This window comes from Crocodylus porosus, unplaced genomic scaffold (genome assembly GCF_001723895.1).
Source record: "Crocodylus porosus isolate Cpor-Errol unplaced genomic scaffold, CroPor_comp1, whole genome shotgun sequence".
Taxonomy (NCBI): Eukaryota; Metazoa; Chordata; order Crocodylia; family Crocodylidae; genus Crocodylus; species Crocodylus porosus.
This window is the reverse complement of record NW_017728943.1, coordinates 88,395,898-88,497,288: the sequence shown is the minus strand read 5'-3', so window position 1 is coordinate 88,497,288 and position 101,391 is coordinate 88,395,898. Positions and strand designations below refer to the sequence as shown.

Here is a 101,391-nt window from a genome sequence, read left to right as displayed (position 1 = left end):
AAAAAAAAAAAAAAAAAAAGGATATTTGTGATGATACATCAAGATTGTTTGTAAAAATGCTGATGGAGTGAGTGATCAAATGGCTGGTGCTTGCCAGAGTTTCTATCACAAAAGCTACTGTTGCAGATTCTGAAGCTTCACTTCTCATAAGAGCACTGCCTGTGAGCTCATGCCAGTTTGCACTCAATGGATAAGGTCAAGGCCATGTCTTCAGAATGACTGCTCTGATCATGGGTGCACTTGAAGTTTGAAAAGCAGGGTGCAGATGATGAGGTGCATCATCACATATAAAACACCACATATTTTTCTCCAGTTAAAAAAGAAACTAGAAAAGCCTTATTATTATTCTAGGAGCCTTGGGCTATATTATTCTGTTTAAGATCCAAGCAAAAACAAATATAGCTTTATTGGAATGCACATTATTATTAAACAACCCACAACAAACCAGGCAAAAAATAATAAAAGATATTGTTTCAGTAGTCTTGTAGCCATTAGAATTAAATTTATATCTTTTATTCAGATTCATAAAACAAAATTTATCTTTTGCGAGTGCATCCAAACTTCACTCAGTTATTCTCATACCTGAGTTTATGTTCACCGGAGTTAATGTTTCCACACTTTAAATTAATGTTTTAGCTGTAGCTAAAAACAGTCTGCAGGGCCCTGAAATAGGAGAAGCTAGCAGACAGCAACATTGCAGAGGAAAGGATCGCTTGATTAGTGAAACTTAAGACCATTAAAAATGACAGAGGGTCATTAACACATGTGGAGTGAAGAGAGTTTAGCAGGAATCAAGTAGATTATAATGAGCCATGAAATCAATTGACTCCTTCAGTGCTTCCTTTATAAAAATGCTATTGTCGCTACTGTGCCAGTTAGTTTTAAATTCTGGGCGAGTAGGAATCCAAGGGGGGCAGGAGGATTGACTGCATTGCTGCACATATTTTAAGAAAAAACTTCCACCCAAGATAGCATTTTTCTATTGTTCAGTGCCTCAGTTGAATTTGGTTGCTGTACACATGACTGACACAAGGGCCAGGACAGGTTAGAGTGAATGAAGACCAGAAACCTTGAGCATATCAGTGGGAAAAGTTTGACTTCTGTCTCCTGAATCTGGGGTAAGGAAGTTACTGAGTCAATGGACAAATCACTAGTTTCTCCTTACCAAGCTCTCTGCACCAGAAATCACCTGCTAGTAGGAAGTTAAGCTATCAACATCACTGCTTGGTTTTGGCACCAGATAGACCCTCAAGGGCAGGCAGATCCCACCTGACAGTGCTGATGAATCACTAACCCCCTTAACACTCTCATTTTCACTTTCCCATTTCTGGGCTTTTGTTTGATCAGCTAGAAGGGTCATGTCTTTTTCCTTTTTAGGGTGCAAAATGTCTTATATCCAGGAGTGTATGGGCACAAAGATCCAGCTCTTTAAAGGGACTGACACCTGGCGGCACTTTGCATTGCCACACCCAACCTGTAGGAGGCCAGCTCAGGATAGGGTCTCACAAACTTGTATTAGGCACTAAAATTGCCTGTATAGGACATGGGGCTGAGATTCAGAAGAGCCAACACACAGAGCAAAGGGACACCTTAACCAGCTGCAAGGAAATGCTGCAGGGAGACATGCATCTGAAATCCTGCCAAATTCATGGCTCAAAACTCTCCTCTCTACTTAAGCGTCTAAGGGTTTGCTTATACATAGCAACCTACTGAATTTGGGGTGGCTGCCCCCTGATTTTGTGATCTGAGTGCAGTACCAAGTGCCACCCATCAGCCTTGGAGAGGGGAACAGGGACTTCCAGGGCTCCTTGGCCAGTCAGAGGCATGAGGGGGCCTGCTGCACTCTGTTGGGAAAATCTCTCCCCCTTCCATCCCTCCTCCCATGCTTCAGGACAGCTTTCCACCCTGTTCTGTTTTTGCAGGAGGAGAGAGAACTAGTGAGGCAGGCAGATTCCAAGAAGGGCTCTGCTTCTATCTTTCAGGTGCTGCTCCTCTCCTTGTCTCTCCTCTTGTGCTTGGCTCTGATTATGGGCAGTGGGGACAAATGTGCCTTTCTGCAGCTGACTCAGCCATCAGCATATGCCAATTTTATAAGTGAAGCTGAAAAAGGAGGTGTTGGTTGTAGTTGTGTTGGTCTAAAGATGTAGGCAGACAAGGTTCTTTACGTAAATGTGATCTTTTTATCGGACCACCTAAATAGTTGGAAAATTGTTCTTTGCAAGGAGAACACAAAACAACAGCACTCTACCTATGCCTGAAAGTTTGCAAACAACAATTTTTCCAACTATTTAGTTGGTCTAATAAAAGATATCACGTTTATCCAAAGAACCTTGCCTGAAAAAGGAAGCTCCAATTGCCCTCAATACCACAATCCTGGGCATCAGGAGTTACATCTGCAAAGCGACTCAATTTTTAGGACCTCTGTTCTCTGGCAGAATCCATAACCCTGAGACAGGGCTCCAGGGTTTAATCTCCGCAGGATGGGAAGAGGAAGGTGCCTAAGAGTGAAATCCATAGGAAAGTATATTGTGTGGGAAGGCTAAGCCAGCAGTAAGTGGAAACAACTAAGGATGGAGTGAAGGGGGACAGGATTGAGAAATTTAGGGGAACATAACTAAAAGCACCTACCTCTTGCTGTGAGTACTTTGGACATTAGACTCTTATCTGGGAGGTAGGAAACCTGTTTTCAAATCTCTTCCATGCCTGATTTGAAGCAGGTATCTAAACGTATCTCGCACATGGTGAGAAAGTGCCCCAATTACTTGGCTTTGAGAGACTGTGGGATGAGTTTGTTCCTCCAGTCTCTCGTGTTTAAGATGTTCCATTTGGAGAGCTAATGAGTGACCCAATTAGATTGCTCGTGTGCATCAGATCTGGGCAGGCAGAAGAGCTGGGAAGCTTTAGGGAAAAAAAATCCTTACATGTTACAACTTGTACCCTTCAAAGAGTGCAGATGTTTAGGTCAGGGAAGCTGCTCCAGATCCAGAAAATGATCAGAAATGTTACAAAGTGTTCTTGTAAGAAACAAGTCAGCTAATAAAATTAGGGACAAACCCAAACCAGAATCCCTAGATGCCTGATGTCTAAAATAATAAATATCCCCAGTGTACAAGGTAAAGTGATGACAAACAAGCAGCTGCAATGTGTTTGGTTAAAAGGGAAACTTAGTAAGTGGAACCTCTCCTTTATTATTTAAATACTGGACTTTTGCCTCATTAGTTGCTATGTATTTGGTGATCAGTTACATCCAAGATAGTTCATCAAAGCAGGTCTTGACACAACAATGAAAGTCCTGCTTCCAGTTTAATATAGATTAACCATCTCACCATTGTAGGTACTAATGATACTACAGTGCTGCTACCATGGGTGGAACCAGAATTTTGAAATGGGGAGTGCAGATGGTGAGATGCATCATCACATATAGCACAACACATTTTTCTCCAGTTAATAATAACTGCAAAGCTTTAGTAATAAGCTAGGGGCCTAGGGCTGTATCATTTAGTTTAAGATTGGAGCACAAACAAATATAACTTTATTGGAATGAGTTAAAAAAACAATCTGCAGTATAGTGAAATAGGAGCTTTATTACCAGGAGCAACTAACAGTAAAATTGCAAAAGAAAGAGTAGCTTGATTGGTGGAACATCAAAACCTTTAAAAAGAAGAGAGGGTCATTAATACCCATGGAAAGAAGAGTGTAGAAGGGATCAGTTAAATTACAATGAGCCATGACATCAACTGACTTCCTCAGCACTGCCTGACTTGAAATGCTTCTGCCACTGTCAGGCAGTTGGTTTTAAAGTCTGGATGGAGCAAGAATCAAACGGGGGTGCAACCCCACCCCCTGATTCACCCTCGCTGCTACAGCAACAGTGAATGATCAAGAGAGAAAGCACAGCAAGACGTGCCTATGAGGTTCTTGCATCGTATTTCTCTGCATTTAAACCCTGGCTAAGGAGAGAGTTCAAGAACTCTTCTTAGTTCTCCACCAGCTTCTCTGTACCAGTTTACTGAAATAGAGAATAGAGCAGAAGTCTCATTATATCTAACTGTGGGCTCAAATCAAAGGAAGGCTCAAAGTCTACTTGGTGAATATACAAAAGTGGTCTCTTAATAGAGCCACACTTGCTGGTAGTTGCAGGAGTCTGTAAAGGGGAAGAACAGATTCAGTGTGAACCGATCAGATATTGGAGTCTCTGTAGGTGGCGAATACATACAGCACTGGGGAGCACACAGTGGCCATATACAGATGTTCAGTTTCTAAAGGGAGAATCCCCATTCTCCTGATAGAAACTGCAAGTATACAAACATTCACACTTTCTGCTGGACCAAAAATGGCAGTTCTGGGACAAAGATAAACTGACACCAACCGGGAAGAAGTTGGTTCCAGGGAGCAGCAGGAGTGAAGGTGGGGGAAAGGCTCTCATGACTGGAGTCACCCTGTTTTGGTAAAGAAGCAGGGTGGGGAGCTGCTCCTGCCCTTTCATGGACTGAGACAGGAGGCGAGAAGCAGCTGTCAGCTGCTCTCTACCAGCTCCTCACCCTCCAGGGACTCCAGTGTGAGAAGTAGGCCACTACTTTGTTGTGCTGCTCTACCCCACTTAGCTCCTGGGCACTTCTACAAGCAGTTCTGCAAGCCCTCTGCCTCCTTCGGAGTTCCTGGAGTGAGATGCAGGCTGGAGGCCTTGTTGGTCTGGGAGAGGAGGGAAGCAGCAGTCATCACTATTTGCCTCCCGGTCTCAGGAAAAGGCAGAGGGCTTTGCAGAGAAATAGTTCTGCGGGCTTTCCCTTGCTGCCTATACAGCTCAGCTGGGTGGTGGAGGCAGTGATTTAAAAAGCTGTCAGGCCCAGAAAGTGGGCTCATGGAGAATACCCCTAAGCCTGGTTCCCGGCCCTGTTGGCTTTTAAATGTGGCATGAGGGGCAAGGGGAAGCAGGCAGAGCCAGGGAGCCAAGTGGAGGGAGCAACAGCAATGCCACCCGCTGTCTGAAACTGGAAGCAGAGTGGAGGAGAAGCAGATCCCTGCCTACTCCCTGGACTAGGGTCCTTGGTGTGAGGAACAGGCAGGGGGCTTTACCTTGCTTCTCCCCTCCCAGATCAGTCTAGGAAGGAAAGGGAGGAGTAAGTAAAGCTTACAGCCCCTTCCCCAAACTGAGCACTGTCTGGCTTGAGGGCTTTGCCCCAGTGGTCCCTTTGCTCTGCTCCCAGAGATCAGGAGTGGAGTGGAGGAGGCTGCTTTCCACCCATTCCCTAGATCCCAATCTGCTGCTCCACTGCCCCGAGGGATTGGAAGGAATGGAGCAGGCCCACATCTTCCCCAGATCAGGATCACCTCAGTCTGGGAAAATTCGGAAGAGCAGGGGAGAGAGGATAGCTGCAGGCTCAACATCTGTATTGCTTCCACTCCTGGAAAGATTCTTAATGGTTAACATTTCCACCAGTAGAAATGAACATCTGTTTGTGGCCAAAGTTTGATTGTAGAGACAGTAGAAAGTCACAGACACAGTGCCTGCAGAGAGGTTTTTTAAGTGTACGAATAAGAAAGAAATCAGGAGGGGGCTCCTACTTTGTACACAGAGAACACGGCTTACTTGACAACGTCATTTGTACTCTGCACCTTCCCCAGTGAACTCTGTTATTAGCACACAAAGCCCAGTCTCCTCACCTGCTTAGTAATTTTGTGCATCACTTTTACTATTATTTCCTTTTGCAGATCATAACCTCTGGAATCTGAAGATGCTAGATTTTTCACCTTCAATTCAAACTTGAGATCCTATTAAGGAATAATTGTTTGTTTAAGCACATGCATATCCAAGAGCTGTATTATCTAAACTTCATAAGAATAGCAAAGCCACCATCTGTGGCAATGTAAAGAACTAATATTTTAAACTAGAGAGTTATTGTTAGTTATAATGGGCAGCATTTGTCAAGTACATCTATATAAGTCAGAAGTTGACAAAATTCTAATAATGAGGGGATGTCTAGAAGTTCAATCCCTCTACCCAAAGGAACTGCTGAATTTCAAATGTTAAAAAATCAGTTCACACCATGGCCTACTCACCTGGGGTTACTGCTACTCTCTTGTGGGTTACAGGCAGCTGCTTTGTGACCTCCGTTTATTATGTTGCATGCAAGAATGCCAGACTAAGATGATCACAGTGATTCCTTCCAGCTTTGCTATCTATGAGTACAATCCCATTATACCCAGTAGAGGGAGATCTCATACTGCTTAACTAAAACAGTGCTATTTAGTCTGTGATCATTTTCCCCTCAGTGAATCAGCAAGTGAGTTCCTTTCCTGACTCTCTCTCTGCCCAACCCAATATATCACCGAGATCCTGGGTACAGCTAACGGTCTCTGAGGAGAAAGCATAATATGCAGTTTTGCCCACTCATCCAACAACAAGAAAGTCAGCCCTACAGAAAGTTCCAAGGTCTTCTACTTGTTGGAGGAATGGGGAGAAACACAGTAAGCTACTCCAAGGCTAAATTTCAAACTTGCTTGGTTTTGACACTTATATGACAGTAAGCCAGTGAGATTTCAGCTTAATAAATATCAGGGACAAACTGGAAAGCTGCCTACTGGCTGGTGACCTCAGTAATATCTACAGGTCAGGGAGTGGCTGTGGAAAAGAAAGGCTTACTATTAGGAAGCCTCAGAGATAGTGCAGAGACTGATGCAAGGGCACAGTGCCCTCCCTCCATGCGTATTGCAAGGAGTTAAGGCAGTTCCTTTACTCACACAAGTGCTAATTACTTTGCTGGGGAGGCATGGACCAGCAGAAGGCAGTGTGGTAGATTTTCTGCTACTGTATTTCTCCTGGGCATGAGGGCAGTGTTTTGGCAGCAGGACACATTTTTTCTGGCTTTTTCTAGGATGGTTGGGAGGAGCAGGTCATGGCAGTAGGGTGTCTGGGGCTCTGTGTGAAGAAGGGCATTGACAGAGCTGGGGAGGGCCTTTTGGAAGTCACCAGGAACCCAACTCAGCCTTAGACTAAGCTATCGGGGCAGATAATGATGAGGACTGGTAACTCAGCATTGCAGAAACCCCCCAATCAGAAGAATAAGCGTGCCATCTGGCCCAATCACACTTCCCTTGGGAAACCATTTCACCAGTGAAACAATTTTAATTTCAATGTGAATAAATTTCTATCCAACCTCAACGTTCTTCTGCTCTATTTCTTCTCAGTACTCTAAACTTTACCTATTTAAATAAAACTAGACAGTTTTTCTTCCTTCTTGGTTTTTCCCGTCTCCTCCCCTCCCAAATAGCCAACTAATCTCTTTCTTCATCATTGCTTAGCAAAGTTGTACAGCACAATGCCAATTGCTTGAATAACTTGCTTTGTTTTCTTTAATAGCTAATACTTCAAAAGGCTTTACTGAGTTCCATCATACCATTATAAAATAATAGAGAGAAAATCCATGTGCCTCACCTCCCTCCCTACCCATTGGGCTGGTAGGAAAATGGGAGGAAGATGAAGGAAAGGAGCACTGGCAGAGAAGGTGATGAAAACACACACACTTTTTGCAGTGTGATAAAGGTTAATGTGCTAGTTTATTACAGTGGACGGGGAAGAAAGACATACACTTACCTTGTTCAGCTCCTCACTCATCTGATTGGCTTCTGCAACCAAAGGCATTAGCTTGATATAATCATGGAATACTGCAAGAACGCTGGGGTCTGGTTTGCCATCCTTACTACTAACAGCACCTTTGAGAAAGGTAACATGAAAAGTAAAAGAAGAAACTGCAACTCATTTACTTAAGGATGGTAAAATTCTAACTAGAGCTATTCAACATGAACTGGCACAGCCTGGCAATACCACCTTGGTAACATATATTCCTACATCATGTTTATGCTATATGTTGTAAGCTGTATGAAGAGGCAGCCACTGTTCAGGGAGTAGCACTGTACCCTAACTGTAAGTCTACAATCCAGTCCGAACCCTGTGGCCAGGGAATTTTTCATGGACTGCATACAAAAAAAGAGAGAAAAAGCATCTGAAATATCTGCTGTGCTCACAGCAGCTCATTTCAGATTCCCAGAAGAACATTTATCTGCTTTAACTCCAATTTTCAGATCAAGAAGTATGAGGTAACTGGGGCTGAAAGAAGATGACTTTTGTCCTGCCTTATGTACACACTATAGATACAGCACTGGACATTACCATGGTATTCAGCAGCCATTTGGTTCCCATGCTTTTGCTAGACTGAGCTAAGTGAAGGAGTCTGGACCTGCATCTGGCTTTTAAATACAAGATGTCCGATGCATCTGGATCTGAAGCAATGGTTTAGCTTTAGCCCATCATGAAAATAAGTACCATTTAACTATACACTAAATTGCACATTCCATTTCAGACTCCCTCATAATTTATAGGTGTTAATGTTTCAAATAGTTTTAGCTTGGGAGCATTTTTTTAAAAAAGAGGTTGGTAAGACAGTAACTGATATCCTGTATTTATATAGTGCCCAATGTTCACATATCTGAGTTGCAGCAGTCTGTTGATCCCACACAGGCCTCACCAGCCATCTTTGGACACACACATAAGACAATCATGGAAGACAATCATCCTCAACTAAGAGGGAATGCTGAAGAAGAAAAAGATAGTGCCCAAATAAACTTGTGTAAACTATACAAAATTACTCCACTTTTCTTTGGATGGAGCCACCAGAACATACAACTGTTGTATGTTCAGTAACATACAGCAATCCAGCAGTTAAAGAACTGAAACTGGAGGAGGCGATTTATGTCTGAAGTCCTGCATTTAGAACAATTCTGAAAAAGTTTCTTGGACACCTGAATTACTCTGCACAAATACCCCAAAACAAACTTTTTGACTATGGGACTGAACCAGTTAAAGTGGTTGGTGAAATAAAATCTAGATTATGAAAAATCTGACGGCAAAAACTTTTGTGATTTCATCCTCCACACATACAATGAAACAAAGGTAATTAACCAAGAAAGCTGGAGGGAAGAGAGGAGAGCAAATTTATGATGAGTACTGGGGTGTGCTATGAAGAAGAAGAAACAGCTCGATTTCAGAAAAAAATTAAGAACATGGGAAATTTTCTACCAGTGTTACCTGACTCAAAATTAGAGACAATTTACCAAAACTAGCATAGATGAATGCTGGAGAAGTTGTGAAGCAAAGGAAGAAATATTAGATCACATATGGCGATTCTGCCCACATGCAGCCTTCTTGCAAGCAAGCAAAACTGGAATAAAACATTATAGATTGCTCACTTGTCAGTCTTGACCACTCAGCAAGCAATTATGTGTAGCCTTCTATCTGGAGTGTTTATATATTATTAAAAGTAATCTGATCTCATTTCTTAGTAACAGCTGGTGAACTTTGTTCACTGGAAGGCTGTTATTTTTAAACACATACCTCACACATTTTAGAAGGAACAAGTACAGTCCTAGTGAGAAAGAAATTGGCCAGTATTTGAAATAGCATGTGAAATAATTATCTGGAAGTGTGGCTGCTAATCAATCAACTTATTCAAAGAGATGGTGTAAAAACTCAGCACATTCTTTGTTCATTAATAACAGTACAGTATGTACTAACTTCTATGCAGGCTTTAGGCTTTATAAAGTGGTTCTTGGATTTTTGTTTATAAATACAGAATGTATAATGTAGAACAGTATAACGTATACTGTAATATATAATATATAATTTTCCAGTTAATTAGCTAGATAGGTAAAATGCAATTTTTTAGGTCACAGGCTGCACTGCCTGCAAAGCGCTGTCCAGCTTCAGGTCCATATTAAGTACTGAATTCTAGATCGAAAAAAGGTAAATTAAAAAGTAGTCTGCAGAGGACCTGGAGTGAAATGGAACACTGCTCATTTCACAGGAGTCTCGTAGCTCAGTACACATGCAGTAAGACTTACCAAGCTTATCTATGCTAAAACCATCTGCAGCTGCCAGCTCCGACTGAAAGAAATCATAATCATATCTCAGCAAGTCTTTGTTGGTGCGTTCTGCAGGAGGTCCAATGTAGAGATAAGCAGTGTTTGACCCCAAAATAATACGGTCCTGAAGAATCAAGTACATAGTGGTCATTAAATTCAGTTTTCATATTTTTTACTTCAAGTACTATGTTTTTGCAAAGGGCTTGCAAACTGAAAGGGAGAGAGCTCTGCTGTCCCATCAGTGAAGGAAAAGAACTGAAGAAATTTGCTGTTTGAAAAATGGGCAAGTACAGTATCTCAGTATTTTGAAGGGGAGAGAGAAAGAGAGATCCTAGGAAACTTCAGATTGGCAACAAACTAGCATCTTATCTGGAGTTACATGGTAATAGAAAGCAGGAAAAACTGGCCACTAACTCAGCCTTACATCATTTCTAGAATAAGAAACATTTTCTGCTATGCATACATATCATTTTGAACTGACCAGCGTGCAAATGCAACAAGATAACAGCAGCTACCCTGTACTTCTGTAAGACACGCGTCTAAAACCATTAGAGAACACTGGTGTAATATATGGCTTGTACCAAAAATAACTTGTAAGGTTAAGGAACTAATTTGGCTTACTAATGAGGAGAAACTCTGCTTTTAAAAGAGAGTTCCTTTTAAAATAGGTATCCATTTAAAATATATTTTTCCTAGAATATCGAAAGTCAAGATCTTATAGCCCTTATTCCCAGAGGTAATCCTTATTCAGCATGGTATTGCCAATGCTACGTTCTAGTTCAGGGGTTCTCAATCCCTGGGCCGTGGTGCCAGGCCACGGCAGGTTGGCTGCTGGTCTGCAGCACAGTCAGCTGTCGGACCAGAAATGGCCACGGGCCGGCAAACTGCAGCCCCCCAGAGCCAGATGGAGAGGCCGCGGTTCCTTTTGCAGGGCCCACGGCAGCATGGGGTTTGGCCCACCCCACCTCCCAGGGGCTGGAAACATCCTTCCTGTCTTTCGGCCAGAAATTCTGGTGGCAGTCAACTGTGATTGCCGGGCTGTGGTTTGCCGGGCCACAGTTTATTTGGCCGTGGCATAAAAGCTTTGGGAACCCCTATTCTAGTCCATATGATTTAGGATTGCAGGCATGAGTCCTTACTTTCCTTGAAACACCTTCTTTTTAAATGGATATCTGCCTCTTCAAGGAAACAGTGTTGGTCGTGTTTACTAGATTAATCTTTCTCATCACTGTAGTTTATATAAAAATTTCTCCCCACCTATGGAACCATTTTCAGGAGAGGTGAAAGCAAAATCATTCTGAGCTGAAATCCAGATCCTCAGTTTTTGTTTCATTCTCCCAGAACACTCACCAAGTGCTGCAGTTTAGTTTTCACAGTGACAGGCACCCCGTTAACAATGACCATGCTCTTATCCCAGGGTGTTATGGTGACTTTGCCATCAGTGTTTGTAAATGTAGCTTGCTTGTCCATAATGCTGAGAGAGAAAACACGTTTTGCAATTAACAGGCCTCTTGCAAACTGTGAAATAATATTTTTAGCAATCTCAAAGTCCAGAAAAATATTAAATACAATTCTGAATATAATGATATTACTTATTTATCTTTCTGTCACACCTCTCATAGGCTAGGTCAACCACTACAACCTGAGAGATGATGGTCTTTTGCCCTATGACTTCTATCATGGTGGAGGGCAGGGCTTCCTTGGTGCAGAGCAAAAGATCCTGTAGGCAGGGCATTCTCTGCTGAGGGCTCCTTAATGTTGGAATTTATTTCCCTCAGCCTAGTCCAAAATAGGCTAAACTTGCTTCTCTTCAAGGCAACGTGCAAAACTCATCTCTTTGGAGGAGTTGTGTGGTGACAAGACTTATGAGGGGTTTCTTTAGAATGAGGGCTGTGGAGATACTGATTTAGATTCTCATGTGATCTACTGCTGTAGGCAAAGAGGGTTGTGTGGGTCTTCTATCCTGTGTGTTGCATATGGTTAATGGTAAGAGCATCTGGAGCCTGGGATAAACATCTTCATGCCTATTAAAACCTAAACAAACAGAAAGATAATCTTTTACCCCATACGTGTCACCAGCTAAGGCCTTGTCTAACATTTCCCACAGTTTCTAAGATCAGTTCAAGTCTCATTCCACAGGTCTAATGTGTATGTCATCTTTTGTCTATGGTTTTGTGAGTTGCATTGTCCCAAAAACCTGCCATGTGATTGTCATGGATGGAGGTGCAATCACTGAGGGAGCTGGCTAATCTGCTGATGGGCCTGAACACTTACAGCTTCTCACACTAAAATAAGCCCCAGGAGATAGACAGATCGTTGCCTTTAAAATGATTAAAACATGCTTACTTTTAAGACAATTTAACAAATGAATTTGGAATTCAGTGCTGCAACTTAACATTCCTCTTGTTGTTTTGTTGTCATCAGCACTAGGTGAGTTTCTTTCTAACCCAGTTGCCCCCACAACATTTCCCCTCCAAGTCATCATAAGTATTGTTCTCCTTAGGCCAGCTAAATTCTCATACCCCATGTATATGCAATGTAACATACATTCCTGTGGTTTCAATGACACAGGAACTCAGCAGTCCTGTCCTTTACTTATGCATACTTACCCCAGACCTTTAAGGACTATTGCATTTGAGGCTGACTGACCAACATCACTTGCACCTGAAAGAAGTAAAAATTTCTACCATCAATGTCACATGGTGAGAAACAACAGTTACACTCAGCACTCAAACCATTGGACTAACCATTCCACCTCTTCTACATCAATTTGTAGAGTTTTGCTTGACAGAGACCTTTTAAGTTAGCATTATGTTTGGAATATGAAAATACAGGCACTTATCCCTCTTCTCTTCATCAAGTTGTTGGACCTGATTAATGTAAAGGGCAATTCTGCATCCATAAATAATAACCAGGGCATTTTATAGCATTTGGAAATTATATCTGATCTATTCTTGTCACACAGGATGACAAGCAGGAATTTTATGGGCTTCATGCCTTATCCACAACAATGTTTCATGAACTGCTCAATTTTTATTGAGCCAGTCTTATAAAACTGCAGCTCTGCTCAGCCAGAAAAAAGAAAATATTGCCAGAAAAAAAACATCAGGAAGAAGAAATAGCAGCAACTGGAATGAAATGGCTGGATTGTTAAGTGACCAGCAGAAGGGAGACAAATGCTGGAAGTTTGGACCAAACACCAATAAAATAATGTGTAAAGCAAAGGGAGACTATTTCCAACTATTAGTTTTATGGGCTTTGACGTCCAACATATCTTACCTGCTTATTTTAACAGGTTAAGTTTCTATGGTATTTCACAATCTGATGTGCACTAAGTTGATTAAATAAAAAAGGGATATTTCTGAGCGTGGAAAAAATCAGGTTAGAAACTAAAAAACCTAAATGATTTCATAACAAGTGTGACTGAGCAACCCAATACTTAAGAGCCTGTATAAAACACAACAGCACTTTTGTTATGTTGACTATTAAGGTATAGAAAGTTGTGTTCATTTGGGCATTGTAAGTTTGTGCCATGCTTAACACCAGAAAACGAAACAAGTTAAACAGAATACCATCCTGAATGAAGTGCTTGAGTACCCCAGAAAGCTGTGGGTCTTCATTGATATTCAAGAGATAAGGGAATGTCTCCATCATCCTTCTCTCCTGATGAAGAATTCAGATACACATTATTTAGTGCAACAGGCTGAGTCATCCTAAATAACAGCAGCTAGCAAGTATGAACGATTGTTTTATTTTTTCAAGGGAGATCATGCACACAGACTGTTTTTCAGGACAACCTGAAATGAATCTAAATATTAAACTCTCACAACAACAGGCACTGTTTTGGCACACTAAAACATTCCCTAATCCTGAAACACAATCAGGTTGGTTTATTGAAATGCCCTGATTTGTAAAGGTGAATCTATAAGAATGGATAAAAATAAAGAAAAGTAGTTCGCTTGATTAATTCTTCTATTACAGTTTACACTGTTATATTGTTAATGTTGCGTTGCCTTTTTATGAGTTTAAAAAGAAGCACACAATCCTTCATAAACATTGTGCAGTCCAAATCACTGGACGTTTTTTAAAAGCAGGTTAGACAAACCCTTGAATGAGATAATACAGACATGGATAACCCTGAGTTGAGCAGAAGTTGGACTGAAGTACCTCTGCTCTTGTTTTCTATGATTACTTTAATGAATCATGTTAGCTTGTGCTCTCTTATTGGTGTGGTATTTCACGTAATGCAATACTGAAACAGAATGAAGGAATTCTTTTGAAATTCCCCTCTGGCCTACTGTCTGCTAAGTGATCTGCACACAATATTTATCATCTGTATGATAGTACAAAGGCCAAGTACATTTGTCCAGTAATAAAAGTGTCCAAAGACCCTAGCCAGGATCAGAATCCTATAGATTATTTATACTTTGGGAGAGATGAAAAGATAAGATGCAAGAATTTATATACTTCTGGATACTTTGTATCTGGCCAGATCATGGATCTTCTTAGCCTCTCACCTGAGTTCATAGTAAGACTGTTTTTAAATATGTAAATTAAGATTTATTCCATTTGGGGAAAAAGTTTTAAAATATTTATGTTAAAAAGTTTTTGCTCCTAGTCACACTGTAAGAACTAAAATTATGTTATTTAAAAGGCTAATAATATCAACAAATGTTTGTTTGCTGATATTACCTATTTAATGTTTTAATTTCAAGAGGAAAACTTCTGGCTTTGTCCCTTAAGTTTTGGAGGCGCCCTGTAAGTTCTACACTTTGCCTGGTTTCCTTTATTTGTGAAGGTTTTGTTTTCAAAAGTTATTATACCTTCTTACAATCACCTGAAAATAATATCAAGAAAACTATTTATGTCTGTCAGCAGTAAACGCAGACAAAAGATCTCATATTAGATATCAAGCACTGAATCATGAAATATAGTCAACTTAAATCAAGTGAAATGTTGTTAAATTCAAGACACAATAGCAGCCCTGAAGTACTAGTTAGTAGAAGTATTTAGAAAAATATACTGTGAACATACTGCATTTTAAAACAATACCTCTGAACAGACTGTGTCAAAGGAAGTCAAGTGAAATGGACTGCAGTAAGCTAGTAGCTCTTTCAAAGCTTACCTGAGTAATTGCAGCATACTGCTGTTCCCATTCTTTCCGAGCTTCTTCTAACTGGGATTCCCAGGTTACCCGAATAGTTTGAATGTGCCGTTCATTTTCAACCAGCAAATATTGCAGCTCTTCTGGAGGTAGAGAGAGAGAGAAACACTTCAATCAGCTACAGACATACAAAACACTGATAAACTTAATTTACTCATTTTTAAACTTGCCATAGTGCCCATATAACCAAAAAATCATTACAAAGTGATCAACTCGTAAGTTACTATTGTCCATATATACAACAATATTGGAGTTCTAGTAGCTCTCTTGGTAACTTGGGTTTAGTAAGTGAGCTTGCCTGCAGCTAGCCTTTTCCTAAAACAACACAAACAAAATCCACATTGACAAATGGATGGTCTTTAGATGGGCTTTCTATTCTTTCTGGACCTTGCACATGTCCAACAACTTCTTTGTAACTCATTGTCACAATCTTCATAAGCAGCAAAGTGGGAGAATTATCACAAATCTTTAGGGACCTACCAAATTCAAGGCAGAATGGGGCCTGGCACCCATTTCACAGGTGAAGTGCGGTACCCTCCTCCCCCATGCCTCTGACTGGCTGAGGACCCCTGGTGGCCCTGCCCCTTACCACTGATTGGCTGCAAGTGCTGCCTGTCATACAGTCCTGCCCCTCAATGCCACTCAGATGGCCATGTTGCCTGTTGTATGGCTTTGCCCCTCTGGGGAGCTAGCATTTTATTTTCAGTAAATTATTTTTTTCCCCTGCAGATTTTGCGCATTTTGGTACGTCTCTACAAATTTTGCAATATGGGATGAAGTTTTGCTTTTTTTAAGCCCTGGCTCAGGAAGCTAAGTGATAAAAAAAAGAAAAAAGAAAGCTGAGTTCCTCATCTAAACTGGTTTTCAGCATTTTGTGGTTCTAAAAGAATACTCACAGGCCAAAGGAAGCAGAAAGGCAAATAGCAAGAATAAATTTTGTTAATTTGATTTTTTTTTTTAAATCTCATGACACACAGCTTGACTTGGGAATCTGTGAAGGTTTGAGATTGGCAGTACTGGGCTTAGTGTTTTGTAAAGTGCTATTAGTGTATCTGATGAGAGATGCAATAGACAAGCAAAATCTGATTAGCAGGGATCTGGGTTTTCTGTTTCCTACGGAAAATGGAGAAAAACACGGATTTCCCCCTTTACCCAAGAAAAGCATGGATTTCTCATTTTAACCAAGAAACCCGTGGATTTTGTACTTTGCAAGGAGTTCTCTGCAGGCTGGCAGAGTTCCAGCCTGCGAGGGAATGGGACAGAGTGGGAGGAGGGCGCTCAGGCAGACAGCACCATATGCATGTATATGTACATGGCTGCCAGGCAGCTAGAGAGCAGCTCCTCCAGGTAAATCTGGAGGGGGGGAATAAAGGCCCCCATAGGGAGGGAGCAAGTGAACTGGGCAGGCCTAGGTCTGCTGCCCAGCCGGGGTGCATGGGGTTTGGGGCCCAGGGCCACAATGCAGGGCCACAATGCAGGGCCACAGGGCCCCAGCAGGGAGTGGGATGGGGCTGTGGGTGACTCATCCAGAGGCAGGAGCTGGGGCTGGCTCCCCACTGCTGTACACACTCCCAAGGGTGTGGGGGGGGCATGTGCCCCCCAGATCTATACACAGGGAAGGGGGCAGGAGTGGGCTGCCCACTGCAGGCTCAGGCTTCCCACCCTGCTGCTCCTGCCTGGGGCCTCTGCTGCCTGGGGGGTAAGACTCGGCACTGCAAGGCAGAGCAGGCCCACGCAGGGAAGCTCCTTGCCTCTCTGAGCTCCGTGCTGCCCTGATGACATGCCCCCTGCCCGTGTGACAGCAGTGGGGGTGGCGGTATGGAGTTGGGGCCCTGCTGCTGCCATGCAGGCAGGGGATGCCTCACCAGGGCAACACGGAGCTCGCAGCAGCAAAGAGATCCCACCTGTGCCCTGCAGTACCAGGTTGCACCCACTGGGCTGCGGAGGCCATGGGGCAGGGCAGCAGGGTGGGGAGTCCAAGCCCACAGAAGGCAGCCCACACCCGGCTCCATACTGCATAAAGATCTGGGGGCATAGGTCCCCTTGCCCTGGCCCCCTGGGAGTACATGCAGCAGCAGGGAGCCAGCCCTGCCCACACCAGAGAGGCAGCAGGGAGAGGAGCCAGGTTCTGCTCCACTGCAGCAGCCGCTGCATCCTGTGGGTGGCAGGCAGGGCTTGAGCACTGCTGCAGGGGACAGGGGCCTGTGGACCCCGGTACTTGGCCCTGTAGCCCTGACAGCTAAGGCCCCCTCTGGCAGCACTGAGGGGGCAGGGGATTCAGTGGGTGGGGGGTGAGCGGCACCACCAGGGCCAGGGGGCTGTGAGGGAGGGTATGAGGGGCATCAGCAGGGCCAGGGGGCGGTGGGGGGAATGAGGGGCACCAGCAGGGCTGGGGGTGTTGTGGCTTGAGAGTGAGGGGCCTGGACCTGTGCTTTGTGAGCTAAGGTGGCAGGGGAAGCTATGATTTTCCATGATAAAAAACCCAAAGTCAAATAACACAATTTATAGGTATTCAGAATGTATTTTATTACAGTGATTGAGGCAATGGTAGGCTTCCAAATTGCTTTAAAATTGTAAATATATCATGAAAACACAGTGGCCTTTCATTTTAATCATGGATTTGGGGGTTTTAATTAGAGAATTTGTGATTTTTGTTTTAGCAGAGAATGTGTGATTTTTAAATCAGAGAAAACCAGAATTCATAGATTTAATAGAGTCCAACCCCCTGTCCTGGGCAGGAAAGAGTGCTGGGGTCAGATGACCCCAGCCAGATGTTTGTCCAAAATCTCTGCTGATTAGTTATTATTACCTGCAAATCTATAAAACCATGTGCAGATAAGATAGCATCAAGTTCTCTTGGAGAAGTTCTCCATTTTTTTCTCTGTTAACCGTTTCATAAGAAAGACTCTCTTATTAGACCTACCCCCACTGCCAAAGCCTCCTTTATCCCCCATGAATTTCTGACCCATTAGAAAGGGCTTATGTTCTGAGACTCTCCACTTCATCTGATATGCATTGTTTCTTTAGCTACTTTTGCTCCATTATACATACTTTTTTCAGCTGCTACTGCTTTTCCTGAGTTTGTAAGCCCAGCCAGTCTAGACAACAGCTTGTTATTTTCTGCTTTCAGTTCTCTTATAAGCTTCTCAGTTGGACTTGCATTTATCACTGCCTTGTTCTTAATCTTTTTTGTTCTGTCAAATATACAAATAAAAAAAGGTCAGTACATGATTACACTGTGTTACAATTTATCCTAGTCCAAAGCCCAGGGGAGCAACAAAAAATAGGTGTCTGGTACAAAAAATGCTTGTTCCTATTAAGAAATATTCAACAGAGCTTTGGAAATTTACAAATAAAAAAAATATAACAGCACTTTGGTCCTGTGCTGCTGGCACACCATTGCTTCTCCTGCTTTGAAAGCAGCAGTCCCAGCTGAGCCCTGCCTCCTTTGCCCTGCAAGTCCAAGCATGAATCCCTCCTAGCCCAGCAGACTCTCAGCCTCTGGCAGAGGTATAACCAGCTCAGAAAGTCAAGAACAGGAGTAAGAACACATTGATCCTAAAGTCAAAAGGTTGTATTTGCAGGAAATATGCTGTCATCCCCTGGAGAAAGTGCACCTACAACCCTGAAGCTGACTCCTTTTAGCCCAAAGATGAGCAGGAGGTATCTGCCACAGTACAGAGTGAATATATTGAGACACCATGGCATGCAACATATTAGATGGTAAAGAAAGACATGAATGAAGTGGTCTTGCAAGCTCTTGAAAGAGCCATCTGGGGTTAGAGAGGATGGAAAAGCTGAAATTCCCCAGGGCTTTATTTTGAAATGAGCTTTAGCCATGGACAGGCATCATAGTCAACTGCTTTAAAAGGGCAAGTTGCTGCTCTGCTCTAAAGGTCACAACAGCTATATAATGTAACTGTTATAATGAAGCCAAACTATTGAAATTGTAACCTCGCTCTATCCTGTAACTAATGCCTGCCCAAACCCTTTGTCTGTTATTATTGCTGCTATCTTATTTTGCCTGTGTGTTTGGCTTCATCTTGCAGAAATGCAGACAACTGCCTTACTGGACATGAGAGGTCATTCACCAGGTTAGTCTGAAGTCAGCCAGAAGACAGGGTAGGGCAGCACCTTACAGGCTAACTGGTTGAGAGAGATATAAACTTTCATAGGTGACAGCCTACTTTGTAGGACACATGCTGTCACCTAGGAAATCTCATGCCTCTCTGAACCAGTTAGTCACTAAGGTTCTACCTTGCAGTGCCTTCTTACTGGGCATGGAAAACTACAAAGCTGTACCTCTCAGCATAACGTAATGTTGATAAAGTCTCTTCGTAACACATGTCTGCTGGACTTATGGCCGCAATCTGTAAACATATAAAAAGGTGTTAATATAGTTTAGATTTTGTATTTGAATTGTTTTATTAATTTTGCAACCATAAAGGATATTACAGATCAAAGAACATTTAATCCAGAAAATAATCCACTGCTGTGCCCCTCCAATACAAAGAGTCCTTAGGACATGCCTGCACCACTGTGGCCCTTGCTAGGGAGTGTGGCAGTGAAGCATGGCACATAGCTGCCTCTCCTGAGGTGCAGGGGATATGTCAATGTGCTCAGTCATGGCAGAAGGCTTACAGCCTGCACTCAGTGCTCCTCTATGGACGGCTACATTGTGTTTTTATGGCAAACAATGCAAAGATTGTGTGGTCCAGGGCTGGAGCTGACATGTCCTGAGAATCTAGGACAGCAATCACACTTTTCAATGAAATAGGAAAAAGGTTTTTGTTTGTCATTTTTTACTAGAGCTGAGAAGAGATGCAGTACAGAGTACCATGTGTTTTGTCTAAAATGAAAAATATGAGATCAGTTCCTAGAAACTCTTAGTTATACTGCTAGTATTATACAAGTAAATAGTCCCCGTGCTGTGACGGCAGGACTTGTATGCACAGGGTTGTAGCATCAAGCCTTAGGCCTGTTCCAATGAGGACTGAAAAATTGAAGTTGGAAGGAAATCAGTTCAGTGGTAGTAAAATGTATCAACATTTCAAGTCCACAATTTTATCCAGACACAGACCTTTCTCCTCCTTCCATTTAATAGCACTCCTCCCCTTTTTTTAATTCTTCAGAAATTATACAAGGTAGAAACAGATGACAAATTTAAAAAAACAGACTTAAAATCAGTGAGAGTTCTGCCTGCACAACCTAGCTGGGAGCACAGACAACAATTAATTCAGAAGAAAATGACAGACATCATTTTTCAGATACCTCTTTTCCAAAGGCCAGATACTCAACACGCAGCATACACTTTTATGCACAACCTTCCCCCAACTTGTATACCTGCAAATTCCAATGTGCTAGCAAACCCTGATGCGTACAAAACCAGTAGGCAAGTGTAGGAGCATTATTAAATTCCATTCTAAGAGCCTGACTTTCAAAAGTCTCAACAATATGAAGGCAAGGGCTGTCTCCAATCAAAAAGGGCTTGATGTATTTGAAGAATGAATAATAAGCTTGAGTATTTGATTTGACAATTTTATAAAAGTGAAATAAGGTACTCCACGAAGAGCTGTTGAACTGTACATTTCCTCCACTACCCCAAGAGGAAAATCACTACTCTTGTAGATATTGTGCCAACCACATTTATCTTCTAAAAAAGAATACAGTGTTTCTTGCCTTTGAAGAATCTATTTAGCTGAACATTAGCCAGAACAAGGGGACACATGAAAAATGCTTTCAATTCTTAAGCATCTCTGGGCCTTCAAATATGAACAGGCTACAACTACTTTTTTTATTTGAAAATACTGATGCTATATGGAAAGTGATTTATGCTTTTAAATACAGTACCACTTTTTGCTAGTGTTTAGTGCCTTGCACTTCTGCTTTAATAATTACATTTTCCCATTTTACTGTTAGCGAACAGGCCACTAAGTTTACCATGATAGTCTTGCTGTTTCCTCCCAAAGCAGACTGTAGAAGTTTTGTTAGAACGGAGTCTCTGTATGGGATATGTAACACCTTCTTTCCCACAGCCATCTCAGCCAGAGCACTAAGGGGAAAAACAATAAAGAAGTGTAAGCTTGATTCTGTCAAGTGTAAAAATATGACTTTCAAAAACTGTACTTGGGCAGATGCTCCAATATACTAACTCTGGGACTCACAATTATCTGCTGAATAAAATTGAGATCTAAGATTTTCAGAAGTGATCAGTGATTTTGTATGGCTTAGTTTGAGACCCTTTAAGCATTTTCTGAAAAATCAAATCATTTTAATAGCTACACTAAGATATCTCGAGTTCACTGCTACAAAACAGGTACTCAAAATTACTAGCTGCTTTTGCAAATTCTGGCTAATAGTAATAATAACAGCAATAATAACAATACCCCAAACAAACTAGGCTCCAGATCATGAGTTAGCCCTAGTTCTATCACAGACTCTGGGAACATAGGAAAGTCAACTTATATTCTATGTTTCTGTTTACTTTTATACCTGTCAGATGCATTGGGAGGCTTGATTTATTAAAGTTTATGGAGTGCTTTGAGATCCCTACAAAGAATACACCATTGTTAATGTAAAAAGTTGTTATATTAAACTCAGTAGGGTGCATCTACATGTGCAATTAATGTGACTGAATATACTCTGGCTCAATCTGAGCCCAAGTAAACTAATCCTGACATCGTCTACACATGCATTTAAGTGAAATAATTTACTGTGCTGCCAGATACCACTCATATTTGATGGGACTATCTGGCAGCCCAGTGAATTCGTCTACTGCACCCTAATTGCTGCACACATGTAGATAGTGATGCTTTACAGTGCACTGAATTAAAATTAGTCTGCTGAGCAGTAAAGTATGTCATGTAGACACATCCAGTAGGTAGAAGATCTGAACTGAGGCGAAACTGACATTCCTGCCTCTTAAATAGACAAACTATAAGTGTGTCATCATGCAAATGCCTTGTTTATACCTGATGACGTTGCCTAACATGGCGAGGCTTAGGTTTACATGTGTCCCTTCCCTCAGTCTATCTCCTTCGGATCCTGAAGATTTTTGTCTTTCACTTCCTGCCAAGTCCACCAGATTTATAACAGATTGTTTGGTAATCTCTTCATCTAGGAAAATCTGCAAGGGATTTCAATAGGCAAAGGAAAATGCATTACAGCAATTACCCCAGAATCACAACAAAGTATAGCAAAACAAAACTTCCATTAAATAGTCTGAGGAAACCCACTATGAAGTGTGGCATTAAGAAAAACAGGATTTCTGTACATACAGAAACTAAGTCTCTTGCTGAAAGAGAAAGACCCTTTGCCCTCCAATTATGCATGAGATACTTCAGAGGGCAAAGGGGTTAGGAGGATAAATAAAGTTGGCATATAAGGATCTATCCTTCTCCATATTAAATGACCAGCTTTAGCAAGGGAGAAACCATTGTGTCTGGGGAAGGCCAAAAAACCCTACATTCTCATTTTTTCCTCTAGAAATGTAACTAGAAATGTAGCAAGACTACTCTGAGGAAAGCTTCTCCAGGGCAGTAATGGTTTTCCACCCCAAAAGAATCCAATATTTCTGTCCTAAGGTCTACCATATGAAACCTGAATTCCGTCCGCAGTTTCAGATGCACGCACAGTGTTCTTCATTTCTTGTCCTAAACTGTGATATTGAAGAGCTGTCATAGCTCCTCCTAAAGATGTCTACAGTACCCTGATTTTGACCTAAAGGTTGAGGGATGGAGGAAAAAAAGACATAACTTTATGTCCCTCACTGTGCCCTTCTCTATACAGCAACCTGTTCTGCCTCTCGGCCTGTACTCATTAGCCACCCCACACAGCTCCACCATGTTGCTTTGCCTTCCTCCCAGCAGTTCTTCCCTTTTCTTGGCCCCAGTACAAGGTGAGGTGAGGCAGATGCCTCCTCTTTTACTCCCCCCATAGTCCTACAAGTCTCCTGGTTGTGAATGCAGCCTCCACAAGGGAACTTAGAATTTCTCTCTAGCTCCTCCTCCTAGTGATGTCTGCTACTCAGTGCTGCAGAGTTTTATCTTCCTTCACTCCAGGCAGAATGCCTGACAGAGGAGTGAGATTTTTCAACTGGCTGTTGCTAAACACAGAAGCATTTTTTAGCCAGGGCTGGTCCAACCCTTCCCTCTCTTCATGGTAAACTCTTGTCTAAAAGCCCTGGAGAACATTCTTTTACCTCTTCATATATCTGTCAATGTGGCACCCGCCTTAGGTAGCAGGTAAATTAATTCCAATACAAATTGTAGTTTATACACGGACCTTGTGATGAAAGGTGAGTGCGTGTGTGGTAATAATAACGTTCAAGGTAATACAGAAGTAGTAGTTTGTAACTGTACTTCCATAGCATTGTTTTTCACATGCAATCAACTGCCTAGGATAGCAGCATGACTTTAGGGGCGCATCTACATGTGCCAATTTAAGGAGCTTTAGCCCAATTTAAGGTGCATTAAGGGTGTATGTCTACATGAGTGCACCCTTAATGTGCCTTAAAAACTATGATTTTAGGCTATTCATGCCTAAACTTGATACCTGCTAAAGCATGTATCAAATTTAAAAGTGCTTAAACACACGGGTAGACGCACTAAGACACATGTATGCTGTGTATGTCAACTGATTTGGAACTAACTTTAGTCCCAAGTTGGTCCTCACACCACCTGTAGATGTGCGCCTAAATCACCTTAATGCACATAAGGCTAATGAATAATTAGTTTAGGTGTGCGTAAAAGCATGTGCAGACATGCCTTTGTTATTCAAAGCCCTGCAACTCCTACAGTTCCATCTACACAGATAGGTCCGTGTAAGAAGCAACCCAGTTCACCTGTAGAGCTGTGAGAAGAAAAGTCTCACCTTTACACTTTTACAACATGCTTTGTATCTTGTAATGGAAAAGAGTGTCTTTATTATTACTATTATTATTTAGATGCATATCCTACCCTATTTAACCCAAAAGGCACATTACAATAACAGGAAAACAAGGCACCAAGGTAAGCTACAATAACAGATTTCCCAGTTGACACCCTAAAACTTTAAAATCTTACCCCACCCCAACCTCTACTTATGCTTTTCATTTCAGAGAGAAGGAAATCTGGTAGCCTACACAAAAAGTGTGTGTGCCTGCTTTTGAAGCAAACAGGCAGCACCTGTGCATATATAGGAGAGGAACCTCACCCAGTCTTATTCAAATGCTGAGGGGAAATTCTGGGGTGGGAGGGGGCTGTGGTGCAGTTGCACACCCACTTTGATTTCTGATTCACCCAAAGTTTAAAATCAACTGCCCGGCTGTTGCAGCAGCATATCTATCCATGTAGGGAATCAATTGACTTCATGGCACATTATAATCTATCTAATTTCTTCTAAACTCTTCATTTCACAGATGTTAACAATCTTACTTTTTTAATGGTCTTAATATTCCACAAATCAAGCTATTGTCTCTTTTAAAATTCTGCTGTCTGGTAGCTGCTCCTGGTAATGTAGCTCCTATTTCACAGCCTTGCAGAGTGTTTTTTAATGTATCTCAGGGGTCTTCAATGTTTTTGGACTGAATGCCAAAAAGCCCTGCAACCTGGACTTCAAAGATGTTGGCATGCCAAGGGCAGATGGTAGGGGACCAAGGAGAGGCTCAATCCTTGTCATGGCAGTGCAGCCCTGGTCCCTTCCCTGCTGTGGTCCCCAAGGTATGTGTGCAGCTGCTGCCAGCAATGAACTGGACTAGAGCTCTGGACATCTTATTTTGCATTTTTTAATACATAGTGTGAGATATAGCAAATGAATGCATGTTCCAAAAAAGTTATATTTGTTTCTTCATTTATCTTGAAGAACTGAACTGAATAATAAAGCCCTAGCCCTCTAGTATATTGGTAAAGCTGCTGGTTTATTTTTACCTGGAGAAAAGTGTGTTGTGTGTTATATGCAATGATGCACCATACCATCTGCACCCCCTCTTCAAAATCCTAGATTTGCCCATGCACACACTGACCACTGCAGTTTTAGATCACAATGAACTCTACCTTATACAAGTTCTGCCAGCAGGCACCTCTGGAACTTGCAGTCAGGCCAAGTCAGCCAAGTCTTAGAGTAGGATCTGAACCAATGCTACCCTAACAAATCTTAACCTGGTTTCTATTCTCCAGTACAACAGAACTGTCCTTTCCACCTAGTCTGTTACCTGGAACAGAAAACCACAGGAAGTCCTGTATGTATGCTGTTCTAAGCAGGAGCACACACAGCTTACTAGTTCAATGAAAAATGGGTAGATTTCTCAAAGTTTAGCTTCCACATCCCACAAGGTAAAAGCATGTGTAGAGATAGTTACCATAGAGCAGCTGACACACAGAAAAGCCCCATGATTTTGAACCCCCTGGTAAATTGCTCAGATGAACATTTTTAAATTGGCGAACTAAATATGCTGACTAACAGAAATACTCCCATCTCTCTCATATTGTACCTGTTTAAACTGGATGGTGATGACCATGTGAGATCGACTGCTGGTAACATTCATGCTGGTTGAAGCTGTGGTTCTTATTTTAGTTCCTTGCTCCATTAACCTCTCAATTTGTGCATAGCTGTCACAAGGCACCTGTTTCAAACCATCCACATAAAACCCTTGTTGGTGGTCTTCTCTCACTTTAAGTCCACCACGTTTCTTAGTTTTAGACAGTAAATCAATTACCTATGAAGAGATATTTGCCACCAAAATTTGTTATTGGAAACGCTTGCTAAAGACTTGCTATATACAAAAATTAATCAAGGAAAAACATGATGCACATCTAAAATGGGGTAGTTTGGATTACTTCATGTGTGTATGTTCTTCTAGAAGAGTGGCTTTTTTCAGGTTAGCTTAATCCAATTTGAAAACCAGCACCATCACTAGACCTAATTTATTTGCAAAGTTCAGCACAAGACAGACAACATAAAGCCGCAATGCATGGACAAGATATGGATACAGAGTTATGTCAAATTTCCTAAGTAAATAAAAGGTAAGTGTTTGATTTCACTCTCTCTTACACTCTTAATCTTATACATCATTGATATACATTACTGAGAGACACTAGCTGTTTTCATGTGGAACAAGAAATTGGAAAGACTTGTTTGGCATTGTTAATAGTCTAACCAGCTGTTGTCTAAAATATGATTTAGATCTTTTCTCCTTTTCTTAGACATCTTAATTTCTTCTCAACTCTATTCTTGCCATACAAGTGAATAGGATAATACCCTACTCATACTCTATCCTTCAGTAATGCTTTCCATAATTTATCTCAGACACGGTCGATTACTGACACAGTCTGTTATGCAGTGTTTAAAAATGTTTTCAACTGAAAAATACAGTTTGTTCTCACTGAACTCCAGGGAGTTCCCCCCAACCAGTGTTCAGCCTCTGCTCCACCACATCCTTAAGAAGCCAAACATCTGCATCTCTCCACAACTAACTATATAGCAAAGTTGAAAAATACTGTAAAATACCACAAGGGCATGCCATTGCACAACATGAAAAATTAAAACCTCTTTATCCTGTTAGACATGCCACTGTCAAGAAGTGAAATTTACAGGTCCAAAGGAACAAGTTTCCCAGTCTCAAGTGGTGGCATACCTGGATGACTTAAAGGTTAAAGAAAATAAATTAGCAAACAAACATAAATGTAAAACATGATTTAATGTCACTGAAATATGGCAACATCATTACCTGCTCATTATAAATTTCCAGCATGCTGAAAGTAACCTGCAAAGACAAGAAGTAGCTAAGACATAAAATGTTCTTGTGAATAAATTGTTTGGCATACAATCATGTGTGTGTAAAAAGAACACAAGCTGTTTGGACAAAAAGGCCATTTATCCCAAAGCAAACCAAATACTAGCATCTCTTATGTTGTTGAATATGTCAAACGTAGTGGATTTGCAAGACTCCTGGATGCGCACTTCTCTCTCACAACCCTATTCTCTTTCTCAATGTTTCCTAGGCTTCCTTCTCCATCTGTTCCTCTTAATTTCATTGTAATTTGCCTTAAGATGACTTCATGTCACTTCACCCATTGTAAAGTAAGAACGTTGGGTGTCAGTGTTCCAGCAATATTAACATGGTAGTGTTATGCATCCTGTATGCATAGGGATAAGTAGACATTTCATTTAATAGCAAAATATTCAAGCTACACATTCATTCAGAAACTGGAAATGGAAAGATGTGTATGGATAGCTTGACTGAGTAAACACTGCTGTTGAAACTTCAACTTTTGCATACCCTACGGTTTGTGCTTCCAGCTCCAGCCTTCACGTTCCATTAATGCACCTTTTTGCCTCCCATTTAGTTTTCCTTTTTTTCAGTAAGGAGGAAAAGGTTTGCCTTTTCTTAACATTAACATGGTCCAAAAGAGGCAGTGAGTTTCCACCATTGTTGCTACTCATGGGCCTGACAGTGCTCATCCCAGATAGGTGTCTAACAGGATGCAGAATTGCAGGAAGAATTTTCCTTTTTTATTCTTGTGACGGATGCAGCTACAGTTGCTACCTCAGCACTCAAGAGCCACTACCTTGTGGGAGGGGTCGAGCCAGCCATGCACTGACAGGAAGGGGAGAAGTAGATGAAGTAACAGCAAGACACCTTCTGCAACCATTTGGAACAAAGGTTTTGAAGTTAAGTGCTACAGAGGCACTATCAGGGGGCCATTATCATATTCACTATTATGTACATTACTGTAGATCCAATAACAAAAATTAATGCTCCTGGCCACACTGCAATTTACAAAGCTCTTCTGCTTGTGTGATTGTAGAAATGATCTTAAATACCAGGGAAGAAGGTAAAAATAGAAATCCCTTTGAAGTGCAAGCATTTCATAATTGCACAACCAAACTGCAAGATTTAGAAGCATTATTCCTACTGTCTACAAGAGATTGCATAAACCATACAACAGTTTACAGGACCAAAGAAATAGATCTCCTTTATTTCACTAGTGAAATAATTTCCCTTGCATCACATTGTAAGGGGGCATAGCTAAGATTAGAAGACCAACTATGGAATAGCTAAAAATGTAGGTAGCTATTCAATGATAGAGCCGTTTATACGGAGAAGACAGTGGATGCATTTTTCAAAAAGTGCCCAAGTAATTTTGGTATTTCACAAACACTTAGTGAAAATAAAAGTTTAATTGTTTGTGTCAGATTAAGTTGGGCATCTTTCAGATATGGAAGAATGCAAATTCTAGTTATTATACTTGTACATGTACCTGTTTTAGATTACCACCTCTTCAGTATTGCTTTCTTGATATTTTGCATGATCATCTCTGAAGCTATTTTTCTCCAGATCCCATAGTATTTAAAAAGGAAAAGCAGCTTTTCCATTTTAAACATGAAAGCATATTTGGAAGGGTCTTGATGATATATGCATACATCTCACCTGGTATTGCTTGTTTTGTTCCTGATTATGAATTGCTTTGAAGAGTTCTTCGCACACAATTGGAATTATGCCTCTGTTTGCACCACATCCAATCATAGAATAGCTTTTCCCTGAACCAGTCTGACCATATGCTAAGAGAGTAGCATTATAACCTTGCCAGGCACTGTCCAGAACTCCTTGACCAAGGTCACGAAAGATCTCTCTCTAAAAAGAAAGATTTTTACTATTAGGGAACATTGTGTGTTGCTATCCTTTTCAATAGCCCCCTGCATTCATGTTACCTGGCCTGCATATCTGCTGTTGGATCCTGTTGAAACAAGCCTGCCATCTTCATCCTTCAGAAATCCACTGTGAGACCAGTAAGCCAAGTCAAAAGTAAAAGTTTTCACGTGTCCTGGATTCTTAGGATCACATATGCTTGTGCTGTTAGCATTCATAGAAATCACACACTGGCTTCCTGCATCCTGCTCCCTCTGTGGCAAAATTGTAATCACAATATCAACCCGGTGGCAATTAGTCAGATTCCAAATGCACATTTTGACCCAAACCCTGCAAGTCTTTAGTACAGGAAATCCCCTCTGAAGTCAACAGCAATTTTGTAATGGATTTTGTATGAATAGGTAAAATTGCGACATAACCACATCACAGTGATTCCAATATATCCAATATGTTATATCACAAACACACAGAAGTAAAATTGCTCTGAGACCAAATACAGTAACTATAATTTAACTGCAGTGAAGGACTTAATGCCAAAGTAATAGATTTCAGGTGTAATTGAACCAAAACCTGCTTCTGTCCCATTCCTCTCCATTCAAACACAGTGCTAGCCATTAGGTTTGATGTTGGAAATTGCTTTCTTAAGCATGAGCAAAAGGCAGACTGAAACATGGTATATTATATATAAGATCTCTCAAAAATGTCAAATTAAAGAGGCCACTAATCTTGATTTACTGCAGTGTGAACAGGTTTGGGATTGCAACTGGAACTTTTTTCACTCAATGGATATAAAGTTTATATCAAGTATTAGAAATGGTAAAAATATCACATTTCAAGGAATAAGCTCCAGCATTTTGCATCAAACTAGCTAAGATCGATGGGCTACCCAAGTAGTTTGGTTAAAAAAATGATCTTATCTCGACTTAGATCTGTAACAAATGGGAAACACCTGCACAGGCATAGCATTTCACAGTCAGTTAAATAAGGATTAAAATTGTTGCAAAGGCCCTCACAGCTCTCATGACTGGACAGAGCCCTGGCTGAGTCCAAGTTTCTGTTCAAGAATTCCAGCAGATTTACTTCAGCACAACTAAAGGACTTGCCTACCAGAGGACACTTGGGAGAATTAAGGTTGATCTGCTTTAAGTGCTTTAAACCTTTATGTTGCTGCCTTCATTCAGAAACAAAACTGGCCTGTAATATTTTAAGCTTAAACTTGCCTGGAGCTTTAGGAAGTGAATTTTAGACTCATCTTTTCCCATTTGTTGGACATTTCCTACCCCTCCTAAATTACATCTTGAAAGAAATAACTTTCTATTATGATCTGAAGTTGACTGACCCTCGACTAGCTTCATTGTCTCTATCAACAGGGATCTGGGTTTTCTGTTCATGACGGGAAAATGCAGTAAAACCTGGATGTTCTCATTTTAAGGCAACCCCCCCCCCGATTTTCTCTTTTTAAGGAGAAAAAAAAAAACAGATTTTCTTCTTTAAAAAGAGAAAAATACAGGTTCAGGTCGGTTTCCCTTGCAGGCTGGCAGAGTTTCAGCCTGCACGGGGCTGGGAGAGTGGGAGGAAGCTGAGGCAGGGAGCACCATGTGCACGCACATGTGCACATGGCTGCCAGCCAGCCTGAAGAGCTGTTCCTGCAGGTAAATTGGGAAGGGGGTGGGGATTGAGGCCCCTATAATGAAGGAGGGAGGGAGTTGGGCAGGGCCGGGGCTGCTGCCCAGCCCAGGCAGTGGATGGGGTTTGGGGTCGGGGTGCCACAGGGACAGGGGAGGGAGTGAAGCAGAACCGCGGTGGCTTTTCCAGGGCAGTGGGAGGGGAGGGGAGGGCCCCTCCCCCCTCAACAGGCTCTGTGGCACAGCAGGCTAGACCCAGCGTGGCAGGGCAGAGTAAGACAGGCGTATGCTGCTGGTGGGAGTCCTGCACCGCCATTGCGAGACACCCCACTGCCCTCTGTAAGAGAAAACGGCAATACAATCATAAAAAGCAGATGACCCTTGAAAAAGCAGATGATCTTTTTTCTTTCCCCTAAAAATTAAAGATCGCCTTTTGCTGACAGTAAGCGATGTGTACTTCTCACTGACAGTAACGTGTAACGGCGAAATCAGTCTCAACTAGCCCAAGCTTGCTCCGTACCGTGTTCCGTAATTTTGTAACGGCAAGGGAAAAAACCCGAATGTGCGCGCAACAATGTAACAATGCAATGCTTAATGTATAAATACCAAGCTGTAAACTCAGTTTGGGGGGAACTGTCTGTCTGTGTGACACTGGGTGGCCCCCACTGCAGAGAAATAAATCATCCTGCCGACACTCCCTCATTCTCTGCCTAATTGATCACGGCTAGGAACGAGCCCAGCAAAAGGGACAAGATCAGTGCTCCTCGGTGTATGAGCACACCCTTCGATGTATGGGTGCTACACAGTAGCTGGTCAAATTTCCCCAACACCTCCTGGCAGCAGTAGGGGTGGGGGCATTGAGTTGTGCCCTTCACTGCTGCCAGGCAGGCAGGGGGCACCTCACCATGGCCACCTCACCATAGCCACTGGCCCGCAAAGCCTGGGGAGAGAAGGGTAGCAGGGTGGGGAGCCACAGCCTGCAGCAGGCAGCCCACATCTATGCCTCCCTGCCCCCACAGGCTCTGCTCTGCTTGTGCTGCTCATGGGGGAGGGGGAGCTGGGCTCCATGCTCCACTCAGGCTGCAGCAGCTGCCACCTCCTATGGGTGGCAGCTGGGGCTCTGGTGCTGCTGCAGGGGGCTGTAGCCCCATAGCCCTGACAGCCAGGCTCCCCTCTGGTAGAGCCGGGGGGTGGGGGCCTTTGGTTGGGAGTGAGGGGCACCAGCAGGGCCCAGCAGGCTGTGGGTGGGGAGTGAGAGGCACCAGCAGGGCTGGGGGGCCATGGCTTGGGAGTGAGGGGCACCAGCACAGTAGGGCTGCTCAGAGCCACAAAGCAGTGATGGGGGACAGCAATAGCTGGACCTGCATCAAGGTGAGCGAAGGGGGCAGTGAGAGCTCTGATTTTCCATGATAAATCAAACATCAAAATTTATAGGTATTTAGAATTTATTTTAACACATTTTAAATCACAGATTTTGGGGGTTTTAATCACAGAATTTGCGATTTTTAAACAGAGAAAGCCAGGATCCTTGAGTATAACTCTTGGTTTCAAAGCCTTTTGACCTCTTCCTACGCTAGCATTATAGGCACCACTATGATCATCCCCAATATGCTTGTAATAACACCTCACACTGCACTTAATTCTTTCACAAGAGCAGCCATACTGACAAAGGTCAAAGATTTATGGAGCCCAGCATCCTGCCTCTAAAGCAAAAACAGCATCCAGCACACATGCAGATCCACGTAAAAAACAAGATCCAGTCTTTTTTATTAATTTTCAGTGCTAAAAACAACCCAGCCAACTGACTGCTCGGTTAACCATTAAAAGCAGTCAAATATTCCACGAAACCTTCTTTCCCTTGTCCTCCATTAGGCCTTGTGGGGCTGCATGAGTTACTCAGTGGCTGAGGGAAGAACCAAAGTGACCATCCTAGAAAAGCTTCTACTGTTGTGTCTGCAGGCACCTCCAACTGCAAACAGCAAAATACTTGGAGTGGGCCAGCTGCCTACTCAGTATAACTGCCTTTTAAAAATTGACTTTTATCTTTGGTAGGTATGTGCATTTTATTTCTGGATTTTTATTGTTATTATTTTGTAACTGTTCAGGCTGACTCTGCAGTTTTGTGACGAGACAAGAAATTTGTTCAGTCTTGAATACCATTCGCATTTACAAAAATCAAGGCTGTGTAGGTGATAGCTTTTATCGAACCCACTGTGTAGTTGGGATACACTTAGACAAACTTTTCAGTGCAATGCCTTCTTCAGGTCACGTGGTTTTACCCAGATCACCTGAAGGCAGCAACATTGCATTCAAAATCTTGTCTAAGTCTATCACAACAATATAACAGGTCTAGTAAGAGGTGTCACCCATAAAAATCCTTGCCTCTTGCATATTTCCTGGATCATCATACTTGCATCACTCTAATATTACCATTCACACTTGCTTCTCATGTTGACAGTTATAAAAAAAATTATCATAATTTTTAGATTGATTTTCATTGCAACTTTTTTGGTAGTAGCATAAGTCTCTTTCTTCACTGTTTTAATAAATTAACGCTTAAAATATTTGACCAGTCAATTGACCAAGTATTTTAACTAGTCAAATACTACTAAAAATCCTACTCAGTGCTGCTGTCATGCCTCAACTCTATTACAAGGATCTTCTGTACTTTGGGTACAGCTCATCTCAATTTAATCAACTTAAGATATCACCAAATAAGTTACTTTCACCTTACTAGTTCTGCATGTTGCGTATCTATGTTTCATACCACCTAGCTCATCTCATTTTGAATTATTTTTTGTTTTGAAGATTTAAGACCCAACACAACTTTCCCAGTGCCTGTTTTTTGCTATAATTTCATTCTCCATTCTCTTCTGAGACTCATAGAATAATAGAAAGTTAAGGTTGGCAGGGACCTCAGGAGGTCATCTAGTCCAACCCCCTGCTCAAAGCAGGACCAGCTCCAACTAGATCATCCCAGCCAAAGGTTTGTCTAGCTGGGTCTTAAAAACTGCCGAGGACGGAGTCCACCACCTCTCTGGGTAACCTGCTTCCATGTTTTACTACCCCCATAGTGAGAAAATTCTTCGTAACATCTAACCTAAATTTCCCTTGCTGCAACTTGAGACTGTTGCTTCTTGTTCTGTCATCTGCCACCACTGAGAGCAGTCTAGCTCCATCCTCTTTGGAACCCCTTCAGGTAGTTGAAGGCTGCTATTAGATCCCCTCAAAATCAGCACTCATTCAGCCAGCAACACCGCCTGCTTCTCAGAGCACACATCCCAAACACACAGTCCAGCAGACAAACACTCAGCAAGCCACAGGCATAGGCAACTCTGGATCACTTACCTTTCCTGGCCAGGATCCGATACCTGGTGCCTGGATTCTCTACCTCCCCCCCCCTCCTCTTGCCCCCAGCAAACTGCATGCAAACTGCTAATCCTGTCTGCAGCCCATTTGCAGGTTCCCTGGTCACTGGCCTCCATGATGATTGTTCTTCTATGTTGTATATACTTTCCCTGATCTCTCTTCTGTTCTGTCAGATCCCTCCTTGATATGTGTTTCTATTCCACTTGTACAGTCTCAACCAATGTGCTTGAAAGTTTAAATCATTTAAGGTAAAAAAAAAATACATTTTTCTTGCCATAGAGATAAATTCTTCTGAATTCAAAATTACTTTATGTTTAAAGCTTTTGTGAAATGAGTAAAGGCATGGCCATGACTAAATTTATCTGTTAATTTTACTACAAATCACCACTGCACGGAAAAACCTTATATGCTGCCAAGCCAGTATACTTTACTGGAGCTGCTTTTTCAAAAATCTAAATCATGTAATACTCATCCAAATAATTTATTGTTGTATATGAACACATCTTTGTTGGCTTTGCTTAGAGTGAAATTAGCTTCGCAGTGAAAAAAGGCGATGTAAATAACTGAAATGTATTAAAATCTTGTGAAGCAACCTTCACCACAATTTTATTAATTCAGTTCTATTTTAAGAGGTATTTAAACACTTAAAACAACATTTTAAGGACATACAACTCCGGGTTTTCTTAAGTCGGTTTTCTTTTGCCATTTTAAAATTTGCTTTTTTAAGTTATTCACTGTGTGACTACATTTTATTTTGGTAACAGCCCTATAATCTTCTCATGTTAGAGCTTCAGAGTTTACCCTTAAAAGAAGCCTACTAACACATAAATCTAAGTATAGTAAAATTCAGAATGACTACTAACCTGACTGAAAGGTCTCACCCGAACTGCCACTTTCACACTGTCAATGCTTGGCATGTTTTTTTTACTACTTCCAGAAACTCTTCCAAGGATATTCCAAAGGAGACAATTATTTAAAGTGCACACAACTGCTTCTCTAGACTACCCTGTTTTGAGAAATCAAACACACTGCCAATGACATTTTCTTTTTCAAACCTTAATTATTAATATGTTTACTCATTATGTATAAGGTATGAGTTACCTGATAAATTATTTCTTCATGTAACTGCAGTAGCTTTCACTAATTAAAAAGTTTAATTTCAAGTCCCACTCTATTGTAAAGTCTTCAAAGTTGCATCTAGATACAAATTAACATACATAAAATGTCATAAAAAATGTCCAAAAGAATTAAGGCTGATGCCTTAGGAGACCAAAATAACACTTCCAATATCTGCCTTAACAAGGAATACCTTCTTTTCTTATAATTCGTATTATTTTAGACTGTATGAGGAAATATTTCACAACTTACTTTTCAATGAAGTAGATGTGACAAAAAAATCTAGTTCGTAGCTATGATCTTTGGACACTTTATGCATTTTTCTGTGCTTGAATTAAAGGAAATCCAATTCACCTAAAGGTTTTCCTGTGCTGCAGTGCATGGGTTTTCTAATGTTACAGGATCATACATGCTTGCAGACAACTGTTCATTACTTAAGTTGTGGTAGAATTTCTCTTAATGTTAATATTTCTTATGGAAATATTTTTTCCAATTTGGGGACAAAATTCAATGTGAACAAAGCCCCTTTAAATCTGATGAACTATATATAATACATTACTATAAGCATTCAAGTACATATAGTTAGGCATGAAAAAAGTGAAACAGCTGAGGTGTGATCTAGTTTTATAAACTCAAGAGCAGCTTTTCCAAAATTTAAGACAAATACAAAAAATATTGCACAGCTTCAATACAATTGTTTACATTCCGACTTCAATACAGTACATCTTAGTCATGTATATATGGAATTAGCAGTTGTGTTGTAGTCCCAACTATTGGTGCCAATGGGTCAAACATTTTTCTAGAAATTTTAAAACAGTTGTCAGATTTTTATTTTTTATTCATTATATTAAGTAAAAACAAACCATTAAAAAACAAGTTTTGGCCTCAGATTTGAGGGGTACCAACTGCAGCAAGCCAACATTAAGATGCCCTCAAGCAATTCAGGCCACTCAACGCTTATTCCCTCAAAAAGCTAATAGACAATATGTATATTGTGAAGTATACAGTTTTATTTAACATTCCTAAAATAAGCTGTATTTACATATTATATAAATGTATGAAGTCTTAATATAAAATAGAAAAAACTGCATTGACTGAAGAAATCACACTCCATATGGAGTTACTTATTGAAGACCATTTGTTTATGAAATTTTACAATAATTTATATAAATTATTCTCTTCCAAATTAGATGATTTTTTCTTATTTAATAATCCACACAATTCTGATGACTTTACAAACAGTGGTGTACATTACAAACTTAAAAAAACAGTTATAGCATCTTCCGGCGCACAACTGGCTTTGGAAAATTAGACAGTCTCTTTTTGTTCTTTCGAAGAGTCTTTTCTGTTGCGTCTGCAGATTCTTTCTGTTTGCCTCTTGTCCCATCCACTGAACTTCCAAAAGGAGAAATGAACTTAATCTCTACTGGTGGAGGTGACCAAGAGCTTTCTTTCCCTGTGGCTCTACAAAAAAAGCAGGTTCCAAAAAGATTACATTTTAAAGTACCCTTTTTATACAGGAGAAAAATTTATAAACCAACCAACCCACCCACTTATAAGCATGATTCATGCTTCTTGGCACAGAAGAACAAAAGCCAAATAGCTAAATTAAAATAAATAGGATTATTTTCCCTTATAACCAGACACTGTCTCAACTACTTGTGGGCCTCTCCACATAAAGATCTTGCATTAAAATAATACATGTTAGTGTCCTGACATATGGTCATATTTTCCATTAACAGTAAAACATTAACAGTTACAGTTGTAACTTCCTGTTGTTCCTGTAGTACCAGGAGATGACCTCTCAAAATATTTTTTTGAAAATAAGAAGGCAAACTCATAGCTCCTGGTAGAGCATGGGACTAAGCTATCTTTAAATGTATGACTTTACAGTTTAGAAGGAAAACTATCTTACTTAACTAATGGTTGTTTTCTTGCTCAAGTCCATTGTCGTCATTGGGTTTATAAAAATGAATATAAAAATGTGACCAGCCAATGAAAAATTTGTGACTTAGAGCCCTAGCAGATGTTACATTTAAGATGTGATCACCTCTTAAGCAGTAACCTGGCCACACGTTCGTGCACTAAACGGAGTGACAAAACGGAATAAGCTATGGAGTTATTACACAAAGTCATATACAATAACTTAGTGGATGGTTTCCCTCGCACCTTAAACTGAATGCGCGTCCAGCACCAATCAGATCTGATTCTTAATCCCACAACTGCACCTCCTACCATGCTTATGTGCCATGGCTGGATGCGTGATTGTTGGGATCACAGATCAGATCCCACTGCACCTTTAATCGCACGTCCGTCAGTAGCCTTATAAACAGAGACTTAAAAGTGGAAACGTATGAATTCATGTAATGGCATGAACCAGAATTATTTCCTGAATTTGTAACACTGAAGTCCTGCTGGTGGCAGTATAAAACTGATATTCTCTGTATACCAACTTCAAGAAAAACATGAATCATAATTCAGCTTTTCCAAAAGAAAGATTCTTTTTCTTCTTCATGACACTAAATCTAGTTAAAATTAGACTGGGCAAGACTAAATACCCATTTTTTCTCTCTGACAAAAAAGCCTAACAAGTTTTAAATACGGGCCTGGAAGCATTTAGTTGGCCAAAGACTAAATTTCTGCTTTTATTATTAAATACAGATAACGTAACTTTGACAACACAGTACTATTCAACGGAAAGGCATTATCAGCCTTGAAGGCAACTAGTTTAAAGAAAAACAGTAAGTTAGGCCGCAAACAGATGTCACCAAATGAAGCAGACTGGCTCTGCCTGGATGTGTCCCGATATAACTGATCTGCTTCACAGGTCAAAACAAGCATTGTACCATAGGATCAGGCCCATGCCACTCCTAGGGATTCAGAAGCCTAATTCTGTAGGACCACACTTGAACGGCTCTGGCAATGGGGGATCCCTGGGTTTCTGGTAGGGAAATTCCCAGAATGTGTAGGATTGGGCCCTGGAAAGCTCAGAGTGCCTGCCCAGGGCAGCCGGAGCATAGGCAGGACTGTAAGAAAAGCAGCAAATGCCTTTTTGATGCAGTTTTTCAACACAAGCACAGAGAACATGTCCCAGAGCAAAAACTTCTCTCTGTTCACTCCATCCAAGGAAGTGGGGAGGACTGAACTACAGACTCCTCAAGGTTCTCTCTACACATGAGATTTTAGCCACTGTCATGGATAAGTTCAAATACTCTTAAATGTTAATAAATACTCTTAAACATTAAGAAACACTTCATACTTGCTTGCTTGCTTCGTTTTTGCTTTTGCAATTCTACCTCTCTTCACCTTCTGCTTTCCCACAGACTCTGTGGATTTGGTATCTTCCTCCTCTTTAGTGGGAAGATCCTACAGTGCAGCAAAAGAAAGTATACAAGTGATTTATACTGTTTAAATCCCTCCTGCTCCTAAAGAATACTGACCAGTTGTTGGTTTTCTGCTTTCAAATCTGTTTCACACCGAAAGATGAACAACAGTAAAAATAAAGCTAGCATTCCTTAAAGCATGACTGGTTGTTTTCTCCTGTATAACGAAGAAATACAGTACCAATGACTGAAAGCTCTAGTTTTAAAGTAAGGAGTTTATCAAATTATTTTGACACAACCCAGAACAATAGATAAAGCCAAGACATAATTTATTCTTAGCTTAAGAATACACAGTTTAGTTTATTTGATGATTTTTAAATACAATGCTAGTTTAACTTTAGGAAGGAAGGAAAATAACCCATTTTACTTATTTTTTTTAAATTAACCATTATATGTTTTTACTGAATAGGGTACTGTAGCTATGACTAAGTAATATGATTTGAGAGAGAAAAACTCAAGAAAAGGAGTCATTTACAAACACTACTTACTAGCTCTTTCACAATCCTAGAAATAGCAGGTACGTGTTTTCTTCTGGACCTCAAGTGAGGGGGTGAGAAGACAAACTGAGAAGACAATTCTGGATCTAAATCCTTGAGCTGTACAGGATCCTCTGTTTTTTCAGCTAGAATGACAAAAATACAATTAATGCACACGCAAAAATGGGGAAGTCAGAAATACAGAACAGCAATGAGATTACTAGCCAGTACAAAACTGCCTTTAAACAGAAAAGCAAGAGTCAAGGTTCACACTTGGTCAGCATATTGGAACTTTAGATTCTAAGATGCACTTATCAGCAGAGTCTTGTTGCAACTTGTGAACCAAAACAAACCAATGCAGCAATTTTTGCTCCAGTACATGGATAATCTGAATCATTAGCTCTGGTGGATGTGAACTGTCACTATGAAATGTTTAGTGTTTTTATTGGTAATGAAGCTGACAAGCAATTACTTCACTGGTAATCAAAAGGGCATGCAGTAGATGCAGGACAATCACAATGAGGAGTAACAAGATCTACTGCAAGGTACACTTCATGCTGCAGTCACAAGTAGGGTGAACTCATGCTATAGACAGAGTTTAGGAACAGCGCCATGTTACTTCACCCAGTGAAAATAAAAAAGCATTTGGCACCAAGATCAGTACATAAGGAGAGTAAAAACTAAAGTCAGTGCAAAAGCTCAGACTAAATTTTGTTCTACTGTGCTTAGGGCATTTCAAATTCTCACTCTTAAGGGAGTGGTTCTAATTTTTTTTTTTAACTTGAGGCACCCCTAGAAGAGTATCAGCTTAGTTTGCATTTGTATTTTGACTCCTGAAAAAACAATGGAGCAATTCTTCTGTTACAAAGTTCTTAGAAAGACCATGACAGGTCAGAATGTTTTAAGTATTAGGGATTTCTCTTCGAAATCTTTGGATTTATCTTGTGAATTATGCTGTACACCTATCAATGCTAACACTGAAGTGCTACCCCACAGCACCCGTGGAAGGACCTCAAGGCACCCTAGTTGAGAATCACTGCTGTAAAGGGGTTTATAACAACTTAGCTATATAACATCTAGACACAAATCAAAAAATGAGTTCCTTATTTAACTCCAAATCTTAATTTTTATATGATTAAGCTCCTTACAGGACACAGAAGCTATGTTCACAATACGTTCTGGGTTGCTGATAGGCGAAAACTGCAAGCTGCAACCATTCTTACTTTGTATCTGAAAATATTTGATGTACCTTGTGATTTCTTTGTCAGCTTTGTGAGAGGAGGAGAGAAAAAGAAGGATTTGTTTTCCTCTATGGAGAGGTTCTGATGTATGCTGATTTTACTGGATCTGGTCCTTGTGACACGACTATCACTGTCAGCTAGAGTCCTCACTGTTTCATCAAATCTTGATTTAGTTGTGTCTGCAGTTGGCAAAGGACTGCCCTCAGTTCCTTGATGCAAGACTACTTCTTCTGCAATTTCCTGCAACACTGATGGCAGTTGGCTCTTTTTGCTTGGACGTCCACGCTTTCTTGGAGTCTTGTTGGTAGCCAATACTGGCTGAACAGGTGTTCTCTCAACAGTGGGTTCTCCAGTATCTCTTTTTTCTGCTTTAATAGTTGTAACTCTTGTTGATCTTCTTGGAGTGTCAAGCATTTTCTTGCTCTTCCTTGAATGCATGTCCTCCTGAGAAAGTAGAGATTCTGAGCTTGTCGGGAAATTTAGGGCCCCTCGCTTAAAGTTTCTTCGAGGAGTGACAGGAAGTTTAAGTTCTAATTGATGAAGAGATGAAATAGATGAGTCAAGCTCAGATTTTTCTAAAATCTGTGATGTACTCATTTTTCTTCTCCTTCCTCTTCTAGCTGGCACGGACAACTGCTGCTCACTGGGGTCCTGATCACTAATGATATTTTCAGTAAGTTGTAAACTAACTCTCTTTAATTTTCTTGTGCTTCTACTGGGACTCACTACCATTTTTAACTTGTGATCAGTGATAAGTTGTCTTCTTCCTCGATACCCTACTGAACTTTTTGAACCTCTGCCAGTCCTTCTAGAAGTAGCAGACAACTTTATCGCATCTTCAGCAAATGATGTTTCCTCATCAACCTGTTCATTAAGTTCTTGTGTGGCTTCCTTTGTTCTCCTTAATCCTCTCCTTGGAGTAGCAGCTATTTGTAGCTCCTCTGAATGACCAGAATGAACATTTGCTGATTTTTCTGAAATAGTCTCCTTAGTTTTCCTGCAGCCTCTCCTAGGCATAACAGGGACTGAAGCTATTTGTTCGCCTTGAACTTTTCTCTTCAGCTGAAGCTGAGAACTTTCAGAAGTTTCTGAAGTTCGCCTAGCACTTCTCCTGAGGACAGACAGTCCTAACAGATCTGGCTTACCCATCTTTGACAACTGTTCATCAGTTGAAGGGATATGTAGACTTTTGCTCATTCGTCCCCTTTTGCGTGTTTTAGGGGTCACAAAATACTCTACTTGTGGAACCGTGGAAGTATCTTCACTTGTTTCCTGAACAGTCATTAGTGAAGTCTTTGACTTCTGGAAACCAGTTACCCTCTTACCTATTAATGGTATACTTTCATGAATTGACTGTTCTACAACTTCAGAAGTGAATTCTTTACTTCTTGTGTCTTTGATTATATCTAATAAATTTTCAGCAATAGCAACTTTAATAGGCTCAGGGACATATGGGAGTGCTTCAGCCAGATTTTGAGACTCTTGGTCACTAGTTACAGTGGACACTGAATTTGTAACACACTCTTGGCTGTCAGTACTTCCTAGGCTACTGATACATTTGTCTTCTATTTTTCTGCTAACCGGTTCAGAAATAGTATGTAATCCTGCAGGTTCTTCTGTTTCAGCTTCCCCTTCTTCTCCTTCTAATACTAAAGTAAAATTGTCCTGAGATAAAAGCTCTGCATCCCCTTCAGCTGCATCATTTTCATCAATGTCTTTACTATCCAGCAAATCACAAGGGAACTGATCTTCAACAAAACCATAATTATACTGAAGTTTAAGACTGTCAGACGGATGTAGCTCATTGCCTGGAGATGGTTCGGCTGCTTCTTCTGCAGCTTGTGCATGAAATGTGCCATCTTCAACAATCTGAAATAAAAATAAAGAAAATTAAATATTAATACTCAATTAATTTCTGCAAATACTAACTTTCAGCAGATCCTGGTCAATAAACCTCCTTTTTAATCTATTCAACATAAGAGAAATAGGAGATTCACTAGTGTGGATAAAGTTTGCATATTTAAGGAACTAAAAATGAATTATTTCTAAATTAAAACAAGTAGTACAGCAGTTATAGACATGCCTATGTAAAATTACAATGGACTTCCTACCAGCAAAGAGTCAGTTGTGTTGCTTACCAAGCATACAGAAATCCTGGAACTGCCTCCAGTCTATTCTGAGACCAAATAACTGAAGATAAGCTTAAACCAAAAAGCATGCCAAAGATTTTTTGAGGGGAATGGGATGGGTTTGGTTCCAAACTTACTAGCTGGTTGTACATCTAAAATTGGACTCAAATTATATTATGTTCAGATTGAAGGTAAAGTTGGGATCTCACCCAATTTTTTGGCTTGGTTCCTTCACTAGACAATCTTCAATAATGGAAGGATGCACACTACCTGATGACACCATCAACATTTTAACCCATGGTAAATGGAGGGGAAATGAACAGAAGAGCAGAAGGCAAAAAAGGAAGAGATAATAGGAAATCTTTGGGTTCTCAGAACAACTCCATAAAACCTAAAAACATGAAGAGGTTAGTAATGAAATGACTATAAATACCAATTATCCCATGATGATTAAATATTATGGGTTTGATCAGACAGAAAAATGGGGCAGAGTTTATGCTAGCCCCAATCATGAGCTTTACAGTAATTTTTATAGCCAAAGATTGTGCTGGGCAACTCCTTGGGCCAGTTCACTGTCTCCAAAGTCTTTGCAGTTCCCCATGCAGGACAATTTCTGCCTTTCCTTTTTTTAGATTTGAATTCTTGCATCTTAACAATTACAGCAACATCCAGAGGGGGCCTCACTTGGAAGGAAGCTGTTCTCTAAAAAGAATTAATAGGAAGACTTGTTAACTTTCTCCCAAATATGGACAGTACTGGTCAGCTGCGTGGCAGCTCCTCACATGACAACACAGATTAACATTCACTTGACAAAGACTGCTACGGAACTTCATGGCAGAAGCATACCATTCATTAACAATAATTAAGGAGACTTGACTGAACTCAAGGAATATTGCCAATGTACAGCCTTCCACCTATTTTTAAGACTCCTCTTCTGTTTGAAACAGACTTCCTGTCCCAACTCAACTCAAGGCTTTAAAAAAGATACTGAGAAGACCATGAGATATGCTAACAGGAGGTGGTGGTGATGACAGAAGTGAGGCAATGCATTGTCCTCTCCTCATTCTCCTTTGCAAGCAGCCATGGGACCAATCTCTGCTTCCCTCAGCACATCTGCTCGATTTCTTTCCCAACAAAGTATTCTCCTCAAACAATTACCAGCAGCAAGACTCCAATGACTTCCTCTAACCTGCCCTCCCATCCCCACAGCTGGCAAAAACAGAAACAGTGCTTTATTATTTTGAGTGCAATGGCAACTGTCATCCTGCATTTTTAGCACATGCCTAAGCCTGGATGCTGATTTTTTGGGTGTGGAAATCCTGACTATCACTACATCCAAGTTCCTTTGTGAGCTATGCCCTCAAATGCATAGCTTATTTCTAAAATGGATTTGGGTTCCCAAGTAATTTAGACACCACAAAATGCTTTCCAACAAACTTAAAAAAATGAAGCTGTACTGCCCTCTTTTTAATGCTCAAAGCAACAATCAGACATTTGATTGCTGACTACTCAGCTAAGCACCTATGTTAAGAAAAAAAGATGCCAGGGAAAAAATCCCCCAAGAACATATAGCCATTACTGTGATTAGGTTTCCAATGTACTCAACACTATGGAAACAAACAGGACTACACGTTCTCTTCCCCCAGTAAAGGGCATATGTTAAGCAACTAAAAAGATTTAGAGCTTACACCGAAACATTTTGATACCAGCTATGTAAAGGTCTTAGATTTAAATGTTGCAATAACTGTTTTAAAAGGGAAAATAAATTCTTACATGAACTTGAGTCTCAGGAACCCTGTTAGAAGATGTTCTTTCTTCTTGCAAGAGAACATTTTCTGCTACTGCAGCCTCCTCTGGGTTCTGGTTTCCATGCATGTCTGTACCTGTTTCCTTTCCAAGCTGATTTTCTGAGTGAGTTCTAATGACTTCCTCACTGTCAAGCATACAGACTGCAGCTGAAAAAAAATTCCCTGTTAATTTTTCCTTTTTAAATAAAAACGTGCATTTTATGAGTCTGTCATTAAGTTTGCTGTACGAATACTGGGGATTTATAAAATAAACTAGCAAAGCATTGGCAAACTAACACCTTTATCCTGGTAGACACACAGAAAAAGGAAGCAACTATTGTATGGGAATATGAAATATCCCAATAATGCTTATATTTGCTCAGGTTTACACATAGTAAAACCAAAACTGAACAGTGAGAATTCAGCACAATCCAGAAGTCTTTTAACCCTCTATCATAGTTTCTGATGTTTCTCAGGACTTTACAAAAAAGCTTTTATGTCACCTGACTATTTTTTCTAGCCTGACACCAAACACCCTGCAGTCAACCTGAAGGGTGTTTTAGGGTTACAGGTCCCATAGCACACTTGATGTAGTTTACAGCAAAACTGGAGAATATGAAGCAGCATGCAATGCATGTAAAAGCAAACTCCATTCAAAAGAAACTTTATAAGAGTGCCAATTTACTTTGATATCCAATTCAATAAAAATACTGACTGTGTTTTCTGAACAGACTTTCCTTGATATCTATACTCTGCCTACAAATTGAGGCAAGTTTGCATTACAGTACTAGCTTAACCTGAATCTGTCAAAAGTGTTTAGCGATAGGACAAGTGGCATATTTAACCTTGACAGTTCAAATACTTGTTCCCATTTTCTACTGCTTCAGCTCAGTTAACATACCAATACATACATTCATAGTTTCATAGTTAATAGGTTCGGAAGGGACATGAGCAGATCATCAAGTCCAACCCCCTGCCATGGCAGGAAAGAGTAGTGGGGTCAAACGATCCCAGCAAGGTGTTCATCTAACCTACTCCTAAAGACCCCCAGGGTAGGAGCCAGCACCACTTCCGCTGGAAGTTGGTTCCAGATCCTAACCACCCTGACTGTGAAGTAGCGCCTCCTGATATCCAGCCAGAATCTGCTCTCTGTTAGCTTATGGCCATTGTTCCTTGTTATTCCCAGTACTGCTCTGGGGAACAGGGACTCTACCATTGCCTGCTGGTCTCTTGTGGCCAGTTTATAGACAGCCACCAGATCCCCTCGCAGCCTCCTCTTGTGGAGGCTGAACAGGTTCAGATCCCATAGCCTATCCTCATAAGACCTGCCCTGCTGCCTCCTGATCATGTGAGTGGCCCTTCTCTGGACTCTCTCAGTGTTGTCCACATCCCTCCTGAAGTGAAGTGCCCAGAACTGGATGGAGTACTCTAACTGAGGCCTGACCAAGGTTGCATAGAGGGGGAGGATCACCTCCTTGGACCTGCTTGTGATGCATCTGTAGATGCATGACAAGGTGCGGTTGGCCTTCCTGACTGCATCCTCACATTGGCGGCCCATGTTCATCTTTGAGTCAACAGTGACTCAAAGATCCTTTTCTGCCTCTGTGCTGGTGAAAGGGGAGCTCCCCAGCCTGTAGGTATGCTGCTGGTTCTTCCTCCCCAGGTGCACTACCCTGCACTTGTCCATATTGAAACCCATCCTGTTCTCATCTGCCCACCTCTGTAACCTGTCCATATCTGATTGCAGCTCATCCCTCCCCTCTAGCGTGCCCACCTCCCCTCACATCTTAGTGTCATCCGCGAATTTGAACAAGGTGCTTTTCACCCCCTTGTCCAAGTCACGGATGAAGATGTTGAACAGTACAGGCCTGAGGACCGAGCCCTGCGGAACCCCACTGCCCACGTCCTTCCAAGTCGAAAAAGACCTGTCCACCACTCTCTGCATACGGCCCTCCAGCCAACTGATGACCCATCTGACCATGTAGGAATCAACACCACAGTCGCCTAATTTTTTAATAAGAATGGGGTGAGAGACAGTGTCGAAGGCTTTTCTAAAGTCCAGAAAGACTATGTCCACTGCAATGTCTGCATCCAAGGATTTAGTGACCTGATCATAAAAGGCCACCAGGTTGGTCTGACAGGACCTGCCTATGATGAACCCATGTTGGTTGCCCCTAAGCATACACTCCCCTGCCGGTCCCTCGCAGATGTGCTCCTGGATAATTTTCTCAAAGAGCTTTCCCAGGACCGACCGAAGTAAGACTAACAGGCCTATAGTTTCCTGGGTCCTCCCTTCTCCCTTTTTTGAAAATGGGGATCACATTGGCTCTCTTCCAGTCCTCTGGCACCTTGCCAGAGCACCATGAGTGCTTGTAAAGCTGTGCCAGGGGACCTGCAATGGTAAGTACATTACAGGTAAGAACATTACCTGTTCTTGGTGGTTCCAAGGACTGTGAACTTCTTGTAATAAGGAGTTCTCTTTCTTCTGAAGACTGAATTTGGGGCTCCTGACTGATTGTTTCACCTTGTGAACTGAAAAGAAACAAGTTCCATAGAAAGCTTTAGACTGGCCCTTGTATAGACATCTTCTCATTTTAAAATTCAGACACTGCAAACAAACTCAGAAGAAAAACCCAAACCTGCTACCACAAACTATTAGCATTGGATTCCTGGCTCATCTTAACTACACCCATGCATTTAGTAACAATATGATTCAAGCCAGTTAGTGTTATTCCTATAAAGTTATGTCTGCAGAATTATTCTTGTAACAAAAAGTTTATAACAAACGACATGAAAGTAAGATCTATACCAATAATGTTACCATAGGCAATTCAGTTTTTCTATGGACTCTGCAGGCTCTTTAATGTACATTAGCCACAAACAACAATTTTTCAGTTATCGGAAACGTGGGTGATACTACACAAAGTATACAAATTCTCAAACACAAGAGGGATTTTCAAGTTTATGGCGTCCATTTAACAAAACACACTGGAAGCGTTATTCAAATAGTCTTATGAGAGAGTGGATGGTTTTGTAACCACAGTACTTTGAAATCAGTGACTAAAAAGAAAGTTTGACTGCTGAACCTGCAGGATGTTTATACTACAATAAATGGGTCCATAGTCAGGAAGATGCAAGGAACCCATTAAACATTATTCTCTATTTTATTTTTAGAATATAAACAAAGTTGACGTATAAGCCAGCCCATTGATATGCATCTCTGGATACCTGAGTTACTTATTTTTATATACTTACCTTTCACTCGCTGTCAAACAAGCAGAGGCCTCAGCAGCTTGATACACTGATGCACCATTTTCAGGAAGGGTGAGACATTCAGTTTTCAAATTTCCCCCAAATTCTAGGAACAGAATTAATAACTGAACAAGGAGCTACTTGCTTTATCCACATTTAAACTGTTTATTTAAGTGATATACAGACTTCATTATGCATTTTATTAATGTTTCAGATGCAAGAGATCTAATGGAATATCTAAGCCTATAAGTGCACAGTCTGAAATATTACTACTACTACAAAGGAAGAAGCTTTATGCGTACACAGTGTTTTCATTATAGTATAATTTGATTTCATATTTTCATTACTACTGTATTCATATTCTTTCAAAGAAAAAAACTGAAAGAACTGCAATATTTTTGGGAGAACTGAAATATTTTTTTCTCTCTCGCTATTAAAATTCAATGCATTATTGGACTGGCAGCTGAAGAAAATCAAGCAGCAGCATCTGCTCTTAAAATCAGATGTTATTGTCTCTCAGTCTGCTTCTTCCACTTTTCTTGGACTCTGGGCATTTCTAGCTCTTTCTATAAGTCTTTTCGCCCTTTATTATTTCAATTTCCTCATTTTACCACAGGTTGTTCAATATACCCCCTCCTATCTCGTATCCCTGAATGATGATTAACTGAGTTGAAAGAGGCTGGACCTGGGCGTCCAGCAACTGTTAATATTAGCCTTTCCCCTGCACTACAGAAATGACTACAGTAACATGAAAAACATCCTCTTCGTCAAAAGATACAAGGGAAATCATATAAGGATACTTCCAGCATTGAAAAGCGTGTGGAAAAGCATCAGTTTGTCTGACTGCAAGAAGCATGATCGGAGAGTCCAGACAACTAAACTACTTTATTAGATAGCTGGACCTGTAACATGTTTGGATTGTGGTAATGGACACCATACTTAGGAACTTCTGCTGGTCACAAAGACAAAGATCTGAGACACCTCAATGGGAACAACCGGTCTTCCCCATGACTGCAGAATTCTTGTAGTTTAGTTGCATTCAAACCATCTACAGAGGCCATTAATACTTCAGTGCATAATCGTTGATGTGAAAATTGCCATTTCAAAATTAGAGGTGACATAAATGGATGTCGAATACCATAAATGGAATGTCCTGGTACCAGAAATACCACATCTTGCAACAGTAAAATGGAGAGGAGGGAAATGCTAGATAAAACCCATATTCTCTTTACAAATACTACTACTTTACTTTCAAACAGGTCAAAGACTTTCCTATTGAGAACTCGGTCTCTGCCAAATATGAAGCAGTTACTTAACTCTAAATACAAAATAAATTAACCTAATGAAAATCCTGTCACACTCTAGACCACCTAGACCTGAAATATCAGTCTCTTGGCTGCGACTAAACGTAAGCCCAAAGGGCAATTTATTCACAGAATATAAGATGCCCAAGAACAAGAGTTTATAATGTAGTCTTTTCCAAGTATCCCTGCTATTACATCTGGTAGCACTATGTAACTAATGTACAATAAAAGTAACATTTAAAGGTATCCAAACCTTCAATTTGTTAGATAACAAGCTATTACACAATGAGACATACCAGTTTGTTTCTCCAACTCTGAAGAAGCTGCTTGTTCAGTCTGTGAAGGTTTGTTTTCTACCACTTCACTAACTTCTTCCATTTTCTTCTGTACATCAGCAGCATCTTCAGTGGAGGAATCTGCTGATTTCAAGGCTATAAAGATGACTTCTTCTTCAAAATCACCTGGTGATTTTGCATCTTGATATTCCAAAGTAGTTTGGTCTGACCTGGCAGAAAAATCACTAGTTTCTTTGCTGACTTCCATTTTCTCCAGGTCATCTCCTGTTATGTCTTCTGATGATTCATCCAATTCAACATGATCTTCCTCATGACTGCTCAAAGTAAAAGGAACAACTTCATCTCTGTTCTTAGACACAGTGCCCTCCATTTGAACTCCAAGACTATGTTGAGATGAAGCTATAAATTGTGTATCATCTCCTGTCACCTTTATTAAAAATAAGGCAAACAAGCAATTAATGATATTCAAGATTTTGCCAAAAATAAAAAACATGTTAAACATTTGGCATTTTAAAAGTGTATCAATGTAACAGTAAGCAAGGTACTGACAATATCTATTTCGAAGCCCATAATATTAACATCAGCTTTGCTTCTAAAACTTTCATTTTAAAACTGATTTAACTATCAACTAAAAACTATTTCCAATATTTAGTTGAAGACTTTCAACTTGGTAGGCAAAACTAGACTTGGTCAGATTATTTCCTTTTTATAACTTCACTTATTAGTTGAATCCATTGATGTGTTCAAGTTTGGGAAAATAGAAAATTTAAAATCCAAAAAAGCATTTTCCAAGAATTCTAATTTATTGAGACTGTCCCTATTTAAAACAATATTTAAGATTTGGTCTAATCCAAATGATGATGTCCCTTTAAATTTATATTTATATTAATATGCCAATGTGCGCTATTCATTTAGTCCTAGGCTGAAGTGTAGATAGATCAACAACAATTTATTACACCCTGAGGCCCTTAGGATGTGGTCTTTCCTGTAAATAGCCTCAATGGTCTCCCAACTCCCACATAGATTCTGATAAAGTTTTACATACAAATACACCTAAATTATTAAAGCAGTATTCGCTATGATTTCTCTGACTATTTGTGAATGAAACTTTTTAAATCAAACTATGAATCACATATGTTGTGCTCAGTAAAATCATCAGCACTGTCATTATACAAGTCTTCAATTTCCCAAGACTAGATTTTGTACTGATCTGGAGGGGGGAAATGGGGGGTTAGGGTTAGGGTAGGGAGTGTCAGGCATTCCAAGCAACTTCCCTGCTTGGGCAAGGTGTTTGACACCTCATGAACATCACTGAGAAGTCAACAGTATTACAAATCTGGGAGTAACGAAACTTCATTTGTTTCATACCTGCTGGCTCGCTTTCCTACAAGACTCATTTACTGACATCTACCTCTGTAAAAAAAAAACAAAAACCTAGCAGTGATGGGATCCTTGTGGCAGAAAGCCAAGCCTTTTAAAATGCAGCTTTTGCAAAAAGACTGCTATTCCAAAATATCCACTCATTTTTCAATCCATTCAGAAAGAAGAGTACAAGAGGACACAGGAACATTGAACTATCAAGAGCTCAAGAATAAAGCTAATAAAGTTGTCTATAGGAAGGGGGCAAGATTTTGAAATGCACAGCTCATTAGCCTGCTACAATAAGGAAGCCAAAAAAAAACAAAACAGCTGAGTCCCAGAATCTGGTTAGGACTTTAAATGGGACCTAATTTGCTGTTCAGATATCACAAAGAAGGACCAGATAACACTGAAACAGATCCACAGAACTGGGAGATGCTCCATCTCAGAGGCATGAATAGAAGACAATACTGAAAGCGCATACGGCTTGGAGGAGCAACTGGAGCCCCATACAGAATTTCCCAAACAAAAAGAAGCTGGAATCTGGAAAAACTGCACCTGGAAACAGACTTCAACTGAAAGAAATGAAAATAGGAGCAACAGGGCTAAGTACAAACAGTTAAAAAGCCCGAAGCTGAATTGATTAAAATTTCAAAAGTTAGTCCAAATTTTATAGATCGAACTGATGAACAAGTAAACTGACATTCACTTGTGATTCTGGAAATGCAGCCATATACCTGCAGTGGCTCAAGCCAGAAGCTGGGGAGAGCTACAGCACACCTCCCTGCTCAGCTGGAACAGACAGCTCGGGCCAAGGCTAGTCCACTCACTCTGTGGGGGAGGGGCAGTTGCAGGGGAGCTGCAAAGCATCCTGGAATGCTGGGGGACTATGCATTAATTTGAATATGAAGGGGATCTGGGACAGAAGTTCAATAAATCAATTTAACCTAAATCAGTTAAGTCTGACCCTGCACCCATCCAGGTTTATCTTAAACCAGTTCTGGCCATTTTGAAAGCAGTTTATGTGCACTGTACTTCTGATGTGTTACAGATTTGAACCGGTTTCTGATCACTTGCACAGATGTGTGTAAATTCTGCCCCTAGCCCAGAATTCTCTTATCAGTAGACAGCATAGTGAGTGCATCATGAAATGGCCTTCTGAGGATCCAGGCTTCTGGTGAGTGACAAGATACAGAATACCAACTATTTGAGGAGAACAGTGTTAAACAGTCTCTCCAGTATGAGAAAGGGAATACTGAGTCTATCTCCCTACAGAACATAATGATTAAGTCAACTAGTTCCTGTGGAGTGAAACACCAATGTTATCTATACCTGTGCAGGGCTTGTGAAAGAGAAGTGTCATGTCAGGCATGTCTGTTAGCTGCAGGGTGATATACAGAGACTGAGAATAGTAGAAAAGTTAAGGGAGATGCTTAATGGTATCCCCCCCCGCCAAAACAAGACCCCCCCCATACTTTCAGGGATGAACATTTTGCAATGATCAGCTTTATTTCCTATTTGTCCATAAGTTCTTTAAGAATCCACATGGATTTCTATTTCTAAAATGCTCTGTGGAAGGAGGATGCAGCATCTCTTAAATTTAGCATGAGTTCGGTGAGATTAGATTGTGCAGGATGCACGGTTTTTTTTTTTTGTTTTTTTTTTTGTTTTTTTTTTACAGAAAGACTCCTAGTTCTTGATCAGGAAAACATGGCAGACCAAGGAGAGGAAAAAAAAAAAGTCACCCTACGCTCCACCCCATCCCAGGTGTGACCATATTAAATGGGCTAGGTCATATTGAATATGATATCATACTAAATAGGCAAAAGGTTATGGTGCTCATTCCAGTGCAGCAGAACAAGGTCAGATCTCTTGGGAAGTGCCCTTGATATCAAACAGTTCAAAGTGCAACTTTGTTGTTAAGCTGTCTAACTCTTAGCACTGTCACTGATTGTATCGTGAATATTATAAGGCCATATTTTGAAGGACAAAATCTGTTCCTTGGGACACAAGCAAACTTTTTTTCACACAAATGAAGGACATGAGTTTTGACAGGAAATGTTTTTGGGTCCAGGATGCAGTTTCTAATCTCAAAACTGCAGTTACAAGCCTCAACCACAGTCAATCAGAGCATTCACTTATGCTTTGGTAAACTGAGATTTAAACACTTATTCTGACTGATTCAAAACAGGAGCTTGAACCTAGGTCTCTCTTGCATATAATAAATGCCCTATCAACTGGGGTACTGGACGTTCTGCTGGGGTATGGTGTATGCTCTCAACCCCTCCCCTCATTCTCTTTCCAAGGTTTTTATGAGGAAGATGTTAGTTTTGCCCTGATATGAACAAAAAACATGCGTGTCCCCCCAGTTCTACTCAACCTGGAGAGGATCTAACACAAGTTGAAGTTGTAGCAAAAAAGCAATCTATTGGTATCACCTGTTAAACTGATACTGAAGGACAGGACTGTTAAATTCTGGGTGAATTATGTAAAGCTGAATTCCACCATCAGGTATGCTCCATCTGATAATACCCTTGACAAGATGGCAGCCATAAAAAATGGCCAATACCTTACCACAACTGACATAATTAAGGATGCCTCTGGATTCTATTAGCAGCACTTTTTAATTCATACTGCTACTGCAAGTACTTTACATGTATTACGTAGTTTATAAATGTTTTATTGAAAGCTTTAAAAATCAAGGTCAAGTAGCAGTCTAGCAAGCATCAGTCTTAGTAATAGCATCTCCTTTAACCAAGGTGTAGCTCAGCTTACCCCAGCTGTCCATTTTGTAGTTATGTTCTCTTCCACGAAAGAAATTCTGGTTTCCTTTGCCCGTAAAGGAGGAGTTATTGATCTTCCTGGTGATACAGAAGGAGTTGCTACAGGTGTGGTACGAAGACTGGATCTCAAAATAGATTGAGGAGTAAACCCAGGGAAACCAGAGGAAGCAGCAGATGTGGCCAAAGCTTTGGCTCTCTATAAAAATGAAAACATCTTGCTTTAACAGTAAAGCGTTTTCTGATCACTGAACAGAAAACTATACACAAAATGTCTACTCCAAACAAACTAAGGCTGGAACAGAAAGAATGAATTCTTAAATGCATTTTTTAAAATTTAATAGATAAAGCAAATTTAAATTATTTTTTAAATTTAATAGATAGCAAATTAAGATACCTTAATGGTACATCATGCCCATCACACCTTTCATCTCTCAGGATAATTCTGGTTGTAGTTTTAAATCAGTTAATAAAAATATTGCTGCATATTTGTGTACGAGGGGAACTTTTGTTCTCATGCACAAAAGATCAGGGACATTTTTTGTTGCATGAGGGGGGAAGAGCGTCAGAAAAATGAACAAACACAGACTTCCACAAGTGTACTGATATAACATTATGAATACAAAGAAAAAAATGTCAAGAACTGATCAAGTCGTTATTCTAATACCAAAACAAGATCATGTTCCTTGAGTTTATTAATAGTGTGTTCGCTTGCATTTGATGATGCCTATTAAAACGAATACTTATAATTCAAGTATACCACTATGTTGCAAAATACTTGCAACAACTAAGGGAAGACAGATGCACTGCATTCCTCATCATACCTGCATGACCTCTAAACAAAGAGAAAGGGCATAGGGGTTCTAAACCCCGCAGGTGAAGATTACTAATACAGACACTGTAGCAAGTCCTCCAAGGACTCCCCCAAAGAGGTGCATGGGGCAAGGTCCTTAGGACCACAGCCACAGAATAGTGCTGCATCCCAAATGGCAGTCCAGATCTGTCAGCTGATTTTTCACTATTTTTGATAACCGTGACATGCCCCTTACACAATGCTATGTAGGAGGCCTTTCCATCTTTCAGGGATTGGATGAAACCAAAAATCTTAAGGAATGTTATTTCACTATCAGAAAAGCGACATCCTCATCTGGAATACTATACTGAGTTCTGCTCACCTTTTCTTAAAAAGGATTCAGTAGAAGACTATTCCATGTGAAGAGTTAAAAGATCAGTTAAAAGAAATATAGTTATATATTCTTCCTTTTACTATACCATATATACATACATGGCGTGCATGTGTGATGAATGGAAAAATATTGTTTATGTATTTATCATGTACACACACACACACACACACACACACACACACACACATACAGAATGCAATAATAGTTCAATGAGGAAGCTTACTGCAACAAGGTATCATTGAAGGTAAGTAGTCAGGCAAGTTCACAAAAGGATTAGAGTCTTATAGCCAAAAAGCTCCAAGAAAAGGACTGAGATTTACACACACAAAAGCATCTAACATTAGTCAACAGCCGAAAACAAGAAAGATGCGCTCTGCACCGAGTCAAAAGCCAAATTAACTACATGAAACATCAGAAACTTCTCTACTGATAGACAATTCCATCAGGCCACCTGTCCCCAGTAGGGCACAGTTTTCTGTCATGTCCAGGACCATGGGGCCTCCTCCTTCCCCATAGCCCCAGCTCTTACCTCCAAGATGTTGCTCTGAGCAGCACCCCAGCTAGGTGGTGTTCTCCCCAGCTGCTGGTGCAAGCTGCCACCTCTTTGCAGTTCAGGGCTCAGCTCTTATAGAGCACAGCTGGGTCCTGCTCGCAATCAGGTAACTCTGCCTAATTGGCATTGCAGGCAGTTGCAGGCTACCTAGATGCCACTCAGGCCCCTGCTAGTAACAGAGTACCCTGTGCTCTTTTGTTACAGTTGTAAATAACATACTGATTTACAAGACTCCTTTCCTCTTTAGGTATGGTTTCTAATGGCATTATGTATACAAATACAATGCTTTTAGAGAGCCAGCATTTTGATGCCTATACATTTGATATCATGTATTGTGATGTTTCTCACAAAGTTTAAAATACTTAAAAGGGTAGCAATTTTACATACCTTAACCACAATAGGAGTCTCCAGCAAATTTAACTCCGATGGTCTTGAAACTTTCTTGTGAGACACGGAACTCTGCGAGGTTGACTGCAGTGGGTTGGAAATGATGCAAGAAGCAGCAACTCTACAGGGTGTCTGCCAATTCCTCTCAAGTGCTGGAGAATACAGAGGAACTGGACAAACCACCAAATCCAGCAATCTGTCAAGGTTTTAGATTTAAAATGTGAAAATCAAATTTGCTTTAAAATAGTCTAATCTGATACCTTACAAGAAAGATTACCTGCTTTTCTTGTTTTGGACAATAGCTTAATAAAGCCTGATTGATAAATCCATGAATTAATAAGTATGTGGCCTTGAAGATGGCTTTTAATTCTAAAAACTTTTAGTTATTAGAGGTACCTCCACAGACAGCATGAAACTACATAAATCAGGCGAACCTAGATTTTGCTTCAATTGCCATACTGTTCCTTCATCAGCTGGAAAAAGTACACTTACAAACTTGGCAGCTGAGTCTCTGGGATGTGAGCGCTCCTTTCTGAGCAAAAGCTTTGCAAGTTAAATTCCCTCTCCACAGAGAAGTAGGTAGTATTATTCACCATGCTCTTCCTGATTAGAAAATAGTTTAAGCTGAGGCAATAGGTAAAGTTCTATCAAAATTTCAGCAGTTATGGCCAGCTTAAAAACTTCAGCAGCAATATTATACCCTAGGCAGAGGTAGCAAAACCTTTTTATATATAAATAAAAAAAATAAAAAATAATTAAAAAAAATGAATGATTAAGGGTGGAGGCAAAAGTAACACCTAAGGAATTTAAAAGTGCAGCTGCACTTTGAACCATTTCAAAACTGGAGCATTTCAGCTGTAGATAGATGTGCAGCCTCTTATCATGACCCCCAGACAGAGCATTTCAAAATTGCTGCAATAGCATGCTTTCCAGTCAGAGGACTTCAGCAATCAAAAGGGCCTTGGAGGACAGAGTAGGGAAAGGACAACCATATTGGCAGAGTAGAGGTAGGGCAAACAAAAGAGCACTCACAGACAGTGGCTTGTTCTCCTTGCTCTCTGATATGGGGGAGGCAAAGGGTAGAGGGGGGAAATGCAGAATAAGCAAAGACCTATGGGATGCCAGAGGACCCATAGATCCCTTGTCATGTTCCAAAGGGTGGGTGAGCAGACATTTTAGAGGACAGCAGAACTGTGTTTCAAAAAAAATTAATCAATTAAAAAAGCTGTCTGAAACAAGCAGGATGAAATCAGTAAGAAGTGCAAACTACAACATTTAAGAAGGAACAAAATCAAATGCATTAATTAGGCTGCAATACTTAAAAAAAGGATCTGCAGCTTACAGTGGATCACACTCAGAACAAGTTAGTATATACTGTTATAGAAAATGCCAACATACTGAAACTAATCAAGAGGAATGTTAAAATATAGCCCAGAACTGATTTTTCTACTCTATTCAAAGCTGATGAGGCCTCACCTGCAGTATTGTGTTCAGTTTCAGGCACCACCTTTCATGAGCGTAAGGGATGCTATCTGGGTCAGACCTATGGTCCATTAGCCCAGTATCCTGTCTCCAAGAGTGGCCAATAATAGCGGGAGAGTATACCAATGGGGCCTGTCTTGACCGACCCATCCCCTGTCATGCCATTTTTGGTTTAAGGAATGAATGTCAGAGGATACATCCCCAATCGTTCTTTTGAATATTTAATGCATCTGTTGCAAAGATGTGGGCAAACTAAAGAGAATCAAAAGGAAAGCAACAAAAATGATTAGGAAATATAACATACACGTAAAGACTGGAAGAGATGAGAAGCCAGATGGGATTTGATAACAGTCTTCAACTACAAAAGGTTTTCAATAAGGAGAATGGGAACCAACTGTTCTCTGGTTCCACAGGGGACACTGAGAATCAGTTACACAGGTTTAAGTTACAAGGCTGATTTAGGTTAGATATCAAGAACTTTCTAACCAACTATGAGGCTGGTTAAGCAATGGAATAATCCTAGAGAGACTGTGCAACTTTCATCATTAGAAGTTTAGGTGTGGGGTAGACAAACACATGCTTGGGATGATGTAGATTCAGAGAAAGACCTTGCTTTCACAGCAGGATACTGCATTAAACTAGATGACTCCTCGTGCTATTCTAACATTCTATAAATCAACCGTCCAACATGTTATTAAGTTTTGTTAATATGACTTAACTGTGTTATACTGCCTAAACTGCAATTTAATCCCCAAAAAGTAGAGTCTTTTCCCAAAAAAAGTTACAATGTAAACAGACATAACACAGACAGAAATAAATTTCCCCTATTTTACAGATAGGGAACTATGGCATGGGGAGATTAAGTGAATTTGCCCCAGATCTCCTGACATACAGCCTAATGCCTTTGCCACAAAACAGACTTTAGTCTAGGCTCACTTCTTCCTATAATCCATTTCCAAGGCTTCCATGCATGCATTACCACCCTCCTTCAAATGTATTCTCCCTCATGTCCACCACACCTTTATTTTGGTCTCGCCCTTAATCAGGTCCTTCCCTTCTACTAACCCCAAGTTTTCCAACTTCATGGGTCTTGCTCCATGATGTGGAAACTAGAAAAATATTTCAATGTTTTCAACTCCTCTCGTAGGGTATTCACTACTGCCATACTGGGGCAATACAAGCATGCTGAGAGTTGCTCCAATTTCACTGATTAAGCAAAAATTTTCGAGTCTGAGGATTAAAATATTTTCGCATGCTTGTAGCTTTAACAGCAATTTCATAAGGTAACTTAGGAAGTTCTTACCTATCACACTGAAAAAATATTTTTTCTAGCAATTATAAAACCATTGTCCTAGAAATAAATTTTAAGAATGCAAAATAGAATAATTATCAAAACAACTTAAAAAACTGTGAATGCTATTAACTTTACAATACAGTACTTCAGTAAAACTTCAGTTACTTAAATATTTAGAATGGCAAGTGCTCAAGAATGTGAATCTTAATCGTATACCTGCTTAACATTTTAATCTGAAATTCTACTTTACCTGGAACTTTTACATGAAGACTTTGTAATTGGGGTTCCAATGAATGGTTCAGGTAATTCTGTACCAGGGAGCGGCTCAGGTGGTGGTTCTTCAGTTCTAGGACTACAGATGAAAGAGGAATTTAACTATCATCATCCACTGACAGGCCAAAAATATTTGGATTAAAGTTTATTATAGGTAGAGCTGATAGCACCAACTATGGTTAAGGTTGTCAGGCACTTTCCCCGTTGCTTAAAATTTTGCCGAACTTTAATCTTTGGGGCTGAAATGAAGCTGGTGTTCTGTGGGGAAAAAGTAGTATTTGAGCATGTATGCAAAGACTGTGTACAATGGGGCTCAAAAAAGTTCATGGGAAGCTTAATTCTGGTATTTTGTAGCTTTTAAGAGCTTGACTTTGAAATCTTAACATTCCTTAAATAGGTTTTTTCTCATATTAAAAGGCATGAGGCAGATAAGTGAAGGAAAACTATGATTCTGAGAAAATAGCATAACTTTGACAAAGCTAAAAGTAACATCAAGATGTGATGCTTAATGGACTCCAAATCAGACAAAGATACTTATATGCCAAAGCATGCCCTTGTAAATTGCTTTGAAAACAGCTCAGATATTTCTGATATCAAATCTGCTTGTTACTGAACTTATCTAATGCTTACAGGGGTTTTTTTGCATGCTTGTAGCTTTAACAGCAATTTCATAAGGTAACTTAGGAAGTTCTTACCTATCACACTGTGAATAATTACTCTTCAGTTCATTTCCTGCCCACACCTCTCCAATTTTGGACAATACATTATTGATGAAAGTTGCTCTTGTAAGCACATTTGCTGCAGTGGCTTGTTTTGCCACTGTTGATAATGGCTTGGGCCTTGAAACTAAAAATGAGGGGGGAAAAAAGAAGCCTCATATCAGATCTCCGAATACAAACCTATAAAAATTAATCAGAGTTTTGAAGCAAAATTCACCTTCCCGCAAAATCGATGAAGGCAAATGGTAAGGTTTGGCCCTCTCGACAGCTAGCTTCCTCTGCACTCTGGGAAGGATCTTTCCATACTGATCCAATATAGAATTTCTGGCAACAGATCTCTCTTTCAAACGAGGATCATGGTCATTCTAATGAACAAACAAAAAACAAACAAACAAAAACAAAACAAAAAACAACAAAGCACAAAAGGCAAAAAAAAAAATCAGCCACATGCAAATACAAACATAATTAATTTAAATATACAGAAGACTCTTAAGGAGTTATGATAAAGTAAATAATTTTAGCTCTACATATTAATATACACAATCACACAGACCAAAGAAAAAATTCTACCATTTGATGCATATTGTTTATAGCAGTGGTTTCTCAACCTTTTTGTTCCAGGACCCATTTGTAAACATCAATGGCCAGTCCCAAGCCAGTGCCCCTCACTTCTGACCCACTGCCCCTCAGACTCCAGCCTCCCAGTGTGTGTGGGGTTGGGGGTACATGTGTGAGGCATGGGGGGCCCCTGCAAGGACCCCTTGTAGGCTGCAACTCTGCCAGCCTGCAAGGGAAAAGCCACAGTTTCCCATGGTTTTTCTCCTTTAAAGGAGGAATCTTTTTTAAAGTTTATTCATGACCCTTTTCATATATTCTTGGGACCCACTTTTGGGTCACAACCAATGGGTTGAGAAACACTGGTTTATAGGCCAATACTGATGGCAAATAGTGAAGGGGTTAAACTATCGGCAATCATTAGTTAACAACAATTCTTCCACTCAGCACCTTCCTGCTCAGAATTTCAATATTAAATGATAAAAATTCTCTCTTATTAAAATTCAGCTTTGCATCTCTCTAAAATAGGCCAAGTTAAAAAACAGTAGTTTTACTTAAAAGGTTAATGCTACTGGCCAGAACAATACTGACAACTGTTCAGCTGAGTGTACAACTAAATTATTTTGGAAGAATTTACTTGTTATGAGTTACAAGAGTCTTACACATATATAGATATAGGTGGATCTAAATAAGAGCTTGACCTGCGAAACCACTGTATGAATTTGCAATTCCTTGAAGAACGCTTCTTCCATAAATCACTGAATGGATTATAAATCACTATAACACAGTAGTGCTCAACCTGTGACCCATGGAGCCATAACACCTGGCCTGCAGGGCTCCCTACTGGTCAAGAAAGTTGGCAGCAGGGGAGCAGTGGCAGTTAATATGACTACCCTCCCACACTGCCAAATTCCCAAGGCTCAAGCCCCAAGCCGTGACTGGAGCTGGGCTGTGCCCGTCCCCACCAACTGGATCAGGGCCTGAGCCATGACCCCCCTCTACATAGCATAGTACCCAGACCATGCCCAGCTAACTAATAAAATAGCATGCAAGAGACAAAAGTAGGCAACACAGCAAACCTTTTATGTCACAGGAAGATACTCTCATACCATACCCAATTCTGTGACCTAGTTTCTTCTCATTTTTATTTTTATGACTATATTATATACATCATGTGTGGTTGTGTGTGTGTGGTATGTATACATGTACATTATCCATGAAATTCATCCGGTAATGTCTACAACAAGAATTCTAGTTAAATCTAGTACTGCACAAATATAATCAAAAAGACACTCTTCCTTTTAGCAATAAAATTTAACATTGAATTCCAAATGCAGAATGACAGAGCTTAAATGTAAGTTTGATCTAAAACTACTTTTTGGATTTGTAACCGGAAAACTTTCCAGCTGTTAAAATGTAGTTGTAATTTACATTGAACAGCTACTTCCTGGCGTCAAAGAAATGGCATCAGCTCATATTAAACATACTAGATATTAGAAACGAAGGGAGTAAGAAAGTTTTATAGCAGGCTATCACATGATTTTCAGTCAAATGACACGTGGTACATTTGGCCCACTCAACAGAATTTTCAAGCTTACCATGAGATTAACCTTTAACGATTGATTCAACTGTAATGCTGGGATGTAGTTGGCACGCTGGAGATGGTGAACTAACAGGAACTCATGATTCTGAACACCAGCACAGGTTTGCAAAAACTTCTCTAAACACTCCTAAGAGAAAAAAAGATTATTTAACTGTTTCTTCCAAACTACTTTAATTAGAGAATTTTTCTTCCTGTTCACACTTACTTGTTCAGTACTGGTGAATGGTAGTTTGAGTAAATCTTCCATTAGCCCCATCTCCTGACAGATTTCAAACATGTGTTTTAACAGGTCTTCTATGTTTAGCCTGGTGGAATGCTGTCGCAATAGACTCCAAGCCTCAACCATGCACCTGCAATTAATACATACGATGTACAGATTAATTATGATCAAATATTTTGCAGGAAGCCTTGTATATCAACAGAGTTAAAACTAAGCATTCAGAAACTCTTGTTGCTATTACAATCCAACAAAATAATTAAAGATATCTTTTACAGCTTTACCTATTAAACAATAACACAGTGAGATGAAGCTGCACTTCACTGCTATTTGACATGGCTGGCTTCATCATCTGTATATATCTCAGGGCTCGTCTATGCTCTCCTTGACACATCAGAGCTTGAATAATTTTCATATGTTGCCATGACATTGTTTTGATTGTAGCTGGATGAAACAGAAGGGTCAACGCATTCTGCAGAGGTTAGAAATAAAATGTATTATGAGCTATAAACAAATGGACATTCCTTGCACGATAAAAAGTTTAAAGCTTCCCAAGTGAAAGTCAACAGATTTCAGGTGCATTTACAAGATCAGTAGTAGTATATGTTCATACCTAACATTTAAACACATGATTAAGTTAAAAATATAACAAATTGAACTGAAGATCATAATTTGAAGTCACAGGTTTAGAAAAACCAGGATTTCCTCATTTTATGTCATGTTAATAAACTCATTTTGATGAGGCCACATTTCAGTGATTGGTACTTCATTTGTTTACAAGTCACTGTAGAACTTCCACTTAGCTTAACCACAGCATGGAAAACCAACAAATTTAGATCTGCATTTGGTTTGAGAGCCTTTACAGTGCCATACCTCAAATCTTAATACTGAACCCACAGCTTTAAAATAAAGCATTTTGAAAACTACATAATCATGTAACATGTTAGAAATATGCTCATGTTTTACTGAGCAGAAACAGAATGTTTTGCCGAATTGGGTCCTAGTAGGCACTTGGAAAACTCAAACATTAGGAATAAATAAGGTTGATTATATTAATGAAAGTTTAATTTAATTAAAAATTAATTATAATTAAGATTTCTGAATGCATTTGATTGTTGCTAGCCGACAATTTAATTTATGCGTTAGCAATATGTAAAAAGTGAAGCTTCTAGCTTATATCTTACTTGACTAGTGAGATTGTAACTTTGCAAATATATGCATCTTTTATGAACATACATACCTCATAGTCATTGTGATCCAAAAGCCAAAAGCCTTGAATAAGCTTCACCAGACCCCAAGGGATAGCAAAAGCAGTTGGGAACGAGTCAATTGAGGTCTCCATTTTGTTTGGAAAGAACTGCATGATATCTAGCAGCAAATAAATTGTCTGAGTAAATATTTGATTAAGGTAAATCATTTTTTAAGAGTAACATTTTCTTTGAATTTAGGGATAAAGGACAGAAGTAACTTAACAGTCTTGCAATTTTGCAGCCCATTGTAACTGAAGAAAGACAAGTTAAGCCCAAAGCTGCTTCGTGAATCAATGTAAAAGAAAAGAATCCAAACAAAACCAAAACTCTTCTTTTTAGTTTTTATGTACTGAAGCTGTAATAATTTTATAATTTAGTTGTTTACAAATAATTTTACAAAGTTTAAAATTTATAATTTTAAAACATCTGGATAACCCTGAAAAGGGAGCCTTAAGGTAACAAAGCAGACACTTGCATTATAGCTTTTGTTTTTTAATCCTACAGCAACTAGGTTCCTTGACTTCACTATATTTCATAGATTCCCCCACAAACCTGTGTTGTGGAGAAAATAAAAAAAACTAGGTACAAATGAGAAAGATCCTACTGTGAAATAAACAAACCTTACTGAACTTGGAAAAAACAGGTATTACTTACTGGTTTTGGTTGCTCCTACCTTCTCTTTCTGACCTATTTCCTTTTTCAGTTACATATTTCAGTAAGACAGCTTTGACAGGGACCAATGCCTAAAATCTGGAAGTGTCCTTCATGCTTAGGCTAAGCAGTAAACTGAGCAGAAGGGAAACAACTATTGCATATATCTTGGTATCCTGAAAATCAAGCATTTCTCCTACAATTCTCCCTTCTCTCTCACTGGCATTCAATCTGCCTGTCTACTAGAACAGTAGCAAGCATTGTTTGTTGTGCTGGAGAATTCGTGATTTCAGCAAGAATGTGCATTTCTGCAAGTAGTGTTAGGTAGCCATTACTTTTTAGATAAAAAATTCTCAAACATTTTTGTGCATCACATCAAATTGTTACACAAATGTGTAGCAAAATGAATCATAAAACCTTTTTATTTGAAGATAGATTTCAATCAGAGTAAAATGTTCTCTATTTAGCCTTTTAAAACCAGAAATTTTTTAGCCACAAAAATATAAAAACCCATACATTTTTTCTCCTACCTATGCTACTCCATTTATCATTGAATCTCATAATGCATACAAGACAAAGGTTTAAAAAACATTTTCAACAATATTATTGCTTGATTATATCTTTAATATGTACAACACTACCAAAAGGATACAATTGCATGTTTGTAAGTTTCTTCAATATTTTCTAACAAATAGAGATCAAGCAGTGCCTGTCATGAAAAAAAGGAAAATATTGTTCACATGTTAAGTCACTCACTATATTTTGCTTTTTTTTTTTTTCTTTAAACCCTACTTACATGTAAGCTGGCAGGGGGATATTTTCCAGTTCCTCCTTCATCTCTTCGCCACAACTTCTCAACTGGACTGCCTAACTGGGAAAGTAGTCCATCAATCATCAAGCAATCGGAGTCCCATTTCCCTCTGCAACATGAATTTGTTGAAATAAAAAACACAATGTTAGAATTCTAATACTGGTTGTGAAAACTCAGATAGCAATAAAAAGAAAAACTAAAATGGAAATGACTATTTTAAAATCATGAGAACTAAATTTGGAATATGCATACTTCTGAATGAGTTGAAAGGGAGAAACCTCAACTGGTTCAATCTGAGACGCTAAGCTAGCCAAGGAAAAGTTTAAAAAATGTTAAGTAATCCAAATAATCTTGTATTTTAGTAGTGATCCTAAATTCTTAATACACTTGAAACAAAATTAATTGTGGCTGTCTGGCAATTAGACTTTATTACTATTAACTCTTTTGAGGCTGTCTGGTTTTTAGGCTCTCTTACTACCAACTCTTTTACTACAGAAACTATAAAGTAAAAAAAGTTCCCATAAATTGAAGTATCAAAATTAAATAACTCTACTTTTATTTTATAAAAGAAAAACTTAACAGTAAGAAAGACTGAAACTTTTCTCCATAAGTCTGTTACAACAAATATTTAAGTGTTTCAATAGAAATTCTAGATGACAATAACTTTTCAGTTTTATTTTTTTCCCCACGTAAGAAACCCCAATTTAATGAAGCTGCACATGCATGTTAATCTGAGCAGTCACTCAGTTTTTTGGATTTAATGAGCTCCCTTCATAAAAAGAATGAACAAATACAGAGAGGACCAGAAACCACACAAAATAATCTTTACATATGAAAACAGCCCAAGTGCAACAGAATTTGTGCCTGCATAAAAATCAGAAACTTATAACAAAAAAAGTTGTCGATTTAAAAAGAAATCAATTTCTAATTTTACAAGCTTAGTAACATTCAAGAGTTCTTGGAGGAACCGCACCTTGATAAACGTTCAAGTTTCTGCCGATGACCAGAGTAGTAACTTTGTATTAGTTGATAATTGTAGAATGGCCTAGACAACTGCATATCATCATCTACATGCAACAAGAGGAAAAGTAGTTAAAAAACCTAATAAAATATTAAGTTATTTATTAAATAACAGAAAAATCTCATTTTTACATAAATGACAGTAAAGATGACTACTTTGGAATAAAGTAGTTTGCCAATCAGATGGCAGTAAGAACAAGGTTCATTTCATTCCTCAGTTTCATAAGTGACACGTTTGATGAGAAAAACACCTGCTATTTTATTCTTCAAGCAGGAAAAAATCCAAAGCATAATTACTTTTAACAGCATAAACTTTCAAATACTGGCTGTTTTGGAACATGTTGCTAGAAACCCAAATACATGAATATCTAAAACCACTAAGACTTATGAAGGAAGCTTACAAACCCCAAACACTTAAATTTGGCATATATAAAAGTACTCCTGGATTAAAAGTGGAAGCTTATTTTGTGGCTCATTAAAAAAAATAGAAATAGCTAGTTTATCTTGATCAAACTGTACTAACATTTGTAGCCTATATTGATGAATATTTTATCAAATTATGGTTAAGAATTTTTCTTTAAGAAAACAGCGCACAGGGCAGTAACCACTTCTTCTATTACAAATGTGTGTTATGGCTTAAAACTTACCTAGCCCCTCTGGAAGTAGATTGGACCTGCAAAACCAGATGACCACTTGTACATACTGAGATATAAGGCTGGTTACAACTTGCTTGTTTGTCAAATCTGTAAGACCTATAAAGTATGCACACAATTACTGTTGCCATTCTACTTTATAATTACCAAATTTTTTTTACTAAAAACCCACTGATAAGATATCACACTACAAGTTACTAGGGGTGCACCAATGAAGATTTTTTGGACCTATACCAAAGGCCAATTTTTAATGAGCCATAGCAGCTGATACCAATCTGACTGCTGATATGCAACCCGGCAGCTTGGAGAGCAGTGTCCGGCTGGTAAGTCTGATGTAGAGGAAGCGGGGAGGGAAGGGGTATGGAGGGGTGCATAAAGGCCCCTATAGTAAGGAAGGGAGTGGGGCTGAGGCAGGGACTGCCCAGCTAGGGCAGGGTGGGGCATGGGATGGAGTCGGCAGCTTGTCTGGGGGGAGGGGGCGGCAGATCCTCCTGCTATGTGCACCCCAAGGAAGCCATGGTAGGCATGTGCCCCCCGAATCTGTGCAGGGTGAGGGCGGACTGCTGTGGACTGGGGCTGGCGCCAGGCTCTTCCCAGCAGGGGGGCTGGGCCGGGGGCTACAGGGTGGACTGTGGCCACCCCAGAATTCACCATAGTTCACCCCATTGTCCCCCCCCCATCCCCTCCCAGTGACTATAAACTAATGTAAAGAACAAACATGCCAAGGTTGAACAGCATTCCACGATGAGGAAGGAAAACGAGATACGAAACCCTCCCTTTTACTTCTCTAATTATATAAATCCCAACTTTCAAGTCCACAAGAAATGTGATTCAGTCCAGTTTCAAAAGTTTCAGTGAAACAAGGAAATGTAAACAAAACCAATCAGAGATCATTTATCAGAATATTAGAACCAGCCATCTATAAATATTGGGTATAGGCTAGAGGGAAATTTGGAGAACTCAGCAAATTCAAGATCTGCTGCCAATCTGCATGCCACCCACCTCTCAAATCTTCCCTGCCCAGTAGTTAGAGACCCTTGCACCTGGCATTCCCATACAGCGATGCACTGCGAGCTGTTAAGCTACCAGTGTAGGTGGCACCTAGTATCACAAGTTGAAACGGCATAATTCAGATCTGAGCCATGATCCCCAAAACACATGCTCCACATGCAAAAAAAAAAAAAAAAAAAAAAACGAATCCTACCTAGCCATCAAAGTAACGTCTGGTGGCAGGGGCATCAAGTGCCATTCAGAGGCATATTTCAGAACAAAAAAAGCATAGATTACATTCGATAACACTGTTACAAACCTTTTTCAGTCAGCTCTTGTGCTTCTGTTAGAAAGCAGTTCAAGACTGCACTAAGATTGCTCAGAAGCAACTGACAGTGTTGAAGAGATTGTATGGTTTGTGGATCAATGAAATTACATGAGCCATCGAATAGTGGAACACCTGTTAAAGGACAAATATGATGCGATTAGTCCATACATAGCTTCAAAGCAGCAAAAGAGTTCCTAACTAAACATACAGCTTCAGATGAGCTGATAATATATAACTATATTAACATATACATTCAAATTGGAAAGATAACTGCTGTAAATTAATTGCACATTAATACTTACATATACGGTGAAATTCTTCTTTTGTGCAAATTACTTTATTCCACGTCCACTCCAGAACAAAGCGCAGGTTAGCAGCAGAACTTGGTTGCTCTTATGAAAAGAAAGAAAGAAACAAACAAGACTCATGAATACAAATTCTATTAGGATAAAAATAAAAAGGTTGACAAAAATCAGCACACTACCTTCAGCTGTCCAGTGTTTGATGGAGCCAGTAAGAAGTCCTAAAGAACTTGTCTGGACAGCAGCTGATAGTATAGCTTCCAACTGTTCCTCCTAAAAATGTAACAAAGTAGGATAAAACTGTTATATCTTACCATTCAAGCTATGATAAATTTGATTGTAATTTATACAATGTCTCCACGTAGCAAAAGTCAACGACCACACCCAGACTAATTTCACAGTGATTTTGCTAATTTGGTTAGAAACTTTTTACTGCTAGACCACATAGCTCATTTGTTTCACTAAGGTACATCTACTTTTGCTTTCACCTTTCCAATCACTGGTTAACTCTTGGCAGTTACAGCTACATATATATTTACTCAAATCCAAGATACCATTCGTTCCCTCCGCCCAAACACATGTAATATGGGGAGGGGCCACTTGTCTTGGAATTGAGTACAATCAGGGGAGCAGGCAGCTACTCTAGTGCTGACTCCTACCCCAACTTGGGGGTCAGAATTGCAGTCACCATCTGCCAAGCCCCCACCTTGCTGCATCTTCTCCTGCCTCCCGCCCGCCTTCTCTCCCCCACTCCTGCCACTTACCTTGGAGCTCCAGCACCAGGTATGGCGCATGTGATGGCTCCAGCTCCATCTTGGCCATGCAGCAGCCAAGGTGGATTCTGTTGCCACCACAACTGCTGCTGCATGACTGGGCTGGCCTGGAGCCACCACATATTCTATGCTCCAGGCTGGAACCAGAGCAGGAGCCAGAGAATTAAGCAGCAGCTGGAGGTGAGAGTGGGGAGGAAAGCTTGTTGGGGGCAGGCAGGCAGCAGACAGCCAGCACTGGAATGGCAGATGGGGAAGCAGGTGTCAGGGCAATTCCCCATAAGCTACAAAAAATCCCTCCATTAAATTTACATCTACTAGTATGACATTTAGTTTGCATCAAATTTATGTTAGTCAACCAAAATAATTTGTGGGTTGATACCAACAGTATGAAGATCATTTTCATTTTCTCATATTTCTAGAACAAATTTCAAACAAAATTCAGTTATTTTTTCTGACTACTTAAATATACACTCACCTGACTCAAACTAGAGGGCTGTACATCAACTAGTCTTGGAGACAGCAAACCAGCTACAAGACATCTATTGTAGCTATCAGGAATGGCTTCATTTAAAGAAGGACCAGATCTCTTTAAAAAATGCAAGGTCTGAAATCATAAAAAACTGCTATTTAAGAAAGCAGTACTGTAATTACTTTGTCATAATCTAATATTTATGAATCATCTGGGTATTCATATTAGAAAAAATGATACAGAAGCCTCAGTAATCTCTACCCAAAAGGCTAAAAGTTGCATCAATGGAATATTTTTTAAAAACACATTTTATAGATTTCAATAAGTGTGTTGTGTTTTAGAATGGAATGCTTCAGCAGAAGTTGATGCCTGAACAATTACGATTTGCTAAAGTCTCAGATTAGTCCAATATGATACAAAGCATTAGGAAAAGCTTGTTTGAACATCTGCCTACCTTCGCTGCTAAAAACACAAATGCTGTGTATACTGAAAGTCTTCAGTGCATAACTTGTGCGCCAAAAATTTAGTCTACTGCAATATATTTGTGAGGTCTTGAAGACTGACTCTCAATTTAGTAGCTCTCAAAGTTCTGGCTTTTTTTGTAAATTTCATATTTACTTGGTTGATTCACTTCGCCTAAACCAGAGGGATGCAATTATTTCAGGCGGAGAGCCGCTTACCCAGTTTTGGCAGGCTTTTGAGGGCCGCATGGATAGCCCCACCCCTTGACAGGTGCCCCAGTCCCTGGTCACCATCTTGGGACCAAAGTCCCAGGGCCAGCACCGGTGGGGCCTAAAGCAGGGCGTAGGCTGGCAGGGGTCTGTGGAGCCAGGCTGAGCTGCACAAGCAGGGAGAGGGGGAGAATGGCCCAGCTCCACAGAGCCCCTGCTGCCTGAGACCCTGTGCTCCTGTGCCACCTTTCTCTGGATGCCGCTGGCCCTGGGACACCAGTGCAGGCCCCGTGCTCCTGCTGGCTCCCGCGCCCACTCACACCCAGTGCCCCTCAGCCCCACGGTACAGGCAAGGGGCAGCACACAGCCCCAACCCCCTGCTTGCCAACAGGAAAGAAGCTGGTGCTGAGTGCAGGGAAAAGCAGCCCCTCACCCGCCCCATGGCTGGCACTCCCTGCTGCAGGTGCTTGCAGCCCACGCAGGGTTATCTGGAGCAGGCACAGGCAGCCCTAGGCAGGCTGCAAGCAGCTACAGCACAGGGTGCTGGCCATGGGGCGAGCGAGGGGCCGCTTTTCCGCCCTGTGCTCAGCATCACCTTGTAACCCAGCCCGGCTACCAGCCTGGGCTCCACACTGGCTCTGGGCTCACCTGTCAGCAGCAGCAGCTGCAGCCCCAGCTCCAGCCCCCCTGCCTGCCATGCCAGGCAGTGTTGGCTGCTGCTGGCTTCCATAGCTTGTGCGCTGGGCAGCCCACAGGCGGCAGTGGCAAATGCTGGCTGGTGCAGCAAGCGGGGGTGTCACAGCTGCTGTTGCCATGCACAGCCCCAACAGGCGAGCCTAGAGCCAGCACAGGGCCCAGGCTGGCAGCAGAGGCAGATTACAAGGCGGTGCTGAGTGCAGGGGAGGAAAAGCAGCCCCTTGCCCGCCCCATGGCCAGAGCCCCGCACTGCAGCCACTCACAGCCTGTGCCCTCTCCAGACAGCCTGATGTGGGCTGCAAGCAGCTGCAGCAGGGAGCACCAGCCATGGGGCAGGGAAGGGAATGCTTTCCTCTGCGCCAGGAAGGACCCCGGGGAAAAGCTAAGGGCTTGGAAAAGCGGCCCCTCATCCACCTGCCCTGTGGCTGGCGCTCCCTGCTGCAGCTACTCACAACCTGCAGGGCTGTCCTGAGCAGGTACAGGCAGCCCCATGTGGGCTGCAAGCGGCTGCAGTGTGGGGCACTGGCCACATGGTGGGTGAGGGGCTGCTTTTCCCCGGGACACTTTTCCCTGGGCTCCTCCTCCACCCGTCACTTTTGACAGGAACTAAGGGCAGATAAATATTAATTTTCTAAATTTGTTAGGGGCTCCACAGGCCGAATAGAATGGCCTTGGGCTGGATCTGGCCCACAGGCCGTATTTTGCCCACCCCGACCTAAACAGTTACTCAGATTGTCTTTTCCTCCCCAACCTATGTTAAAGAACAGAAAAGAAAATCTGTGCTTAAAAGAAACTGAGTGCAAGCCTTTGTAATGAGAATAATGGTACCTTCTCCACAAACTAAAATTAAAAACCAAGGTACACAATGGCTTTGTCTTTGCCTGTTGAGATATCTGACTCATGCACGTTAAATATCTATCCCTGTTCCAACAGTAATCACGTTTCACACTACTGACTTAAATGGAAACAAGTCATTATCCTTTAACATACGAGAAAATAAATTGTCAGTTTAGATATTTTTAAGCACAAAATGCTTCCCTGCTGATAAATTTAACTCAGTACTTTATGAACGCTGCAAAAATTACATTTTTAGATTATTAATAAAGAAATATATGAAATTTACCTCTTTCTGAAACCCAGTGCAAGTCAGATGAACAACTCCAGAGTTCAATAAACAAGTAGCATCTAAGAAAACAAAACATATTTGGACTAAAATTTTCATTTGTAAGGGTCTATTACAGCAGCACAAAGCAAACACTTTCATTAAAGGTAGTGATAATGTTGGAATGCACTGAATTTAAGCAGGTACCATGCTTCATTGATTCTCTTACAAGTTTTATTTCAAAATATTCACTCGTGTGTAAGAAATGTATCTAACGCATTACTTACGTAAAACGGTTCATATAGTAAACAAAGTAAAGCCATTTCAATTCTATAACCATCATCTATTCAGAGCCTGTGTTACAAGCACATTAAAAAACAAAATTCTAACACAACTATACTTTTCAACATTAAGCATAGATTTTGAAAGTAAAATAGAAGTTGTAATAATTGTTCCAAGTTACACGTGGAAATTAAGATGAACAACAAGGAACGGCTAAACAAGGAATACAAGAGGGTCAGGAGAGAGAGAGTCTAAGACAACTCATTTTATAAAATGGTTTAACCTCAACTCTGAAACTTCCCCTATTAAAAGCTACCTGTGGTGAAATGCATACCAAAATTGTAGGTACTTGGATTAAAAAACTGCTCAGGTGGTGGGTAAGAAGGAGGAGCTCCACGACTTAAGCTTCGTTCATGTACCAGAAGATCCAAGATGTGGTGTGGAGAAGTCATACTCACAACAGCGTCCAGGGACCATAATGCAAAATAGGGGCAATTATAAAGAAATTCCCCTGGTCTATGAGAAAGTAAATGCATATAGTTAAGCTGTAAATTAATGATATACCAACATTTTGAAAGCTATTAAAAAAAACAAACCAACAATGATGGTCTTACCTTAAAGAATCTGGCATCTGAGCATGATACCAGCGATTTATGTCAAATATGCCCAAATAAGTAGATGGTTTGCCCTGACCATATGTGTTCACTTGCCAACTGAAGACTGACACACTGGTATCAGGAGATATCACTGTAATAAAAGATAACATGATCTAAGAATGAGTCAGAAAATACTGGTGCACAATGTATTTCAGCAAAATGTGTCACGCTGCTCATTTAGCATTCCATTTTTGAGTGGAAAAAACAAAATAAAATAATTTGGCAGAACATCAGATTGTCATAAAGATATGAAATGGTATATCTTCCAGTAATCCAGTTTGATCTTGTTCAAATTGAATCAGGTTTCAATAAAATCTTACCCTAAATTCTTCTATAATTGATTTACTAAGACCTTTAACAATCTGTTAATTGTTATATTAATAAGTCTACGAACTTAACGTTCAACATCTTTTCACATTACTGTGCTTTTCATTACTCTTTCTTGAGCACTGTGCAATGCTCATTTACATGTTCTTAGAAAAGCTACTCTCCAGCTGCCTTTAAAAATAAGAAATACAAGAGGGTCAAAAGAGAGGGAGTTTAAAAGCACTCATTTTATAAATAATTACTAGCCAAGCTGGCGGTTCTGCCTATACTCAGAACTTGCCTAAAACCCCATTTACAGTCACTTTTCTTGAAACAACTCATCAGGCACTGTAAACCACTCTGATTCCAAGCAGAAAAGGCAGGGGGAGACTGCCTGCTGCACAAGTAGTCTCTGTTCATGCAGTAAATATGGAATCAAAAAAAGATGTCCAATTAAAAAATGCAGAAAGGTAATCAACTAGGAAGGATGATCGTTCCAGGGAGCAAAGCAGAAAAATGTATAATCATTAGTAGTAGCATAACTAGGCTCAGGTGACTGGGGCAGAAACAACCCAGCGGCTGCCCAATTATGCCAGTGGTATGGCAGCAGCCATGAGTGATGCTACCCTCATGTGTTGCAGCTGTCCCAGGCACCTGGCTTTGTTACAACTCTGATCAATAGAGAATAAATTTCTCCTGACCCTGAATAGAACCCAGAATTCATTTCCTCAGCAAATACCTGTGAATCCCCACAAGAAAGCACAACATCATAGGAAAACAGGGTTGGAAGGGACTTCATGAAGTCATCTAGTCCGGCACACTGCTCCAGGCAGGATCATTCCTAACTAAACCATCCCAGCCACATGTATGTCTAACCTGCTCTTGAAATGTCCAGAGATGTAGATTCTACAACTTTCCTAGGTAACCTGTTTCAGTGCTTGACTGCCTGCAAAATCAGAGAATTCCTCACCTCCCCCCAAAATTTCCTCTGCTACAGCTTGAGGCCAATGCTTCTAGTCCTGTCCCCTACCACTACAGCGAAAAGCCCATCTCCATCCCCTAATTGCTCTTCAGGTATTTAAAGACTTATCAAATCCCCTCTGTCTCCTTTTCTCCATCCAGCATTAAAGCACCAGCATGGGTCTCTTGCCCCTCTCTGTAACATGCACCATATTTTCTTGCATAGAACATTCCTTGGAATACTTTTTTGTTTGACAGTCAAAATGAAGGAAAAGACATTTTTCAAGAGATATGGCTGCAAAGAACAAAGACAGAGCCTCATCCTTCAGTTTACTCACCCTCCCTTTCCTGCTTAAGCAAAGCTGAAACCCTAGCTGCTACTGCTAGTTTCCATGGGTGGATATACAACTCTAAAATGAACTAAAGAGTCTTCAGGGCTGTGAAATAGGAGGAAATAGACCAGAAGCAGATAGCAGACAACAAAATTGCCCTAAGAAAAGTTAACTTGATTAGTAGAACATCAAGACCATTAAAAAGGAAATATCATTAACACCTGTGGAATGCAGAAGAATAAGCCATTAAATCAACTAACTCTCTCAGTTACCTGACTAGGTATGCCACAGCTGTTGCTCTGCGGAGCAGTATTACAGTAAAGTATTACAGTATTACACGCATGGGGAATAGGGGGTGCCACATAACAAAATATGCTGGTTACCTAAGAGGCCCAAACAGGCATCCTTGCCTACTGGGTCCACCTCCTCTCCCACCACATTGCCACCCCTCCTGCGGGCCCCACCCAGGCTGCTATGCCCCAGGCCATGAGGGCTCAGCAGCACAGGCTGCTTTGCCCTAGGCCATGGGGGCTCAGCAAAACCAGAAGTGCCACAGTGGGCACTTCTGGTTTTGCTTTTACCTTACAGGCCAGCATGCTGGTTAATAGAGCATGCTGGCTTGTAAGGTGCCAGATAATGCAGCTTTTACTGTATTTAAACACTTCAAATCAAAACAGGGTACTTCTATCCCAGGGAGAAAAATCAGCTTCCCCTCTCAATTTTGGGGAAGGGTGTTGCATGCAAGAAAATATGGTAATAACCTACTGTTACTCCTACTCAAGCAGCTCCAAATGACAAATCTATGCTGATAATTTTAAATGTTTTCAAATCCTATTAACTACCTATTTTGAGGTCAATAACTAGCACATAATATTCCCCCACCCCATATTTGTTAAGACACGTTAGCACACACAAAAAGGTATACTGAAAGGACATGAAGGCAGCATAGTCAGGTGCTCACATATCAAGAATTATTAGAATTAAAGTTGCTTGTGCAACCTTCATTCAGTCTCTTTATGCATATGCTTTATAAACAGCTTTTTATATGACCAGACACTACTGTTTCCACATGATCCTTGCTCAGTGACCCTAAAATTTTCTTTAAGTCTGCCACATGTAGGCTTTCTAGGAAATGTTATGCAGAAAGACTATTTAAGACTTAAAGCGCAATATAAGGATCCAGAATGTGATGTATGCAACTGAAAAAAAAAAGAAGCAATAAAGCTCAGTCTAACTTGGCACTCTAAAAAACAAACACAGAACTAAATATATGCTACACCCTAAAGGAGGAAGAAATTAGGTAGACAAAGGAATTACAGGGTAGCTTTTGCTGCCCATCAACAAAATTAACTTTTTAGAAATATCATCTTCTCTTGCTACTTTTACATATTGAAGCAAACTATTTCATACTCCTATTCAAGCCCTCCATGAAACCAAAGCCTAGTATTTTTTTAGAAAAACTAATGTAGAACATGGATTGTGTTCTATTTTTAGATTTGCCTTTAACTTAAAAGATGAGTGAATATTAGCATCTAAACCTTAGTTCAGAAATATGTAACTTCTCAAACATGGACATAACAGTGCAACAGGAAAACTCTGCAAGTGACCCTTTTTTAGTGCAACGCAAACATCTACTCTCTGGTCTTTGAAGAAAGTACCCAAGTTAGACTACATAGCCAAGTCAACTTCTAGGATGAGGGTACAGTATTATCCCAGAATGATGCTCATCACCTCTCACACGCTGAAACAAGTATTTTTAGAATCCAAAAATGCCACAGTTTATTTTGGGAAAATTCTTGGCTAGAATACAAAAATTAAAACAAACCGTCATTCATGCCATCTTCTCTGTCAACATGGATTCGAAATTTTTCTATGGTCTGACAACTAAGCAATTTGGTATTGCTTGTCTGTCCTCTTAAGGAAAAGACACCACCTGTGAGGTCTAGACTGTACCTTTCTTCACAATACTCCAAGCCCTGAAAGACAAAAAAAAATTATCATGCTTTAATATGTAAAAGACCACATCTCTTACATGTCACCTAAACTAAGAAACCTCAAAATACTTCTTTTAAAAGATTATCTTCAGTTATTACAAAAATAAGGGTGTGCAATAACCCTGGATCTCCAACTGTTTTGTGAGCAAAACACACTACTCTATTAAAATATACCATTTTCATAATTCCAAAGAATATGCCAACCATTATCCAGTTTTACAATTATTTGCTACCATTTACATTAAGTGATTCAAAACAACCTTTCCCTTTCAATTTCTTTTCAGAACATGAACTTGAAAAGCAAACTATAGATTTCTATATTGTCACTCATCTACTCACATTTAAATAGGCTTTAAAAAAAAAAAAGTAAAACAAATGGTAAGTCCTATCACCTTAGCCAAATACATTTTGGGCCTGGAGAGATGACACAGTGGTATCAGTGTAGCCTACACTTATTCCACACAACAGAATAAACTACACCAGAACCTAAAGCAGTCAGACATGCGGGTATGCTGGAATAGCTGCACCCAGTAGGCAACTATTATAGAGCATCACCAGTAGGTGTGGAAGCAAAACCACCTGCTGGCTTTTGGCAAATGGCTACCTAGGTTATCCTGCAGATAGATAATACCTATATTAGTGTAACTGTCAGAGTTTTACCCCCCTGTCTTCCAGGGGTACGTTCTACACCTGTCACTCCTTTTACTGCCAGAAAAGCTTCATTCTCACTTACCAATCATGTTAGTATTAACTAACTAAAGAATAGATAATTCCCCCCCTCCCCCCAGTTTTGCTAAGTAACTGAAGTGTTTGTATATTTTTCCAAGACAGTCCTACAATGTAACCCTGTATAAATGCAGCACAGGCTTGTAAGAAATATGTCAATTTTAAATTCCAATAAATTAATCTCTCTCATGTGTACATACTGCTTCCAAAATAGAGTAGAGCATCAAGTACCTAAATGAACCAGGACAACTCATTCACAAAAATCAGGTCATTCAGCTTATGAAACATGCATTATGTGAACAATGGCAGATTCTAAAGCAATTTTTCTTAACAGATTCAGCTTTTTAAAATGTATTGATTTCAATTTTTTTTCTCAATTGCTAAATTTTTTCTAGCTCCATTGCTGTCACGTCTACTAAACACCGTGCAATACAGCAGCAGTCCTGTGTTCAGATAACTGAATGGTTCAGACAGTGTTTAGATAACTGACCCTCTACTATATTCAGAAAGAACAGTATCAAAATAGAAATGGAGCAAGTGAAGAGGGAAGAATTGCTAAAGTATTAGATTGCTTCAGTAATTTTTTATGAATACAGTAAACAAGCTCAGACAACACAAAACAGGCTGCTAAATTATGATATCCACTACAACAGCATCTAACATTGGAATACTTAACATGTTATGTGTGACAGGATTAGAGCAACCTACAATGGTTTATGCCTACTGTATCTTAACCAGGTCACTGTACCAGGCTGTGCAACATGGCCCTGAAGCCACCAAGTGGTCTCCACATACAGCACAGCTGTTCCAGGACTGTGCTGCTCTCAGCAGTCGCTCTGGGATGTAAGCTAACATGGGTGCTCTATGTGCCCTAGCATGTTGCCTGCAGACAGCTCAAGACTCTTGGGTGACACTGGGGGGGAGGGGCAGATAACATAACTTTACTGGTCAGACCCTTATGATTGACACCCCTGCTTTAAGGGTCAAGAGAAAATGCGTACACACTGAACTACAACTCAGAAGACTAATCATACTTTAGATACATAGGAGAGACCTGTAACCTGCGTCTGAAATTAAAAAGTGAGCCTGCGAAAGACAGTAAAGAAATTCTTCCAAAGGACAGTAACAGTCTTGAACAACAGTTCTGAAAACACCTTCCCTTCTTATATGCAGGGCTCCTACTGTTCAGATTAATCAACAATTCTGTTTGTTTATAAGAAGGTTACCTTGAATTATTGTATTCACCACTGATCACAGTTCCCTAAAGAAATAATTGCAAGTGCTGAACCCAACAGGAGTTGAAGGTAAATGCTGTGGTACAAAGTGCCTGACAACATAGTAAGTACCTTTGTCTATAAGCAGCAGAGCTGCAAAACTACCTCAGAAAAAGAAAGGCCTGATGGAAGTGCACTCCAGTAAACCTGGAGCAGAAACCATGAATACAACTAGCCACAACTACACATTGAATAAAACGGTATTACATATTTACCTCATACATAATTTGTCCAGATGCCAAGCGCTTTCTGTCACCAAAGGCTAACTGCAGCAGATGTAAACTCACAACATCACCTTCACTAAAAGGAAATGAATGATAAATTTATGTAAAATTTACAAGGTTCACTCTGAATCCATCCAAAACATTTAAGATTATTTTGAACACTGTGTTAAAATGTTTTAAAAACTAAAAACATTTACAGTTTACATCTAAAAATAATGCTTGTCAATCTACAACAAATAATCATGGTTGGACAGAAGAGGAGGTAAAGTTGAAGCAAAAATCTTTGCTGTGGCACGTATCCGTTACTTGACTGAATTCTGAGACTCCAATTTTTGATCAGCTCCAACAGCTTCCAATGAATTCTTACTATAACTTATCTATATAGTGGTACTTGCAATGATTTTTTGAGGTGAAAAGTTGAGATTGGGTCCTTGACCCAAAATATCTTTAATTAAAACCTAAAAATCTAAGTAACTTGCTTTGATTGTATTCTGCTGGCAGAGTACAAGCTTTGAACAGTTAATGACACAGTAAGTCAAAAACCCAAGCTTTGGCCCTGGACAGATATAACATTGAAATGTTTCACACATAGCTAGTACTTTAAAGGCATGAGCACTGACATGTGCGCACCCCCCCCCCCAAAAAAAAGTCAAATAGGTCAAACAGCAATCATTAGGAAGTACTTCAGTTTGCAGTTTTAGCTAACAGTTATATCCGCAGGTTTTGAAGAGGGGTTGCTCAGTCCTCCAGTATCACACTGCTCCACTCTGCCCCCACACCCCCTGCCTGCAGGTCACCTAGAACCTGCAGGCAAGGGGTGTGGGGGCAAAGGAGGATGAATGAGGTGAAGAGTGGGGCAGACAGTCATTAGCACTCTCCTGCACGTCCAGTGATCCCCAGGGCTGGAGAGCAGGAAATCCTGCTTAATTCTCTTCCCCCAGTCTTCCAGTTTTAGCAGGGGCCCTGGGGCTACCAGTCTTGGTGGGTGGACACTTATCTGTTTTTGGTAATCTCCATGGCCTAAGAGCCATGCAAGGAATTATTCTCTCCCATCCCAGGGATGTAGATAAAAATTCCTTGCACACTTGACCTATGAAACTGGAAGATTGGAAGGCTAAGCACACATGAAAGTACTCATCGGATGTCTGATCTGCTCTCCCCCCACCACAGGGGGGAAAAAAACTACAACCTCTGTGCCCATGTCTGGAGACCAAGCTACTACATGAGAGGATACAGCATGAGCTGTCTGCAACTGAAGTACTTCCTTTTTGAAGTGCTTCACATGTTATGTCTGTCCAGGACCTCTGAGTTTAAGGAAGAATGAAAGGATAAACTGTACAACTTTGCTTAATTTCTGAAGCCTTGAACAAACTGGATATTAAAAACACATAAAATGAACCACTAGCTCCTGGAACATCCAAATACAACAAACACAATTTTAAGATGGTAATTTAAAAAAAAGACAATACCACCTCCCCACAACCCCACAATTCAAAGGAAGAGTACAAGACAAGAAAAAAATGTCTATTATTGGTGTTCAGATCTTCAAATGGGACATATAAAAAAAGATGAGAAAGGAGGCAAAAGAGCCTTTTGATAATGAATAGTTTTCCAAAGAAAGTACTTCTGACATTTAAAAACTAAATTAAATAACGTGTAAAACAATAAAGAAAAAAATAGTAAGGCGATCCTACACATGTCTATCATGACCACCATGCCCAGGATGTCTCATAAGAGACCAAGGAAAGCACGTATATTTACACATGTAACATGTTCAGATACAGATAGGTATGTATAAACTCCATCACCGCACCTCAACAGATGCAAAAAGTTATTAACAGCTATTTTTCTGAATCACCTTTCTTGCGTGGACTGAACAGCCCATAAGTAACAGCAGTTGCGGGGATCATTTTCAGGTTCTTGAAAAGTAACAGCATACACAGGAATCCTTCCTCCTTCTAACTGAAAGTGATACCTGAACCAGGTGAAAAAAAAATTCAGGCAACTACAACAGTGGTTCCCAAACTGTGGTCCATAATGCTAGAGCAAGTAAGCGGTTTGCAGATCACACAATGCCCTAGGCCCAAAGCCCTCCCCAACACACACACACACTTCAGCTGACACTCTCCTTGTCCTTACAGAATTTGCAATGAAAGGTTAATCAGGATGCCTACCAACGAGAAGCACTGGGGGCAGACAGTGCTCCTTTAGTCCAAAAAAAGTTAAGTCACCACCAAATTAGATTGATGTTCCTGAACTGTACCCATATTCCAAGTGATCTAATCTGTACTTCAAAAGCCATAGCATTTTCTCTTGCCAGGACTATTCTATACTTAAAAGGCTTCTTCCTAATTTTAAGTAGCTGTCCAGCTATTTCAGGCAACTGAACATGATAGCAAATGAACTTAAATATGAAAAAAATGTAATGTTCCTGTATTTACTCAAATCAAAGACGAGGCTGCCCCCTTCAACATGGGGAAAAAGCAACCGCATCCTGGAATTAAACACATCTGGGGCAGGTGGATCCAGTGGCTCCAACCATGGCTTTCTCCAATCCCAGGGAAGATCACATAGTGCAGAGAGCTTTGACACTGACCCAGGGAAGATCATGAGGGGGAAGGGAGAACCTGAGTGAGACTGCACACCTGCAGGGACACTGCCACTGCCTTGCTAGGTCTGGAGCCACCACGTGCTCCATGACCCAGGCTAGAGCCAGGTAGCAAGTGGTACAGTCACTGGGTGGAAGAGAATGGGGGCTACAAGCATGGGGCAAGCACAAAGGCAAGAGGCAGGCTTCTTGTTGTTTGGGATTGGGTAAATGCAATATGTATATATGAACTAGATATATCTATCAATGTACTTCTCTTTATAGTATATACAGTTAATTTAGCGGCAAGCAAGGACAGCTGAAAAGTCTTCTCTATATATGGCAGGGACCAAGCAAGCAAGATATTAAACCACCCACAGAAATTTTACTTCCTCCCCCCTCAATATACCATAACTTTTTCCAAAAAATTCTATGAGACTTGTGAAATGAACATCTTTCCTCAAATTTATGAGTTGAGTTTTAATAACATTTCTAATCTAACCACTGCATTAGGATGAATGCATATTTTTTTTTACCATATCTACTTAGAAGGCAAGGTCCATAAGAGATCCAATGCCACACCAACCTCACTTTTAGGTCCTTGGGTAGAATCTAAAGCCCGAGTTAAACCATTTAGGTTTCATATCAGTGCATGGGAGAGTCTGCCACCTCAAGGTGGGGGTGCAACATGTATACTGATTAAGGAGCTGCCTACTACTCATGTATCTGAAATCCCTCCCCACTCTAGCATGTAGGAACGTTAAAATCAGGGCTGTTAAGCCGGCACCACCAAACCTTGGGATCCCCAAGCTGAACATATGCTCTGCAGGACAGATGTCTGTAAGTTACCTTTGAAAGAACTAAAATGACTTTACTCTTACCTTTTATAAAGCAACCAGAGAAGGTGCCCATTTATATAATAGTTAAAGCTAATATATATATTCTTTAGTTCATAACATCTTATAGTACACCACAGATTCATGACTAGAGTCTCACTCTTGCTCAGGGCCATATGGATAGTCAAACCTGGGGTCAGGAAAGAATTTTAAATTCTCAAACTGGCCTGTATTAATTTTTCACTGCAATGTAGGTCAGGACCCTTTTACAAAGATCTTCTAAGAGTATTAACCAACTATTTCCTTGCTGCAGTAGCAAGGCAGCAGGGATCTCATCTCCCTTTTCATTTCATATTACAGGGTTGTGTTGGTATTTTGAATTTTATGTCTGGTAGATGCATGAGAATGATTGAAGTGGCAATTTTGCCAATTATTTAGGTAAATGACTGTCTACAAATACAAAGATCATTGTTATCATTCATTTCCACCCCCACCTGCTTAAAATTGGTTTTTTTTATGGAGCATGGGGCCCATAAGAAGGACACCAGGTCCTAATCAATACCTAGAGGCATTATTTGTTTCTACATTAAGGGATTTATGTCTTTCCAGTTTTTTTAGTGTTACCATTGTTTATTAGTGGTCCAAAATATGTGCACTTGTCATGACTAACATACCTGTCCTTAAATTAATCCCACTAAATCACATAAAAAACCTTGAAGTGGTACTGTATTTTAATACTATATTCCAAAGTGTTTGCACTCCATCTCCCACCTTTCTGTGGCCCTCTAGTCTGCACACTCTGAGCCACTCCCCAAGTATTTAGCAAACACAAGGAATTTCATTTTGTATCAACCAACTCTTGTTTATTTTTTTAAATATAATTACCAATATAATTGACTAACATCACTTATACCTTCTACTGTTAATCATTATACAAACCAACAGCTGGCGATATAATAGACTTTTCTATACCATATCTATAGCAGAATGTGATGTAAAATTATCTATAAAACCAGAACTCTGGACCACTATACAAGTGTCCAGTTCATTGTTGCATCTCTTTACCCTACACCAATGGCAAATGACAATACAGAAGAAATCAGAGACCAGACCCAAAGGAAAGTCTTCAATCTTAGTCACCACTGGAGTGTGTGGAAAATTATTTCTAAAGACAAGAGCCTGATGACATATTTTTAAATCTGTCCTGCTGGTCTCATCTTGGACCTTAAGAGATACTGCTATGAAAATCAAGTAAATTAACAGAATTGCTCTGCAAGTCTGGTGTACCTTACTGCAGTAAGATTTTTTTAGGTTTAAAAAATTAAAAATAGGAATGAAGTACTTCCACAATTCATTAAATACCATTAAAACATGTAAGCAGTTCACTTTAGTTTTGCATAAACCAGTGTCCTCTCACACTGAAACATACCTACAGGTCTATCACCAAGACACTTCACTACACAGATGTAGTAGGCAAGGTAACCAATTTAAAAAGCAGCCGTATAAAAGCAAGAAGTCAATTCAAATCACACATCACTAAAAATGTTACTTTAGAATCGGATTTCACTAAAAACGTTACTTTAGAATCGGATTTTTCCAAGTGAATACTGTATTCAAGAACTTGAACAAACTGCATTTTCTAGTTACATTTTACTTGGTCACGTGAAATAACTTAGCTCCCCCACCCACCCCAAGACACAAACAAAAACAAAGGCATACTTACTCCTTCTTCAAGGTTTTCATATTCCACAGTGAAAGATAGCCATCTGAGAAACCCACAACCAGCTGGTTGCTCCTACTTATGTAACACAGGGTGGATACTGCTGTGCCTGATGGGTTCAACAGCTGGAAACAAAGATGTCTCCCTTCCCTCATCACAGCTTCTCTTATTTGTGGGATTTCAGCAGGGATCCCAGTGATCACTTCTAGGTCTACAAACACCCACACAATATAAAAAGTTACAGCACTCTGCTTCTTTAAGACAGGAGTTTACCATTATGCCAATGTATTATCTGGTTTCATTGCCCCCCTCAAATCTCCAATGTCTTCAATGCTTTCAATGAGCATATATACTGTGCATTTAATTTTAAGAAAAAAGGAACTGCCAAACTGGATTAGACAAACAGTTGATTTAAGCCAGTATTAGTCTCGTACATCACAGGAAAGTATAAGAATTCCCATGATGGACATTTGTGAGATGATGCATCTATAAGGAAAGTTTCTACTAAGGCCCTGTCAGCCAGTAGTTGGCTACGGTCCCAAAGCACAAAGATTTATTTATATCCTTTAGGCCAGAGGTTCCCAATCACTGGGCCATGGTCTGGTACTTGGCTGTGAAGGGTTGGCTGCCAGGTCATGGCACGAACCCCCCGCTTGGACCCCCATCTGCCTAGGCAAGCAGCTTCCATTGCTGGCAGTGACATGCAGGATTCAAGCTGGGGGGTGGGGCAGCCCCAGGAGGGAGGCAGGCAGCTCTGTTCACCCTGTCTCGCTCCTGTGCCAGTCCACAGGGAAAAAAAAGGTTGGGAACCACTGCTTTAGGCCAACTGCTGAAAACAACAAATCGCCAAGAAGCTACTTTGAGTGTCATAATCAAAAAGAAAGTGGATGCACCTAAACTTATGGACATGCAGAAATCAGTAATGCAGTCTTACTGTTTTTAAAAAAAAAAAGCTTAAAGAAAAAGGCTCCTCTTCTTGGCTCCAAGTCTCTCTCCAGAATCATACTCTTTTTACCAAAGTCTTATAAAAATGGGTACCTAGTTTCATTTGTAAATTATGATTTTGGTATTTTAGGGTCCTACTTCCTTTGATATCAGCAGCAAAACTCCCACCAAGCTCAATGATACAGATTTCAGCTTCTTAAAATGATTTACTAATCTAATTTTTTAAATAAAATTTTGGTTTTAGCAACCAAAATATGAAATCACACCCACTCCAGCTCAGATACATGTGGTATCAGGAAGATATTTGTTTCTGTCAACAGATGCTTTTTTTTTCTTCCACCGTGTACTCCATTTAAGTGCACAGCCTCATGACTGAAAAAAGGCTACCTACTTACCTGGAGTATGCACTGATCCAAACTTAATATAAACAATCAACACTTGACTACATGGTGCTGTCAGTGCTGCAATATTAACAACCCTGAAACAGCCTAGGCTCTTCTCATTTTCAAGCCTTCTGATAGCAGTCCCCAGAATAACTATTAGAAACCTTGAAACTAAGGGATCTCATCCATTCTTGGATTGCTAATAATCACTGCACTGACACTACTGTATGTCCAGGGTGGCCTACCTGTGGCACACATGCCACAAGTGCCACTGGCAGTCTGTGTGGCACACAGCAGATCAGGGAGGGGACAGGAAGCAGTTAAAGACAGATGTTCTACAAAACAGACAGTTACAGTTAATATACAGTCAACCAGAATACAAATTTAGTTATAAATTTGACAGTGCAGCTGAAAGATATTCTGCACATAGGCAGAACACACTGTATTACATTCAAAATGGTGAGTATTTCTCAGTGAGAAAACTTTATTTTTCAAAAAGAAAATTTCAAATAAGTTTACCTGATGCTTCTACTTCATTCTGACTACATGACAAATCATCCAGACAAAGATCCACCAGAAGGATATGTCCAACATCCGTTACCACAGCTGCCACACCAAAAAGCCATCGTAGGCTCTGGTGCAAATGCTGGGTGCTCACACTGGCTCCTCCATGATTTATTATGGGTTCTATAGCAGTTACCTAGTAGAAAACTGTGCATTAATGTTTAAGCCATTTGACAAGCTAAAGTCTTCCAATAAAAGAAATTAAATTTACCATACCAGGAATACCATTCTGAACTTATGTTATTTAAAATTTGAAGGCAAAATATTTTCTCAGTTGGTGTGACTGGAAGCAGGACCAAGTATCTTCACAGCTGATTCTTCACAAAATCCACTACTGAAGTTATCACTGCTCTCAGTCACATAAATACTAATCCAGGTAATCTGACCTCTATCTTCTTTTCCCCTCAAATATTATAAATCAAGCTATTTATTTGCCCCTTGTTACTCAAGGGATTACTAAAAAAAAAAATAAATAAAGTTAATTCAGATTCTTGCTAATTGAGTACTAGCAGCGGCACTTAAGAGAGCTGAAGTACAGCAAGCATCTCAGTGTGTAACAACTTCCTTCAAATTCCAGTTTTGTTTTGTTTTTATTTATGTAGGTTTTTCCCTTAGCTAATAGCTACAAGCAGAAACCTTTTTTACTTTAATACATAGCCTTGTAAGAGCTGTCTTGGTTCTTAAGGCTTCATTGTTCTACAGGGGAAACTGAAAAGGCATTTCTCTCATTGCAGTATGCCCTGGTTTTCATATTTCTCAGTCTTTGCCAACTCAGATTCTGGGAACATGCAGACAAAACGAAGTTTCCTCAGTTCACTGAATGTGAATGATATTCTTTTGCCACCACTCAAATAAGAAAAATTTTCAAAAACACTGTTTAATACTCTCTCAAATCAACTACTTAAGAGTGTTAAACTTGTATGCCAGTAAAAAACAAAAATCAAATTAATGCAAACAGCATTTCAATTGTTTAATGCAATATGCATACACCATGTTAAATTATGATGCTTCCCTATAAAAACTGAAAAATAAATATACTTGTTTCTTTTTTTCTAACCCACTGTTTTGGAACAGTTAATTTTATGTATGGCCAACATCTGCAGACATCATGTATTCTTCTCCTATAGCAAAGTCTTCATGCATTAACATTTTGATATCTTGAGCTAAAAATCTTAAGGCAGCGTGAAATGGCGTAACCTAATTGGCTGCACCAGATATATAAACTGAAATCCATAATTTCAAGACTCTACTATAATATTAAAAAATTCACAGGAAATTAATTTCTGAAAACAAGAACTAAAAATGAACCCAACCATTATGTAAGAAAATGTAACATGATTTAATGCTTGGTGTCACAACATACAAACTTCCCAAGGTAGAACTACAAGAGCAATGAAACTGCTTCTATGCCCAAGTAACAATTCACAGCAAAATGAAGGCAGACTCAGTAATAATTAAAAACAAAAGAAAAACAAAACCAACAACATCATCAGTCTGGACAAAAAATTTATATTTGATTTGCTAAGTCACTCATCACAACTTAAAACATTCCAGTCCTATTCAGGACCCGCTTCTAGTTCTTCCTAATTAAATCTGACATGCCTGAAAGCTTTAAAAAGTAGCAAAACAAAACCCACAAATTAAATATGTTTGCAAAAGTTAAGTCTTCCTTAGATGTGCAGAAAATCACTCCCATAGGGTGTTATTTCTCTCTGACACTGAGGTATCAATAGTCAGGTAAGCCTGACTTTGCTCCAATGTTTTCTGAACATTAGCCAAAAGTTATCATCTCCCATAAATAAGTCTTTAGTCTCCCAATACCACATTTTACACCAAAAAACATGATCACTACAGACCACACTTTGTTTTCTTTCAGATCCTTTCCGATGGCTTACCACTAGCATGATACCTAGAACCCTGTACATGTTGAAGTTTAGGCAAACAAGATGGGTAACCTGCTCTCAACCCCTTATCCTTACTGACTTTACCACACCTCGGTCTATTTTTCACCCCAATTTTAAATGCAATTATGTAACAAAACCATGTCAACTCTTCACCATTTTAATTTACTTATTATATAGGATACCCAAAACAACCAAGGGTAGGGGAATTCTTAGACTAGAGGTCAAACTCACCTTGCACCCTGGCCAGATCTGGCCTATGGGGCTCCTTACAGTCCATATCCAGTCTGGGGCACACAACAACAGTGAAAGCTTCAGTTCCAGCACAGGGCCCACAGCACACCTATAGCTCCTGCTGCATGCCCTATGCCAGAACCGGAGAGCTACATGGCTTGCGCCACAGCAGCAGCTCTAGCTCCAGCACAAGGCACACAGCAGCAACAGCTCTAGCATGGGGCAGTGATGGGGCTGTTGGTCGAGGAGTTGGGACAGTGGTGGTGAAGTGGCTGGAGGGTGACCAGGGTTGTATCGGGCCTCACTCCTCCTCCCGCTGCCATTTGCCACATCCACCACTGTGGTGCCGAGCATTCTGGATTCTGTGCTAAGCCTTCCCCCACAGCTTCCGGTGGCCTGTCAGTAGCCCAGCAGGCTGGATGGAGCATTCCACAGGCCAGATATGGCTTGTGGGCTATACAGTTAATAATCCTGTCTTAGATCAAGCTTTGAAAGGGAGGGAAGGTTTCTTGCATTTGCTCTATTGTGTGAGGCGTAAATCAATCCAAGTGGCACGTAAGGGTACTACTATAATAGAAATCTTTACCACCGCTAATTATGAAAAAAGGCGGAGGAGAGGGGAAAGAGAGGACAGAGAGCAAGAGAAATCTCCAAAAGCTGGTAACAGAGAGAAGTAATTGTGGGGGAAAAAAGGCAAAACACTGCTAGCAATTCTCAATACCTCAATGCTAGCAAGTCTTGACACCTCAATTAGTTAAATGTGGTCCTTGCCTATATTAAGAAAAGCTGTATAACAATAATTACCTTGATTTAGTATAAGGGTTTGCATAAACATTTCACAAGGTTATACCACTGAACATTTTCTGAATACAGACAAGGCTAAGTTAAAACGCAACCAACAAAACTACCAATGCAACGAACGGTCACATATATGCCAAGAGAGCTCCCTGCACTCTCTTCTGCACTCTGAAAAAAGGTGGAATGCTTTCTATAAAATTGAGGTTGTGTATTAAGCATTCATGTGTAGCAGTGGAAAATTTCCACAGCTAGAAAGGACTCTGGGAGAGGGAGAAGTAGAAACATTCAGCTTGCAACTGTCCCCTCCCCCCTGCTCTTTGCACCTTCCTTCCTGAGACCACAGTGATCCTGGTCTGGGGAAAATATCGGGAGCAAGCTTGTGGCACTGTCTGGTCCATTCAGCTGCTAGGACCAAGAGCTGAGCATCCGAAACAAAGCCCATGCCCGCTTCTCATGCTGAGGACTCTAGTGCGAGAAGTGGGCAGTGGACTTGCAGTCTACAGGAAGGGTGGGAGCTATGCCTTCTCCAGGTTGGGGTAACCTGCTTCTGGGAAGGAATGTGAGGCTTCCCTCATGGCTCAAACCTTTCTGGTCCCTGGGAGGAGTTAGGTTATTTTTCTCACAAAACCACCACTTTTCATTCAGGAGAATCAGTGTGAATGTTTGTACACTTGTGGTTCCTACCAGGAGAAGGTGACTCTCCTGGCAGATGCATAATGCTCCATTTAATAGACATATTCTTAAACTTGAACCGAATGCAGAATGGATCATAACTCTGTAAATCACCAATAAGTGTTCTGTGAGCCACAAACACAAATCTGATACCCTCTAATTAACTCCACCCACTTTCTATTGTCCACCCTACAGGATAGGCAATTTTGGAACTGACAATAATAGTGAGTCAGCAGGATGAAAGATTCTGAAGAAGAAACAGATGTCTATTTCCATCTCAGTGCCTTATCACACCTTGAAAGATGCCAGAGACTATTACAATACAAAACCCATGGTTCCAAAATCCTAAGTGATTGGTACAGCTTCTAAATATGATAGCTTTCTTCAGAGAATGTTGACTGAAGACCAAAACCCCAGAAAACTATTTGAGACAGTCAGGTAACTTGGAACAAAGACTTAAAAAAGATCCCAAATGCAAATCATTTTACTTAAAGGGATGTAAGTTCTGGTGTTAATCCTGTAAGCAGAGAACTCGGACTTAGATTTCCAAGAAACTTCATATTTTTAGATATGAAGATAACTAACTTGCTCATACATCTTGCCACATCCCTATCCAACATAGGGGTTTAAACCTATAGTCTCCTTCTAGTCAAGTTTGACGTTTTAAGGAATGTAGATTTGATTTGCAGAAGCTCTGGAGGCTAGAATCCAGAATGACCTTAAATACTGGAGAAATGGTCTGCAGTCAGTCAAATGAAATTTAACAAGGGCATGTAAAGAGTCTTGCACTTAGGACAAAACAATTACATGCACAGACTAGGAATGACTGGCTATATTACAGTACTACACAGAAGGACCTGGGGGGGGGGCGTACAGTGGACCATCAGTGTGCTCTTGCTGCAAAAAAAGCCAACAGCATACTGGGTTGCATGAACATGAGGGTCACTTGCAAAAATCAAGAGAAATGATGTTTTTAGGTCTACTCAGCATTGCTGAGGCCTCACCTGGAGTACTTTTGGGTGCTCCACACTTCAAGGATGTGGACAGATTGGAAAGGGTCCAGAGCACCAACAAAAATGGATTAGGGGCCTGAGAAGCATGACATGCTGAAAGGCTTAAGGAAGTACGGTTATTTAGTCTGGAGAAGACTGGGGGGAAATTTGATAACAATCTTCAAATGCTTAAATGGTGATTAGAGAGAGGATGGAGTTAGGTTTTTCTCCACCTCTGTAGAGGACAGGACTAAGAAAAGTGTCCTCATACTGCAGAAGAAAAAAAAAAAATTAGTTGGCAATTAGGACTTGAGGGTGGTCAACCAGTGGATCAGAGTAGCTGGGGATGTTGTGAAATCTCCATCACTAGAAATTTTCAAAAGCACCAGGGATGATCCTGCCTTGAATACAGGGCTGGACTAGATGACCTTGTTATGTCCCTTTCACCCCTACTATCCTATGATTTATTTACAGTGTAACTACAATTTATAGAAATGTGAAACGGTGTGTACGGAAAAGAGGCTGTAAACCAGGGGTGCCAAACACACAGCCTTGGACTAAATCTGACCTGTGGAACAGTGGACTTCTGGAAGTTGTGCGACATGGCCTACTGCGGCACTCAGGGTCCCTGGACCCTGATGAACTTGGCCATTGGCAGCAGCCCCGCAGCTCTGAGGGCCAAGCTTTTGGTAGACATGCCATAAATTAGCCCCTGCCCTCCCCAATTAGCTATTTTCTGCTCCCTGACCAATCTTCTCTTCTATTTTGTGTTCCCTACTCTACCTGCCATTGTGCTGCCTGTCCCCTCTCTGGTCTGCAAGGTGTCACATACAGAGGCTAGCCACCCGACTTGTGGAACACGTACCACAGGTTGGCTACCCCTGTTCTACTGTACAAGCAAAAAACTTATTTTACTCAGTGTCAATGAAGAGATCTTTCGAACCTTCCAATACAAGCTTTGGTGTCAAGAAACAGTCAACTACATACTGAACATAGGGATAATATTCAAATTCCATAGTACAATAAAAGCTCTTTCAAAGCAATTTAAAGATACATACCCTTCCTGGAAGAACAACTGCTTTAACCACTCTTGATATTCCCAGGTCATACAGGCAAAGAACACTACCTTCTGCTTCTTCCAGTCCAACTAATAGTCCAGTTCTTTTTTGCCAGGAAAACTCCTTTACCACAAGAACAGTAGGAGGGTGCTCATTTACTCCACTGAAACGATATGCAGACAGTCGCTCTCCTGTAACAGAGTTTACTACTTCCAGTTGAGGACCACATGTCAGATAAGCCAATCCATTCCTCCCTAAGAGGAAAAGAAAAGCATATGTAAGAATAAAGATAAACTAGAAAGATTAATTTGGAATTGTAAGCTATTAGAACGTGAAGTGAAGACATGTTCTCCCCAAAATGGCTACATAGAAATGTACATACTTGCAGTGATTAATGTTCAAGTTGGAGATTCTTTTTGAATGCACTTGCTTGTGTCCACATACTAAAAATTAACTCATACTTCAATACGAAAACCAAGAAAGCAACAGGGTCCACATTAGACTAAATAAATGAGTTAAAAAGCATTAAAATAGTTGCATTTTAGGAAAAATGCCCCGAGCTTGGAAGAAATATTGGTAACCTAAGGGGGGTGGGTCTATTTAAATAGTTAATGGTTTTAAATCACCTTGATTTAAAGCAACATGCAAAAAATCACTATCTAAACAAGGATTTTAATCCTGCTTTATATTTGTACTTTTTTTTCAGTTGTTTTCCTAAAGAAAGGTTTTATTATCACTGGTTGAAATTAAATAGGTTTGCAGACTAGCTGGACAGCAGCTCTGCCGAAAAGGACCTGGGGGTTACAGCGGACAATACGCTAAATAGGAGCCAGTAGTGCACCCTTGTTGCCAAGAAGGCTAATGACATACTGGGCTGCCTTAATAGGAGTGTTGCCAGTAGATCAAAGGAAGTGATTATTCCCCTCTATTCATAGTTTCATGGTTGGTATTCAGAACTGGTGAAGCCAGATCCAGAGTACTGGGTTCAGTTTTGGGCCCCCCACTGCAGAATGCATATGGACAAATAGCAGAAAGTCCAGCAGAGGGCAACAAAAGTGGTGAGGGGGCTGGAGGACATGACTTCTGAGGAAAGCCTGAGGGAACCGGACTTATTTAGTCTAGAGAAGACTGAGAGGGGTTTAATAGAAACCTTTAACTACCTGAAGGGGGGTTTGAAAGAGGATGGAGCTAGACTCTTTTCAGTGGTGGCAGATGACAGAACAAGGAGCAAGGGACTCAAGTTCCAGGAAGGGAAGTTTAGGTTAGATATTAAGAAAAATTCTCTCACTAGGAGGGGTAATAAAACACTGGAACAGGTTACCCAGAGAAGTGACAGAAGTAGTTCATCCTTGGAGGTTTTCAAAACCCAGCTAGACAAAGCGTTGGCTGGGATGATCTAGTCGTGAATGGTCCTGCTTTTAGCAGGGGGTTGGACTAGATGACCTCCTGAGGTCCCTTCCAACCCTAACCTTCTAATAAGAAAGTTCAATATTATAGAAGCATAAACAAATATAGCTTTTACATTAAATGTAATAGTTTTTTCAACCAAAAGGATGTTATATCCACTAACATGAACAATTATATACTTTACCATGTGTCACAGATCCACGGGTACACGCTGTACAGGATTCTTGATCTACAGGCTGAAGATAGGCTAGGGGGGAGGCTGTGTAGAATGTAGGTAGTGACAATTATTGGGGTGGAGGGGCACTCCTGGTAAGGAGAGGGGAAGGGAGATCCCCAGTTGAGGGAGCTAGCTGTGACGGAGGGGAGGCTAACCCCAGATTTTCACAGGCATGTTATAACGGCTAGGTAGTCAGAATGTAGGGTAAAGACTTGGTCAGTTTTGTTTTACCTTGCTCCGTTGTCATAGAATCATGGAAAGTTAGGCTTGGAAGGGACCTCAGAGTATTTGATCACTTTTTCTTCTTTTATACCATTTGTTGTTCTGTATAATAAACTTTTTGGTTTTCCCTGTTACTCTACTGAAGTGCCCGAGGTAAGAGGCAAATCTATTACCTGGGTACACCCATTCAGCAAACTAGGAGACCAATAAACTTAAATAAAGCCATCTCTTAGAGCACCTCAATACGAGATGGTTTTGGCTCCTTTAACATTTAATGAAGATTTAGCATATTTTTTATTTAACTACATAAAACTCAAATGTGCTAAATACTTAGAGTCAGCAAAACACGTTTTCTGTTTATAACCGATAGATTACCCAAACAAAGCAACAATTGATTATTTCTTGTCACAACAGGCAAGATTTTCGAAGGTCTTAATATGTGCCTGAAGATGCAGATAGGTGTCTAGTCAGATTTTGAAAGAAAGGTTTAGGTAATTCAGCTTGCCTAAAAACTTTCAAGAAATGCCAATCTGCATCTTTAGGTACCCATTAATAACTCTGCTCATCACACAGGGATCCGGGTTTTCTGTTTCCCCTGGAAAAACAGAGAAAACCATGGATTTCCCCTTTTTACCAGAGAAAACACAGATTTCTCCCTTTAGCAGAGAAACAGACAGATTCCCTGCTTTTGCAAACAGCTCTGCAGGCTGGTTGAGCTCCAGCCTGCAAAAGCTGTTTGCAGACAGGGCAAGAAACCCCCAGCCCTGCCTGGAGGGGGAGGCCAGGGCCTGAGGCTCTCACTCAGCCATGGCTCCGCTAGGCTCAGCTCAGCCTCACTCTTCTCCTGGAGCCCGAGGTAAGTGGGGCTTGCAGAGGCCTGGGGGGCCCCTGTGGTAGGGCTAGGGGCGAGCCAGGAGCCAGCCCTGGCCCTAGCCCCGCCCAAGCAGTGTGGGAGCCAGCTCATGGTACTTCTCCTGCAGCTGCCTGCTGTTGGGAGCAGGGAGCTGCAGACTTGGGGACCTGGCGGTGGGGGGGGCCCCCTCTGGCAGGGCTGTTGGCAGGGGGCAAAAGGCACAAGTAGGGTGGGGGGACCATAAGGGGGGGCAGTGAGGGGCACCAGCAGGGTTGGCAGGGTGGGCTTTTGGGGTAGTGAAAGGCACCAGCAGGGCTCAGGGAGGGGTGTTCAGGGGGCTTTTAATTTTAATAATGGATTTGGGGGGTTTTGTCAGAGAATTTGCAGCTTTTCAACAGAGAATTTGTGATTTTTATCATCACAGAAAACCAGGATCCCAGGTTGCTTCACCTTCAATTTTTACTCGGATTGAAGCAACAGCTTTTCTTTCCTTTTTTTTTTTCAATGTTGCATAAGAATGCATTAAAGTGTAAACACTGTATCTACTCCACTATACAAACTGAAAATATAAAAATACTTAATGCAGTTATATGGCACAAGGCTTAAACTGACTTAAACTTTTAGTATCACACAGCCATTGATTCTGTATATAATTAAAAAACAAAAAAACAAATCCCAGCTTCTTATCAAGACTTATTCATCCTGAACCTGATGTACCTACACAGTGCTAAGCATGTTCTCAAAATATAGCTTAATAGTACTGTGTGTATTAAATAATCACTACCAACTATGAGTTATCTAATTTCAACGTATCAGGGCTAAATTTTAGAGGAAGCTAAAGTTTTACCTCCAGTAAACTTTCCCTGAAGTACAGACTCCAATGTTATCTCATCTTCCCCGAGTGCTTGGATAGTCACTTCTGGAAACTGCAGCAGACTGCTTGTTACCTGAGCTGTTAGGTCTCGCATACTTCACTGTAAATAAAGAAATATATTGACCAGGTGAACCTTAGTCAGCAGCTAACAAGACTGAGATGCATGAGTTATCACTGAGTATTACACTTCACATTAACTGTAACACCTGCTGTCATATCCAATATTCTAATATTATAAAAGCCTTAGTCTGTCTGTCACAATTTATTCACACTCTGATTGGCTGCTGAGACAACCAGAGTGCTCCAAGAGCATTGGGACTGCAGGTGGTGGCAGCAGATCACCGCCACAACAGCAGGGACAACAGGGGATGAGGGGGCCAAGGCCAGTGCTGCTGGCCTCATCCCCTGCCCCTCCTTCCTACTCCTGGGAGGCAGCAGCAATGGAGCAGACAGAGCAGTGCATGAGGCTAGTGCGGCCTTTCCCTGTACCCTGGATGTGGCAGTGACACAGAGTGCTGGGTGGCAATGCTCCATCCATGCCCCCACAACATTCATGGGGAGGGGAGGCAGGCGGATGGGGGGAAGCTGGTCCAGCCCCACAACAGCGGCAGGGAGGGTGGAGGTACATCAGGCCCAGCCCCAAAACGGCAGCTGGAGAAGGGGGAGGGGTGGCCCTGTAGCAGAGGGGAGGAAAGGGTGAGTTGGCCTGGCCTCAAAGGTGGGGGGGGGGGCCAGACACAGGCCTCTGTCCCCGCCTGCACACCCCCACCCTGTCATTCTTGACAGGTAAATGGTATTTCATCAAAATATTTCTCACCATACTTTCCTCCACATTCATAGCTACGTATCAGTTAGTATATCCTGGTTCGTAATTTTGGCATATAGACCCCAGGCAACCTCTCTTGGTTACTGGCTGGAGAAACAAGTAATCACTTCCAACGTGGGTGGGGGAGCAAAAAAAGTCTAAAAATTCATCTTACTGAAAAACAGAGCTGTTATCAAGAGGAATTATCTAAATATCAAAACACTCTGAATCCTATTCCTCATCCACTGCCAACTACATCTGATCACAACATTTATGAACAAGCTGAGATTTTAGTGACATAACAGGCTTCATCTCGCTCTACAGCTGGTGACTAGTGCTAGTAATTTTCTCCTTATCTGATAAATTCAGATAGGAGCAAACAAACCAATTGGTGACCTCACAACAATAAAGGAACAGAATTTATTGCTCCGTAAGTGTCTGTGAAAGCATCAACCACCTCACAGGCTAGGGACAGACATTACACATAAACCAGTTTAAGTGATTAGGAACTGGTTCAAACCTATAATGGAACATAAGTTCAGTGCACATAAACCAGTCTGAACATGGCTGAAACTGGTTTGAGATACGCCTGGTTGAATGTAGTTTCAGCTTTAGTGGATTTGAGACAAACTGGTTTATGAAATGTCTGTCCCAGACCATAAGGAACAAAATAAGCTCAGGACCTGGAAAGTAAGAACAGTTCAGTTTAAGTCAGTTCAGTCATATGACAAAGTACCTGATCATTCAGACTTGGGAAACAAGAGTGACTGGATCACAGTGTTCCCTTGTGTGCCATCAACTACAAACATGGGCATGCCTTAACAAGGGTAGCATGGTAAATCACTAAAGCTTAAGAAAACCTCTAAAGTTTTGATGGATTTGTTTTCATTTCAACTTTAAGAATTGCCTCCTCTCTCCCCCCACTTAATTTTATAATTTTGGCAAATATTATTCCTCTTAATTTACAGTATAACAAAAGAATGCTTCCAAAAATTTACTTTGATTTTGGCATAAATTCAGAAAAGTCCTCAAAAAGTAGATTGTCTTATCATATCTACGTGAGGAATTCCTTGAAAAGAGAAAATTTTGCTGACAAAGACTTGAACACTGGAGGTGTTCAAGAAGAAGCTGGACAGCCAGAGTCAGGGATGATCTAGGTAGGCATGGTTATTCCTATATTCTACTATGGACATTTCCCATACTTCTGGGCTTTGTTGGCTGCTCCCTTTGCCCCACCTTTCTGCTACATATAACAGTGTGTTTTTAAACCTCCCCAGTGGCATTGGGTGTTGGCTACAGCCAAGGCTGGGGACTCTAACTAAGGTTTGCCAACGCTCCTGCTGGGAGCAAAGCTGGAGGTTCCCATCTAGAGGCTTTTGCCCCTCTACCCAGGGTAAGACTGATCACCGTATTTGGGGCCAGGAAGGAATTTAACGCCATGATCAGAATTGTACCGAATGCAGCAATATTTGCCTTCCTCTGTAGCAGGTGTGGCCCTCTACCTAGGATCTCTTGAACATATATTGGCAACATTTCATAGAAGCAGAATATTGGCGGCTGTGCTTCCCACTTTACTGTGGCAGCTTAGAGTGTTAGGTCTGTTTTGCGGCAGCATTGACAATAGTCTTATGTAAAGTTTGGATTATGCATTGTATGGTTTGGATATGGATAATCCTGCCTTAAGCAGGGGGCTGGACTAGATGACCTCTACAGGTCCCTTCCAGCCCTACTTCTCTATAATTTTACAAAAAAGATGGGTATAGAGACCTGGCATGCTCTAGGTCACCAAGAGACCCTGCCTGAGAAGAGCTGAGTTGTTGTGCCTATTGGCAGTACCAAAAAGCAGCATATGTCAAATACAGAAAACATAACACATGTAGGGCCTGGTATCAGGAACAAGACATATTTTGAGAAGAATACTACTGGCAGCAAGGATGGTATTCAAAGGACACTGCTGTGGTCAGCCACGCTGAAAATTTTGCATCTACTGTTTCATATGCCTGCATATATACCAAATCATTTCAAACTGCTAGAGTTCCTAATAAGACAACAAATCACTTGCAACAAGTTGGGTTTGTTTTTAGATTCTGTTTCTTAAAATACTTTAAAATAATATTGAATGGAATAGTTTTACCAGACTCCACAAAGAAAAAAATCCAAACTTGTTTGAAGTTTTGATATATTAACAGCTTTACTGAAACTTATTTACTGTATAGTTACAAGTCATAAATGAAGTGCTAGCCACATGTAAGTCCAAAAGAAGACTAAGCTAAGAAACTGGCATTTGATTCAACAATTTGCTGCCTAAAATAAACTGTGGACCAGAAATATTAACCTGACAGGTTAGTAAGAAGATTTTGGTTCTTTTTCTTTCTTTACAATTTTTCTTTAAGATACTTGGAAGATGAAAAACAAACAGATGTAAATAAATTGGTTTTGCAACTGAGGATTTAAAAATGACTATAAAGCCCTGATTTGAATTATATTAATGATTCACAAGCTTGGGTCTGTGGACAGATAATATATAACATGGTGCCAACAAGCACCTCCGTTCCAGCTGTTTCTGTAGGTGCCTAGGCTTTTCATTGCCAAGAAGAGCCTAAAGGTCCATAAAAGCAGCCAACTACAGGCCACTGCTGCATTAGAAAGAAAAAGAAAATAGAAGCTGTCCACAGGATAGAAGCTACTAACAGAAGAAGAATGCTCAGAGGAGAAGAAACAAGGCAGCCAAGCAGCACGTTCAGGAGGAAGGATGAAATCAAGTAACAAGGACATTATGTTCTATGTAGTCAGAGAAATAGAAGCAATAGAGTGATACTGTGTGAGGAACAAAGAAGGGGACAATTCAGCTGTGCCACCAAAAAGATAACAGAAGAACCATAAACGGTACAGACAATTCCTTCCCCCCCTCCGAAAAGGTCACAAATTCCAGCTCTGAAATTAAAGACACTTTTAAAAAAGATCTATTTCTCAACTTATATTTGACAGCAGCTTGCGCAGTTTTACCATTTTTTTGATGATTAGTTGCATGTCCTATGTTACAAACTGCTCTCAGCCCACCCTGCTAGAAGCTGTTCACCAATAGCAGAAAAGATGAAACTCAAGGGTACATAGTGAAGGGCTGATACAAGGAGCACTGGGGACCAGCTTAGAAGTAAATCTGACGTTGCTCTTCAGAACCTAAGATATCGGGGGGGGGGGGACGACAAAAAACCCTTTAAAAATTTTGGTTTTGGACAAGTAATTTGAAATGCCCTATTTACTCACAAACTGTATTTTAAAAAAAGTAGCCACGTTTAAAGATGCCTTTTGGCAATGCCCCTTAAAATTCACTGGTATGAGCAATTTTGAAAGAAATGTATTAAAAAGCAAAGCGTAATGAAGAGGACAAAATACAGGCAGGTACCTGATCATATTAAGTAACTGATTATCTTGCATTGTAAACAAAAAAGTGGATGGCACACCAAAAAGCAAGTAAGCCTACCTTTCTTACACCGAGAAAGGTCTAGTCCATCATTTCTAATAACCCACTTGGCAATTACAAAGATTCTGTGAATGCTTGAAGCTTTCCTTTAAAAGGGATAGATCAGAAATAAACAGCAGGAGAGAATACTGAAATCTTCCATCCTGGAATAGTCATCTGAGGCCTCATGAGCCAGTGGAAAGCATGTGGTGAATCCCGCTCACGTAAATGTACTATGGGCTATACTGCTGCCTTCATTTGCCGTGAACAAGTTCATGAAGAAGTTCCTCAACTTTACACAGCGAGACTGGCCATGAAAAAGTGCATATTGCAAAGAACAAAACATAAAGAAAAATTCTCAAGTTCATTTGCACTGAACTTGCAGTGTATTGCATTGCATTGAAAGTTTCATTGAAACTTTCTTCTGCAATGCAATACACTGCGACTTTGTTTGCAAAAGACCCATTTAACAGACATTCTCCTGGCTCTAACATGAGTTCAGCCGAACCAGAGAAAACCAAGAAATAGACAAATCTTCAATAGCTGGTCCTACTTTTACACATTTTACCTGATTCTCAGTAAACCATTGGTAGGTACAAATGGCAAAGCATCATCTCGCAAGGGTTTCCTCAAGCAAACAAGGAGGATTTTTTAAGGTTTTCCAGTACAGATATGGCCTAACAGGAGTGCAAATGACTGTAATAATTCACATAAAATCCAATGACCTGATTATTGGGATGTTTACTTACATCACTATATTGAATTATTGATTGAGTTAAAAATCAATAAAGCTGCTGGGAAATAAGGAAGGAAGGTAAAACAAGGGATCAAGATAAGATGCTCTCACCAAACACTAGGCTTGTTATAGGTCAGGGAGACAGTCATTGGTTACAAAGAGCTCAATCACATACAGCCAACTTTGAAAAGGGAATCCCTGATGCACACTTTGTTACAAGAATTGCACAGAGGAGAGAAAATATGCCATTCCAGATGTATTATTTTTCACTTTTAGTTGCAAAAAGGAAGTAAACACTCAACGTTGCAGCAACTACCGCAGCATTTGAGGAAGGCTGGAGAGTCACCACTGTCCTTTAATTAGCTAGGCAAAAACATGCTTAACTGATGTGACAATAGCTGCAATGGTCCAGGGAATATGTCAGAAGCAAGGCCTGTGTAATACCATTTACTAGGCCAATCATATAATTGGGAGGGATGTTAGACAAGCTTTGAGGCCCCCACCTCATCCTCATCCAGGGAGCACAGGCACCAACAACTCATACTTCAAGAGCAGTTCTCATACTGGTCAAAAACATGCATTAAGCTGTTTCTCACATACAGGTTAAAAATGACAAAAGACCAAAGGAAAGGCAATGAGAGAAGGCAGTGATTTCACTTTGGCAAATACCATGATAGTCAGGTTTATAGAGACTTCTGCCATGTTTTACTTCTACAGGAAGAGTAAACATTTGAGATTTATTGCAAGTAGCAGTTCATAGGATCATAGAAGTAGGACTGGACAGGACATCACAAGGTCCCCAACTAAATCAACCCAGCCAAGTGTCTGTCTAACCTGGCCTTGAAAATGTCCAAGGATGGAGATCCCATAGTTTCTCTAAGCAGCCCATCCCAATGCTTGACTACTCTCCAATCAGCAAGTTCCTCCTAGTCTCCAATCTAAATTTTCACTGCTGCAGCTTGAGGCCACTGCTCCTAGTCCGGTCCCCTACAGCCACAGAGAAAACCCCATCTCCATCTTCTCTGTGATCACCCTTCAGGTAAACGCTTCTTGTAAGTTTCACTCTGATGATGAAGAAGCTCTGAACAGCAGCACTAAGAAAAAGTAGATCATCTTATGCATCTGATTGCTTGAGGATCACCAAGCAATCGGCCAACTAAGATGCTGTATCAGATGCAGTTAACAGTTCCACCTCACACCCAAGCAAAAAAATAAAATAAAAAATAGCAGCCCTGCAAACACTAAGGTTTTGCAGCATGGCCAGGCTTACAGCAGAGGAGCCTCAGTTACAAGTCAATGTGCAGGTGCACAAAGACGTGTGATACCTGACTGACAGCCACAGTGGTAGGAAACCCCTGGTGCAGATGTAAGTATACTGTCAAAAGAGCTCTCTTAGTCTAAGCTTAAAATATTCTTCTGAGGATGGGAAAGAGTGTTACTACTCACATACAAACAGTGTTTTCTTGTATATTAAAGTCCACACTAGGAGCATTTTGTCAGTGTAACACCGATATTTCCACACTACCCAAGATACCCAGGGGGGCAACCTCTGTTTACAGGAACTATTACATATACATCACAGAGAGCGCTATTATAAGCTTGATGGCAAAACACGCTGAAGGCCTGCTTTTACAAACCCTTCTCCCTTTTACAGAAGTTGGTATCACAGCTCTTCCTCCCCTTCCTCCCAGCCCCCAATGTTACACCTGCAGTTACCACTATGGTTTTGGCTAAACCACAACCCTTGGAGAAGAGAAGACTAAGAGGAGATTTAGTAGCAGGCTTCAACCACCTGAAGGGGGGTTCATAAGAGGATGGAGCTAAACTGTTCTCAGTGGTGGCACATGACACAACAAGGAGCAATGGTCTCAAGTGCAGCAAGGGACGTTTAGGTTAGATACAAGGAAAAACTCTGTCATGAGGGGGGTAGTAAAGCACTGGAACAGATTACCCAGAGAGGTACCCATCCTTGGAAGTTTTTAAGACCCAGCTGGATGCAGCTTTGGCTGGGATGATATATCAGGACAGCAGTGCTTGGAGCACAGGATAGGACTCAGCAGTTCTGAACTTGTTTGATACCAGGACCCTCCTGGAAATCTTCAAGAGGAGACTAGACAGTCACCTGACACCCCCCAGTTATCTGTCCTGCTTGGTCCTTGCTGGACCTGATAATCTTCCAAGGTCCCTTCCAGCACTACAATCCATGAATCTGTAAACACCGATGGCCAGTCCCAGCCTGGTCCCCCTCACTCCCAATCTGCTGCTCCCCACCCCCAAGTGTGTGGGGCAGGAGGGGCTCTCCAAGCAGCCCCTCGCAGGCTGCAACTCTGCCAGTTTCCAAGGAAAAGCCACCGCTTTCCCGTTTTATAGGGGGACCCATTTTTAAAGTTTGTTCATGACCTTTTCATACATTCTTGCGACTCACAGAGGGAGACCCGCACGACCGTCAATATCTGTGCCGCTAAGACCCTGGCGCGGACTCCGCCGGAGGTAACCGCCCGGAGCGCGGGGCCCGGTCGGCTCCAGGGCCGCCCCCAGCCCGGCCCGCCCCGGGAGCC

General features: G+C 40.6%; 2 protein-coding genes across 2 annotated transcripts in view; both read right to left on the bottom strand.

Moving 5' to 3' along the window:
- Positions 1 to 15,503, bottom strand: part of LOC109319094 (kinesin-like protein KIF28P) — a 27,253-nt gene extending 11,750 nt beyond the window's left edge. Inside the window, exons 1-8 of the mRNA XM_019548608.1 lie at positions 15,470 to 15,503; positions 15,044 to 15,165; positions 13,491 to 13,581; positions 12,528 to 12,582; positions 11,269 to 11,392; positions 9,898 to 10,042; positions 7,595 to 7,713; positions 5,665 to 5,772 (exon numbers count right to left, since the gene is read on the bottom strand). Coding sequence (XP_019404153.1) covers positions 5,665 to 5,772; positions 7,595 to 7,713; positions 9,898 to 10,042; positions 11,269 to 11,392; positions 12,528 to 12,582; positions 13,491 to 13,581; positions 15,044 to 15,165; positions 15,470 to 15,503 — 798 coding nt within the window. The remainder of the gene's footprint in view (positions 1 to 5,664; positions 5,773 to 7,594; positions 7,714 to 9,897; positions 10,043 to 11,268; positions 11,393 to 12,527; positions 12,583 to 13,490; positions 13,582 to 15,043; positions 15,166 to 15,469) is intronic.
- Positions 15,504 to 34,276: 18,773 nt separating this feature from the next.
- Positions 34,277 to 93,926, bottom strand: AHCTF1 (AT-hook containing transcription factor 1). The gene is made up of 35 exons (XM_019549755.1): positions 93,803 to 93,926; positions 90,257 to 90,510; positions 84,557 to 84,737; positions 82,713 to 82,920; positions 79,425 to 79,541; positions 77,558 to 77,642; positions 75,174 to 75,324; positions 71,709 to 71,841; positions 71,429 to 71,610; positions 70,834 to 70,895; positions 68,350 to 68,478; positions 67,284 to 67,374; positions 67,102 to 67,191; positions 66,791 to 66,931; positions 65,476 to 65,580; positions 64,782 to 64,875; positions 63,794 to 63,917; positions 63,650 to 63,706; positions 62,337 to 62,483; positions 61,381 to 61,568; positions 61,085 to 61,229; positions 60,875 to 61,006; positions 58,939 to 59,086; positions 58,698 to 58,848; positions 57,980 to 58,081; positions 54,954 to 55,149; positions 52,822 to 53,025; positions 48,688 to 49,114; positions 47,091 to 47,193; positions 46,264 to 46,367; positions 43,822 to 44,003; positions 39,928 to 41,788; positions 38,691 to 38,824; positions 38,079 to 38,185; positions 34,277 to 36,283 (listed from the first exon to the last, which is right to left on the bottom strand). The coding sequence occupies exons 1-35, from the start codon at positions 93,921 to 93,923 to the stop codon at positions 36,091 to 36,093; spliced, it is 6,849 nt and encodes a 2,282-aa protein (XP_019405300.1). The 5' UTR covers positions 93,924 to 93,926; the 3' UTR covers positions 34,277 to 36,090.
- Between the last annotated feature and the right edge of the window lie 7,465 nt (positions 93,927 to 101,391).

What these genes read in the sequence shown, in the direction of transcription:
- AHCTF1 (XM_019549755.1), bottom strand. Translation starts at nt 93,923, where the DNA reads ATGCGAGACCTAACAGCTCAGGTAACAAGCAGTCTGCTGCAGTTTCCA. An exon ending in TCAGGGAAAGTTTACTGGAG is followed by an intron (nt 90,511 to 93,802) that starts GTAAAACTTTAG and finishes TTTTCCTCTTAG; the next exon opens with GGAGGAATGGATTGGCTTAT. An exon ending in AAACTTACAAACATGCAATT is followed by an intron (nt 62,484 to 63,649) that starts GTATCCTTTTGG and finishes ATATTTACTCAG; the next exon opens with ACAATTTATTTGCTGCTAGA.